At 32.6% G+C, this 126,152-nt stretch overlaps 3 protein-coding genes across 4 annotated transcripts; 2 read left to right on the top strand and 1 right to left on the bottom strand.

Moving 5' to 3' along the window:
- The first annotated feature begins 6,510 nt into the window (after positions 1-6,510).
- On the top strand, positions 6,511-16,575 carry LOC147078398 (nucleoside diphosphate kinase 5-like). The gene is made up of 4 exons (XM_085960465.1): positions 6,511-6,651; positions 12,305-12,477; positions 14,582-14,730; positions 15,994-16,575. Exons 1-4 carry the CDS (start codon positions 6,511-6,513, stop codon positions 16,233-16,235), a joined length of 705 nt encoding a protein of 234 aa, XP_085816591.1. The 3' UTR covers positions 16,236-16,575.
- Positions 16,576-18,109: 1,534 nt separating this feature from the next.
- On the bottom strand, positions 18,110-50,381 carry Sap-r (prosaposin). The gene is made up of 18 exons (XM_085959215.1): positions 50,207-50,381; positions 46,124-46,199; positions 43,854-44,001; positions 43,080-43,280; positions 34,233-34,352; positions 32,753-32,976; positions 32,244-32,344; positions 31,592-31,743; positions 30,860-30,970; positions 30,473-30,649; positions 28,844-28,978; positions 28,557-28,706; positions 26,118-26,445; positions 22,551-22,708; positions 21,601-21,784; positions 21,208-21,347; positions 20,218-20,463; positions 18,110-18,937 (listed from the first exon to the last, which is right to left on the bottom strand). The coding sequence occupies exons 1-18, from the start codon at positions 50,253-50,255 to the stop codon at positions 18,890-18,892; spliced, it is 2,748 nt and encodes a 915-aa protein (XP_085815341.1). The 5' UTR covers positions 50,256-50,381; the 3' UTR covers positions 18,110-18,889.
- Positions 50,382-53,768: 3,387 nt separating this feature from the next.
- LOC147078396 (protein croquemort-like) lies at positions 53,769-86,041 on the top strand. 2 transcript variants are annotated; one of them, XM_085959193.1, is made up of 9 exons: positions 53,769-54,063; positions 63,611-63,753; positions 73,333-73,515; positions 75,181-75,306; positions 78,754-78,960; positions 79,561-79,772; positions 81,455-81,721; positions 84,250-84,357; positions 85,604-86,041. In XM_085959193.1, the coding sequence occupies exons 2-9, from the start codon at positions 63,637-63,639 to the stop codon at positions 85,839-85,841; spliced, it is 1,458 nt and encodes a 485-aa protein (XP_085815319.1). In that variant the 5' UTR covers positions 53,769-54,063; positions 63,611-63,636; the 3' UTR covers positions 85,842-86,041. The 2 variants fall into 2 exon arrangements, with proteins under 2 accessions (XP_085815319.1, XP_085815329.1); XM_085959203.1 differs by lacking the exons at positions 53,769-54,063; positions 63,611-63,753 and adding an exon at positions 70,175-70,275.
- The last annotated feature ends 40,111 nt before the right edge of the window (positions 86,042-126,152 follow it).

Here is a 126,152-nt window from a genome sequence, read left to right as displayed (position 1 = left end):
ACTGTGGCACAACACCTATCAGTGGCGCACCCAGGATTTATTATTGGGGGGGGGCCCAAGCAGGAGAATGTAAATTAGTCCCATAGGCTCTTTTTCTTCTTCACAGCCTAATTTCTCGTTTATCGGTCTTTTGTCTATTGCACTCGGTGTACCTACACCATGGTCCCCACATCCTGAAGCGGGCCCTCAGGCTATGATATTTTGGGCCCCCCCTACCTACCGCTAAGATTAAAGGCAGTGTGAAACACTACATTAACGTTTTTCAAATTGTGTTTTAGTTCAAATTAAGGGTACTTATACAGTGAATTATTGGCGATTTTTAATACATCTACTTTAATAATGGAGTTGTCGAGTATTGACGCATAATAATCAAAAAATATATTGCACAATTATATAAGTAATTGAAAATGTTCATGGGCATGAAGTATAATAGCGCCGCAGGCGTCTTTTTTTTACTATTAAAGCTAATTTATGATGTGTGTTTATCTCACTTATCTGGTCAACCCGACACGCCGGGCCCCCCACAGCCCGGGCCCCCAGATTAGAGCCCTGTCAGCCCTCCCCAGTCATGACCTACACCACTCCGGAATTCGGGTGGACACCGAGAATTTTTTGACAGTTCCATTAGGGATTGGGTTTTAAAAAAACCTGACATTAGCGTTTCGAAATGTTAGGAATTAAAATCTAAGAAAATTTTCAAAAAAGGGTGCTGGAGAATTGTTACAAATCATTTTTTGCCGTGTTTTTATTTATGTAAGCCCAAAGGTAGGTATAGTTTATTGGCTTTCGATTTCAATGTTTAAAATCATTCAGATAATTTTCATTTTTGGGGGGTGCTAGGGCCCCTTGGCCCCCCCCCTGGGTGCGCCACTGACACCTATCATAATACTTTAGACGTAGGGATATGTACATAATCATTTATATTATTTATCTGTTTTTTTTTTTAATTCGATTCTCTGTTCTTGAAATTTTTCATGTTTATTTTTTAATGGAAGTATAAATCTTTGTGCGGATTCGCACAGAGGCGGCCGAGTCAGTTGGGGTGGATCTGATTACCTACACACCACTTTTGATGACAAATTATTGCGTTTCGAATTAGAACTGACAACCTGTTTTAGGTCTACTGAACATGAATCGAAAGACATCCATTTAAATTCAAAGGCAAGAGATATTTTGTCGTGCCAGTGACAACATTATATTTTATAATAATTTTCCATTTTTTCATATTATGTATACTCTTTCTATATTACGGAAATGCTAAATTATATATTATATTTCGACGTAACAAATACTGTGTGAATTTTCATCATTTCTGTTAACGAAAAAAAGTGAAAGCGTACACGCTTCCAGGGTGATGCGTTCTATCACATTATGGGGAACACTATATTTTGGGAACTAAATTGTTGATTGTCAGATTATCATACAAGCGTAGAAAGCACTCGTTCGCCCTCGGAGGGGGATAAATACGTTAAATAATATTTAATTATAAAGGCTGTCAAAAAATGCATTCACAAAAAATATCTCTACAAGTATGTACAATAAATAAGTATAATTTTATAAATAACAAGTAAAGATAGAAAATCTGAAAACCATCTAGTAGTAGGCAATTTGTTATGTAAAAATAATATTATGTAAAACGATGTTTTTTTTTGTATAAAATTGTTCAATAACGGCCATCATACAAATATAAAACCAAGCTAAACTTTTAATTTGCCTAATTGTTTTATTTATAGGTCGCAGACCCTCACACAGGGGAGGGTCAGAATCTGAAAAAATACAAATTATTTATGTGAAAGGAATGTTACTTCTTCTTCCTCGGAACGAGTTGGGTCCGCTCTCGGCATTCTACGACACGCAAGGAACCACTGGAAATTCTGTGGCGCTCATGAATCGCTGCATCAAATGTTTGCTTTAACGCATTCGCTGCTGAATAGATAATGAGATTTTAATTGCCCCCTTTAAAATGCACGTTAATAACATCGATTGGCCGCCTGGTCATTACGCGCCGTGTGCGTCTTCCGCGTCCAAAGTATTAATATTCTGATACATGTCTGAAATACAAGACAGCACAGACTATACACACGGACACTAACGATCCTGATAATTATGAACGTCAAACCACGCGCATTCGATAACCACTATGTTTTTCGTTACACGCAAAGTGTGGGGTATCTGGCTATGAGGAATGTACATGTAAAAGTGCAATATTCCACGATTGAAGTGTCAATAAGCTGTAAGTTGTAGGCAGGATAAATAATGTTGAAGTCAGTGGCACCTGCTAGATTTTGTTAATCCCGTCTTCCGCTGTCTTAGAAATCAATAAAAATTAAAAGGTATCTACTTTTTCCGCAAAATATGACAGAATCCCATTTCGTTCAATCCCCGAATCCGAGCTCATGCAATCCTTGTTGGGAGTCACTGTCTTAGAAGAAGAATAAACTTGGCCTACTAGTCTGAAAACCCTGTATGACAGATAATAATTATTGACGTCACGTATAACAATATTTTTCACAATATCGATTGACATCAATAAATAAACACAGGCTATTAAAAAGGAATATGTATGTATAGGAAATCAACTTCCAGCACTAAAATAGACTTCTTCAAACGGCCCAAGAAATAATTTAAAATATTCCATTTGTAAGAAATTTAATGACGTTTTTATATGAGCGATAGATTCCAATTTGATTGATTCAACGATTACTAATTAATGTGAAATCGATGCGCTGAAATGGACGTAGAAAAATGTATTAGGGATTAAAAATTTATTAGTATTTTCTAAAATGTTTGTACCTACACAGCACCAAAGCATGCTATAGAGCTGCTATGATAAGAAACTTGATGACATAAACTAAGTTCTCGTCAATATCATCATTTTTAGTTTCCACAACTCAATCTGGTTCTTATCTTTTTAAAGTACGATAGCAGACTTTAGCTAAACTATTAAATATATACTATAAAATTATATTATATATTAAAATAATTATTTACCTTTAGATCATCGTTTTGACACATCGTTTTTATGTCGGTCAGTTGGTTGGTCAGCCTGTTGGTTACGTTATAACGTATAATATAGGTAATGTTATATTGTGAACGTCTTCAACTTATAATTTGTAATGTTCACCGTATGTTAAAAAAAAACGGTGTGTGTACTTATGTACGTGCGTTAGAAGTTATACTTCTTTGGCGTAACAAAACAAAAACAAAACTTGTGATAAACTAGATTTTTTGACTAGCTCTTAATTATCATGTTAAATTACACACTCAAGAAAAATGACCGCTTATTGAAACGCCGTCGGTTTATTTCTATACACTATAATGTTTTCTCGTTATTTTTATTTTTAAGGTACCAACTGTCACTCTGACGTTTAATAGTTTGTTTACGTAAGGAATTGCAAATGGCCGACAATTCTACACTATAATATTATTATACTGTATAATCGTCACGATTGCAGTGTCATACTGTGGCGTAAAGGTAGTGCGTTCGGCTGATAACCGAACAGTCGTTGGTTTGAATCCAATCTAGTGCGTTATTTTTCGTGTGAAAAAATAAATTATGTGTTACATGTCACACGCCAAAAATACACTCTGATCTGATTTCTCAAACGCGCCAAAAGAAGTATAACTTCAAAAATAAATTTCAATTTCAATTTGCATTGTATTAACAATAAGTGGCATCTACCAATTTAGTAGAGTTTCATCTTAGTACCTATCCCAAAAAGATTGATTAAACATGATAAAACTTCTCAAAAATAATGCACAAACAACAATTATTCGTCATTAGGTAAAAAATCAAATCTATCCAGCGCTCAAAATGGAAAAGTTTACGAACCGCAGCGCTCGACAGTTTTCTGAAGATATTTCACAGTTCTCAAATTTTATGGGTATTTCATAAAAATAAGTGTGTAAAATTTTCTATTTTTGGCCTATCTGGTTCAAATGGTCAAATTATTTTTTCCACGAGACGGAGCGATAATTTTACCGATTTCACGAACCGGAACGGCGCTCCGGTGCGCTCCTGTCCATTTCGAGCCCTGGATCTATATTATTATATTATATAACTGTCTAATTTTAATTTCCATACTTTTACATGGATGAAGTTGGAGGCTAACGCCGGCATTAGATTTCGAAAAACGGTACCTATCATATAATTTGTTTTCTTTCACGTCCAGATTAAAACAGCGATTCCTTTATTTGCGTGTCAGTTTATTTTTCATATTTAGAATTTGCGCTTAGGTGTATTTTTTCTCACATTAACCGTCCTTTTTAATACGTCTTATTCATATTTCGATCTCTCCTACACATTTGCATATGTTTTCTCTCATGCATTGCAGACAGACAGACAGATAAATCAAGACAAATTTATAAATATATATATATTGTAATTAGACATCGTGACATCAAATGGCATTACCATTATCAACATTTTTTTCATTAATTTACTATCCTTTGAACATCATTATTGGCGGATCCGTTTAGAATCATTTGTAGGATCTAGGCAGTATTTTTTTTTTAAAACTTGACAATTTTGTAATTTTCACCAAAAGTGATTATTAGAATTCTTTCACCTTAGAAAGTACTTATTCATGAATTGTAATCCACCGTGTATGTTCCTAAACGCCTTCTGAAACAACATCCTGGGTTATCGCTATTTTGTCTTCTTTTTGTGTACCCTCAATCGGAGGTCGGCCACATCGGATGATTTTCAGTATATTTTTTAACTAATTCTTAGAATTAATATGCTTGTAAATCATAATATAATATTATTAAAATTTATTTATTTACAAAAATATCAATTACAAAAAAATAATACTCGGTACAGTTTATACGACCGACAGCTCTACAGCTTTATATTTGTCATGATGTAAAATCGAAATTCGGCCTATTAGTATTATGTTTCGGTTGCCATAGAAACTTTACAAAATAGTCAAACAAATTTTCGTGTCAGAGACATATTTATAGGATTTTGACAAACAATCATTGTATTCGTTACACAAACCGTATAATATCACTGGTCGTATTTTTTTATTCCAGATTCATTAAGGGGGGACATGCTCGTCGAAGGTCAAAATTGAGTTTTTATTGTATTTTCAAACCATGATTCTGGACACTCCTTAAACGTTGTAGATAATCTATTTATATAATTTTGAAGCCTTATTATCCTTTATAGTTATTTTAAACATTTGATGACTGCATAAAGTATTTTTGTTACATAAAATAGTATTCTTTTAAACCTCTCGCTCTAATGTTTTAGAATATCGTCATATTTCAGTACATAACTGTGCAGTGGTGTTAAGATTTTTTACATTTATTAATTTTTAAACGCATTTATAAAACCATTAGTATAATTTATTACGAGATAATTTTTCTAAAATGTTCACGATAAAAAATTATATTGATAATCTCTGTGATCCCAAATTTGACAAGAATTAGGCATTATATTATTCAAAAAATCGGCAAGATTAACACATTTGAAGATGATTCTAAAGATATTTATTATAAGCTATGTCTTTGACCATTCAAGTATGATAAACATCTTATGAATAATGATTGCTTTATAATAATTATTGACCTAAGAATAAGGTAGTGTTTTTTTTAAATACGCCATTTCTTTTGTCATTCCCCAGTGATTAAGCTACAACATACGGCCGTAGCCATAAATTGACAAACACTAATTAAAGTAGGGAGTAAAATGATATTGACGCGCGTGTTTGAACATGTACCGTTTAAAAAAAAATAAAAAAAAATTCGGTTAGGTACATGTTCAAACACGCGCGTTAACATAATTTTACTCCCTACTTTAATTATAGTTTGTCAATTTATGGCTACGGCCGTATGTTGTAGCTTAACCACTGGGGAATGCCAAAAGAAATAGCGTATTTAAAAAAAACACTACCTTATTCTTAGGTCAATAATTATTATAAAGCAATCATTATTCATAAAATGTTTATCACACTTGAATGGTCAAAAACATAGCTTATAATAAGTATTTTTAGAATCATCTTCAAATGTGTTAATCTTGCCGATTTTTTGAATAATAAAATGCCTAATTCTTGTGAAATTTGGGATCACAGAGATTATCAATATAATTTTTTATCGTGAACATTTTAGAAAAATTATCTCGTAATAAATTATACTAATGGTTTTATAAATGCGTTTAAAAATTAATAAATGTAAAAAATCTTAACACCACTGCACAGTTATGTACCGAAATATGACTATATTCTAAAACATTAGAGCGAGAGGTTTAAAAGAATACTATTTTATGTAACAAAAATACTTTATGCAGTCATCAAATGTTTAAAATAACTATACAGGATAATAAGGCTTCAAAATTATATAAATAGATTATCTACAACGTTTAAGGAGTGTCCAGAATCATGGTTTGAAAATACAATAAAAACTCAATTTTGACCTTCGACGAGCATGTCCCCCCTTAAGCGACGCGCTGTGATACGGGCTGGAAGTTAGTTTTATTTTGACATTTGGAAATTGTTTGAGAAAATTAAGATGGACGATTCTTCTTCGCCAGCTGGAGTAAGTGACGATTTGCAATTGGAAAAGACCCTGGCGCTGATTAAGCCGGAGGCTGTGAAATTCGCATCTCAGATCGAAGAAATTATAACGGAAAACGGATTTGAAATATTATCGGTGAGTCAGTAATTTGAATTGGAAATCGATTAATTATGACCACTAATTAAAAATCTGCAAAAAATAACCTTTTAAAGGTCGATTGTAAATAATTAATATTTATCATGCCGTTTAAATTCCATTCGGAATCTATTTATTTTTTATTGCAAAACGTATAAGTGTGTACCTACCTGTCACAAGGGACTAGTTTTGGTCAAAATATGACGGGTTGATTTGAAGGGATGATGATCAAAGAAATACAAGGGACATTATTTTGTAAGGATGTAAGTAAAAAATAATTTGGGATCAGTTTTCACAATTTCACATAATATGTGGTGATGTTGTAGCCGTCATTGTTTAATTTATTTTCAAAGTAATGTATCTAATTTTAATGTTATAGGCTGTTTCATTGACAATCAAGGCTCACTTACAGTATATTAAAAATATTATAATCAGCGCTCGAAATAGAAAATTTTACGATCCGGAACGCTCGATAATTTTAGGAAATACTAAAAGGTGTTTGATTGTTTTGTTATTTATCTACCATGCGTTTCGTATTCAACTCCAAGAATATTTGTAATGTAAGTGAATTTAATTATCTTCTCTATAACTCATGAAGCAGAACGCAATTTATAATTTTTCCACGAAACAGAATCTTGAGGATTTCACGAACCGATGCTGCGTTCCCGTCCATTTCTACCCATGATTATAATCGCATATTTAAACTGAAATTGATTTACTCAACTTGATTACCTACGTAATTACATCCTTTCTATTCCAACTAATAATTTTTATTAAAAGCATCTGATTATATAGATAGGTACCGATTTTTAATATATATCTTCGTTTGTAAATGCGTGAATTAAAATAATCTAAAAATCGATGTTACTTTTAGAGAAAATGATTACAGTCAGTTTAAATTATTTAGAATTTCATGTTCAGTTTCCTACATGGCTTGTTATTTTATTATGTGAAGGAATTATCATTTTTAAGTGGATTTTAGTGAAAAACATGTGTAATATTTTTAAAAATTAATTTTGCTCTCCTGCATTCCTTGTATCTTTAGGCTAAAGGCTATACCTCAGTTGAGGTATAGTCTAAAAAGATCGTGGCTAGGCGAGGCGCGGATTGTGCAAATGACGCGTGCCGAGCGAAATATAATTTGTCCAATTGTAATTTGCAATTTGTAAAAAATCCATTTAATGTTCTGTTTATTGTTCTATTAGTAACAATAATAATATATTCATTGACATGTTTTCTTTTTCAAGTAAATAAGCAACGTTTTTTAGTCATCTTTACACGATTTAAGAATTAATACCCCCGTCGCCATCACGAAACAAATTGACGTGTTCACAGCACGACGTTCACTCTCCGATTGCCAGCGAGTTCAAAATTTTGTCGCACTTATAGTTGAAAATTATTTTCCGTTTCACTGAAGTACCGTCGTAATGCACTCGAAAACAATATCACTTATTTGAATCATGCAAACGACGGCGTAACTAGGGCAGCTCTCGAAATAGAAAATTTTACGAACCGATAATTTTACGAAAATATTAAAATAGTTAAGTATCTAATTGTATGTGTGCTAGATTTTTTAAGGCCTAGCTCAAACGGTCAAATTATTTTTCCACGAGACGAAGTGATAATTTTGTGAATTTTATGAACCGAAACCACGCTCCAATGCACTCCGGTCTATTTCGAGCCCTGGAGTAGGATCGTCATATCGAAAAAAAGTATTGATATTTTTTTACGGTTACGCCTCGAGCAACGAGCCTCGATCTACACTGGATTGGTTGAGGGAGAGAATATTAATATTATAATAATGCTATCTAGATATTTTATTATTTAAATTTTAAAAACTTTCCACTGCCTAACAGACATAAGGGGAAAATACAATATAAATAATAATAGATAAATAACAATATAAAAATAAAAATACAAATACAATAATGAATAAGATATAATTTTCAAAATCAACAGTATAATATTATTCGTGTGAAATTTTTCATAATATAATAATATAGTCAATAATACGTATCATGATTCATGACATGTCGTTTAATCATACAGCATGATTTATTATTGAACAGGCTTGCTTACCTGACATGACATGTCATGTTGAAATGATTTAGATAGGTACTTGTATTTTTTTTAAAACTTTGTTCACGGTGTCGTCTGACCCAGTGCTTCCAAATCTTCAAATCAGCCAACTATTATAATTATTTAAAAAAAAAAAAAAAAAAAAACACCGTCCACTGACAAACACTATTTTCAAACCTATCTGAAAATTGAAAATAAATTGCAATTTCTTGTAATAATAATGTTTCGTAATGGCACAATATTTAGGTATAGTTACAGTAAAGTTATAGTATACTATACACGGCGTGGAAATTACCTACATGTCGCCATTCGTGTTCAATAAAAAATAATAAGGGGTGTTTAAAACATAATTTATATTATTCAGAATATTATTATATTAGACATCAATTAAAAATAATTATAAAGCCAAAGTAATAAATTCATCAACATGGGATTAAAGGACGCATTTTTTTTTTATCTCTGAGTCGATGCTTGAAAGAGCTATTCGTTATTCCTGGTGAATAAATTTTAAACTATTTTTATTATTCTTGATCGTAACCATCGAGCCATAATATGGTAGAAAATAATAGAAAAGCCTGTAACAAACGTAGCAACAATATCTTACGGCATACTTCCCAATCGTTCGCGAAGAAGCTCAAACTTAATGAGGAGGGCATAACCTTCTGGGTGTGGTTGTAAGGAGGTACGATTCTCGAGTATGTAGAAATACGTGCTGATTTTTATCTTTCTTCTACACTCACAGACAGTGTAAAAAAACACGATGCGCAATCATGCATCAAATCGATATTAAAAGCGTGGTGTCTTGGCAAACTGTCCATCCTGTCCCCCTCCCCTTGATATGGTATATACTTATCTATAATACTAACTATAGTCTTGATAATGGCGTTACGACCGATATAACTACCGACTAACAACCCAAACTATGGAATTTAAAAGGTAGTATCACAATATTATAAAATATTATTCTATCAAGTATGTAGGTACCTAAATGCCACTGTTTTAAGTGGGTTTATTAGTAGATCGTGACGAGGAAGGATTTTTGTCAATCAACTACTTCTGTCCCTTCCTTGTCTGTTACGGTTTTGAAAGAAAATTGTTTTTTGCAGTACATTTTTTTTATAAATGGGTGCCCGTGGCGGGTTTAGAGACATGGAGACCAGATGAACTGACTGACGTTGAGGTACCTCACGATAAAAAATATATACTGTCCAACAGGAAGATTTAGGCATAAGCCGGAAGGCGCTATTATCGACTAAATGGGAGGAGCTTGTTAGTTTATAATGGAAGTGCGGTTAAAAATGGGAGGGGCTTGTTAGTTCACAGTTTTAACACGTAGCCAAGAAGTTTTTGTTGGACAGAATAGCCATAGACTCCCGACTAGTAAACATAACAATGTATCTCTTCATTGAAGGTGATAGTGACAACGTTGTCAACATAGCGTTTTTTTTTTACCAGATGCAGCATTTTTCAGTTAAGTCATCATCTAGCCCGCAAACTTTCCACGTCAAGCTTTAAGGTTTTCATTAATACGTTGGATTTTCTTGATAAATAAATTTACTAGGTATGATTTTTACTTTCATTTAAAATAAAATAAAAGTGTTGTGTTGTCTTTATTGCTTTGAAGAAGACATACAGATCTCAATGTTGATTTTTCACTGAAATACCTAAAATTTTATCTTCAGAGGACAGTATTATATTTCACTACAAAGTTTTCATCTAAAAACTTAAAAAAATGGTCTATATTTTCCTACGAAGATTTTTTTTTGAATTAAGGTTTTGTTTAAAAAAAATCTAGCGTTTTTCCTGCAAATTACGGCTTCAAATTATTAGGTAAGTATATATATGCATTAAGAGCAAGTATTTTAATAAAAAATCAAGCAATTATTTTATTAAAAAAGTGGGAACTATTTAATATTAACAGCAAGTAAAAATGATTATTGATAAGTATTATAATATAACAATGGAAGTATTTAAATTATTATAAGGAATTATTTAAATAACTTTCGGAATTATTTAAATAATTAATGGATAGTATTAATATCAATTTGTCAGAATAAAATCTATTTTGGACAGATTTTTTCTTTTACTGAAAAAACTTATTTAGTAGCTTCCTTATTATGATAAATTTAGCAGGGTAGTATTGTTCTTTCTATCTGGCTCTCCAGAACAGATTGTACTATTAGAATAGTATTTCTCTATTATTTCATGCCTTACGCCCATTCAGTGTAGCAGAATTTGTGTATCTATAAAATGGCTCAATGATGCAATGTCAGTCTCCTGAGCAAGCTTCTAGTGCTTTTAAGATACTATTTCATTTTAACTATCAGCTGTAACTTAACTGCACATTCCGAACCATCAGTTGTAGGTAGCTGTTCTTGATCAAATCACACTTGTAGAACCTACCTAGATTACCTATATTTTTGATCAATTATTAATTTAATCTTTGAGGTTATTCGCATTTCTTGTGTGAAATGTCTATCTAGCTCTTTTTTCTGCACTTGTGCGACTTCTTAGTTGATCTTCTTTTAATAATAATGTAATCATAAATAGTTTGTTCTTACCGATATTCATGAATGCACAGACTAATATACTTTATATGCGATAATGGTAACCCTAAAATGCCGTACGCCCCATTGAATGTTTTTTACTTTTCATACTATCAAAATAATAATGGATGTTGGTTTTATCTATTGGCCCATGTCGTTTAAATAATGATTATTTATTTTTACTACTGATTTTTGAATAATATTTCTTGCTGTACCAATATTTTACTTTCAACATTAAAACTGTCGGGCTTATACCGATACTTTGAAATAAATACTTACCATTCATTTAAAATTCTGACAGTTGTTATTTAAAAACTTTTCAAAATTGTCTATTAATACTTGCTTCAAAAATGCACGCCTTTTCTTACCCCGTTTGCCATATTTTTGTAGACGAGAATTAGCAACACTGAACAGTGATGATACATAATAATATTAGTGGTTTTTTTGTTGTATACAAGTACGTATAGTCCCTTTTTTATGTTAGTTGCGGGGATTTTGTTATGCTTTGGGTAATAGTTTATACCTACTCGATTTATGAGAAATACGCATCTACATAAGATTTTTGTATATGTAATTTAATAATTGTATAACTGTTTCGAGGCCCCCTTTAAATCTTCGGACGAATCGAGTGCATAATACGCATCAAATAAAATCGCCGCTGACTGGTACTACTGTAAATTTAGTTGGAAAAAATACTTTAACGGTAGGTATTTATATAGGTATATTTTTTTCCGACCATGTCCGTTCCTAATAAGATTATTTTATAGGTCTCCACAGAATAAAGGTTTTGTATTAACAGATTTTGTTTTTACGAGAAATGGATGTCAGCCACTTGCTCAACCTATTAGGTCCATACTCTGACTCATATACAAATTGAAAAACAATATGACGTGTACACTTGCCAGACCCAGGATTCGAACCTGGGACCCACGACGCTATAGGCTGACGCTTAAGCCGCGCGGCCATCGTGGATGTATATATTATTATGTTCATTTTCATGCAATTATCATGAGTTATTTCTCCGTCAGAAAAGGACCGTGCGGTTGTCTCCAGAGCAAGCCGCTGAGCTGTACATCGAGCATTATGGGCAGCCGTACTTCCCCAATCTGGTATTCCACATGGCAAACAGTCCCGTCGTCGCTCTCTGCCTGGCGAAGACCAATGCCATCGTCGATTGGCTAAGGCTTATCGGGCCAGCGAAGTAAGTATGCGGAGGACGGGCCCTTGTTATTATACATTTGCGATTGTGAAAAATAGGTTATCTGTTTAACATTTTTGAGCGCCTCCTGAGCTTTAAGGGGACGTTCTACAGAATTGGCCTTGAGAATTGAAAATATGATTTTTTAACATGTGGTCCATAATATCTGGTCTACTAGTTAATATAAAAAGGTCGTGTCAAAGTTGTTTGTGTCAATAAATTTGCTCTATGACTCGATCCGACTCATATTTCATCAGGGCTATCGAAGACATAAATCAATATTTATAATTTTAAATTTTTATTTATAATATATATTATTTAAGTTTTGTTCATCTAATGCCGGGTCCACACTGGCAACAAGTTAAGTTGCTGGCAACCTCGTTAGATTTTACGATAATTATGATGATTATCGTAAAATTTCTTAAGCAATTATGGTAAGTATCGTAAAATTTAATGAGGTTGCCAGCAACTTGTTGCCAGTGTGGAAATGGCTTAATATCCACTGTGGTTCACGTAGTGGCATGGACCTGGGGTTAACTAATTCAGGAAGTCAACACCCATGATAGAATTTTTTCCAGTATTGGTTGCATTATATTCCAAAACTCTTCTGTAGAAATCGTTTCCGATTTTATAAATGGAAATTTCTCGGTGTACATAGTAAACAAACCTACGAATAAAAAAAGATAAGAAGGAACATACTGATTCATCGCAGTAAAATCTGGCAATAAAATTTGCCATTTTGAAAAGCGACGATTTTGCGTAAACAAATATCACGTGATCTGTACGTGTGCGGCAAACTTCGAATGTGTTTGTAATTTTGTGTATTTTATGTTTGTGTATCACGCATTGTCGACCATATTTGCCGGCCTTTCTGATTGCCGTGATTTGTACACATCTTCCTTCCTGTCTTTTTTTATTCGTAGAAACATACAGTATTTTTATTAGTTATATGAAGTTGGCCTTGAATCTGTAATAAAATAATACACAATTAAAAGATTTTGAAATAGAAAAAAACACATTTCCAAGCTTTCAGCCGTGCTCACTCATGAATGTCATTCGTCATTTAGATAAGTGTATACACATTTTGATGTTATCTTGCAAAGTGCGAATGTAATGTTTTCAAATAATTGATATGGATTAATTATACCATCGTCTTATTTTCTTGAAATCATAAACATACTGTAATAGTATTTGAGTATCAACCTATGTTCAATTTGAATTGGGTTATAATAATAATATACCCGTATATATATCAATAGTATGTTTGCTACAAAATCTACCCAAGTTATCAGTACGTACTTGCACAGGTTTGATTAAAAACTATGATGAAATTAACATTTTAAAAATGTTAATTCATAATATTATTTTGACAGCCCTGTTTTCTGATCGGCGTACATCTTGCAGGTGTTTATAAAATAATAATAATGTTCAGCGGCAGACAATATCAATAATAATAATAATGTTTCTTGAAATAAAATCTCCGATGATTAGTGATTTTTGCGAAAAGATCGATTTAAATTAACGTACTTACGACGCCGAGGTTCTTTTTATACTAAATTATATTTGAATGTCGGCTCCCGCCCCTTCAGCCCCCCGCTTAAGCGAAACCGCTACTGTATACAGAACCCAAAGTATTTCTTTCGACATAAAATGGTTGGGAGCAGCTGAATAAGACTACAAAACAATAAGAAGCATTTAAAAAATCAACAGCTATATCCTCGTAATACGAGTTAATAGGATTCTATTAAAATACTATGATTATGTTTTGGCACTAAGAAGATTTGGTCATATTTTTGTGAAAATCTTGGTAATGAACATGACACAGGCAAGTCGGCTTTATCAGTATATTATTTTCAGGGCCAAGAACTTTGAACATCAATCAAAATTATTATGGAAATTATGTAAAAAAAACCCTTTACGGATAATGAAAATTCAGAATGTGTTAGATTAATACCCCTCCCCTAACCGGTGAAAGTAAAATGTCCTCATGGAAATTTTATGGATTATTAAAAATCGTTGAAAAGAAATGGATGCGCTAATACATAATCAGGGACTGAATTACTTACTATTAATAGTATTAATACTATTAATACAGGATTTTTTTTAGTGTTTTAGAAGCTCAGACCAATTGGCCGGACAGTATCCGAGCTAAATATGGCGTAACAAATGAAGAAGAAGACGATTACTCTAATGCTGTTCACGGAAGCCAGAATCAAACAGAATCACTCCGAGAGATACATTTCTTCTTCCCCACTAGTAAGACCTTGATTTTATTATCAGCTTATTTATGTCTATTCTCCAGTTTCACCACACTTCATTTTCTGATGTAAAATAATATAGTTCAGTGATGGCGAACATATGGCACGCGAATGTTTTATTTTGAAGAGAAAAAAACTACCTAAGTATAATACTTACTTAATTTAAAAAAATACAAAAAAGTTTTACATCTACTTGTATAATATTTAAAAAAAATGACAACATGGCCATGCGTATTTTCTTTGGTTTTTAATATTATTTTTACCAATAATATTTAGCAATCGATACGTGAACGGAAACGACGAAATTCATACATAATACAGACAGATCGCATTGTATAAAAAATAGGAGGAGAATAGAGTCGGTCCTTAGGCTTGAGGAATTTATTGATAGAAGAATTAAAATATAACATTCAATCAACAAACATAATGAAATATATCGGCAGACATTCAAATAAAATAGTTACTTGTTTTTTTGCCTCAAAAATAATTGCTAAAAATGGAAAACCGTTCAGTGAAGGAGAACATTATGAAAGCACGGTTGAAATGGTACCACACTCTTTGAAAATTTTGAAAACAAGGAAAAATTTATTCAAAGAATAAAAGATGTACCGTCGGCTAGAAACACAATGAAAAATAAAATCTCAAGAACTCAATTGTAATTTTTAATCTTTCTCAATAGATTTATTAAACTATTATTTAATTTTTTTTTATGAAAAGGTTGGCGGCACGTCAGACAGTCAAAAAATAATATTTGGGAAATTTTGGCACCCATGCGTAAAAAGGTTCGCTAGTTAGTTGTATAATAATTTATTTTAACTTCTCCTACTGTTAACTGCAAGAAATTTTTAATGACACTAATTTCCAGAACCGTAAAATATGGAACTGGACCCCTGAGTACTTCTTTATTATTTTGAAACTGAAATCCTTAATTCTGAATTTTTAGAACTCCAAACACCTTAAATATGACTGGGTCATGGAGGTTTCAATGTTTTTGTTTTTTTAACAAAAAAAATATAGTACTAACGTAGCCTAGTTGGTGGAAAAGTCGTGTCTGATGCCATGGGTTTGATCCTGCGGCTGGCAAAATATATGTAATTTGTTCAATGTGTTTTTGATCCGGTACCAATGGATTGGATGAATTGGTAACCATTCCTCGTCAGAAGCCTCATTAGAGCGAAAACAATAATTTACGCCAGTATGTATTTAAATAACTTAGAATTAAAGGTGTAATTTTATTATAAGACACTGTTTTTGTTTGCAGTCATAGTTGGCCCGATACTACGTGACTGGCAAATAAGTGAGTATCTCCAAGGAAATGTGAATCCGACCCTGCAGGAGGGTCTTTCTGAGCTGTGCAAAGAAAAACCGGTGGATCCTGTGGTATGGCTGGCGGACTGGCTCTTGACCCACAATCCAAACAGTCCGGAGATCATCGAGCCCGATGCGATCTCTTCCAGCGTTGACCTATCGCCCAGGCCGTCAGCGCAGTCCGTTGAAAGTTAATACGGTTGACAATAAAATAGCCCAATAAATTCGTCATCAATACCACTTAGTATGCGAGTTTACCTTGTAGTATGAAAGTAATGTCTAGTGAGACAAATTTTTCAATTTTTGAGTGATGACTTAAACATGACATTGTTATGACAAATTTTCAATATTATATTATTATTAATTATATTTTAAACCGATTAATTATTGTGTAATGTTTATGTTTTACTTATATTTTTTGGAAACTGTTAAATAAATTAGGCATTGTTATTCAATTTTATGAACCTTATAAATCGAAAACAACTATTTGTTCAGGAGACAGTAAAAACCATTTAATTTTCTGTTTAAATAGAAGTTTAAAGTTTAAAAAATTGAAATAAAGATCATACTCTCCCGGAAAGAATTCTTGTTATCAATTTGGGAAGTTTGCCTTTTTTTCCGTTTAAAGGACATGATTTAGGAGGTATTTGTGGATTGAATTTTGAAATGAGTAGACATATTGTAGATATTCGAAAAAAGTCTCATTTATGAATATAATGAGATTTATGAGTTAAGATAGACCAGACCGATGACATGTCATTTGAAAGTTTTGCACAGCACATTATTTTAAAGCATTCATCTACAACCATTTGTCATTTGTTTGCATGTATGTGATTATAATAAATTAATGAAATATCAAATAAGTATTCATAATTGAAATGGAGGGTAAGCAGAAAGAAAGATCATTGTCACATCAACTCAGTTTTGAGATAAAGTGAAAAAACTTAATAACTTCCTTGTTATATTATTTATTAAACTTAAAAAAGTTATCTTACACGTCAATTTAATAATATTCTTTGTCAAATGTTTGTGACAATGGTCTTTCTTTCTGATGTCAGTGTTTTGACAATGATTTTTATTATTTTTTTTCCAAGTATGCCATCTAATAGCTTACAAAATTCTTCACAAGATGGCATCATTGACTCATTTTGTGGACAATGATCTTTCTTTCCGCTTACCCTTCAAATGTGATTGATATGATAGAATATTCAGATGACTGTAAAAAGATAGACTAAACCAACAAAAATAAAAAAAATCGGTACTGTTCGGTTAAACCGGACACAGCGGAAAACGCATTTTTAAAATTGCCGATAAACTGGATTATTTGTTAGTTTGGGTTAGTTTAGGTTAAGTTAGGTTGGGTTAGGTTAGGTTAGGTTAGGTTTGGTTAGGTTAACCTAACAAATAATCCAGTTTATCGGCAATTTTAAAAATGCGTTTTCCGCTGTGTCCGGTTTAACCGAACAGTACCAAAAAATCTAATTCATATTATAGTACAAAAAAAAACAAAGCTAAAACAATATGGACATAAACTATGTGGAGAGATCTTCGTGTCTGCAATAAGACATCGCAAATTTTTTAAATATAACAAAATTGGTCTCTGTGGCATCCGGGTTGGATAGTCCAATGGGTCCAACAGCTGGTTGGACCGACTTGAGCATCTCTTCCCTTTCGGAGCACATTCTCAGACATTCATGTGGTTTGCAGCCAAATGACATAGCCCAATGCAATTTCAATATTTCTGTGACATACTACTCGTAAAAGCTGGCTCTAGAAGCAGGTCAGTGGCCGGCTGCACAACTGTCATCTAGATATCTTTATCCTGAGCTCTCTCTAATCCCTCTTGATGTTATCCGCCGATCTCCTCCGGGGGCAACCCAAGGTTGAGTGCCTACTGGGGGTCCTTCAAAAACTTTAAGGATAACTCAAATCCATCGCATCTAATGACGTGACCGGCCCATCTGAGTCTTCGCACCCGCAAGACATTAACTACATTGGGCATTAACTAAAATAAAGAAATTTAATTTTTCTTTCCTTTTTCAGTGTGGGATTAAAAGAAAAGAACAATATATTATGTTTTGTTATTTTATTTCTCAAACTAAGTAAACATCTGTCACATGAAATTCACTTATCACAGTTCAGCAAATAACACAACACTCAAAATTACAAATCAATTTATTTTACATTCACGGTTAATTATGATTAGAAGATTTGTTAATAGCGAGTATCTATTGGAAATTTACACAGTTAAAGATTGTACATAGCGTCTGTAATTATGGGACTCGTAAGACAACGTATAGACTTCTATAGGTATAAGGCTTGTTTCATGTCAATATTAAATGAGTTATGTTGATAAAAAAACTCGAGATTATTCATAGTCCAATTCCCGGCATGTAGGTAATTGTGTCGCAATTCAAAAAAATAACTATTATTTAAGATGGTCGACATATTATTATTTTCTATTATCTATGTACATTGTGACTAATAAGAGTGTAAGAACAAAATGCCTCGTCGATTTGATATTTTTTAATGTAAAAAAATAAGAAAAAAATAAAACTAAATTCTTTAAAATAAAAGATAATGAGTAAAACTAAAAATAAAGCTTATATTTTATTTAAAAAATCCTCGATGCTTGAAATGTGTTGTATTTAATTTCTAGCAAACTGACAAAGTTTGATCTGGGAATTATTTAATCCTAATATTTTATTAATGTTATATATTTTTTTTATTTAATTTCGGGTTGAGAGTCTGCTGAAGCCAAAATAATATATATATATATATATATATATATATATATTTTTATATGGGTAAAAACGTTTTTATAAAAACAGAGTATTTGTAGGTAGTATCTATGGACTATCAGCTTTCCATACTCTCTCTCGGCAATGGTTAAGAGCCTGCAAGAAGAAAGAAAAACATAAATTAAAGAAGCACAAAAAAAGAATTATTAGATAATAAAACATGACTTCCAATATACGACGCCAGTACAAAAAGTATTCAAACTTTACTTTTCTTAGTGTTCCGAACAAATGATGAAAAGGTATCCTCCATTAGTGAAATGAAGGGTAGCTTCACTTTTTTGCTACCTGCAGAGAGTGTCAGTCTCTGGCAATTACCTCATGTGAGGGAATATACTCAGCTCTTGTTGGAAATGACAGATCGACTTGAGCAGTGGTATTGTATCAAATTTTGCGATACCCAAGCGGAAACCGTTCAGAAGATTCAACAGATTTTTGGCGACAAAGGAGTGGTACAACCTAGGGATTGCAATATTGGTATTCCAGTATTTATCAATACCGAAATACCGGAATTTTCGGTATTAAGAAAGCACACTCGTTTACGTTTTTGAAAATGAATTTGATGTTATTTCTTCATTACTTTGTACTGTATTGCCCATTAAATTGAGTGTATAAGTTATGTACTGCTAGAATGCAAATATATTGACTGAATCCATTAGAGTTGAAATAATAATAAAACAAAATCCGAAAATATAAAATTGTCACAATATTATTTCGAAATACAAAACATCCGTGACAAATGTACAACTATTCTATAATCATTGATGACTGTACAAGGTTTGAATAAGAAGCTTTTCCTGCAGCCACACTTATTTGCATTTAATGAACTGGATTTTCTGAGGGCTTTAGTTAAAATTATCAAAATATTCAATTAATCATTTGTAAAAATCACTAGTTCTACAATATCAATACATATTTTAAAATTTCAATATAATAGATGTAGATAGGTAGGTTTTTGGTATAAAATAATGTTTTAAAGAGATTTTACTGAAAAGCACTTGTTTTTTTTATATGTTTTAACGAATACCGGTATTAATGCCCAGTATTCAATGAGAAAAACCAAAAAACCGGTATTGATATTTTCATTTGGTATTGCAATCCCTAGTACAACCGGCTCAAAAACGCCACAACGGTGAAGAGTAGTGATGAAATAAAATAACTTTTAATTTATTTACTCTCATTTATAATTAATGCTATTTCATCCTTAGTATTTCTGTAAATAATGAGTTTTCCCATGTACTATTCATGAATGATAAAAAACTCTAAGCTTTATCAAAAAAGATCAAACTCTAAACTCGCAGTGTCCGAACATCTGCTATATACTGCCTACATTTCTTAATTATGTTAATTTAAGATAGACAAACAGAAATATCCGTTACCTTGCATTCGTTGGCTTGCGCCACATTTGCGCACCAATAGGCCGGTCCCCAAGTACACTTCTCGGCTCCCAGCGGTTTATTGGTCTGTCGCTTGACACGGGTTTCGCCAGCTTCGTCCACCATATGCAGGAAGTTCATGTGTCCTGAACCGCACATGCCAATTTCGCTGCACACCTTTCCGCTATCGGCCAGTGTCGCAATCAGATGGATAATATTCTCGCCGTACGAGGCCATCAGCTTGAAGCACTGGAGAGAAGAAGATGAGAAATGTTAATTCGATAGCATAAAATAGCACAGATCTTGCTTAGCTTAGTATACATACTTAACTCTGCCATTTGTGATAGAATTGACTTATGTCTCTGATAATTATCTTAGAAATCGGGAACATTCGTTGTTTGTTCTCCTAAGATGCAGAACTAATCTGCCATTAGTAATGTCAATTGGGTGGGCAATAATTATGTTCAATCAAACCGCTTTAGATATTTATATACATATTCCACTTAGGTGAGGTGGGTTTAGGTGAACGTTGTTTTATGAGTTTTTAATATAGGATCTACTTAGTTCACTCATAGGAAAGATATGAGAGGCTGAGGATTAAATGAGCATAGCAACTATTTATAAGTTTAAAAAATGTTTGTAGTAGTTTAACAACACCACACAACAATTTATGTATATGAAAATAGGTAAAACTACTTACGTATGAAAAGTTATAAACATTCTTTTTATGAGGAATAATTGTTAGGCATTCAATCAACCCATTGGGTCCTTGTAATGGGTCGAGAACATATATTTTTTGACCAGCCACAGGTTGGAATCCGCGACCCACGACTTCATATTTATACAAAAACGGACACTTAGGCCAACGCGGCTTGATCTACTATGTAAAATTACTAACTTTAATAAACATTTAAAACATAACCTATAAATTCCTCAGCGTTCTCAGAATAATTTATCTGATGAATGAGTGATACAAGAAAAAATGTTACGTACTTTGGTTTGGTATCTTGAAGGTAGAGCGTAACAAGCCTTCTCGGCAATGTGTTCGATGTTGTGGTCGACATTCGGATTGCTCAAGATCTGTTCGACAACATCAATGGCTTCCTCGCAAACTGCACATTCCATGATTGCGTCTAGAAGAGGAATGAAGAAATAAGATAAACAACATGCAAGGTTTTTTTTACATTTTCACCTAGAAACCAACCACGATAAATCAATCGATGACGGTTGAAGACCAATACATAGTATCATTTAAGTAAAAAACATTGATTTTTTGGAAGATACTTTCAACGAGTGCCTGAAAAGATTGAAGTACCAAACTGACCCCGTTTAAAAATACTTGGTCATCGCATTAAGACATGTGTACATTAAAAAATCAACCCTTACTTTGAAGTTCAATGGCCTTTCCGTTGCAGAATGACAGAGTAGAGCAAATATCTTCTGGAGCCAGTTCTTGGGTGAGTAAGTCAATCACCAGGTCAGCGTATTTGTCGACGAAATCGTTGCACTCTTTGCCAATGTTCTTGGGCAGGTGGCTGCAAACGTTGTGGACGATTTTTTTGATTTGATCCTGAAATGTGTGATGGTACATATTAATTAGGTGGGCACTATATGAATATATGTAGATATCCAAAGTCAATAATATCTTGTATCGAAACATGCCTGTTGAAAAACTGTTTTTCCAAAGTGTTAGCTGACTAAACGGAACATTTTTATTATCACTTAAATGCGATTCTTCAACGTTTTGAATGTGATTAAATTGGTGGCAGCCATAGCAAAATTAAAAAATGATGGCTATAAAATCTTGTTTACACTTCATCTTTGACAAACTTTTGACATTTTATAAATACAAAATGATATAGACATTTTTTTTTTTTTTGTTTGTAATATTCCAAATAACGATAGTTTGGTGTATTTGACTGACTATCTATGTACAATAAATGCAAAGATTAACTTGTAGCTAACTTAATCAGTAGACCAGAGATCCATAAATTTGCTACATTTTAATAGATGTAGGCTCCATCTATATAAAAAAAAAATAGCCTTCTTCAACATCTTTGCTTTCGACTATAATTTTAGAGGGAAGAAACCTAAGAAAAAAGTTCTCAACTTTGATTTTGGCGGCGGATTTCAAATTTTTTTACAAAAACCAACACTGTTTTATATCATACTGAATATAAACTGAGTTAATAGAATTATTCTTCGGTTTCGAGTTGAGGATGTTAAAAATCCAGGACCCAGGGTTTACAGATGTCCAAAATCTCTCACTTATATAATGGAGTTCCAACATACAATTAATCAACAGCTCATTTAGTCAATTCAACGACGTAACTTACATCTGTGCTCTTGTCTTTCAATTCCTTGTCAATTTGTGTCATAATGAATTCGCAGACAACGCACTGGGGCGATGCTTTCAATGTAAGACCGTGGTCTCTAAAGTCAGCATAAATGAGAGGCTTTCCGTTGTATGTGTCGTCAGGAATTTCGTTGGTAGCTGTAATTATACAATTATACAAATATTTTACTGTTATTACTGCACATGAATATTTACAAAAAATTATTATCATAAACAATATCTGAACGCAAAAGGTAAACTGAATTAATCGGAAAACAAAATTTATCTTAAAAACACGCAATTTTGATTCAAATACATATTATTGATTATGCAGTAACAAGTTGTGCATAAAACACAGAGGGATCACGCTGATAAACATAACACATAACGTATTCGCTAATCTTCTCCATCAACACCGATACAGTAAAACCTTGTTAATAAGAACAGGAATAATTCTAAATTCACCGTAAATTGAAATTTTCACGGAAAAAAAGTCCCTTGAACATTACGTCACCGTTCAGGCAAAAGTCACCAACCCTAAAAACATAGTTTTGAGATATCGCAATTTGAAAGTTTGAAAATGCAGGAAAAATCAGATTTAAATGTTTTTAAGGTTTTATCTACATTACATTATTTTCTCATGTGTTCTTAATAATTTCTTTAAGGTACTTTTACTTTTTGATGCTAATTAAAATATCTAGAAGGTTTTGAAGGAGGTAAGGTAGCTCAATTATGGTTTGGTGACTTTTGCTTGTTAATAATCTGACCAAAGCGATCTTATTATAACAAGCTAAGGTAAACTATTCCTGTTTGGTTATTTTTGCGTATTTCAGACAAGTGTTAGAAGTTTTCAAATGACCAATCAGTAAAACTCACCATCCATAGTATAGTGACTTTTGCTTGTATATTTATAACGAAGGATTTATTTTTTTAGAGTCAATAATGTCTATACACCTATAATGACTTTTGCTTGTTAAGATTTTATCGAAAGTCATTTAGTGGAAAACAAATAATTCGGATTTAAGCAATATTTTACTAACTAATTACCCTGGTGACTTTTGCATCTTAAAGAACATAATTTTACGGTTCGTGTGACATACTCAACTCAAAACTGCCATTTTCAGGGTTGGTGACTTTTGCCTGAACGGTGACGATTATTTTCATAAATAAAACCATACCTTTAATTCCGAAATGATTTCAGAGTCTTGGTACATAAAAATATTCAATAAATCATAATAAAGTAGGTACACTATTTCATGAGCCAGTCATTGAAAATAAAATTGTGACAGACTTTTTTTATAACATAATAAATTGCTTATTTTATGAAGGTAATAAAAATAATCCTGACATTTTATGACCCATTAACACATCAGTGACACAACTGCACTCCACTCAAAGGGAAAACAATAAATCACATGTTTCAGGGCTGTAGGTATTTAATTGTTGATTCTTTATTGGATTTTCACATAGTTTTACACCAATGCACAAACAATTGGAAAAATAAAAAATATTTTGTATTTTTTTATAATTCTAGCTTAACACATGGTGGTAAATACACATTACTTGGTAACTTCAATTAATGGATTAATGACATCATGGTATTTGCACAGACTCTCATTTGAAAGAATCGTATCGGAAATTTGGTAGGCACATTTATGATCGTAAACGATATTTAATGAAAATCGAATTTTTTTTTTTTTAAAACCAATTGTGTGGTGTATTACAGATCCTAGAAAAATGTCAGAAGTTTGACATTGATATCAGTGGCGAATGGTGGAGGTAGGCGTTATCCAAGCTACAATAGATGATCGTCAAAAGATATTATGGTTTGGTTGAGGCAGGGGGTAAAAAGAATTCAAAAAAACTAAGCATCACCATCTGCAATAGCCAATCAAAGAGGCCAAGACCCACATAACAGTTCTAGCACCAGGAAGAAGTGAAGTAACAAAATAAGTATAAATAAACGAACCGAGGAAATAGCACAAAAATTAAAATAAAATAACTAATAAAATTAAGTGTTGATTTCTTAACCCTTTATAGGACAACTTTTTTTTTTAAAGATATGTGCTTAATTATTTTTTTTATGTATTCTATATTCATTTTGATGAACAGAAAAAATATATTTTTTTTTTAAATGTATATAGTTTTTTCGTAATTATCGATTTCCCAGCGGTCAGTTTTCTGACCGGTGTCCATTTAGGTAAAAAAATATTTGTTCACAAAAATTTTTTTTAATAATTTTTTTTAGGAAAAAATTATAATTTCATTTATTTCTGTAAAAATAATAATTACTTCATCAATTTTATAGAAATTTCTCAAAATAATAAACATTTCTAAGGCCTTGTTGGCTTTTTCTTTTGTTCAGATAATTGATACGGCATAAAACACGGTATGCAAAGGGATACTTTGCAATTTGTTACTGAGGTTCGTATCACTTTCAGCATAGTGCTGGAATAACCACATCTACGAAGTGTACATTTTTCTGGATAATGATTTGAATTGATATCGTCAGGAAATGGAGGTCGACCAACCCTTTTTCGTGAAGTAAAAGATCGTATCAGCTGATCAGCCAACTTGTTTCTAAAGTGAAGATGTGTAATAGGTTTTTTTTTCATTATCCAACACACATTGGTATTCTGTTATTCCTTCAAATAATCTCAGGGATGCGTCTTTACCCATGTCTTCAAGGTCTTTCGCACTAAAACCTCCGCTTCTCCCATTTTCCATCCTCAGACAATAAAAACAAAATTTTGTTCCGCAATATAGGCTTCTACTTATACATATAACATTCCATAACTATTTTATTTCATTCTGAGATATGTATTTCAAAAAATTATTACAGTTTGAATGAAAACAAAAACAATTATTTTTACCCGCGATTTTTATGGAAAACATTTTTTCAAAGAATGACACATATCATCAAATAACTCGATAGCGACTAATTATCCTCAAAAACTAACTAGTAATTGTAAAAGTTCACTATATTGTTATATGAAATTAGATGTGTTGTGGTTTAGAAATTATTTTTAGTGTTTATATTATGTAAATCAAAAAGGATCCAAATTATACAATTTGAGGTTAGATTTTCGACATGCCACTCAATAATTTGATATTATTTTACTATAACACATACAATTTATAGGTGAAATACAAAAAACTATATATTTGTATGTATAGTATAAATGTGCATACTTTGTTTTCAGTAAACAAGTCACAATTTTCAAAAAACAAGAACTTAAAAACACTGTTGTTGAAAAACTGGCAGCTATCATGTCGCTAAATGGACACCGGTCAGATAACTGACCGGGACACATTTTTCGTAATATACTCAATATGTGCGAACTTCAGGGCGATTGGTCAGATTCAAGACCTCTGTGCATTATCTGAGAATGATTAAAACCCATAAGGGTGTTTATAACTTGTAAAATTATAGAAATATAGACCTTAATGTTGCCGGTCTCAAAACTATCCGTTTTTCGCTTATGACCTATAAAGGGTTAATAATAATATTTGCAGCAAGAAATAACAGAGTAAAATAAATAATAATCTTTGATATGAATAGACGAACCTATTTGAGTTTCCCTGATGGTATTCTCAACGAGCATCTTCTTGGGGAGCAGCGGCTTCCTGAAGTTGTTGTGGTCGGCCATCAATCCTTTCTTGGCGTGGTAAGCGTCAATGCGGGACACAGGCTTTGGCACAAAGTTCAAAGATGACACATCGGGTTTGTTGTCTTTGCAGAGCTTCAGATAGACGCACACTTCTTGGGCGGTGAAGTCAGCAACAAGCATCTCTACCAGCTGCTTAGAATAAGCTTCCACAAAGTCTACACATTCAGACTTCAGTTTGGTCGGGAGGTGAGAGCACAGATTTTCCAAAGCATTCTTGATGGAATCCTAGCAAGGGGAATTTTAAAAACATGATCAATATTTCAAAATATAATATTATGGCAATAACCATAGATAACTACACTTTTGAGACAGTAGAAAGCTTTGTGTACCTTGGGTCACTACGTGACATGTTATGACGTGAAAATGATACCAACCAGGAAATAAAAAGATAAAGGAAAAATCAGAAGTTAGCTAATCTATGTTATTTAAAATAACACTTCAAGGTGCCTCAAAAGATAGACAAAATGTTGATTGTAAAAGATGCTTTTCAGAGCCATCTTAAGGTGAAGCCTGAGCCGTTTTTAAAAAGGCACCTAGCGGAAAAATACGAAGCTTGCCATTTGAGATTTTTTTTTGATAATTTACAATTTCAACTGTATTTATTAATAAATATGTATCTGAAAACATTAAAAAGAAAATTATTTTTTATTTTAAGTCAAAGATAAACTCACAATTGTAAAACATGTAATAAAATGTGAATTTGTTGAATCGGACCGCACCTATTATTACATATATTTTATGGTCATATTTACTTTTAAAATTTAGTTTATTAAGTTTTCTAAGCATCACCAAGAGATTTTTGACTAATACATAGTTTTAATATTTTTTATATCTATTTTAAAAACATCGATTTTTATAAAAAATATAAATATGTATAACTTGAAATCCTTTTTATTTATTAAAATTAAATAGATATAAAAAATATTAAAACTATGAATTAGTCAAAAATCTCTTAGGTGATGCTTAGAAAACTTAATAAACTAAATTTTAATAATAAATATGACCATAAAATATATGTAATAATAGGGTGCGGTCCGATTCAACAAATTCACATTTTATTACATTTTGTACAATTGTAAGTTTATCTTTGACTTAAAATAAAAAATATTTTTCTTTTTAATGTTTTCAGATACATATTTATTAATAAATACAGTTGAAATTGTAAATTATCAAAAAAAAATCTCAAATTGCAAGCTTCGTATTTTTCCGCTAGGTGCCTCTTTAAAAAAGGCTCAGTAAAGACTTCACCTTAAGCAGCATTTATACCAAGCGAACAAATATTCGTTCTTCCCCCACTCCAGTAAAATTATTTTGACATAAACGCTTTTTGTCAAGCAAGTGAGCATTCTTTTCGATTTTACAGAGATTCGCTGTATTTAGCTAGAATGCTCGTTCGTTTGATTTAAACGCATGCTAGAGCAAGAACACAGTCGCGTTAAGCATTCTTTCGTGTTCTGTCGCGCTTGCTGGAGGAGCGATTTCATCAAAGTGTTCTTCGCTCACTGCCAAATATATCTATACGATTTCTAAATATTCCATCACTTTTCCGCATTGTTACATGTTGCACGAGAATAAAAATTGAACAGCCAAAAAACGCAACTTAGTCGTGCACTCGCGAACAAACAAATGTGATAGTTTAAACCAAACGAACAAAAACACAGAAAGAGAGCCGAGCATTCGCTCGCAGTGTTCTATATTCTAGCTCTTTTAGTTTGTGGATTTAGTTCACTAAGCGTTAATACCAAGCGAGCAGGAACAGAATGCTCTAGCTCTCGCTCTATGTTCTTGTTTATTTGGTCTAAATGCACCTTTAGCCTATGGCTTAGAATGTTGGTCAGTCAAATACCTTTGCTATATGAAAATTGTAAGAATTTTCAAAGCAATAAAAGAAAATGACGTCTAGTGAACGAGATACATAATTATATTGCCTGTTTTGCGGAGCCAAACATAATGTTGAGTAGGACCGCTTAGGATAGGTGGCTCATGTTGCAATGATGGAGAAAACGGAGCCTCCAAAAATATTAATGACAACCCGGAAAAAAAATTGGATTTTAATTGAGTATAATAAAATTTGATTTCAATTAGATGATCGAAGTTGAGATGATGCGTTAAGACTCTACCACACTATTTTCGAAACTGGATTACTACAGCTGGTGATTGGCGTTGGTGAAAAGATGGATATTCTAGGGGCGGTCTTAAATGTTGGATCTACAAAATATTTATAATCCTATATCCATCTTAGATTTTACTAAACTAAACAAAGAATATTCATATATTGTGTAATAACTTGCAAAAAGAAAGGGTTACACCCTTTAAATTAATTAATAGTTACATACTTGAGTTCTATTGTTCTTCAACATCGACTCCAATTGTTCCACGGCAAAGAGGCATAGGGGGCAATTGGGTTCTCCGTTTCCGCTATTCATGAGAACCTCCACGTTTGTTACTTCCATTTCTTTGGGGCACAGAGTGAGGGCTGGGCAAACCTAGACAGAAAACAAAATACAAATTAAATACATCTATCTACGGATAATATTATGTCATTCCAAATTAATGATATTCATAGAAGTGTATGATTCTGAGGACTTTTCTAGGTACATATTGTCAATATAAAATTTTATACCTCGGATGGATCAATTTCGTGCACCAGCATAGCAATGACAGCATTGCCATAAGCTTCGACGAAAGCGTCGCACTGCTCTTCAACGGTACTTGGCAACATCTTGCAAGCCTTCTCTACGGTATTCTTGATCTTTATCTGAAAAGAATATGAGAATCAGAAATTAATTTAATTATCATCTCAATGAGTACTTGATGGGGATTCCAAAAAGTATTTAGTGTGGTTGAATTGGTAGCTATAGAAAAATTAATATTCTGTATATCGGTACACTAAAAAGTGCAATAAACAAGATGGCGGCCTGTTTTTTTTTTTTTTTAATATCTTGTTACCACTGTATACATAGTGCTAATTAGCTAAATGATAGTGCCGGGTCGTTGTTTTTAGAAAGTTAATTCTTTAAGAGAATAAAACAGATCGGAATTGAACTGATTAATCGCCTCTCTCGCTTCCATTAACTAAGGTTTTTTCAAAAATAACAATGCCATTATTTTCTATATTCACTATTTAAAAATTATTATGAGTAACATAATATTGACGAGGACTTTCTAGAGAAGTGCCGAAGTGCGCTCCGTCCTGGATTTGATCTGCTGAATTTTATGATGTATCTTTGACATTCAACGTAATATCATATTTTATTATTCAGTACCATACGGAACTCAAAATTGTTAAAAATTGAGATACATTACTTTGACCCTACGGGGCCGATATATGTATAACTGTGATTTTTTTTTAATCGTTTATCTAAAAATTCTAAATGATATCAAAATTCAAGTGTGATATTTACTACAAATGAATCTGCAATGTAAAATGGCCTGCAGCTAACACAATAATTAACCTTTATAGGGCTAAGAAAAATGCATATTAGTCTGATTTGAAAATAGAATATTGTGATGAAAATAAGAAACTAAGTTAAAACTGGCACCCCGACAAAACGTCCCTGACATTGCCGCCCAGACATTTTCGGCAAACCAAATGCACCCATACCAGTGCTCGCTAATACCGCCCGGACAAATCCGCCTAGACAAAACCGCCCGCAAAAAATATATAAAACAAGTGCTTTTTTGGTTTTTCGAATTGCATATCGATAGAAATTTACATACTTACGATTATCAGTGTAATTTGAGATTTAATCCATTGCAACTGCTAGTAGAGTAATAACTTAAAATCATCAGCTTTTAACATGTAGTTAATGCCTATGTATGGTAGTATTTCTAATTTAGAATATTTAAGAAGGTTAGCACACAATATTGAAATTTAATTTTAAATAATCTATATTTTTTTTTTATATTCGTATGATTCGAGATTCGTATGTTTTTTTTATATTTGTGTATCTAAAATATAATATTATGTAAAAATAAAAATTGTCTTTCGGCGGCATGTCTGGGCAGTAATGTCCGGGTGGTTTTGGTTCGGGTGGTTTTGTCAGGACCCGTTAAAAATATTTATGTGTTTATATTGAGTTGTAAACTTATTTGGAAATAAATGTTGTCTAATTTTAAGTAATGATTATTTTCAAATAAGAAATTACTTCATTGATTTTTTGAGCTTATAGCTTCGAATGCTGGAGTGATGCTTTGCCTAACAAGCCGCAGAGGCCCAACGAGATGTTCACATTCATACAACAATATTTACCTCCGTATTGGCGTCGCTGATTTGCACCTGCAGGAAGTGTAAGAAGTACTGGCAGAATGTGCACATTTCTTTGCCTTGAGGAAGGGTGATAACCATCCGTTCGATAGGTAACTGGGCGAAAAGCGGATCCACAATGTCTAAATTGCTCTGACTCTTTTCGTCAATATTGACCTGGTGCTGAAAAAGAAAGCGATATTTAATGAAACAATAGTTTAACACAGAACGGAGTAGAGGCATTTACCCATATTGGAATGTAGTATCAATGATTGGGAATACATATTAAAAGTAATAATTTTCTATATTTGGCTTTTAGGTTGGTAAATAACTGAATTATTTATTGGATGATTTTGATTATTAGATCCGCATCGATAAATTAATAATGCCCACCTTGTAGCTGTTGGCTTCATCTTTACCGACAAATCTATCAGAAGACGGTTTGAAGACTCTCACGGCTAATTCTGCAGTCTTCAATGGTACAAGAGGAGCGATTGGTCCGAGCTGAAAAAAAAAATTATGGACATAATTTTACTATGGCCATCAAAATTGTCCAATGGACACTGCATTTGTAGATCACGCAACACATTTGAATAAAAATATTTATGAAAAGGTGTCTTTTAGTAAAATATTTGTTTTAATTCTTCTTCCTTGTATATCCAGTGACGCCTTCAAGAATCCTTCCAAGAAGTCTTCCCAGGGCATGCCAGTATTCTATAGCTATGTATTAATAATTGATGTCCTATGAAAGACCGGTATCAAATGTTTCTTGTCCGCGGAGTTCTTTTTAGGTTCACTCAGCAAAAATATTGCAAGGGATGAATAAAAAGTATCATATCGCAAGAAAAATTATCGATACCTTTTGTATCTAAAAAATATTGAGTATTGAGATGGTCAAAAAGTACTGATACTAGTAGGCCTGAAGTGTACGTCATGTGGATGGCTTGTAGAAAGCAAACAACCAAAAAGAAAGAGTTTTAGGTTACCATAGTAAGTAGCAATATTGCCAACTGTTATTCAAAAAAAATATGCCAGATAGGGTAAGAAAACAATGACAGTCGACAGTGCATAAGGGGCCTAATGTGTACGCTATAATTATGTATGCATATAATAAAAGATATTCACCTGTTCAACCTTGCCCTTATGGCAGATTCCAGCCATAAAGCAGACAGAGTTGGCATTCAGTTCATTGACGAGGAAATCATAAAGCACAGTATAGTACTGATCGACTACTGCCAGACATTCTGCTTTGAAGTTGCCAGTCTGTTTGCAAAGACCTAAAAAGAAAACCTTCAAATTATTTATTTGGAATAAGTCTTGGGAAAATATTAGAAACATTATCACTGTTACTTTTTAATCTATACCTGGAGTTGAATTTTAGAGTCAGTTGAAGATATCATGTCTATTTAAATATGTATCGGCCCCTTAGGATCAAAGAAACGTATATCTCAATTTTTAGTTTAATACTTTGGACGCGGAAGACGCACACGGCGCGTAATGACCAGGCGGCCGATCGATGTAATTAACGTGCATTTTAAAGGGGGCAATTAAAATCTCATTATCTATTCAGCAGCGAATGCATTAAGTAGTAAATTATTTGTGACAAAGGGATTTATCAAAAAATTCAACAGAAAAGATAGTTCAATACGTATCAACTGAAAATAATTTTTTGTTAATGTTGGCGGAATGTAAATTTACTTGTGTTTAGGGACTCCTGTGGAGAAAAATGAGTTACATTTATTTGACCCTAAGGGGCCGGTATATAGAGCAGCCTTACCATCAAGCACCCTCTTGAATTCAGTTTCAGTCGTGTTGGCAATCAAAATGTCTCTCAAATGTTTGACAAGCTGTTCACACAGTTGGCAAGGGATGTCATCACTGAAAATGAAACAGAAATAGCCAATAAAACTCCTTAAAAAAATATTTGCCAAAGTGAATGTTATTATTACTATTACTTATTAACCTTTTACGGGGTATGTCGAGTCAGACTCAATATCAATTTTATTCCCACAAGACCTATACACAAAAAGATATTTGATTTTTTTTAGTTATTATTTCATTCACTCACGTCGAATTTGTCGTTTTTGCAGTAAGATTTATTTAAACAGTAGGCTATATTGTTAAAAAAAACCATAGTCAAAATGATAAATTACTATGGAAACAAATCACAAATGATTTAGAGACATTAATAAAAAACAAAACTTTAATGACTGGAAAGGTTCACACGATGAGCACCATCAACTAACTTTGCTGTGTGATATGTAGGAGAGAAAAAACATAGCATACCTGGCCTTGACGAAGCCAACATGTCCCATTGGTGTGATTTCAACGGTGGCGGACAGATCCTTCTCCTCCGGTTCATGTTGGTGGAAGGCTTCGGTGCATGCTCCGGCATCGTGGCAAACCGACTTGGCGTTGAAGTTTTCTTTGAGGTGCGTGTACAGATATTCGTAATTGGAGAAGACAGCTGTGGCGCAGCTGTCCGAGTAACTTCCAAACTTACCGCAGGCCTAAAACACATTAAAGGAAAGATTATTTTATGTTAATATCTACAAGGATGTTTAAGGAATGCCATCTTCAATGTAGACAGAGTCTTTATATGAGAAAATGAAGCTGATAATACGGGTCTAGGACGATTCGGCACCGGACAACTGGACGCCACGGAATTCAAAATAAATAGACGTTAGGTACTTATAGGTAGTTAAAAAAAAAAATTTCAATATTATTATTTATATTTCAATTATTATATTATGATTTAATAGTTGGTGAGAATGTAAATATGCAGACGTAAACAATGATTTAATCGTGCATATGTTTAAGTTCCAACGAAAAAAGAGTTTTTTATTTTATATAAATCCTTAGGCATGGTAATTCTCAATCCGCGATAAAGAATACATTATGTTAAGAGTAAAATGAATTCAAACTACTAAGTAGTAGATAGAAACTGATTAAAATACCTCGTCTACACGTGTCTACGACAGTGCGGCGTCCAATTGTCCGGAGGCCAGTCGTCCCATTCCCGATAATACCGTTAATAAGGTTAATGATTAAATTAAAACTTGTAAAATCGCAAACAGCAGTAACTGAAGTGTGATGTCAACTCAACAAAATTCGAAATATGAGTCGCTTAGTTGCTAAAACCGCCCTGGAGGTTTTTTTGAGGAAACAGGGTGGAATTTAAAACTCGCACTTTGATAGACTGGTAGACCTATCGATATAGCACATATGTACATTCAGAACTAATTTTATTGAAAAATCTTTCAGAGCGGGTTTGGCGACTAAGTGACTCATATGTGTAATAATATTACCAACTTTTGGCAGTAACCCCATGATATATAAACTACCCTAACTGCATTGTTGATGAATTTAAATTTACTTATTTATGACAAAGAATACTATAGATTTCACAAAAAAAAATCTGGTGAAACAATAATGAGACGTAAAAAGTGTAATCTAGATTAAAATTCCAAATAGACGATGTAAAGAAAATTATCTACTTATATTACTGTAGTCATTTAGTGGAATACTTTAAGCTTGAACATGAGCAGGTGCGATTTTTTCTAGTGCGCTCGAATTACACATGGCAAATTTGATTCCATTTCCGACATCACTTACATCAAGCCTATTGCATCGCTTTCTCACGCTCCGGCTATAACCAATTTTCTGTCAAAACTTCGCGCTGATGTGGTATATTTATAAGTAACAGATTATCTAATCGAGTACTTTACATAGGATATGTCAAATTATTATTGTAAAATTGATGTACCCGTAGACTAGCTTCAAGGAATCCGGTGTAAGAGAGGGCGTCAAAGTTCTGCCTCATCTGGGTGATGACAATGTTGCAGCCTTCGCACGTTCCCGGCAATGCTTGAGGTTTCTCAGCAATCTAAAAATTTAATAAAATTACAATCAATACTTTAATGAGAACTTTCTGGCTTCGGGCTTCCACGCAAATATGGCTTGTGTCTAAACCGAATTCGTCACCACTTTATGAGTGTGATGAAATTCATACCACGAAGTCATATAATATGTATGCCTTCCCGAAGGAGTTTCAGTCATACACCAGGCTAAATCGGAAGCTATCGTGTGGATTGATTCCATACCGGTTTTACTGTGATCTTTTATATTATTATTTAGTTCTGTGATTGTGTTTGTGATTTTGTTTTCTAAGGACATTTTCTTTTTGAGCAAAATGTCTTACATGTTTATTTTTTTTACTATTGACATATGAATATATCGTCACCTCAATACTACAACTAGATAACTTGATTTTCACTGTTTTTGAGTTAGCTATTGAATATCATTCTACATTTCCTTCTCTACAATTGATAAAACTAGGTAAGTCAGAAGTTAATGGGAACTGTATTAATTTTGTGTTTGATAATATTAGATAACTTTCAAACCATAAATGCATTAAATAAATAAAATAATATATCTACAATATACCTAATTAGATGAACACAATTTTCCACTTTTATTTTAAATATTAATTTTAGCCTAGATTTATGTTAATCAAGTGAAGTTTAAATTATATTTTCCCAACAATGACCAAATCAGAGTTATCTAGTTGTAGTATATTGATGTGACGATATATATTAGAATTAGACCAACAATGAACGTATTATATATCTAATCTATTTAAATAAAAATAATAAATAACATATAGATGATCTCATTGATTGTAAAAAAAAAATGTCTGAAAATGATTTTGATATTTGATAAAAAAAAAACAATGGATATCTCTTGTCCCGCAATAACATCTAGAGGGGAATAAATAACTAAATAAGGTGCTCAGATGCCGCTAGATTTTGCTACACGATAGTGGGTGGAGTTAGCCAAGTCATAAAGTCCCTTTCACATTGATTTCCTATGATATCACATTGTTATTTTAAATTGATAAAACACCTGCATGGTATGTATGTACAATACGAATCACACTATGTAGATTATAATATAATAGTGTCTTTACATTAATTAACAAACAAAGCTTGATCTTAATGTGTATACTATAGGAGTATTATTGATTACATAAATATGGTTAATTTTATTATGGTAGGCTGTAATACAGATATAGCTGTCCAAATCAGGGAACCTTATTTGGTGATTTCTCACCATTTCTTCAACCCACCTTGTATATATATTCTACCTCATATGTCATGAGTGCTGTATGTAGGAAGTGGGGGCCGAGATATGGAGATGTGCATGAAATGTAGGGGAGATTTTTAGCTCCCCAGATTACAATGATGACTTGTCAGTCAATATATCGTCGGTCCCTATTAAAAAAGTCGGATCTCAAATTTTGTCATTTTCGGATTATTACGTAAAAGTTATTTAAACACTTTAAACATTTATACCACAATCACAGTTTTTTTTGTTTGTTTGAAAAATTTCGAGATACTCAAGTTAAAAATGACGGATCTACCGAGAGTGTCCGAATAACAATGTCGGTTCTTACCAACCGACATTGTTATTGGTGAGCAAGATGCCTCGGATCTGACAGTTGCTGCTATGTTCATCGGACAGACGAATGTTTTTATAAACTTTTAGAAAAGTTTCTATAACCCGTATTTTTATTCATTATGGCAAGCAATAGGTCACAAAGGATATTTGATGAAACATCTTTGATTGCTCGTACTGAAAAATAGCATTTTGCAGATCCGACTTTTTTAATAGGGACCGACGATATAGAATCCATATTGGTAACAGCAGAGCTATTCTTAACTGTTAACACAGTAACATTTATTGCTCCAAATTAACACGGAAGCATTCCATACACAAGGCGGTTATCTACCATAATTAGTAATTCGTAACATGGTGAAAATTTAAGTCGGTACGCCTGTCATGTGAAATACGTCTCTTATTTGCAAAACTCAGTCAAATTCGGGTATGCTCGTGCAGGCGTATACCACCCGAACCCAGAAATTTTGTATTGAAACGTCAAACAAGAATTGAACATATCAACATAACCTACAATTTTATTAGTTATGTCATTGCAATATTAAAAAAAATGTTACTACTCGCCACTCGAAATTTGACAGCTCGCGAGGAACTATAAATTGAGGTGGCGGCCTAGACTTGGGACGTAGATTATTTTTCAAAATAGTCGCATCTCAATTTTCAATATGTAATTGACGTACTATATCTCGCTCTAAAAGTTGACACATCCAAGAGAGGGGGAGGGGGGTGTTAAAAGATAGCACTTTTGACAGTTAACTTTTTGTAATAATTAACTGCCTGAATACATAAGGTGATATGTTAGAATAACCTCGCAGATGTGAATAAAAATATGCATAGAAAAGGTCAAATACTTCCAAATGTAAAATTGCATTGAAAAAAGCCACTAATGATTTCAACCTCAAAAGGTGACATTGCTAAGTTAATTTGGCAAATAAGAAGCAACTTAAAATAGAAGGAGATAAAATAAAAATTGACATAGTGTACACAATAACATGTTATTTATGGCATTTACTCAAATAATATTTATACAACAACATAGTATGTGGATAGTATTTATTTGTAGTAGATAGGTACTTGCATGAAATATGGAAATAGTCAGTAGACAGATACATAGAATGGAAATATATTCAATTTGATTCCATCGTGTGTATATTCATAAAATATCAAATCATCACAGTGATAGAGTAGAACTGTTTTGTTCTCTTGCCTCTTTTAAATTAAGTCATTCCAAAATTTACCACTCATTGTAATGTAACTAAACAATTGTATTTTTTTCTTTATCATTTTGCCTGTCTCCTCTTCATATATAGGTAATATTGTCTTATGTTTTATTAATATATTTTATTTTGTATTCTCTCATAAGCAGGTATTACCTACCTATATGTTTTTCTCTTTTAATCAATTTTAATAGCTCACTCCAATGTATTTTTCATAACTGTGTTTAATTTGATTAAATTACGCTTTGTCTGTCGCCTGTTATTGCGACCATCACTAATTATTTTATTTTACATCTCACATTGTATTGTTTTGTGATTGATCCCGTTGGTTGAAAAAAATTCAGCTCTTGTGATTGCCCTATGCCTCAATGCTGGAGCATGACAGGATGAAAGAAGAAGTACTTATTTCATAATTATTCAAACAGATGTCACTGTGTGTTTAATATTTTAGATTATGCAAATCAGACAGTGGCGAGTAAGGTGAGTTTAAAGTCGGACAAGATAACTCGTGAAATTTGTATGTGCGGCCCATCGATCACGGCCTCATAGAACGAGAAAACTCATTTAAGGCATAAAACCGGTTAATGATGTTAAAGACTTTTTTTTCACTCTTTGCTTTTTCTAATTGTTTACTAATATCTTTGCAAAAAGAAAATATTCTATTTGCAGTCATAAATTTGGCAAAAAACGGAGGTTACCAACTTTGAAACTGACAGCCTCAATACAATTGTATCATTATTATAGATTACAATAAGTATATGCTACATATTATAAATGAACTGTTGATTGTGCTCGATAAATTTAATAACGTTTGAAATTGATATATATCGATCATATCGCTATATTTTAAAGAGCTTCGTTCATATCGTCTCTGACTGCTATCATATCAATACTTGGGAATACTCACAGAGTTGAATATATAAGTAAAAATTCAGGGTAATATTATCTTTTACTAAATTAATATGTACCAAATGGATCATAATGTTATTGTTTTTAGAATTAAGTATATATTTCATTATTTTTATCATGGAGTTTAAATAAACAAGACAGACTATACATAATTGTTTACATTTTTATCAGCAAAGTGCTGATATGTCCCTACATAACATAGCCCATTTTATCATATCGACGATCGCTACAAAGCATTGACAGCAATGGCCTCAAAACAAAAATAGATACGAGTAAATTGTCACCATGCAAAAAATATTGAAAATTTCAATGTCTCCTTTTTTAATCATAAGTTATGACTCGAACATTACCATTTATGTAGGTATATTATAATCATCGGCCTATCTTGTAAATGGCATTCTGCTTGAAAATTAGATCTAGATCTGTGTAAAAATTTTGCACCCACAACACATCTAATTATTTAAAAAACTTGAAAAATTTGCCAGCCAATTTGACAGTACCACATGTCAACATTTTTGTTGTTGTTTTGTTGATTTTTAAACAATTTCACTTTGATTTATCCATTCCCGACATCTCTTTAATTTTAATCAAGCATATTCTTATAAAATCAACATTTTCAGAGATGTATCATTTTCAAAATCTGACACTATACTTCTTTTACTTTTACGCCAATCTGTCATAAATTAATTGTAATGTCGTTTAGTACTTTCTATTTACTCGATATGCTAGTACTAGACTCTAAATATCTGACAAACTATCATGAGAGTATCGTATCATTCGTTTTCTTTCACGACCCGATTAAAATAATTGATATCTTTATTGGCGTATGTTTTTGTATAAACTTTAGAACTTGCGTTTACATGTATGTTTTCTCACACCTCACAATACCCTTTTAATACGTCTACTCCCTGTCTCGCTACCTCCTACACATTTAGATATGTTTTCTCTCATGTGTTACAGACAGACAGACATACATACTTACAGATAATCAAGATATATATAATTTATAATGTAATTAATCCACAAGACAATTTTTACTTTCTTTTATTTTGTTAACTGTCAATTCATGGTGGAACTGCATTGTATTGTTGTTTAATTTAATAAAACGCATTTTTTTTTATAGTACTTATTCCACTTTTAATCAATAAATTAGAACCGGTTCCGTCCGCCTCAGAGGGACATTTTCAACTGAATATTCAGTTGATTCAGTAGAAAATGTCCCTCTGAGGCGGACGAAACCGGTCCTAATTTATTGATTAAAAGTGGAATAAGTACTTAAAAAAAAAAATGCGTTTTACTAAATTAAACAACAATACAACTTTTACTGCTTATCTAGAAAGGTTTATCAGCTAATAGAAAAGAGCATATTGGTTGAACATTAAAACTAGCTAGTTATGTTTGACATACAATAATGTCATTTACCACCAATAATGAATTGCAGACTTATCGGTTTTTGTAATTAAAAGCCTCGTATTACCACTTATTATTATAGTATCTTCAGCTACTGAAAAATGTGGAAACCTTGTGGTAAATTTAGGAAGCAAAAATCATTATTGCGAGTGAAACAAAATAATATAAAAGATAGATAAAAGAACGGAATTTGAGTCATGATGCATTTAGGCATTAACTAATTGTGGTTTAACTGAGTAATACTTTAGTGAATCAAATTTCAGCAAATTCCTGCACACAATGTTTTCATATGAATTTATTTCGAAATATAATGTGAATAAATAAACATTACAATGATATTGATATGTACATAAATTTACAAATTAGACTTTATTATAGTGTGGTTTGCTTGCTAATCAAAACATGAGCAATTGAATCATTATTTCATAGATCATTTTCAGTTGAGAAAATATCTTTTATAAGGATAAGGTCATGTATATAAATTATAGTTGAATTGATGCACGCATAACAAATTAGTACATGGTTTGTGCCATGTGCAGACACAACCACTAACTACGGTTACGTCTTGTGGTTGCCACATTCCGTGTAAGTATAATCGGTGCGGTCCGATTACAGGCACCCACATAACTTTCGGTGACAGGTACGTATCTAGTCTGTAACTGTAGTGATGCAGAACAGTATATCGATGGCCTAATGTTAATATCCTGTAAGTGACTTTTTACAAATTGTGCAGGAAGCTAAAAAAACTAAATATTTAATATCCCGTATCTGACTGTTAATAGTTCACATATGTTGTAACTACATAACATGCCAATAAACCGTAACGTAAAAAGTGGTACTTAAAGCAAAGCACATAACGCCTAATATAATAACATCCAATAAAATGTGACATATCTTCTAATATATAAAAATTAATATTTGTGTGTTTGTTTGTTCGTATTGAATGCGCAGCCATACCGTTCATCCGATTGCGATAAAACTTTGTAAACTTATTGCTTGCACTTGCGCAAAGAGTATAGGCTATACTAATATATAAAAATGAATGTCTGTATGTCTGTCTGTCTGTGTGTCTGTCCCGTATGCATTCCTATACCATTCATCCGATTGCGATGAAATTTTGGTAAGTGGTTGTATGCACACCCATGAAGGTTTTTGAATTAGAAAAATCATCATTTTCTTCTTCTTCTTCATTCTATCTTCTTTCATTTGTATGGTTCCTATACCATTCATCCGATTGCGATGAAACCTTCGTCAGTTGTTGTGTTAACACCCGCAAAGGTTTCTGAAATAGTACAACCATCTTCTTCTTCTTCTTCATTCTATCTTCTTTTATTCGTATGGTTCCTATACCATTCATCCGATTGCGATGAAACCTTCGTCAGTTGTTGTGTTAACACCCGCAAAGGTTTCTGAAATAGTACAACCATCTTCTTCTTTTTCTTCTTTTTCTTCGTCTTCATTCTATCTTCTTTTTTTCGTATGGTCCCTATACCATTCATCCGATTGCAATGAAACCTTGGTCAGTTTTTGTGGTAACACCCGCAATGGTTTTTGAATTAGTACAACCATCTTCTTCTTCTTCTTCTTCTTCTTCTATTCTATATTTTTCTGTTCGTATGCGTTCCTATTCCATTCATCCGATTGCAATAAAATTTTCGTCAGTAATTGTGCCAACACCCGCGAAGGTTTCTGAATTAGTACAACCATCTTCTTCTTCTTCTTCTTCTTCATTCTATCTTCTTTTATTCGTATGGTCCCTATACCATTCATCCGATTGCGATGAAACCTTCGTCAGTTGTTGTGGTAACACCCGCAATGGTTTTTGAATTAGTACAACTATCTTCTTCTTCTTCTTCTATTCTATATTCTTCTATTTGTATGCGTTTCTATTCCATTCATCCGATTGCAATAAAAATTTCGTCAGTAATTGTGCCAACACCCGCGAAGGTTTCTGAATTAGTACAACCATCTTCTTCTTCTATTCTATCTTCTTCTATTCGTATGCGTTCCTATACCATTCATCCGATTGCAATGAAACTTTGGTGAGTTGTCGTGCGCACGCCTGCGAAGGTTTCTGAATTAGTACAACCATCATCTTCTTCTATTCGTATGCGTTCCTATACCATTCATCCGATTGCAATGACATTTTGATCAAGTGTTGTGCCCTTGCCCGCAAAGGTTTCCGAATTAGTACAACCATCTTTTTCTTCTTCTATTTGTATGCGTTCTTATGCCATTCATCCGATTGTGATGAAATTTTGACCAGTTGTTGTGCGCACGCCCGCGAAGGTTTTTGAATTAGTACAACCATCTTCTTCTTCTTCTATTCGTATGCGATCCTATACCATTAATCCGATTTCAATGAAACTTTGGTGAGTTGTCATGCGCATGCCCACAAAGATTTCTGAATTAGAAAATCATCTTCTTCTACTATTCGTATGCGTTCCTATACCATTCATCCGATTGCAATGAAACTTTTGTCAGTTGTTGTGCGCACACCTGCGAAGGTTTCTAAATTATTATTATATAAAATACAATGTTTGTTGTTTGTTTGTTCCATCTAATTTTGTTTTTTTTTTACTACACATTAATAACATTAATAACGTTTTCATATTTCGGATTCGATTTTAATTTAGTGTTCTTATGTTTGACCTTTACTCCTATTAGAATTATTTTCATATTGCCATATTGTATTACACAGATATTTTAATATTAAAAAAATAATTACCTTTAATTATTTTTCAAATATCTAAGATAAATATAACCACGAAGCGACCCTGTGCGAAGCCGGGTACTTCAGCTAGTATATAATAAATATCAAAATTTGTTATATTACTTAGGCTTCGGCCACATAGGTAGGTGCTTCACTAGTGCTGAGCTAGGTGCTATGCTTGTCTACTAAAAACACTACTGCCACATTGGACGCTACGTGCTTAGGTACAAATTCATTTGACATTTGGGAGCGCTCAAGTCAACAACGATATGTCACTCTAAAAACTAACCAGAAAGCTACTTCTCACAGAGAATTTAAGTTTAAAATTTCGAAAGTCTCAAATTCGAACTTGTTGGGTGCATAATGTCAATTCATCCCATGCGTCATTATTCATAACCTCAAAATATAGGGTGTTTGACGTTTGTCATACTGAAGAAACATCTGCCATCTTGCAAAATCACTAGGTGACACAATAAAAATAACCAACACGTTTGTTCGCCGGGAGACTCACTAGGTGACTAATAATCACGTAGCGAGGCGCGAAGCGTGCAGTATGGCCATTGCGATAGTATAGTGTGTGTCCGTTCGCTAGGATATATCACCTAGCACGTAGCCACCAAGCAAGGCACCTGCCTATGTGGCCTTAGCCTTACTGTTTTACCTTTTAAATAATTCGAAAGTGACATTTTAAAGCTGAATTCAACACACGTCATGCAACACGCTTGACAGCTTAGAGGCAAGATGCGGGGCTATTACAGTTTTATTCCTGCAATTTTCAGATATGGGAATTTCGCAGTCGATGGGCAGTATTATTGTTATTTCTAGTACATCAAAAAGTAATTTTCGTTATATTGGTCAGATACGGGGTATTGGCATCAGACCATCGATATAATATGTCATTGGTTACCTCGGCGTTGGCGAGCATTTCGTCGATCTTAGCATTGTTGCAGAGGCCGGCAACAGAGCACACAACCTGAGGGTTCATCTGGGAGGCCAGCGTCTCCACCAGCTCGGGAATAAAGTCATCGGCCAGAACGATGCATTCCTTTGCCACTATCTTCAGCGGAATCAGCTTGCATGAGTCTTCGAACACGGTCTTCAGATCCTCCTGAAGTTGCAAACGACACAACGAACTTAATATTTTTGAAATGGCAGCCTTTCTCTCGCTTACATCATTATGGTAACAAAGAAGTTAACATCACTTTAAAATTATTAGATTAAGATTTAAAAAAAAAATAAAAGCATTGGAATTAATTAAAGTACCTATTCATTATTATCACTACTCCTATTCTATATAATTAGATTATTTTGAGAAGCTTTGGAAAAATAACAATTAGAAAATTTATATGGATCAAGTGGGATTCGAATATAAATTATTTGCATGTTGAAGAACTTCCAATTTTATAACCAAGTTAGTAAGCTACAAACACAGGTCTCATTCTTTTGAATAATTCTTAATAACGCTTATCTAAATAAACAAGATTTAAGTACCTACCTATATTCATTGAAACAAAATTATAAACAAGTAAAAAATATTATGATAATCAACCAAATTTAAAATTGCCTTGAGAATTCGTATTTCTTTTAGGAGTTATATTGTATTAATTATGCAGTTGTAGGTGGGCATTTAAAAAGATGCCATACGAAAAAAATATTGTGAAGTTTGAAGTAAGATAGTTACCTGAGTCTCATTGCTCTCGAGCTGGTCTCTGGCCTGTTTCACCATGTCAGTGCATATCTGGCAGATGCTGTCGGTATCCTCAGGAACCACCTGCTTCTCCCAGACAGCTTTAATGCAATGGTGGACTGCTCCACATCCCTTGGCAGTTCTGATAATGACAAATAACAGTGATATGATTGAAAATCACAATAAAATCACAGGAATTTTCTGGAATATAGTGGACGTTATTCTATACAAGAGAATTTTTTTTACATAATACTGTTCAGGAAGAATATGAATATATATAAATTGTTTGCCTGGTGTCAATTTATGCATCCAGGATTTATAATTGGAGAATTCTACACACATGCAGTCAAATTTTTACCAATGCAATTCCGTAATTGTGATTTAATAAAATTCATTTATGAAAATAGTTGTTTGCAAACATATTATGCTTGCCCAAACATTGTCAAAATAATGGTCTCTAATTTTTTCATTGAATTTGATTTGAAAACTGGGTTTCATTAATAATTTAAAGGTAGGTACATTTCAGATTTCAGAAAATGGAGAATAGGTACAGGTCACACCAAAGCACCGGGACCCGATAGGAAAGTGCATTATGTGCATACCCAAATGCACTCACTACGTCACCTATACCCAAAATTTTCTGGCATATTTAGTATCAGTAATATACATATTTAATTAAATGCAAGAAATTGAACATTGCACATGTCATGTCACCAAAAAATTATTCTTCTTGACATGCGTGTCATGGGTTCGCCATCTGTGACCTGGAATGAAACAATTTTTAGTACCTATATCCAAAATGACTAATAGATTATTTAACTAGTATCACCATACAACAGATGGATGATCATGAATCACCAATCAAAGTTCATGACATGAACATACAAGCTAGGGTCCTGTAGTCATGCTAAATATTTTTCGTCAATGATTTTCATAAATACACACAAGAATTAATATTATTATGTTGAATCACTTCAATTTTATTCAACAAGTACTTAGTGGACAATAGAAATAAACAAGGGTTCATAATAAATCAAAAATCATATAAAATGTAACAGTAAACCTTTATGGCTTTTTATTATTAATTTTAACAGGCAAGTTCAGTTGAAAGAATCCACACAATGCATGGAGAAACATTATTAATGCATTAAATTATTATCTGGTATAATTTCAGGGTCACTTTATGAGCTAGCTGCTAGTCTCTCCTTTATAGTTCATTGGCTGTGTTCAATAAATATTGTATAAATACATAAACTAAACCATCACAGAAATGTAATTATTTGTATGTGTGCTGACTCACATATATAAAAGAAAAAACGATTATTATGTTGACATACACAGAAAATAATATAATACAGTGACTAAGAATCAAAGTCTTAATGACATTAGTGATGCAAAGTACTTATTTTGAAGTATTGATGAGTTTCTGCTGACTTAGTGAAGAAAAAAATTGTTGAAATTTATTTTGCTGTTGGATAACAAGACACCACTCATTAAACAAGTATGGGAACAATGGCATCCGTTATTTAATAAAGACAAATTCCATAATATAATTCCCTATACAATACATGATTGTTCTTTCATATTACCAACTATGAAAACTAATATTTATAATTAAATAATAAACTGTGCTCTTATATGACTGTGAGACATGCTACTATCTTGACATGACAATGTGTTCTGGATGCCGTCAGAGAGTGTAACACTCCGTACCATTGTGGCACAGCCTCAAGGGTTCCGTCGCCGACCCTTTCTCATCATGCACCGGTGTCTCAAAAGTGATCGCAACGCAGCTCTTGCATGGTGTAACCTTATGCTTGCCTTATGCCTCAAGATTGGGGCAGAACAGGGTGAAGTAAGTAATAAGTAAATATGGAATTATTCTTCGATCAGTAGGTAGGTACTATTCACCCTAGTCATGGGAAACGAGTCACTTAAATTACCAAAAATTCTCATCGAACGCATTCACAAAGAATGCTTGGATTTGCTTCTGTCTTCAGAGAATTCACAATGAAATGTCTGTCACGTTACTGCTTTTACAGTGTTCACGAAGTAGAATCTGACTCGTTCCTGCTTTCAGAGTATTGAATGTTGACAAAGACGTTAGCTGGATGGAAATGTATTTTTATTCATAACATCTGAATCAGTCATGATACATGCGCATAGAACCTGATGTAAAACTTGTTTCACGAGCATGTCTAATTCACTCCATGGTATTATCAATATTTTCGACTGGTATGATAATGAAAATAAATGCTACATACTTGATATCATCACACCAGTAAGACGGTCCCCACGTGCATTTGTTGGATCCCAGTAGTGGAGTGGCCAGGGAGACACCTATAATAATAAAAATTAAAAAGAGATCATTAGAAGGTGATATCAATTTTACAAATGATTTATCATTCATTTAATTTCAGTGCATGTTACAGAGGGGAGAAAGGTCACTCGGCAAATAAAACAATTTGCCAAAGTTATTATAATAATTGGGTTCATTGCTCCGCCAAAAAAAAAATGAAGATTTCAAATAAAATTATAAAATTAAGTTACGTGGGCCATCTGCTTATATTATAATAATCTACATAAATTATCCTTCATACTAAAATATAAACAACAAACGATACAATAATATTATTATCATTCTCGATTTTTAATGAAAAACATGTATTTTTATCAATTTAAATCAAAAGATCATAATGTAGATATTATACTATCCAAATTTATTATTTATTCTCATTATCTGAAATTTTTAGCAAGATTATTATCTGATAATCTCATTCAAACGACCTCTGACCATTGCAATATTAGATAAATAGTTTTTTTAACTTTCCTCCAAGTATTCAGTGAAATTTTGTGAAAAAAAGGTTTCGTCTATCATTCATGCAAATTATTACTAATAACTATTAACATTATATCTAGACTAAGGAGATAATGGTGATTTGAGGAATTATGGACCGCCCGCACTTTAAGGTATAATCTACACCCCCCACCCCGCCATAGTCCGTATTGCTGCATGCAGTGCTATAAAATTGTAGCCAAGATATGATGGTTCTAGTATAGATATGCGCTCTGAGGTACTTTAAAATCATAGCAAATTGATATGAAATATTATTATAAGTACTAATTAATAGACGGCGCCCAACCATATTATAATACTGTATAGTATTCAAAAGATCATCAAAACAAGCCGGTAATGCTCCCGCCAAATGTAACTTAAGATTATAAATATGCTGTGAGCCCTATGTTCAGGACTTGACATCCGGGTGGCGAAGGCGGGACCATCTGTCTGCCGAAGCTCCCGTGATGATTAGTCGATTTCCGTAATGCTGTGTAATTAAATATCTAATTAAAACTCCCGATTGTAAATGATGTTAAATTTCCCACAATATTGTTAAATATTAAGGGATGTTTTTATATAAATAAATATGGGATGCCTTCAGATTAAGTACTGATTGACTGAAGTAAAGATTTATTGTGAACTATCAATATTCCATCAATATTGTAGAGGGTGTAGTAATATGAATGGCAATGTTCACATCATAAAATCCAGAGTTTATGATGATTTGTGGAACAACTGTTGTATATTATATCCCTAGATATTCTCCGCTTGATTGACCCTTGTCTGTAGGAACATATCGCAAGTATAATAAATCTCTATCCAGTATTCAAGCTATATAATTAAGCATCTCTAGTGCATGTAAAGAGGACTCTTATTACAAATGCCATACCGTTAAGTTATGTTAAATACATGATTTTACAATAACAATTAATTGAATTCAATAAAGTAATTTAACAAGATAAAATCGTTAATTACTAATTTTGGATAATTATATCAGCTTTGTTGAACCGTGCCATAACAGTAAACATAAAACGATCAGTTAACGTTAAATTTTTGCCACTGCCCAATAGTCATCAAATATAAAAATATTATGAGTGTAAAGATTACAAATAATCAAAATATTTGTATCGGCGCAAATAGCCACAGTCACTGAGAAACTGTGACCTGCCGGGTTATCACAAGACAAACGTCAATATGCAAATAAACGAAAAAGAAAAACTCAACATAGAATCGTATGTATGACCCACATATGACTAGTTTTTGTAAATAGTTATTAATTGAAAGAAATAATTTCATTACAATAAACACAATACATAAATTCATAGATAACAAAGATTTATGAAAAGTATTCCAAAAATACATTAAGTAACCACAACATGCTTGTGTTTGGTTAGCTTTTTATTAAGTATGGGAAATTTAGGTTGCAGTGTTGCAGATAGTCACTACCTAATATCCCAATATACTAATATCCTCAGGGAAGGAATCATATTGCTATGCTAACAACAAGAATTCTTTTAAGTGCAACATCATGCAATACCCTAGTTTAAAAAAAATAATAATTGTGAACTTTCTGCATAAGGCTACATATTTATATCTATTTATGTGCTGTATTTTCTGTCAGTTCACATTATTAAGGCTAATTTTAATAATAATCACATTTAGTAGGAAATTTATAAAAACCGGTTATTAAGATATTAACATATTATAGTAAACTGTGAATCAAGAATGACATGATTCAAAAGGTTGTTATAATAATAATCTTTTAAAAAACATGATATTGTAATATACCAGATATTTTGCTCAAAATATTGGTTCTTTTATATAATTATAGAGGCTACTGACTAATAGAACATAAAAAGTTTGTAGATGCATATCACACCAGTTTTTTTTAAATAAGCACGTTAGATTGTGTAGGGAAAATAATTTCAATTCATTTCAAAGATAATAAAATAAAAAATGACCGATTCAGATTCCAGCGGGAAAGTTTGAAATATGCGTGTAAATAACAAAAGCGCTAGACTTTGAATCTCGGCAGATTTGATTTGGTAGGAAAAACTACTCAGACAGAGAGAAGATTTCTAAAAATGGTATATTATATTCATTGTGACTGTGTACAATAGAATAGGTAATGTATTAATTAAATGTGGCAAAATTGGGTTTTACTTAATTTTGGAAAAGTATAAGTGAATGGTCGTCGCAACAATTTCTGTGGGCATGTCTACATGCCCAGCGCAGTGACCTACAGGTTTATAATATTATTAATATCCACGAATTTAGTTTTTGGTTGATAGCTATTTCAGTTATGGTACCATGTACCATAATCACCAAGATTGTTATTGACAAAAAACTAAACTTGTGGAAATAAATATTATAATATATGTATAGTAAAAATCCATGACTATTACAGGAAATCTTTAAAATGCAATAGTATAATGTCTAATCATGACAATGTTTTCCATCTTCGGTGGAATAAAAAAAAACATGCGTCATCTGTATCGGAACATTTTTTTAGATTTTGGTAAATATAATATGCCCACGATGGCCGTGCGACTTACTCGTTGGCTTATAATGTCATGGGTCCCAGGTTTGATTGAATCTTGGGTCTGGTAAATGCACATATTGTTTTTCAATTTGTGTTTGGAGTCAGAGTATGGACCTAATAATAGGTTGTGCATGTGGTTAACATTCATTTCTTGTAAAAACAAAAATCTGTTAATACAAACCTCCACTCTATGGAGGCCCATATGATTGTATTAGGATCAGACATGGTCAAAAGAAAATACACTAAGCACTTACGTAGAATACCTAACCTAACCTAACCTTACCTAAGTACAGTAGTTTGTGTCAGGTATTGGTTTGGTTTTAGGTCTGAATAGAATATGAGCAGGAAAAAGATATTAAGTACTGTTTCGTTGATAAAAATGTTTTCATAAAAATATCAAAAAACAGTTTTCTTACAACTTTCAAATAGTTTTTATACAATGTCCATTTGTCCTTCGCACACAAATGTACATCGGTCTGACTAGACACAAGGAACAAAGTTAAATCTATAGGATCTATAATAGTAGGTAAACTGATTTAGTGCACAACAACCAGGAATGGTGGTTTTAATAGATAGCTTCACACGTTTTTGAACAAGTAAAGAAGCAATTTAATTAAATATATAGATACATATAGTTATATTATATTACAGCACTACCTACAGTCATTCATGAAGTTTCAATTACATACGCAATGTAATTAAGGATCATTTGTCATAATTAGAGTGGATTTATTATTTTCTTCGTGGACGTAATTAAGTAATTGAATTAAGAATTTATGGGAGGAATGTCACATTTAGAGGCAAAGCAACTAAAAACATTTCAATAACAGATAGAACAACAACAAAGGCAAGGACGCGTATGTCATCGTTAATCTATAAAAAAACATTTGTGACGCAAAACGTCAAAAGTTAATCGCATTTACAGCATAGGTTTCAAATTAAAAATAATATAAAAATATAACTCACCAAAACTAACGACGACTAGCGCTAGGCAAATAAAATTTATATTTGCCATATTTGATTACTTCATCAGTAGACTACACAATAGTATTAATAACACTCGAATAAAATTTTAATAACAATCTTTGTTCACTATCTGATTTGTCAAGTCAGAAAAGGTCAGCTGATACCAAGCGTGTTCGTGATGTCGTCAATAAACATTCATAATGTGTTCAGTTTATGAACTGTTTTTCCCTAAAATTCGGTGAAACATTAAATTATTTAAAAAAAAAATTAACTTTCTTTACACATACAACGAAGTCGTCGGTGAATTGAATCCGACTGATGTAAAACTGAAGAGCGTCAGTTATAAACTTGAAAACGGAAATATGTCTTTGGGTGAGCTCAAATCACCAATCTATCGATCTGCAATCAAATACTTTACCACTGAGCTGTCTCTAGGCTTTTAGATTAGAAAAAAATATCTCTAGTAGTTATACTAAAATGCGATAATATTTAACACGACGATGTGTAAAAATAATGCCTTGGTTGGGCTCAAATCACAACTGAACAAGCTATTCTGCTCAATGTGTTAGTGCTAGGCCAGTGGTCGGCTAACTCGTCAGTCAACAGAGCCAAATAATATCAACAGCACAACGATTGAGATTCCTTTTGAGAGCCAAATGTCTTAAACTAAACTTAAATATTATGTAGGTACATACACTGTTTATTAACTTAATAAACTTTAGTTGAAGTTTTATGTCTTAATCAAACTATATGTACACTGAATAAAACTTGATATCATACGTAATTATGATCTTATTTATTGATAAAAATTAAATTTAAATCATGACAATGACTGACAAACATTTAATGTGAATAATGGCTTTGCATCTCCTTGGAAAGTTTGTGTAAGTCAGGTTTGTATGTTGTTGTTTTCAATTTTAAGCACGATTCCAGGTTCTCATCATTAAGACGACGTCTCAATTTACCCTTGATATCCGTTCTTATAAATCTTTTTACTAACCACAAAACTTGCAATATTAACATTGTTGGAAGGTTGTATTCAGTAATTAAATACAGAACGTGATTTTTCTCCACTATTCTAAAGTTCCTAAACTGCTTCCTTCTTGCATCACCGACAGGATATTTAATGCTAAATGACGCGATAGGGCGTGTTTAGTTGTGAAGTATCTCTCCAAATTTGACTTCTTCTTATGCGCCAATTTTTTCCCGACAAATAATACAGGTCGATAGGCCATTTAAGTTTTGAATAAACGCGAAAGTCTCGGTCGATTCAACTTTAAATTCACGGTTTTCGTCTTCCGTCTTTCTTTGCTTCTTCTTTGTAGCCATGTCAAATAAGGCAGAGAGCATTTGTGGCAGAGCCGCACACAAGGGGTCAAAGAGCGACACGTGGCTCGCGAGCCGCAGTTTGCCGACCACTGTGCTAGACCAAAGTGCTTGCCAGACAAATCGTAAAGGATTGGATATTTGCAGACCAACTCGATCAATTTTTGTTTTAAAGTTTTGATCCATCAATCCACGGATTGCTTCCGCTGCGCCACTATGATATGCACGTACGACTGAAAGCAAGCTGAAACACATAAAATGAAGGTATAAGTTAGATAATATTTTACCAGCTAATAATTATACAAAAAATATGGTTATCAATATTCTTATTTTAATTACTTAATACGAAATCAATTATCATTGTTTATGATATAAGGATATAGAAATATGTACCTACTAGGGGTGAGTTGGAAATACTGTCACCAATTTGTGTACTCAAGTTTAGGGTGAAATTATCCATACTCAGGATGTGTGGCCCAATAAACTTATTCCAAAAAACTTGTGATGATATCATCGCGAGTCGCTGTTCTGTGCATTCGCCAGTTGGTAGACTTTCAACACTATTGACATTAAATGCGCGCGAACGAGATAGCACTTTAATATAGGTATATTTTAATTTATTAGTCTATTGCGTTCGAATGTATGAATAATAGGTCATAAATTTTGTGTCGAAGCACAGTGGTGAGATGACGCACAGGCTTAGGCTTGTTATGACCGCTAAAAACATGTTTAAAATTTAAAAAAAATCACTGTTATTCATTGTTGTTGACTAGAATATTGTAACATAATAGAAAAACAACTCATAAATTTAAAATGTGTTTTTAATAATTTTATAATAAATGTAACGTTTCGACAAGCGGAGCTCAGCATATTTTTAGCGATTCTACTGAAGCCGACACACAGTCTGAGTTTCCTGAGCCGATACGTATTTCAAAAACTAATATGGAGCTGGTTTTAGTTTCAGTTGAGTATGAAACTTTTATCGCATACGCACGCCAAACGCTCTATATAGTATTCCAAATACTAGTAAGTATTTTGGAACAAGTTTCTATAGGTACTAAGTATTTTTTATACAGGTAGTAAGTATACTTAGTCTTCAAAATCGACCAGTTTTACCATCTCTAGTACCTACCGTAAACTTAAAAAGTTTTTAAAATCAAATCATTTCACTTTACCACCTACCTACTCCCCAAAGTCTAAAGGATATTGATTCTTGAGCTGCTTCTTTTCCTTACATACAAACACAGAAAAATTAAGTTTTGTACGTATATTTGCGTTGCGTATATACATTGTATTTTAGTCAGCATTGGGATATATCTCTATTTTTTCAGATTCTTCTTCGTATTCTTTATTTCTCATAATACTAATAATGGTTAAAATAAATTTTAATCACAACTTTTTGTCTTCAGTCAAGTCTTCGATTAAAATATTTCCCCGTTTATTGATAAAGTTTTATATCTGGCAATAATTGGCTGTTCACATTAGCTACGAAACCAAAATTATTGACATTGTCAATGTTAGAAAATGTAAAATTATTAAAATATATAATTTTAAATGAATATTTTATATATTATTTGGATTCACAATAATAAACTACATAAATAATGAAATTTGTTTCTTTTTATATTTTTATAAGAACTCTTTGTGGATTTGGATCAATAAAATTTAATAACGGAAAACTAATTTAAGGGTCTGGCAACCATTTCGATCAAAATTATTAGCCTTTTTTGAACTGTCAACTTTACTATCGAAACAGTGTTGCCAACCGTACTATAATTATAGTATTTGTACTATAATTTTGGTCCGCGTACTATGTACGATATAAAATAGGTATAGTACGGCCAAAATACTATAATTTTGAAAATCGTACTATAATTTTATATAAAAGTACTATAATTCTGCATTTGCCATTTCGCAATCGAGTGGTCTTCGAAAATTTGGAAATCTGCGGCCCGCGGCGAAATATTTTTCCTAAAAAAAACAAGCCGACCATGAAAATTTGGGAACGTGCGGCCCGCGGCGAAATATTTTTCCTAAAAAAAACAAGCCGACCATGAAAAATTGGGAACCTGCGGCCCGCGAAGAAATATTTTTTCTAAAAAAAACGAGCCGACTATGAAAAATTGGGAAAATTTTCATTTTCAAGAGATGACAACGCGTACTATATTTTATCCCCAAATACTATAATTTTGGAGGCTCTGTACTATAATTCCACTTTCAAAATATGGCAACACTGTATCGAAATGACGTGCGGACGATGTTGAAATGGACAAGGATTTTACGATGAATGACTGGAGAGACAAAAACTATGCAAATACAACTACAGCATTGCAAAATATAAGTTTGTCACGGAATGATTAAAACATTGATGAATCATTAGTGTTTTGAAATATTTTTATTTTACCCAAAGTGTACGAAACATGAATGTATTTATAATAATATTATTCATTTCGTATAATAGTAGTGTATGAGAATTGAGATGCCTCAGAAAATAGCAATAAATCACCAAGAAGATTCACCAAGCAATTAAGGTATGCGTTTTCAACAATCGATTTCCTAATTATATCTTGATTGATTTGTTCAAAAACATGTCTTTGTACTTAGGTATATTATGTCAGTATACTTTATTGGATTAATTGTGTTAATTAATGCGTCGTTGATTTTGTAGTAAGTAGTGCATTACATTACTTAACTTTTACCAGGTAAGCATTTGTTAATTAAATTTAGTGGGTAGGCTAGCTTTACGTTTACATTCTACTACTTAGGTATCATTATTAAAACAAAATTTATTGAAACGCATTTTGTTGTTACTTTCAAGAGTGAAAATTTATTGTGTTGAACTCATGCCATACTGTTGTCATCCTTGACCTGTGTGTAAGTATATTTGATCTTTTTTGTGATAATTATTTTCTTTTATTCATTTTATTAATAAAACTAATTTCAAAAAAATTCATTTAATATTGTCGAGTTTGTATTAAGTACAGATAGGTACTTACTAACTTGTTATATTTTTGATGGGAACTAATTTAATAGAATCAATTCAAACGCTGCTTTTCTCGAGTTTGGTCAGTTGTAATCTATTATAATTATATGAAGTGTAATAATTAAATTGGTTAGGGACCTATTTAATTTCAGTAGACTAGTGTCGTTGCTCGATAAAATTACTGTACAGATCAGCGTTTCCCAATTAATTTTAGTCATGGAACTTTATTATGTATGTGGAAGTGTTGAAAAAGAACCATATTTTTCTCCACAGCTGAAATTGATGTTTACATTTTTTTAAGAGTGATAGATATTTTTTTTAATTGGCTCTACAATCTTACGTGGATCTGGGCTGCTTCATGAAGAGCTTTCTTGTTTTTATGAGAAATACTTGTTGGCTACATATTCAACCTATTACATCTAACATCTATAAATAGCAGTGGCGAAGGCTCCATACAAGTGATTATTTAAAGTCTACCTTGTAATAAAAATAGATCTTCAAGTATTGAATTTAGAAAAAATAAAAATAAACGACAGTGCCATCTGTTCTCAGCTATTGATTAATACGATTATTTTGAAGGATTTCAGGATATATTTTGTATGACCGGCAGGTTACGTGACATCGGCTCAGTCTAGCGAGATGTGTAATATGGTAAGCTTCAACAACGAAGCCTAAAATCTTTGCGTATAATATTGTCTGTGACTGCAGCTTTGTCCAAAATAATTAATAATAAGATAATTCAAAAGAATAATTTGTGTGTGAAATACCTAGATTGTTTTTAAAAATAAAATATCTCATAATTTTTATTTATCAGTTAGTTCAGTTATAGACTAACATAATTTTTTCTTGTCAGCCGAGATCAATATCTCGAGACCAATATATGAATGGTATTTTGATTTCTAAGATTTGTGATCTAAATTCAGCGTATTATTGTGTTTTCTGAGTTTGGATAAATTATCTTATATTATATCTAAGTCATTCATCAGTGTTTTAAATGAGGCGTCTAATTCCAAAAAACGATAAGTCCACATTTGGTCAAAATCGAGAAAAAAATACGCACGTATTCTTTGTATAATTTTACACAATATGTATTGATCTATAAATTCCAAAACGTGACATAACCCTACGAAAAAAAATATTTTAAGTCTCGATTTATTACAAAAAGCGCCAAGTCCGTGTTTCATATTATTTAAAGCTTGGTTGATTTCGCGCGTGTTTAATTCAACCAATAAGGGAACGTTCAACATTGAAAAGGGCGTCTCCCATGCCGTAGCATCTGGTAAACTTATGACAGTGCCACGGAAATATGTGCCTTATGCGGCGTAAATTAAAAAGTGAAGTACAAATAGCGCTACATCTAATTTTATTTTGCCTATATTTATTACATTTAAGAGTTTATCGGCTGAAACAAATTGCCATTTGGTTCTAATTTCGACATAGAATACAACGGAGAAAATAATCTCACGTTAAAACAAATAATTGGAGCTTGAAACATAAAAACGTTGTTTCCCGAAAATATTGAATTGTGGACTTGTCGGTTTTTGTAATTAGACGCCTCAAATATGTAAGTATTTTAAAATGTCTAGTTTTAAAATACTTAAACTTAAAGGAAGGAGGTTTTCAAAGATTACATATTTTGAGCATATTATGTTAAAACAACATGTGAATTTGCCAGATCCGGGATTCAAACCCGAGACCCATATGTTATTGCGTTACTACATCATTTAATTTTGTGAATACATCAACAAGATATCGAATTTTTGATAATCGTCGTATGTTTTTTAATCAAAATCTATAGATCTAGAAAATATGTTAACTTTTGCCACAGTTTTGCAACATTCGAACGAGGAATTTATCTCTCAATGCCTCGAAGGCAAGAGTACGGACGAGTGGTGGTTACACATATCTTCAACTATAATTTTAAATCATCCTAATGCAATTGACCACTTCGTTCAGTATAGTTTTATATTATGTGTTTGAAATATTTTTAACTAGTCGATTCAATCCTTTTTTCAATATTATCCAGTTTCATCCAGCAGTGGATTGAAACAGGCTGATGATGATGACTATTAATTATTCACATAATATAAAAATAAATATGTAGGTGTATGAATATCTTAAGCTCATATTACAATTCGAACAATAGTTTCAGGGCAATCACCTTTTTATCTGGAATTTACATAACTTGCACAATTCCTGATTACAAGTAGGTACCCACCTGTTGTTGAATAGTAATATTTCCCTTACCGCACATTAAGTTATTTTACAAAACTCTTATCACAATAAAATTTTTTCTATACTGCGGTGTATCGAAGTAATCTTTAAACATTCTAGCCACGCATAATGCCGGGTCCACACTGGCAACATGTCGCCGTCAACCTCGTTAAATTTTACGATCATAATTGCTTAAGAAATTTTACGATAATTATCCTACTTATCGTAAAATTTAACGAGGTTGCCGGCAACATGTTGCCAGTGTGGACCCGGCATAAGAGACTATTGGTTTCAAAGTCAGTTATTTCCATTTTTACTTTTTTTGATATTTTTCTTGATTCATAATATCATAATATGATGGAAAAGTACACACAGAAACAGAACATAATATTATGTATATTTATAAAATATCAAATCAAGCTCTGTTTGTTAGTGAAATAGTATTAACTGTAGGTTGATTGCAAAGTTGGTTATATTCATCAGCTGCCATTTTCTATATTTTTCGACCAACTTTAAACATGATTTTTTAATACTTTTAATAACAAAAATCATATTTATATTGCTATTTGCTATTTTTAAATTCTTTATTAAATGCGTTTATTAATACGCTTGAAGGTTTTTTGCGATTATCTCAAAATGGTGGAATATGGAGGTAACCGACTTACGAAACTAATAGCCTATTTTATAGAATATTTTCTTTTTGAATATATTGAAACAAAGTTAATAGATAGAAAAATGCGAATGGTAAAATACAGTATCGCAAAATTCATTAAAATTAATTAAACAACCCATGTTAAAAGTTGATAAAATAATATAAAAAAAATGTGGAATATGACTGACTTTGCAATCAACCTACGGTTTAATTCTATCTTAATTAATAACAAATAGAGCCGGCTTTGATTGTTAATGTATATACGGATGGTGGAAAAATACTTGGGAGAACCAAAACCGCCCTTCATGCTCTAGCAATATTATCACAATTACACACGATGAAGATCTTTTGTGTTATATCATTCGTTCTCGGTCCAAAAGGTATAATCATAAAAAAACGCTCAGAGCATTCTTATATTAAATATTGAGTATTCGTTTATTCTGAATTAAACTGAATAAGACCCAACTCTGTGTGTATTGTTATTCTTTTTCTCTCCTTACTACAACAGGCAATCTCTACTTACATCTAGTTAAACGTGTCGATTGAAAAAATAATCTATAGATTTCATTCAGTTGGACTCAGATACATAATTTGGAATTAAATTTTGAAATTTCACAGATTGGGGAATTTTACAAATTCAAGGTAGGTAATTTATATATACGTAATTAACTGTCAAAAATTATCAAAATGTTATCAATAATGAATTAGCCGCTACTGTATGTCTCACGTAGATTATATTATATCTAGCAGATTATTAAATATCAGTTTAATATGATCATTCAATAGGTAATGCTGTCGTGGCGAACCAATGGGCAAGGTTCAAATTTTACATTCCAAAAGTGGAGTTGTTTTTTATACTCAATTTATCTAAAATGTATTATTTTTTTTTTAAATTTACTTAATTTGGCAGTACTGACTTGTTTACATTAGTTAACAAAAAAATAAAATTACCTATTGCAGTTTATACTTTTAAAGAAAAAAAAAACTTTTAAAAGAATTCAACTCAGTAATTATGTGATATGTTTAATTCAATGGAAAATTAGCAAATCGCTATATTGACAATCTTTAGCTAAATATAATAATATGACTATAATCAACTATTTTCATCGTGTGAATTATTTCAAATGGAAAGCTTTACATTGCCTTCGTATTTGTTTGACTGAAACATGTGTCTTATAAACCGCACCACGTTTTCAATTTTTTTTTAACTACTTACATAATATTATACATTTCTAAAACAGACAATTATTGTAACTTGTTTAATAGTCATTATTTATTAAGAAAATCTATGATTTTGGTTTGTTTGCAGGAATCTTTGATTTTCATACAGTTCAAATTTTCCTAAGAGCTATTATATCGTTATATTCCAATTCCCATTGGTCGATGTACTCCAATAAAATTTCAACAGAAGTCAGTACCGTGTCTGACTAATGCGATTGATAATTTTTTCTTCCTCACTTTCAGTCTCATTCTCTTTCTCTTCCGGTTGAATGAGATTGGAAATAATATCCGCGTCACTCATTATTTGCAAACCTGGATCACGGGAATCATATTCTAACCACTTATCAATATTTTCTCTATCAACATTTTCAAAGTCATGTAAATTTATTTGCACACATTTCAGATACTATTTCACTTGTCTCAGGCTCGATAGAATCCAAAAAATCACTTTCTACATTTGGTAGAATTTTCCTTCATGATCAAACGAGTGTTATTGACTTTATTTTGTACCAAGATTGAGTTACTCCATGTGTCGCATCCAGTATTGTGATTTTTTTTCAGAATTTAATTAAAACGTCATCTTTGTTGCAAAGGTTTAATGAGACGACCCCTTGATTGATGGGTTAAAGATTAGGTGGTAAAAATTATGCAACCATAAGGCCGTCGTCCTTTTTCAATATGCTTTCATTTGGATGAGAAGGAGCATTGTCTAATAACAGCACTGCTATCTATGGTAATCCCTTACTTTTCACAAAATCTCTCCTGGAACCCATTTAGTTTTGAACCAATCTTCAAAGATCCTTCTATCCATCCATGCTCCTTTCTGGTTGTGATAATCAACTTATTTCTCTTATTTCTGTTCCGCTATATGATCTTGATTTTTTCGCTTTTCCAGTCACCAAAAGTTTCATTTTGTGTGCACCAATTATTGTGATACGTTCTTTAGATGATTTATGACCTGAAATGGATGTTTCTTTAGATAAAGCAAGTGTTTTTGTAGGCAAACACTTCCAATATGCTTGTCTCATCGGTATTATATATTTGATCGAATTGCAAACCTTCCGATTGTAATTATTCTTCAAATTCGATGCGGAATTTATCAGTGGTGTCAACATCTCCACTGTAACGTTCTTCCTGCATTGTAAGTTCCCGAATACCATGTCATTCTTTTTTTCTTTAAATTAAATTCATTCACGGATAATCCTGCAAACCGGATAACCCACACACGGATGATCAGGAGTAGAGATTGCAATACTGGTATTTCAAAACCGGTATACCAGTATCTTTAGATACCGAAATACTGGTTTTAAAGTATTATAAGAAAGGTATTTAATGTGGAAACAAAATGTATTAATTAACATAAAAAGCTTAACATGACGTAATTTTTTTGTAGGGTTATGCGATATCAGGTTTACCTCCGTGGCCCTTCATTGTCCTTAGTGACCAGCAATGACACATGCTATAAAATATTAATATTTTAAAGATATTTATATATATTGGTAGATATTTCTGTTTTTTTTTAAATTATTTTACGAATACCGGTATTAACACCGGTATTCAATAGGAAATACTGAAATACCGGTATTGGTATTTTCATCCGCTATTGCAATCCCTAATCAGGAGTTTATTGTATATTCAACTTTTACACCATTGTGGAAAATAGTTTGGCATACCTGAAGTAGTGCGTACTTGGTTTTAATTTAATAATAATTATAGAAGATAATTGATTTTTGAGTGAAAAGTTCAATTTATAATACGTAATTATGTCAGGCCATAATAAATTATTATATCAATGTAATCCCAGCTTGATTTGATACTGAGATAAGTAAGTCAAATATTGGAATGTTTATCTCAATATAAATGTTTCTATATTATTATATTATATATTATGGAATGTCCATAACAAGTGCACTATGAACATTTATTAAATGCATCAATCATTGAAATGAATATTAAGGTGCAAACGCAGCACATGTGTGTTTCTATTATTTTATATACACATTTGCAGCCAAGGCCAAAGTTGCAGGATGCTATTAGTAGGCCATCTTTTATTACAACTAATTAGGGGTGGAAACCTGACATTGTTTGTCATTCTGTGTTACCATTTTTATTTTTTATTATAACTACAAGATGAAACCTTAAAATCATTTTGTAATATTTAAAGAGTTTTATACCTATTTATGGTGCATATATATATTTATTGCACAGAACAGATAATAAATAGAATTCCGATAGGCTATATACCAATACAGTAAATTTTGAAGCATGGTTTTGAATGTGTGAGTGTCCTACGAAAATGAACCACGCATTATAGACATGCAATAGTGTGTGTAATACACCAATATTAATTGAGCGTCGATCCATAAACCGAGAGCAGTATTATCAGTATTCGACGTATGACGTATTCTTGACACGTGTTTAAATTTATCCCGTATTCTTCCTTACTCGAGATCGGTTGCCAGCTTCTCTTTACCCATTAGGTATTTCAGTTCCCATTATTTCTGAGTTCCCTGATTTATTGCCTGAAAATGTCAAAAGTCAAATCCTGGGTCACTGATACCAACCTTTATGGAAGTGTATTATATCAAAAGAAAAACGTTATTAATAGTACCACTCACAGAACCGATTAATAAATAGAATTCCGATATGCTATACCCCAATACACTACATTTTGACGCAGGGTTTTGAAGCGTGAGTGTCCTATGAAAATTAACTACACATAGACGTGCAATAGTGCGTGTTGCAACCATCAAATACATCAATATTGAATGAGCGTCGGTGCATAAACCGAGAGCAGCAGTAGCAGAACGAACGATAAGCTTAGAATAACGTATTCTTGACACATGTGTTTAAAGTTTATCCCATATTCTTCCACACTCGAGATCGGTTGCTTGTTACTCCACACCCGTATTTCAGTTCCCATTATTTCTGAGTTCCCTGGTACCACTAGTATATATCATTGTTTTTTGTATTCACGTAAGTAGGTATATAAACCTTCAGTTAATGCAAATTTGTCGGTAGGTATCTGAAAAATCTTATTTTGTATTTTTGAAACTTACTTATCTTTATCTTATATCTATATGTAAAATAAAACATTTAAATATTACGCTTAACTTTATGACATTGTGTTAAAAATTAAATTTTATATACTTAATGTTTTACAAAAAGTGTTCATAAACTGGCATCTGAAAATCTAAGTTCGGTCGTGCCACAAATTTTCATCAAAAAACTGAAATGTCCTTTTGACATTTCATATTGATTTTCATAGCAACGCACATAATATATAACAATTTAGTTGCTAGGACCCCTTTAGCCAATAATAAATAGTGTTTTGTTTCAATGTTTTTGTTGTAGAAAAAAAGAACAGCTCTATCTAATATGTTTTATTCAAAATCATTGGGTATACTGTAGACCGATTATTCTCAAAATGCAGTTGCATGGATACCACAAATATTTATAATTAATAATGTGATTAAATTGATTATATATTTAAAATACATCTATAAATCTTAAAATTGACATTGGTGTATCTGTTGTAATGTTTTAAATTTTTTAATATTCTAAATTGTTCTCTGATATCAAAATTATTGTAAGATTTATAATAAAGATAATAATAGGATTAATGTAAAATTCAAGATTATATTATTTAATATAAAATAATATAATGATATAAATATTTCTTTTCATGAAGATGTCTTTAAGTCTATTATCTCTATTCACTATGCCATTATAGTGTATTATCTACTTGCTAGTGTATGTTAAATTGTGGAATATGTATATGTGTGTTGGTAAAGTTTTGCCATACATTTATGTATTGTATTTCAAAGTGGTGGCTGTTGATAAACTCACAATATATTATATACAGAGCAGGATAAAGATATAGGCCATGTAATTATAATATTATCAAAATATCTTTAAGCTTATGTCTTGTCAATTTATTTCTGTAAAGCAGTTTACGCACAGAAAATAAACGCAATACCAATTAAAAATTTCAACAATATCTTTCAAATTGATTTGCATGTGTCAACTGCAACATTCAAATGTATGAGACGTCATTGTAAGTAAACTATATGTGCGAAAGTAGTATCTTGAATGTTCATTATACCAGTGCTCCGGATGGATCCAGTGGATCAAAGTGATGAGTTCTGTCTACATTGAGTTTGTATTTTTAAAGTTTGTTCTGTACTCTGTATGTAACTGACGCTTAAGATACTTTAAGACAGAAATTCTGGAATATCTTCCAAACAAAAACTCGTAGCAGTTCCTCGTGTATTGGAGGATAGTTGTATTGAACTCCAGATATTTGAATGAGAAATAAAAAAAAAATTATAACACTTATCGCTTCGTTGAATTCTTACTATTGCAATTTGAATCACTCCTGATGTCAGGCCATAAAACACAAGAAATACAAAGTCCGCTAAATGTCCTCAAATATTGTGCATTTCGTTTACATAACAAACTTTAATAATTATGATGTAAATATAGAAAATAACACAATCTTTAACACATTTATCCTATATTTTTCAACACTCGAGAATTGTACCTTCTTACAGCCACACCCAGAAGGTAACCCAATTCCCTTGTTTTTGTGTTCTCTTGTAAAAGCATTAGGTACGTTTATTTAAATTGCAAATGAAAAAAATTCCTTGGCGGAATTTGAAATTTATCCATTCAGCTATCAACCCATCTGAAGGGTTGACAGCTTAACAAATAAGAGCACTCACCCAGAAAGTGAAAGATGTTTTTTTTTTTTTTAAATCTAATATAAGGGTATGTAGTGTTTCTGTGAAACATCCTGTATTTGAGTCTCGCCACATTAATCAAATCGGTTATAGGATACAAAATTATTATAGAAGCCATGGAATATCACCTTTTATTTTAGCTATTTGTGTGTGCGCTTTTTAAAAATAGCCCATTTCTCTGTCCTGTCCTGTATAATGTTTATCTGTGAACTCGATGAGTGTAGAGTGGCCGATATTTTATTATTTTTCTTGTTAACAATTTGCAGATTCAGCCCATTCATTTGCGGTAGTGATGGCGTGCAGTAAAGTTGGGCTCTATGTCCAATTTGGATTCGGGATAGTGATATTGGTAGTGTCAATTGTACTAGTAGCTGTGTGGCCATCTATCTACTATGGAATTCTTTCTAATGTAAGTTGTATATTATTTAAATTATAATATTTTTTTTTATTGATTTTCTTCTGGAAGTTATCCAATTTAAATAAGTGATATTTGTTTGTTTTAAATAATATTCATTCATTCACTTGTATGGTGTCCGGATGTAAATGAAAACATAATAATGTCTACAGAGACAACACCACAGTCACTAAAACAAAATGTCAACAAATAGTAGTCTTAGTTTAATGAAAACAAATACAGTACTCTCTCAGTAATCCGGCACCCCAAAAACCAGACAAGTGTCCAATTAGTGAAAGCGGCGGATTATAGTGCATACATACAAAATATGTATAAAATTAAAACAGGTATTTCATATAAATAGTTTTTTTTTTGAGAAATTTGTACTAGCAATTTACAGTTTTATTTATAATCAAAATCAAGTATTTACTAAATTATACATATTTATAAACTAAGTAGATTAACTAAATATTTAACAGTAAATTACTTGACTCAACCAGTTGTTCAGTGAGGCAGATTTTCTTGAATGGCTTAGGATTCCTGGCTTTCCCTATGACCAAAAGGTTCAGTTTGTGTGTCCCGGTTGCATTGAAGCACGGCATAATTGTGATGCTGTCCTTGGGCACTTTCCTCCCTGGTACATTACTTTCTTCGCGAATGTACTTTGTACGAAGGAGAAGTTTCCAAAACAAACCCGTCTCATCTGCGTTGTATACTTGTACGCGGCGGACTACTGAATTTGACAATTGAATACCGGCGAATTATAGAGCTTGATTTTGTGCTTTCAACTAGTAAAAATAACGGCGGATTATAGTAGTTATCAGATACTCAAGCGGCGGATTACTGAGAGTGTACTGTACTTATGTATGACTGACAGTTTAGTTTACACTTTTTATGTCAAATCTTAAACAGCCTACCTCCACTATTCGCCGTTGGTATATTATGAAAGTGCAGGGTGACTTTTAGTTCTACAGAGATCACCGCTAAGATGTTCACCGTAATGATAAAATGGTACAGCTATAATTCTAATGTTTACATTAGCTATAAGCCATTCGGCATTGCAGGTTCATCTGTAGCAAGCGTGACACTTGTGATCTGAAATATATTTTTCGGATTAACTCAGTGACAAAAAGCCTTACAAGGCTAAAACAAGATTTTATAGTATGTTCGTGAAGTTATAAATTACTGCAAATAAGTAATCAAAGCAAGAATGTCGGGCCGTCACAGATGATATTAACTTTACCTATTCAACCATACTAAGAATGTTTTGGAATAGTTATTAAATATTGTAATGCAGAGTCCGATAGTTTCTGTCTTTATTAGCTCAAACTCTTTGATTTGACCTTATTTTATATAATGACACATTTGCTTCTATTGGTAATCTTTTGATAAAAAATGGATTAGGTATCATTGTCACAAGAAGATTGATTAGTTTCATATGACTAGTGTTCATGTTCATGTTCTATTATCAATTATCATTGTTATATTATCATTGCTTCACCCCACTCAATACACCGTAAAAGTAGTCTGTACTGACCAGAAACCCGTAACTGCATGTTCCAAAGTGACAATTATTGTATGAAAATACCATTCTGTTAACAGCGGTTGTGTTTTTTCTGGATTGGTGCCAGTGATGAAATCCTATATAAAAAAGTAAACCTAACTCCTCCTATTTAAGATATTTGAAAGATTAATGACCCACAAGTAGTAGTAATTTATTTTGTTTCAATTCAGTCAGAAGTTAGCCATGTGGTCAGTGTTTCAATGTTCAAGTTGGGTAGGAGATTGATAGAAAACCAGTTATTAATTATCTCATTATAACATTTATCATTTATTTTGAAAAGACTCAATAAACATATTTTTATATTATACATTCATAAGTGTTCATAGGTATAGGTAAATCGGTGTACAGTGGCACCATCGGGATGGTAAAAGCGGCTTGCAGTTGTAGTGGTAGGTATCATTTGCTAGCATTGCAAGAGGCATTGCAGCATAGAAATCCAAAACGTCTGCGAATCGCCTATGATTCCACTGTGTACTGATTTACCTATAGTGCATCTATTGATGGCATTTGATAACATTTGATTGTAGGGATGTTGTTGAAGAAATACATAATATATATTTATTATCTATGACAGTATTGGCGAACCTTTTTACGTACGGGTGGCAAAATTTTCCAAATAATATTTTTCGACTGTCTGACGTGCCAAGCAGTTTTTCATGGCGAAAAAAAAAGTTTTCTAAAAAGATTGTTTTTAAGAATTCTTTTATAAAAGTATAAAAATTACAATTGAGCTCTTGATATTCTATCTTTCACCGTATTTCTAGCCAAAGGCATATCTTTTATTCTTAGAATATTTTTTTTCCTTGTTTTCAAAATTCTCAGAGATCGTTTAAGCATTTAAACCACTATTCTTTCATATTATATTCTCCATCACTGAACGGTTTTCCATGTTTGAGGCAAAATAACAAGCAGTTATTATTTGAATGACTGCCGATAATTAAATTCATAAGGTTTGTTGATTGAATAGTTTTATTTTTAATTGCCCGATCCTACAGACTGACCTATGCAATTATTGTATATTTACATTAAACTTAATGATTTTCTTCAAAAGGATTTGCCTGCTATTTTTTATACAATGCGATTTGTCATTTATGCATGAATTTTGTCGTTTCCATTTGTGCATTAATTGGTAAACATAATATGAAAAACCGAAGAAAATACGCATGGCTATATCATCATTATTTTTTAATGTTATATAAATATAGATAAGTAATAAGTACAAAATCATTTTTTAAATATATTTATCTTGAAGATATTAACCTTTTCTCTTCAAAATTAAACATTCGCGTGTCATGCAAAATCATCTCGCTTACCACTAGTGGCACGCGTGCCATAGGTTCGCCATCCCTAGTCTATGACATTATATTATCTATTTAGAGTTTTGTAACTAATTAGAACTTAATGAGCTGCATATTAGTACCATTTATGGTGTTGCAGCATTCTAGTAGCTGTGATATATTATAATAATATAGAACCCTTAAAATAAGTAAAGTTAAGTAAAATTTACTTTACAATTCTGGGGATGCTTTCCATCTACAGCATCTATGGACAGCACGATATTTGTAACTATAATATTATATCGTTCGACAAACAGTATATGACGTAACCCACCAATTTTTTTTTGATTCGAGTAAGGAATTTTAGTATACGCATCTGTGTAAAATATCAGAATAGTTTTCTTTTAAAATAAAAAAAATCAAATTGTCATTCTATTCTATACATTCTATACACAAGAAATTCTATACATGAAAACAATTTCAATAGTATATTGTATGTCTACCAAGCGAGATATAGAACATTTAGATTTTTATTTAGTCTGCGTCCTATGCCACAAAAATGTACAGAAGATACTATTTACAACTTCATCATAGATTGCATTGTTTACAGTTTTTTGTGCCTCTTGTAAAATTTGTGAATTGTGGGTTACGACATCTTAAGCAGCATTTAGACCAAGCGAGCGAATCTTCGTTCTTCCCCCACTCCAATGAAATTCTCTTGACATAAACGCTTTTTGTCAAGCAAGCGAGCATTCTTTTGGATTCTACGGATATTCACTGCATTCAGCTAGAATGCTCTAAGAATGCTTGTTTGTTTGATCTAAACGCATGCTAGAGCGAGAGTACAGTTGCGTTGAACATTCTTTCGTGTTTGGTCGCCCTTGCTGGTGGAGCGGTTTCATCAAAGTGTTCTTCGCTCATTGCCAAACATACCTATACGATTACTAAATAGATTATGTTCTATATTTTAGCTCTTTCAGTTTAAACTTATTTTGTGGACTATGATCTAGGATCACTAGACGTTTACACCAGGCCGATCATGGACAGAATGCTCTGGCTCTCGCTTTACGTTCCTGTTCGTTTGGTCTAAATCAGTGTTTCCCAACGTGGGGCAATTTGAATGTTTTGGGGGGCAATGTGCAAATCATTAATATTTGGTACATTTTTTTTGTTAAAAAATGCATTTTTGAAAATATTTTTTTGATATTGCAACCATGACTTTCCGAGAAAATTACTGTCGCCATTTCCATCATAATATTTAGTTGAATGCGGCGCTTTAGCGATGTAAATGATCACAAACTGTGGAGATTTAACATTAAAATTGACCAAATTAGTACATCACATAAAAACTCTTTGCAGCTCACATCAAACACAAGGAGCGCACTGATTTTCTTCCGAGTTGTACATCTAATATAATATACATAGGTAGGTAATTATTTACGAAAGTTAAATGATTTTTTTTTTATTTGAAGCAAATTTGTTAATTAACTATGAAATTTTGATAGGGGGCGGGGGGGGGCATGGAGATTTTTGAAGCGTTGAAGTGGAGCATGGCACAAATAAGGTTGGGAAACACTGCTAAATTCACCTTGACAGTTTGTCAAACTATGTTATATATTATGTATAAACAGACAATTTTTGTCGGAATAATATTTTGAAAAAAAGGTGCAGGTCCCCACTCATTTCCTCCCACTACAACACCATTGATCGGTATTAACTTTGTTTTACGGCTGGTGTCTTATGCCCCAAGCTTAAACATATGTCTTAAGTACAAATTTGAATGTCTTGTTGTTGTAGTATTGGATTTCTTGCTGTGACTGCGCGTGATATTGAGGGATTATGTGAAATCTGTATTGTAATGACAAGAAACACCTACGTTCCTATGTTTTCAAGTTTAGATAATAATATGTATGTTCACAGGTTTTTTATTTTATTTAAATAAAATAGCACTAATTTTATTTATTGAATACAGTGATTCAGAGTATAAAGTGAGGGTAATCAGTATTCTGCTCAACAATATAGTATTCTATTACGAGAACAGATATGAAATTTTTACGCATGTGTTGATTTATCACTATAACTAACACATCCAAATGGTGTTTGAGTCACTATGATGTGCCTAACTGCAAGACTATGCAACTGAAATAATTTTTTTGTCGATCCTGACATTTTTGTGAAGGCCTCCCCATAGCTCTTCTCTCTTGAGTGAACTTGGTGAGTTCGCCTGTGGTCTGAGCGACTTGTTCGTCCCGTTGCCATTTCATTGGCTTGGCGATCATCACATCGCGTACCCTTATATATTTTTTTTGTGATCTTTCCACGTTATGGACTTTTCCATGTCACGTATGACGTATCTTAACTATGCCGAGAACGCTCGCAGAACCAAACTGGCAAATAGCGTAGTTGTGTCTAAAGCGTAAAGTGCTCATCAAATGCGCGGCTACCAGTGTTTAATGATAACTTTTTATAAATCTAAAATAGTTGTATAAAAAACAATCATTCGAATCAGAAAAGAAAATAAATAAGCAATATTTTGGCTGCCTTCTTAGTATTTCATGGACTTCCTATTGCAAAATACCAAAATCAAATTCAAATAAGTTTTCAGCACAATAAAATACACGTGTAGAAAATAATTGATTAAATCACACATTTCATACATTTTGGTATTTTTTAGGCTTACAATTGAAATTCAAATTAGTATTCAGCACCATAAAATACATTTTCTCTAGGAGACAATTTTCTCTGTCATTTCTGAATCTAGGGGCTCCTTGGTAAATTTTGTATGTATGCCTATTTATCATGCTTTTATGTAAAAGTGCACAATATATAAAATACCATTAAAGCAATTTTTAGTGAAGCGTGGTATAATGAAAATTAAGTTATGTAATATCATATTATTATAATGTTTCAGTTATATCAAGATTGTTCCACAACACGCATTTTTGCAATTTTTAGTATGACCATCATTGAATACCCTTTATTGATTAAAAAATATCCAAAGTAACATTCGATTACTACAACTGATTTTTATCAATTTTATTATTACTAATAATTATTGATGTTGTTTTCATATCTAAGCAATACATATTATGTTTGATTTTCATCTGATAATATTGTTGTATCTATACTAGCTGGATTTAATCCGATCCCAATGAAATATCCTCATTTTGCATTTTTAATTTAAATCATATTATTACATCATCAAACTGAACATTTTAGTCGCCTTACATTGTAATTAAATTTAATAACTAAGTTACAACCATTTCTCATATGACGATTAATCATCACTGTATTGTATTATCAAAGTCACATACCTATATTGTGAAAAATAAACAAATAAAACCATAGTTGTGGCTGAAACCTCTTAGCATAAATTGACCTGTGATGGTTTCCATTTGTTTGGTTAGCGGGAAAAGAATTCAAACTAACATGAAGATAGGCACAGATGGAAATTAGTATTGCATTTATGCATCAACCTTCTCACTCACACTATTGTTTTTTCATCACAATAATATGTTTTTTATTTGTTTGTTTCTTACATTATTTCAAGTTGTATATTATTATTCCGAAGGCCTTGAAAATATTTGTATTACCATGATGTAATATTCTATTAGCGAATTATTGAAGATTCTCAGTAATAGTGTTTTGCTGTATTATTTTTGCATATATTTATATATGCATATTATTTACCATCAGGTTTGCATTTCATATTATATTTCTTATAATGGATTTTATATGATTATGAGTCACTTACATGATTAATCTCAATAGGTAAGTATGTAATTTGATTTGTTGAAGTACACATTTTATAAAAAAAGCTTGTGTCATGAGTTTGCAATGCAAAGGTCAAAAATAGTTTATTTTTATTGAAAAATGTGTCATCTCAGAAGATTTGTAATCTATAGGGCAGAAGCAATGTCTGCTCTTGATATTGGAACCATTTACAATAAATTATGATAAGAGAAATGACACATATTTCATAATAATCATGCTACATTATTATAATACTGCTCAGTCATAATTTATATGTTACATATTCAATACATTTCTAAAATAATACCTATCTTTTATTTATATGACTCGATTGATCTGTTTGATTGTCTTAATTATTTTATGTAAGTGATGTAATAAATTAAATTAAAATATCAATGCCTTTACAGTACACTCTCAGTAATCCGCTACTCGATTATCGGACAACTACTATAATCCGCCGTTATTTTTACTAGTTGAAAGCAAAAAGTCAAGCTCTATAATTCGCCGGTATTCGATTGTCTAATTCAGTAGTCCGCCGCGTATACAACGCAGATGAGACGGGTTTTTTTGGAAACTTCTTCGTAAAACGTATGTTTATCGCGAAGAAAGTAATGTACCAGGGAGGAATATGCCCAAGGACCGCATCACAATTATACCATGCTAATAAATATTATTCTAAAATATTAAAATCTTAATCTGTATCAAATTTCTGGTCACATATAATTTGTCTCTACTGTAAAATTGACATTGTGGACTGACAATAGTTTGCGTCTCGCATACAGATATTCTCTGGTAATACTATTAGTTTAGTTTTTCCACTGTGAATAGGATGTAGAAATTCATCATAACAGTTAATATCCCTTTATCTAGGAATGTAAACAATTTATGGTTTTTTTTCATGTTCACAGTTAGGCGGTGTATTCATAGCATAGTATTCAAGGTTGAATCTCTTCAACAGTTATATTGGATATAACTGGTTAGGTACCTACTTTGTCGGTTTTTGCTACTTATATTATGTGTGAAAGTTATCTTTTCAAATCCATACATGCTACAGATAAACAATACCCATAATCTTGTGTTAATGTGCCGAATATCACTGTATAACAAACAGTATTATAATAATTCTACAGAGTGGTTTATTGGTTGGTAGCAAGGCCTGAACAAAAATGAACCATAAGTGCGAGTGAGTAAGCATTCGGCATTAAATATATTTTGTAAGCGTAGCCGGTAAATATGGATTTGACTGATTACATTCATTTAAAAACTGCAAGCACGTGTTTAATGTTTTTGTGTTAAATATAAAGTTAGTGGTAATTATTTTTAGTTATTTCAGTAGAACATAATATGGTTAACTATGTTGTGTTTAAATTTGGTCACCATACTGAGAAGCATCACGATGGTATAACGTTTAATAGTTAAGTTGATAATAATAAAATCGACGTTCTACTGTGCGTTATACGCATGAAACACGGCTTCATTTTGCCGAGCAATAGGCGCTCTCTATATATCAGTACTCTGAGGTTGGTAGCCATTTTGGCTGATATACCATCGCTAATACCAATGGCGAAGAGTGGAAGCAGGCTATGGAGATCCGACATAATAATAGTGCACACTAAACATTGTTTACTAATACAAATTGAAGATTGTATTGGTTAGTTTTTAAAATTCAATTAAACCTTGCCTAGACCTAATAATAATAGATAAAAAATATTCTTCTATTTATAAAATATCTAAAATTATGTATGATTTAATGACAAACCAGATTGTTGAAATTAGACGATCAGCACTTTGTGATCAACACTTTGTTTTGGAATTAACAAAAATACGCAATAAGCACATCACTGCTTTGCTGTAGGTACCTGTAACGTTAATGTGTAAATTTTTAAAGCTTTGACAGACACAAAATGAGCAGTATTTACAATAGACAGAGGAAAAAAAATTGTAGTGTTTTAGAATAGACCTAGGGATTGCAATACCGAATGAACATATCAATACCGGTTTTCGGTATTTATTATTGAATACCGGTATTAATACCAGTATTCGTTAAAACATAAAAAACAGTATTTATCAGTAAATATAGCTATTAAACTCTCATTATTTTATAGCAAAAGCCTACCTACATTTTTATTTATTATCTTGACAATTAAAAATATGTATTGAACATAATATTGTAGAATTGGTTATTTTCACAAATAATTTCAATATATTGATGATTTTAACTAAAGCCCTCAAAAAGGCTTGTTCATTAAGTGCAAATAAGTGCGGCTGCAGGAAAAGTTTCTTCAATTCAACGCTTGTACACTCATCAATAATTATATTATATAATGATTGAAAATTTGTCACGGTTGTTTTCTATTTCTAAATAATATTATGTTAATTTATCCCGATAATTTTATAAATGGGTATATTTGATGGATTTTGTATTGTTATTATTTCACCTCTGTTGCATTCAGTTAATATATTTTCATTTTAGCAGCACATTACTTATACACTTAATTTAAAAGGCAATACAGTACAAACTAATGGAAAAATAACATTAAATTCATTTTCAAGAACATAAACGAGTGTGGTTTCTTAATACCGAAAATTCCGGTCTTTTGGATTTTTAAAACCGGTATTTCGGTATTAATAAAAACTGGAATATCAGTTTTGTAATATCGGTATTGCAATCCCTAAATAGACCATGTTAGACCTTATGATTACCCTATTACCAACATGGTTTCAAATTGTACTTTTCTTCGCAAGATTTTACAAATTCTCTGGCACAACTCGCAGAACCTACGTTCTACAGAACTGTACTAGGACGTGTACTAATTAATTTTTTTATTCAAAAAAATTATTTAGGTTTTTAACTCGGTTGAAGTATCTGGGCAATTAATTTCTCATGTGCACTCTTTTGAAATTATAGCAAATTTTAGACGGGACACCGCTTATAACCTGTTTTCTTATCTAGGTTGTTTTTCAGGTCAATATGTATAATATATTTTTTTATTTTTTCAGAAATTAGTGTTGACCACTTCATCGGAGAGTTATGAAATCTGGAAAGACACGCCGATTCCTATGTACCTCGATCTCTATTTATTTCACTTAACAAACAAAGATGAATTGATGGCGAATCCCACAACAGTGAAGCCTAACTTCATAGAGCGCGGACCATACGTATTCCGTGAATACCATCTGAAGGTTAGTGTTGTTTTTTTAAAGACTTATCTTACCATCATAAAATATTTGGATTAAACATTTTTATCTTATCTCTAACAAAGGTATGCCTGTACCCAATATTGATGGGTCAATTTTTTCAATCTACGCATTTGCACATTGATAACAAATTGATCAAATCTCTTATCTATCTTGCTAAATAATTCTGATTAATTATTTTACAGATTTTTGAAAAGTTAATAACTGTATATTATGTTTAATGTCAGTGATTCCCAACTTTTTTTGTCTGGCGGAACGGAACCCTTGCAACATTGTAAAATCTAAATAGGAAAATTACAAAATTTAATCGAAATGCCACCTATGTATGTACTATAATTAACCAACAGGTATATAGTGCCGGAATATTATGTAACATGGAATCTGCTCAAAAAAGCTGTTTTATTATATTAGTCACATTCCTCCCTTATTGCATGGGAATTTTTAATGTATTAATTATTAGGTAGGTAACTAGGGACTGCAATACCAGTATTTCAAAACCGGTATCCCAGTATTTTTCGATACCAAAATACTGGTTTTAAAATTCAGAAGAAATGCAAGTGGGAAAAAAACGTAAACATAAAAGATTAAATATTTATTCCATTTATTGCATACACCAGTGTTTCTCAACTTTTTTACACCTGTGGACCACTGAACATAGGAGAAACATTTAAAAATATTATTTTTATAATACGATCTGTGTTTTCCGGCATTGCTCGGGTTGATAAAAAGGTAATAAATGAAAGGTATTTGTAAAATTTTCGAAACAAAAAAAAAAACATTAAAACAGACATCGAACATATTATACAAAAAAATATAATATAAAAATTCTATTGGTAATTAAAATAATCAGAAGAATTATTAGTAAATAGATATATTATAATAATAGAAATTCTGGAATTTTGAGAAATAATTTAAAAAATTTAATGTAAAATCTGTTGCTGCTTCTTTGCTATAATTTTTGTGGAGAGACGAAGCGCTGCATTCACATCCATTCGGTTTCTGTTTGGTTTTTATGATTGACATGGCCGAAAGAATCTTCTCATATGAATATGTAATCGAAAATGAGGTCACTATTTTTATGGCTTTGTAACTAAGAGATGGATATTCATCCTCCAGTGAAAGTGGATCATACAGTGAGTGGACAACATTTTTGGATGAGAAATAGCATAGATATTTGCATGCCAAAAATTCACAGACCACCAGTTGAGAAACACTCGCTATACCTCGGATACACAAATTATATTAACATACTTCCATTTATTATCAAAAACTAAACATAAACTAAACAAAACTAAACAATAAGTGTGTGAATGCTTATACTTATCTATAATGTTACCGCGCTAAACTTTGACAGAAGCTAAATGAGCAGTGTGTAGTAGGCATTGATCTTCAGTAATGACTTTATTTTTTATATTCCAATGATTATTTATCATATCACACAAATATAAATTTATTACAAAAAAATTAAGATTTACGAAATCATATTATAGCATGTATTTCTTTCAAATAATTATTAACGCTGTCTTACAAATCATTTCCATGTTCTGGGCTAGTAGCTTGAGATTTAGGTAACACTATTGACATTACTCAGTGATTATTAAAAGGTGCAATGATCTCTCGTCTTAATGAATTCATTTATTTCAATTTAAGGTGAACGAATCCTGGCATGACAATGGAACAATTGCATTTATGCAAAGGCGCACTTGGTTTTTTGAAGAAGAAATGTCCAACGGCAGCCTGTCTGATAATATCACCAACATAAATGTTGTAGCCACCGTAAGTCAACAAACTAATTGTAGTATAGTTTTTTTAGATGCATGTAATTTTTTTTTTTTTACTACTTCCGATCCTGAGAAGATCATATTATGGAGCTCTACAGAGCGGAGGATGTATTAACAGATTTTTGTTTTTACAAGAAATGGATGTTGGCCACTTGCTCAACCTATCAGGTCCATACTCTTGACTCCCAAACACGTTGAAAAACAACATGTGAATTTTTCAGACCTGAGATTCGAATTCGGGACCTACGACATTATACGCATTATATATTATTTCAACCACTTTGTAGTCACTACAAATAAAATGATTCATTTATTGTCATACTTAAGGCCATTAGTTTCAAAGTCAGTAATCTCCAATTTAACTTTTTTTATATTTTCTTTGATTCTTATTTTGTAAGTACTTTTCCATTGTATATGATTTCAAATTTGGCTTTGTTTTTTGGTTAAATGGAATTAAATCGGAGGTTGATTGCAAAGTTGTTTATATTTATCAGCTACCATTTTTTATATTTTAAAAGTAACTTTAAATATGGTCTTTTACTTATTTTAATGATATTAAGTAGTGATACCGAGAAGAATGAATGGACTCACATGTATACTGGCAGGATTCCTCATAAGCATTAATTCGATTGGGAGTGTGGACATCACGGGATATAATTTTTTTAAAACACATCTTTGATTTGACAGGTTCTCCGCGGAGACATTTAATTACATTAAATTGTACAAGTTAGGAATACAAGGGTTCAGCATGACAGATAAAGTAACGTTTAATCGACAGGGGTTACGCAAAGCATGTCGGTGGCCAGCAGGCCCGCGGCGTCCAACTAGACAACACTTCACTTTGCATTCTTTTTCACATGGACGTGTTTACACATTATTTAATTTCGCGGGCACTTTGTTATTTATTACAATATTTATTGATAATTAAAAATTGATTTTTGCAATTGGCTAGAAGCACGGTTGATTATGCGATTTACGCGGGTGACGCCGCCCGCCGGCGTAACACTTATTTTTTTGTTATCACTTCATCGTAGGCAGATTTGAACTGTCCACAAAACTATTTTGCAAAGGGGGCTTCACCCCTCGCGCCGCGGGGTGGGAGGGGGTTACTTGACAAACATTCGAACGAATTACGGTAATTTTTTACTTCGGAGTGAGCGACCATCGATGCCCTTGGTTGCAGGCAGGTACTTCCCTTTGTAACCGTGGGTACCGGAGATTCGCCTCGTTGTTTTGAAAGATAATGTTTGTAATATTGTTCGTAAGGTAGGGCTGTGCAACCTTTTAGTTGGGGAGGTGTTTCGATATTGATGTTAAATTGTTGATTTGGAATTTGAAACGTCATCGCGCCATAGTCTTTTTTTTGTCTGGTAACAGTAGTTACATTTAATTTCACTATTCACTTTCTATAAGTGTATAGGTACCTTCTAATATGTTACGAAAATCAAAATATTCTGTTTGCAGTCCTAAATGTGCTTGACGGTTTACTGCTATTAACTCAAAATGCCAGAATATGGAGGTATGTAACTGACTTTAAAACTAACATCCTTGCTTGGTAATGTTTTCCGAAGTAAATGAAACATTTCATCACTCTATCTTGTCATCATCATCATCGACCGGAGTTAATCCACCTCTGGATGAAGGCCTCTCCAAACTCCGTCCATACAGTCCCTATTTTTCACTACCATGTACATTCGCCAATCTTTATGAGTTTGTCGATCCTCCGGCTTTTAGGGCGACTCTGTGACTGTTTAATGCCTCTTGGGTACTACTGTATGACTGCATTTGTCCAACAGTCATCCATTCGCCGAACAACATATTCCACCCAATGCTGCCGTTTCATTATTATTGCGACCTCTACCACATCGAGTACTCTTGTTTGGCTTCTTATTAATTGGTTTCTTTAGTGGTCCCGCGTCATGCCCAACATGAATTTTTCCATGCCATGTTGTGTTACTTAATTTTTTTAATTTTTCTAACATTAGAGGTCCATGTTTCACATGCATGCAGGAACACCATTAGCACAGATCGGTTGAGTACTTCATGTTTTAGATCAAGAGTTCCCAACCTGTCGATTGCGAAACAAAATTTTGTCGATCCCAACTGCAATTGTGAATTTTGAAAATAATAATGATTTCCACATAATAAATTTACAATCATGAATGAAAAAAATAATACCTCGGTCCGTAGGACAAATTGGTTTTGCTAGATAAAAATAATGTTCAAAGTCTAATTCAAACCATTGTAACAATTTTTCCAATGGATGTGGGGAATTTTGAATTATAGTGAATTGAATCGCAAAATGATGTTATGTTGACACAATTATTGAAATCTTCTAATATATGGAAAGTACTGAATCCAGAAAAATACTCATATTTAAAGGATGTCCATCATCGAATTTTATCATGTTTTGGAAGTAGGTACATAATGTTTATGTGAATCTCCATTTTCTCATATGAAATTTAACACCTATATTTGAATTATTCTATACTATATTCTTTCTCGCTTTCCAATATATTGTATAAAAAATACGAAAATATTAAAATTATTATGTTTTTGCAGGTTTTTAACGACATTTTGCCTTTTAAAATGAATATTTTTAACTTTGAAGAACTAAAAAAAGCAACAACAAAAATTCTTATAAGATTCTTATGAGAAGTCGATCGTCATGAAAATTAACATAAAAAGTAGCTCCCAACCTCAAAAAGGTTGGGTACCCTTGCTTTAGATACAATTCAGGGGTCGTAATGCGCTCAATGTCAGTTTGGTTTTTATCTTTTACAATACTCTTATATTGATTTATTCATTTGATTTTTTTTTTACATTTTAGGTAGGTACATATTGTAAAATGAAATTCTACTAAATAAATGCTATTTCAATTAATAAATTGGAAACCATTACAGAGCAGTCATACATTCTCTTTGATGTATTATATTGTATTTTAATATTCAGGTCACTGCATTCCTTATCACTTAGTACTTGTTTTTGCAAAGCTAATTGATTATTCGGTGAATGCAAATTTTATTGCTAGTGAAGTGAACATAAAATTTAATTTTCTAATAATATTGTCTTTAGTAAACGATTTCAATCTAAAAATATGACTATTGTATGCGTAAAACTGTTGATAAATTTGGTTGTTTACATTTTTGTTAACGACATAAAAATATTGATAATTACATATTTATCATTAATCAACCAGTCTTCAATTCTAAATTAGTGTCTACTATTGTATTGCATTTAAAACTCAGCGGAATCATATAGAGAGCGAAAAAAAATTTTTTTTCAATCTTCGCACAGCACCCGATTTAAAGAAGGCCTGTACCACAAAGCTGACCTCTTATTTTAACTCATTTTGTTTCTGTTTAACTTTGGATTTGGCCACATTTGAAATTCGCTTTATTATTATTTGCTGGATTCCACAAATTATTTTTCTTTATTGCAGACAATGGGATATTTTGTGCGAAACAAATCACCTATCATGCGCCTCGCTGTGGAAGCCCTTTTACACCTTTACGCCAAAGACCCTATCATCACAAAAACCGCGCGGGAGCTGCTGTTCGAAGGCTACACTGACAAACTAATGGAGGTTCTTAATCTTCTACCGGTTGAGGGAATGAAAATTCCGAAAAAATTTGGATGGTTTTATGGTGTAAGTATCTGTTATGTCTATATTATGTAAAATTTAAATTTAATAGAAGAAATTGAAGGATTGCCTCTATTATGTATTATGTGACGCATTTTGTGGTTATTGTTGACATTTGCATTCACATTTTTTTTCGCTATTCTTATATTTTGCTATTGAAATCGTTAAATTTTCACGACACCGAAGAATACTTCCAAATGAATCTATATCACTTTTTCAAAGTTCTTAAATTTACATATTTTGTTAAACATAATAATTCTTTTCTAGGGTTGGAATTTAAACAAAAACTAAACACTGAAAGAGAGCCAATATTAAATATACATAATTTTGAATACTTTAAAAACATACTTGTTAGAAAAATATTTTTGACAAAATTTTATATTTGTACCGGGCAGGACTCGAACCTACATCCATCGGATTCCGGCCAATGTGCTTTCGAGACTACATAACTTAGAGCTGATTTATATTTTCAATTCACAAATTTTGTTAAAGTTGTTAATTGCGGCAATCAATCTCTCATGTGCGCTCCCTTTAAAGAATGTGTGCATAAGGCTTAGACGATATGCTGGCACTGAATTTTTGAAACTGGTTTTATTTCTATTACAGCGCAATGAAACAGATAATTATGACGGTGTCCTCTCAATGTACACCGGGACAACTGACGTTAATAAGCTGGGCGACATGGATCTTTGGAACTACAACGAGAAGGTTGACTTTTACGACGGGGAGTGCGGGTTGGTCAACGGAGGAACTGGAGAACTGTTCCCCCCACAAACCAACCCTGATACTGTTAAAGTATTTGCAACTGATGTTTGCTCGTAAGTTAATCTATACATGTTTTGCATTTTGTGCACCTTAATTTTTTAAATAAATCTGTACTGGCTTTATCAGTGTCTATGGGTCGATATTAACTAACTCATCGACACCATATATCAAAGCATCTCAAATTGTGGCCGCAATATATTGTCACTGGCCCACAATAAATTTCAAACATCTACGTTTACATTAACATATTATAGTTATAAATATATTATAATATGATATATTATAGACTATAAGACACTTCAGTGTGTTGTGAAATTTTTATGACCTGGTCCAGTGGGTCTATTCTATACTTATCGACCGCTAAAGTGATAAAATGATAGATATTATCAAACTTAGGGTAGGTTTGTATAAAAATATTAGTACTTATTGCAACAATTACAACCAGCGTATTGTAATTGTTGCAATAAGTGTTATATTTTAACAGCAGTAAGAGAGGTGCTGTTAAAATGTAGCGCTTATTGCAACAATTACAATCAACGTATTGTAATTGTTACAATATGTGCTAATTCAATAATCAAACCTACCCTAAGTTTGATAATATTTATCACTTTATCACTTTAGCGGTCGATAAATACAGAATAGACCCACAAGTGTGTGATGACACAAAGAATATTAGAAAGCAATGCCTTATAGGCAGTATCCGTACATAACACAAACAAAACAAAACAGTAATTCTCAATATTATGTATATTCGATCAGAACCATCTAAGATAGCTTATCTGATTGTGTACCTTCTTCTTCTTTCTTAACAGGGTGGAGGTTTGTATTAACAGGTTTTTGTTTTTACGAGAAATGGATGTCAGCCACTTGCTCAACCTATTAGGTCCATACTTTGACTCCAAATACATATTGAAAAACAATATGTGTATTTGCCAGACCCAGGATTCGAACCTGGCACCCACGACATTATAAGCCAACGCTTAAGCTGCTCATTCTCAAATTATTCATTTAAGTTTTAAAAACTCCCTCTCCAGTATAACGATTTAACATTTGCAGTTTGGATGTTTAGTTTTTTTTTTGTTGACCATGTTCGATCCCAATAAAATCATATGGGCTTCCACAGAGTGGAGATTTGTATTAACAGATTTGTTTTTACAAGAAATGGATGTTAGCCATTTGCCCAACCGATTAGGTCCAAGGATTAGGGTCATTAGCTTTAGTTATAGCTAATTAGATCGTTCTCAGCATGGCATAGCCCAAAACAGGTATCAACATTAATATTGTAGAATTAACAAAAATATTTGTTTCAAAACCATTGTAATCATGTAAACGTCAGCTGAATTAATACAGTTAAACCCAGTTCATTCGAAATTCATGGAACAGAAAATCGAAAAAAATGTATGGCTATAAAACAGTAAAATTTGGAAAATTGTTCGAAATCGCTGTGAATAGATTTTTTCAATTTTTACGAAAATTTTGATTTACAGCAAATTTCGAATTAACCGTGTTCGTATTAACGTTTACTGTAGTGGATATTTATATTCGTATTGGCTTTTGGCAAACTGGACACATATACTGCACTGTAAATGTGCATAAATCATATCTGTTGAACGCAATAGCAAAATTGTGACGCAATGATTTTAACTCTATTCGAAAAATTATCTATACCTACTTATTTAAAAAAGTTCCTGTTATGAATAGGTGAACTATATTATTTTTTTTGTTTTATTTTCAGAACCGTAACATTGACAAAGAATGCTACTGTAGAAATAGAAGGTGTAAGTGGCACACTGTTCACGGGGGGTGCTTCCGTGTTTGACAACGGCTGGAATTACGCTGACGAATCATGCTTCTGCCCGCCGGCGACAAAATGTCAACCGGCAGGAGCACGGAATGTGTCACAGTGCCGTCAAGGAGCCCCCGCCTTTGTCTCTTTTCCTCACTTCTACCTAGCTGACCCGTACTACCGTTCCGTGATCGATGGCATACCAGAACCTGACGCGTATGTCATTCTTAATTTTCATATTTCATATATCATGAGATTCTTCAGCGTATTATCTACGAATTTGTGGAAAATAAAATAATTGCTCTGACTTGTAGGGAGAAAGTTACAGTAAAACCTCGTTAGTAGAACACTGATAATTCGAAATTCCCCGTAATTCGAAATTTTCGCAAAAAAAAATCCCTTGAACATTATTTTCATATAAAACCATACCTTTAATTCGAAATGATTTCAGAGTCCTGGCATATAAAAATATTCATTAAATCGTAATAAAGTACACTATTTCATTAGCCAGTCATTGAAATATGTGATAGACCTTTCTTAAAACATCAAAAATTACTTATTTTATGAAGGTAATAAAAATAATCCTGACATTTTATGACCCATTGACACACACAGCGGTATGTCATCAGAGGCACATTTGCACTCCACTCACAGGAAAAACGATAACTTGCATGTTTCAGGGCTGTAGGTATTTAATTGTTGATTGTTTATTGGAATTTCACATAGTTTTACTAGAGAACCAATGCCAAACAATTGTTTTGACAAATCGGAAACATACAAAATACTTCATATTTACCAGGTAGTTACCTAGTAGCTAGAATAATTCTAGCGATTTGGTAACTTCAATTTTTGGATTAATACTTTGGACGCGGAAGACGCACACGGTGCGTAATCACCAGGCGGCCGATCAATGTAATTAATGTGCATTTTAAAGGGGGCAATTAAAATCTCATTATCTATTCAGCAGCGAATGCGTTAATGACACATGGTATTTGCACAGATTTTGATTTGAAAGAATTGTATCGGAAATTTAGTAGGCACATCTATCATCGGAAACGAAATAAATGAAAATCAAAATTTTAATATTTTCCCCCCATACATTTCATATTTCGTAATTCGAATTGTTTTTCAATTTTCGGTCCCATGGAATTTGTATTAACGAGGTTTTACTGTGTTGGTGTCTGATTACAAAATACCACAATTAAATATTAGTGTTAAATGATCAAAATCAGGTGCGAGTTTTTAAACATTAGTGATAGGGGTTATTTACAAACACTTCAACTATTCATAATTTGTTTGTTATATTTTTTATTGTGATCCTTGACTTAATAGGTAGGTGATAAAGTTTTTATCTACTTTATTGTATTAATTTATTATATAAATGTTGTCAGTGTGTATTTACCTTTTGGTGAGTGCACATAGTGCCTGAAGATGCCGAAAGGCGAAACCCGGGTCACAAAAAACAACTCAAATGGAATAATACAAAATTTAAATCCATTAGAATTTTAATTAAAATTCCATCAGGTACCTTCGGTTGATAGTATTAATGTTAATAAATATTCCAATTTCAAATCATGTTACCACAAACAACCGAGCAATAATATTTCTCCATTTACAGTATAGGCTAAAGTTTAGCAATATGGGTTAATATCAAAGAATTTGGACTATAAATAGGAGCCTAATATGTGTTATTTCTGTCGTGATATTTGAAATTATCTAGGAAACATCTTAAGCATAGTTAAGTTGGTAAACTCCACAAATATTAACATCGCTCAGTTGCCATTCCAATTTTCTTATTCACTTACTTGAGTGCTGTTATGAACGATTTTACACAAATCTTATAGGATTCTTAAATAACTAAATAATAATGAAGAAGTGTAGGCTGATAATCTATTCATCGCAACTGTTTTTTTACATGTCCTGCAATTTGGCAAATAAATGGCATAGCAGTAGTGTGAAGTTCTATCTAATGGAAAGCCATTTGTAGCTAACTTAATCAGTAGACCAGAGGTCTTTTTCTTCTTCCTAAATTTCATATATTTAGGCTCCATCTCTATTAAGTTTTTTTCAACATCTTTGGTAAATATCAAATTGAATATACTTCCATATCTCCAAAGTGTATTTTTAAATAGTACCTACACCATGGCCCCCACAAGGGGGGGGCTGACAGGGTTCTAGCCTGGGGGTCCTGACTTAGGAGGGGCCCGGCGTTTTGGGTCGACCAGTTGAGTGAGATAAACATGCACCACAAATTTGTTCTAACAGTAAAAAAAGTTTCCTGCGGCGCTATTTCACGCGTGAATTTAAATTTTATAATCATTTCTATCCTGTATCCTGACTAATAAAAATAACTATTTATCCAATATGGCGAAAGGTCGCATGTTATTTTGCTATAACAAAAAGGGGTTACTATCAGTGCTTCATAATTTGATGCCGAATGCCGACAAATCAAGTGGATTTATTTTATAATACCAAGAATTGCTAAAAAATCACGGAATACTCTTTATTTTACACGGTTCCACAAAATACCATTTGGGAAACACTACTGTAGATCATTATCCTGCCCTGAACCTTCCGCCAAACATCGTGGCCTGGGGGCCCGCTTCAGGATGTGGGGACCATGGCTTGCACTGAAATGATCATCTACATCTATAATATTTATAAGAAAAAAGTCTCTACCATAATTAAAATGTAAATTAATACAATTTGACAACATTTTTAAACATTTTTGCATTCTCTTACAGGGAGAATGATGAGTTCAGAATGGTTTTACAACTGGATACGGGTATTCCATTGGCAGTGAGAGCAATGCTGCAGATAAGCATTCTCGTCCAGCATATTGATGAAATTCCGTAAGTTGTTTTTCTAAAGGTTATACTAAAATTTATTATTATTTAGTATCAAAAACAAAATATTGTTATATGTATCGCATCGCTATCAAATCAAAAATAAAAGCAATGTAATTTTACATGTGGATTATTAATCCATATTCTCACAAAATTTATGTTCACATGTAGTGAATTTGAAACCATATAAATAAAATGCCTTTAGTGTAACGTAACTACATAATATACATTAATTTTATACAAAATCAATTACCTGACGTCCATGTACGATGGCATATTATTCAAACATCGAGACACCGATTAAAAATTAATTTTAATATTGAATATGCAACATAGTATGTATTTTCCAGTTTACTATGTAGTAATAATTGGTAAAGAAAACGACCTTCGATCAACCTGAGGTCGTGACACATGGGTTAGCATCAGTGGCGAATGGTAACTTTTTGAAACAGGTAAGCTGTCGAGAAAGCACACTTGTCAGGTATACTCACGGCAAATAAGAAGATAATCCGATGTCACTACTGATGAATAGTACACACTGACAACGACGTACTAAATCGATGACAGTTTAAAAGCTCACTGACAATATTAAATTGAGCGATGAGTTTGGATTATGTATTTTCCTAAACATTTATAAACGTAACATACATAATTTCATCCATAAGATTAGACATTTTAAAATACTCAACTGACATAACTGAACTATGACGATGACTGAACTAACTGATAAATAAAAATCACGAGATGAAATTATTATTTATTTTTTAAATGTGATTGAATCTCATGGAAATATTTTTTTTAAATTATCTTATTATTAATATTATTTTGACAAAGCTGCAGTCATCGACAAGAAATATATGCGCAACGACTTTAGGCTGTATCTCTGGCGCTACGATTTCCTTTACATCGCACCAGATAAAGTTGATGTCAAATAACTCCCGGCCATACAAAATATACGCCGAAATCCTTTAGGATGAATCGATGATTTTAGTTAATAGAGAACAGATGGCGCTTGTCACTTTTTTTTTAATTATTCTAAATTCTAACGATAGATTATTAATATAATAGTTAGATATTCTGACGATAGATGCTTTCCGCACATTTCTTATTTATTAAATTAAATACTGCTTGAAGAGCTATTTTTCATAGAAGGTAGGCTTTAAATAATTACCTAGTATGGAGTCTCCGCCACTGGTCAGCATCCCATATTGCTTTGGGTTTACCATTGATTCTGTATTTTTTTTTGTTTCAGATTTTTTAATAGTCTACCTGACCAAGTGTTCATGCCTACACTATGGTTCAGACAGAGAGTTATGATAACCGAAGAATACGCTTCGTTGGCCAAATTCGCATTAAGAGTTCCTTATATTGCAAATATTGTGTTTTATGTATTAATAGCCGTGGGTGCTTTAATAATTCTTATAGGACTTTTCATTGTGTTTAAATACCCCCTGAGAAGATCTGAATCCAGCGAGATACTTACAGGATGATACTAAACATTGTGATAGCTATAATTCCAAAAAATAGTTATAAGTTATTTTATTGTATGTTTTTTATACTTCGCATTTGAAATTTTATGTACATATTTTTTCTACGAGTACCTACTCTCTTTATATGAAGAAAATAAGACTCAATACTCATTGTTTAATGCAATATTAATTATAAATAAATTGTTTTGTAAGATAATAACATTGCCCCTTTTCTTCCTACCTGACTTATCCATAAAAATAATGTGTGTATAACTTAATATTACTGACAGCCATTTTTTAGGGAATGGGACGATTGGCCTCCGGAAAATTGGACGCCGCACTGTCGTAGACACGTGTAGACGAGGTATTTTAATCAGTTTCTATCTACTACTTAGTATTTTGAATTCATTTTGCTCTTAACATAATGTATTCTTTATCGCGGATTGAGAATTACCATGCCTAAGGCTTTATATAAAATAAAAAAAACTCTTTTTTCGTTGGAACTTAAACATATGCACGATTAAATCATTGTTTACGTCTTCATATTTACATTCTTACCAACTATTAAATCATGATATAATCATTGAAGTATAAATAATAATATTGAATATTTTTTTTTAAAGTACCTATAAGTACCTAACGTCTATTTATTTTCGAATTCCGTGGCGGCCAGTTGTCCGGTGCCAAATCGTCCTAGACCCAATTTTTACTAGGTGGACACTTGTAGGCCAGCTATTTTTGGAATAAAATAAATCCTTTAAAAAATATGAAATAGGCACAGAATAATAAATATTTTGTGAAAACAACTTACCAAATCAACATGTTTCTCTAGTTTATCGTGAAAAAACTAAAATGATAATGTTTTTTTTAAACCATGTCCGATCCTTATAAGATCATATGGGCCTCCACGGGTGGAGGTTTGTATTAACGGCCCACATGCTCAGCGTAGGTCAAAATGGAGCTTTTATGGTATATTCAGAGCATAACCCTGGACATTCCTTAAACATTTTATATAATTTTGAAGCCTTATTATCCTTTATATTTATTTTAAACATTTGATGACTGCATAAAGTATTTTTTTTACATAAAATAGTATTCTTTTAAACCTCTTGCTCTAATGTTTTAGAATATAGTCATATTTCGGTACATGAATGTGCAGTGGTGTTAAGATTTTTTACGTTTATTAATTTTTAAACGCATTTATAAAACCATTAGTATAATTTATGACGAGATAATTTTAGTAAAATATTCACGATAAAAAATTATATTGATAATCTCTATGATCCCAAATTTGACAAGAATTAGGCATTTTGTTATTCAAAAAATCGGCAAGATTAACACATTTGAAGATAATTCTAAAGATACTAATTATAAGCTATGTCTTTGACCATTCAAGTGTGATAAACACGAATAATGATTGCTTTATAATAATTATTGACCTAAGAATAAGGTAGTATTTTTTTGAAATACGCCATTTCTATTGGCATTTCCCAGTGGTTAAGCTACAACATACTGCCGTAGCCATAAATTGACAAACGATAAATTAAGTAGGGAGTAAGATCATGGTAACGCGCGTGTTTGAACATGTACTGTATTTTTTTTTTCGGTTAGGTTTTTTGTTTCCTGTTTCCTGTTTTAATTTTTGCCATATTATTATTTTGTACATATGCACCATAATCCGCCGTTTTCACTAATTGGACACTTGTCCAGTTTTTGGGGTGGCAGATTACTGAGAGAGTACTGTATCACTATTTGACCCATAGTAAAAAAATTGGCTACTCGCTGAGAGATAGTGGTATACGATTGTAATGAAAAAAAGTAGAAATAACTATTTATTCAGAAGTTATGACGTTTACAAGAACGCACTCGTCCAAGGCCTGACGCGACGAATTAACTCGGCTCTGGCAGTGATCAGGTTCATCTAATTAATTGACCCCTCTTCAGGAATATATAATACAGGAATAATAGATAACAGTAAGTTGTATTTTATGTTTTTCGACAAATTATATTAGCTTTAAGAATTGTAATAGAAGGTAGAGAAAGCGAGTCGCAAATATAGGCTTCCTTATTAATAGGAATAAGATCAATTTAATGGTTATTGATTGGGCTAACTTTCTACCCGCAGCGAGTATACTCCAAAATCTAGAAACAGTGAACGAGTTTGTACATTAAATTTGGGTTCGACCATTAGTGGAAAAGGTGGATGTGAACGCGCACAAAGATTGTGATAAATGCGATGACACGTCTTACCACTATATGAATGGAGGAATTTCAATTGCCATGAAAATGATGCTTTTATGCAAACATTAGTGTTCTCCGTATTTTTGTACGGTGTCAAGTCATAGACCCTGAGGGCAAGAAAGCAGAAGGTAATTGTTGTAGTGTGAGCGCTGAATGCTTCGTATTTTTTGGATAGAGCATAGATAGGACAGACCAGTCAACCATCCAGAGACTCCAGTTAAAGGAATGGCTCTCGACAATATGTCTCAGACGCATTTTGCCGTTTTTCGGACATATTATTCGGTGCGAACCGGATTAACCAAGGGATACTGGTGATTTTGGGTAGTAACACTCCCCAATAGAGCCGCATTACGATCAGCTATCTCAAGACAAAACTGCACGGCCAAAAAGGGATGTTAATCAAGTAGTATAATTTAAATTTTTGTTTTACTTAGTGGGCTTATTTGTTTGGTATAGATCCAAGACTGTAGTGGTAGGTATGTTGAAGAGAAGAAAAACACTGTTTAGGTTATGAAGATATAGAATAGTCTTAGTTATATTTATTTTTCGGCACAATTATTATTTTGTCTCGTATAAAAAAGTTCAATAGTTAGTTAAATATCCCTTATAAATTACGTATATTTAGTTCGAGCAGTACTTAATTTAAATTTAGTTATTGTTTAGTTAGATGTTTACAAAATTACTCTTTCTTGGTACACTTATCTACCCGTCACTCTTTATATTTTTTTTTCTTTTTAATTATTGTCGAGCAAGGTCTGTTCTGTTTTTCAAAAGGACGCTAACTAACTTGCCACAGGGTTTTCCTTTTAAAATTCTTCCGAACCACGCCGACTCATGAAAGAACTCCCGTGATTGGCCAAATCCGATCGGATGATCTTTCGATCTGGCGAATCATGAGGACGACTTCAGCGCCGGCGCATGACGAATTTTAGGATTACGTTACCCGCGGCAAAAATTACGATAATTATACACTCTATAATAATAATTATACTTTTAATAATAATTTCTTTTCTACATACATTTCTATTACGCAACACGATCCGTTGATCTCTTACATACTTCATCAGATTCTAGGTACATGTTTATAATTAATTTCCTTATTAAAACTTATACCTAAACATTTTATTTATTACACTAATACCTATTTTATATAAAACAAATTTATGTCTAAACTATCGATTACATACATCATCTTTCATACTTTATTATTACCTTCAGATGTTTTATTGTTCAGCATGTTACTTTCAAATACCGGACGAAGGACTTTACCTAAGAATAAAACAAGCAGTTGAGCAAGGAATAAGATTGGGTGTTTTATTAAGCCGTTTCTAGAGGTTAGGGTTACGTTTCGGCTTATAATTACTAAGCGATTATTTCACACCGGGATAAGCCCGCCTGTAACAGGGATGTGTCAGTAGCCTCCAAGGAAGACGAAGCAGAGGAATAGTGTCAGTGCGTTGGGGCGACCAAGTGAAAGAGCTTATTGGGGGCAATCTTCACTCTGTGTTGAGGGAAGCAGAGGACCGAGAGGGATGGAGAGTCTTATTATAATCGAACCTGACATTAAAATTTAGTTAAGTCCTAAAACGAAATAAGCTTCAAAGCCTTACTGGCTTTTCCATTTCTATGTTATTAATCTGTTTTGTGTTATCAGGCCATACTACCTAACCCGGTAAGATTGGTAATATGTGTAGATGTCTGGATCATTCAGGTATGGTCTCTTGTCCGAGACAACCAGAATAACGTTAATGTAGCCTAGTGAAATTAACTTATTTCAATATTGTAAACATTACGTTGCCCGTCTTCACCTGTAACATAAAAACCGTTGTCCAAGTTTGTTTATTGGACTTGACTCGAACCATAATAATGGGCATAAATAATTTTGGTCAAATAAAAATTACATACCATGTACACCTGCATCATAAAAATTAATAAATAATAACACATAAAGGGAGCTACTCAGCTGACAGTTAACTTCAAAGGATTTATTAAAAGTGCTTTCTCATTTTGGAAAAGGAATGAACATCTATTTCAAATTGATCGTGATGAAGAATACATTTCTTGTATGTAATGGAAATATAAATACCAGGGAATACCAATTTAATGGGAACTGAAATACTTAACGGGTGTGGAGACAGGCAACCGAATATGGGATAAACTTAAACACATGTTAAAAATACGTCATTAACTGCTCTCGGCTTATGCACGTGTTTCATTTTGGTAGGACACTCACACTCAAAACCCTGCTTCAAAATGTATTGAGGGGGGGGGGGGGGGGGTTGTATAGCCTATCGGAATTATATTTATTAATATGTTCTGTGAAAAATAAAATACCATACAATTACAAATTAAAAACTTCTTCTAAACTTCTAAAATTGGAAGACTATGGAAAGTATAATACCTGAAGATTTGAATGGAAATAAATTATTTTCAGTATTTTGATCAACAAAATGATTGACAAAATATCATGGGACTCTTATATGACTGACACATATTAGGGTATATAGGGGTAACTTAACACATATATGTCTAAAACATTGAGCAGTGACGAACCTAGGCAAAGGCTGTCCTTAAGGGCGGACGTGCTCAGCGTGGGTCAAAATGGAGCTTTTTTCTATTTTCATAGCATGATCCTGGACATACCTTAAACGTTGTAGATAATCTATTTATATAATTATGAAGCCTTATTATCCGTTATATTTATTTTAAACATTTGATGACTGCATTAAGTATTTTTATTACGTAAAATAGTATTCTTTTAAACCTCTCGCTCTAATGTTTTAGAATATGGTCATAATTCAGTACATAAATGTGCAGTGGTGTTAAGATTTTTTACATTTATTAATTTTTAAACGCATTTATAAAACCATCAGTATAATTTATATCGACATTATTATAGTGAAATATTTACGATAAAAAATTATATTGATAATCTCTGTGATCCCAAATTTGACAAGAATTAGGCATTTTATTATTCAAAAAATGGGCAAGATTAATACATTTGACGATAATTCTAAAAATACTAATTATAAGCTATGTCCTTGACAATTCAAGTGTGATGAACATCCTACGAATAATGATTGCTTTATAATAATTATTGACATAAGAATAAGGTAGTGTTTTTTTGAAATACGCCATTTCTTTTGGCATTCCCTAGTGGTTAAGCTACAACATACGGCCGTAGCTATAAATTGACAAACTATAATTGAAGTAAGGAGTCAAATGATGTTAACGAGCGTGTTTGAACATGTACCTAACCGAATTTTTTTTTAAACGGTATATAAAAAAATTAAAATAGATCAGAGTGATCTGATTTCCCAAACGCGCCAAAAGAAGTATAACTTAAAAATCGTTTCATATAATGCATTGTGCATTCCGGGTCCTTAAAAAATATTTCGTGAAAATATACGATTTTAATATGTAAGTCGGTACCTATATGACAATGAAAATATTAACGTTAGTTTTATAATAATGAAAATTTGTTCAGGCAAAAACGTGTAAAATCCCAATTTCACACATGTAAAATTGAAACTAACAGAATTCGGGCTCAGTATCATCTATATTAGTTTTTAAAATTTATTACTAAAAAAATATCATAGTCATCGACTAATAGAAGTTACTTCTGAAAAAATAAGTGTCACTAAAGGTACAGAATTGAAATTCAATCTGTAGCATATATGCTACAGCTACATGGTGCACTGAAGGGCACTTTATTATTTCTGCATCGCTATCTTATTTGTTCAAATTCTATAATATATACACCCGAAATTTATCAACACTACGGATGAAAAATTTTACTTAACCTTCACAACTCAACGCCTCATTTTTTATTCCTTATACCTAGTTGCTACAAAAATTCCCCTCCTATGTATCAAACCTCGCTACTTCAAACTAAACATTCGAAAATGTTTTAAAATAGATTATGTTAAAGATTCTTTTCACTCTACGAAAATGGAATTAAGTTGTACCTTTTTCGCAAGCTTTTGTGAATCTTTACATAACCCCTAGACTTTTCTCAATATACCAGAATTCCACAGTACTTAGTTTGGTCAATTTATTATAAGTGGAATAATGATATTTTTTTTATTTGAACCTTTAATTTCTCTCTGTAAACTAAGAGAATAAACTGCAATGATACATTTTATAGGCCGAAGAAGTAAACTTCTAATTTATAAAACAATTATAAGGCCAGTGGTCACTTATGGCTGTGAGACTTGGTGCTTAACTCAAAACGAGGAAAACAAATTAGCTGTCTTCGAACGCAAAGTACTCCGCAAAATCTTTGGACCCACGTTGGAAAATGGGAACTACAGAATAAAAATGAACCACGAGTTGGAAGAGCTGATTGAACAGCAAACAATCATAAGATACTGTAAGTCCCAAAGACTACGATGGGCGGGACATGTGGAGAGAATGCCTGAAGTTAGAGCGCCAAGGATCATGACAAAGTGGCTACCCCAACGGAAGAGACCCAGAGGCCGTCCAAGAAGGAGATGGGCTGACGCCGTAGAAGTGGACTGGCTTCATATAGGAAGACCCGGTAACTGGAGAAATGTGGCGAGAGACCGGAGTGAGTGGAAAGCGGTTGTGGAGGAGGCCAAATCCCACCCCGGGATGTAGCGCCGTGGAAGAAGAAGATACATTTTATAAAACTAATTCATCAACAATTAATTCCAGAATATTTTCATCAAGTACTGTAATCATTTCAGTAGTTTGGATTGTCCGAAATAGTTCATAAACTTAACAAAACCATTTAAGTACCTATCTATCTTAAAATTTGCACTTATAAGTTGACCATAGACCACAGATTATCATGATAATTACCATATCAAATTCAGGTGTTTTTTTCATAGTGCTCGAATTCAATAAATTGACCCAATGGGTTGAAGGAATGGCTGCTACCGAACCTTAGAGAATCTTAAGATTCTATATTATTTATCTTTCCCCGCGCTAAATCCTAGAGTAGGATTTTGTCTTCTGCATTGGTTCCTGTCGCTTGCCAATCTTCTCCAGTTTATGGCTTTTCCATAATGGCTATACCAAAGACAAATTGAAAAAACCAACGTATGGGTAATACGATAGCCAGGGACGTCCCTAGATAAAATGCCGCCCCTAGGCAGCGCCAAAATGCCGCCCCATTTTTAATACAGTATTTTTATCATCCTTTCATGAGTCCAATATCAAAGATTCTAAGAAATGTGTTGTATGGATACATCACTAACAAAATATAAGACTGTAAATATTCGCAAACCTGCATGTGTCGTTTCTAGTCACCATGGGCGTCGAAAGGCAACGGAAGTAAACTAGATATCGCGAACCCGACAAAACCAGTGAGCTGATTTTTTTTAATGGAAAGGTGTTTTCGTTATTGATGAGTTTAGGTAGCTATTTCTATATATTCCAAATGATTCTCCTCGATTTGCCGCCCTTCGAGTAACTGCCGCCCCCAAGCGACGCTCAATCTGCCTACCCCCACGGGACGTCACTGACGATAGCTGAGGGGTAACGTGTTGGATTATAATATCGTGGGTCCCGGCTTGAATCCTGCTATCTAATCTAGCATAAAAATCACATGTTGTTTTTCATCGTGTGTTTGAACCCAGAGTATGAATCTAATAGGTTGAGCAAGTAGTTGAAATCCATTTCTCGTAGAAACAAAAATCCGTTAATACAACCTCCACTCTGTGGAGGTCCATATTATTATAAGCTTAGGGTCGAACATAGTAAAGAAAATCATGCATTCATAGATGGGCTTTTACAAACTTACTACCACCGTCACTTGCCAAAAGCTCTTAAAAAAACTTGATATAACCTCCGTGTAGTCATGGAGCATATTTATTCTAGTACTTACCTACTTCTGTTACCCCACAAACATCCACGATGGCCGCGCGGCGTCGGCCTATAGCGTCATTGGTCCCAGGTTCGAATCCTGGGTCTGGTTAAATACACATATTGTTTTTCAATTTGTGTTTGAGTCAGGATATGGGACCTACTAGGTTGAGTAAGTTTGAGCAAGTGGCTGACATCCGTTTCTCGTAAAATCAAAATTTGTTAATACAAACCTCCACTCTGTGGCCCATAATATGATCTTACTAGGATCGGACATGGTCAAATAATAAGATTAAAGAGCGAAGATGAGTAGGTAACTCATCTGCGGCTTCGATGGCCAGCTGGTGTGAATTTTAATGCTAGGATTGGTCGTTGGCGTTAGAATATACTGCTTGAGGTGGTTGGAATCCTCCCTCGCTTACGGTACGGAGCCAATATGTACTATGGTAATGACAACATATTTATTAAGCCCTATATTTCCCTGAAAATATAGGGCCTTTTGTTTATTTGTTATTAATCGAAGCTAACATTAAAGATGGATTAATTCCGCGACGTTGCATAAAATACCTAATAAATTTAAATTTTCAATCAATAAAAAACTCGTTATCCTTTTAACCCCTTTTGAGGTTAGTTCGCGTCCCTAATGACCAACGGATGAGGCCAGAGCCATCTAGCGAAATGCAAGGATTACACATTTTGCGTTAAGGGTCAGAGTGCTGGGTGAAGGTCGAAAATTAAGAATTTGGGGTATTTTTGTTAGCTTAGTCTGGGGCACTGTTTCTCAATCGGTGGTCTGCAGAAATTTTCTGGTGTTCCGCGAATTTCTGGCACTCAAATGCATTTGCATAAAAATACAATAAAATCTAGCAAGTATATTTTGTGCATTGTGTTTTTGTTCTAAAAATAGATTAGGTACTGGTTTTACGTGACGAAATCAACCACGATCAGATGTTATTATACGTTACCATATGAATAATATTTATATTTCTGCGTTTGTGGTCCGCAAAACGTTTCTCATATTTTCAGTGGCCCGCAGGTGTAAAAGGTTGAGAAACACTGCTAGGGGCTAGAGAATCTGTAAAATTTATATTAAAAACGTATAACATGTCATTATGATACCTTGTCTTCTCTCAAAATAGATATTAACATGTAATGACCACATAAAATAATATTAATATCTAGGTAGGTACCATAAAAGAGATACTTAATAAAGTAGGTAGGTTATATTTGGTACAATTATGGATCTATTCCATACATAAGGCAGCTATCGACGGTAGTTTATCATATTTATGTATTGCGACGGTTATTTTTTACAATAAGTTAACCGTCGAACTGTCAAAAAATGCCATGTTTTAACAGCCCTTCTCATGGCTTTTAGAGCGAGGTAGACCGTTTTGACAGTTTCGGCCAAATTAGATTATAGAAAAATGACGAACTTTTTCACGCACTTGCCTCGCCCCCTCACGCTTCCTCCACGGCCCTTCCCAGGGTTATTCGAAAATATGTGTGACAGTGTGCGTGTTGTAGTATTGCTAGATATCGAATATTTATTTCAATGTTATAATTTTACAAGCGATGTTTTTATAAATTATATTATGGCAACACTGGCGTGTTGGCTATGCACTTGGTAAAACATTACTCACTAAAATCGGCTCATGCGGAGGGCTTGACGGCCAACTTATTGTAATAATTATAATACCTCAATACCTACATACATGTGATAAAGTGATAATTTTATCACTTTAGCAGTCGATAGCCGCCTCGTGTATAGAATAGACCCATACCCGTATAGCACTTTTAAAAATAATTATTGGTTTGTCAACAAATGTCAACTACTTGCGAACCGGTAAATGACACCACTGATAGCAATAATAATAATATGATTGTATTACGAGGTAATTATTCGACTCGGTAATTATGGTGATAATGCGTGGTTTGAATATGTCTGACTTCTAGGAAAACAGTCATGAACATCGAAGTTAGGTAAACGATTGTCTGAGAGCAAGCAAAGAATAAACAAGCCCTTGATTTTGAATCACGAATGTCGAAGAAATCTTCAGTCGACCGTTACATAAAAGTTGAGAGCATTGGCGTATCGTATAATTTAACGGGAATGGTAGGATTGGAAAGGGAGGAATCAGATAAAATCAATTCAGCAATAATAATGTCACTTTTTTCGATTATTCTGTCATCAATGTAGAAATGTAGGTAGTCATCTTTCCTGTCAGACGAGTATGATAATTATTTTAATATTCGATGCATTACAGAGTTTTACGAATATTATCTATGAAAGGTCTTGTCGAAATCGGGGATGTAAGTTGTTTGTTCTCCCAAAGTGTACAACTAGTCTGCCATTGGTAATGCTAATTGGGCGGGCAATAATTATTGTGCTCAACCAAATCGGTTTCGCTTTAATATGCCTGCGACAGGATGTGTTTAGGTGGACGTTGTTTTATAAATTCTTTAAAGATGGGACATTCAGTGTACTGCATACTTTTTGTATTTATTATTTATACTGTTTTTCTAATATAATTATAACTTGTAAAGTTCACTATAATACAATATAGTAATAAAAAAAGGATTTTAATCCATTTCTGTGATTTAGTAGAGTGATTTGGATTTAAATAATATTATAGTCTCTCCAGCGCTATTGCGATTTTCCCTGCGTTAGTAAAATGTTTTTTTGTTATGCCTAATTTATGACAACACACTCTCGCCTAGTAGCATAATATAATATATGTACTAAATTAGTAATCTCTCGGATTCGCTTTGCCAATGTTGTGATATTTGGATTTATATATAGGATACATTTTGAGGGTGGCGTATAGCATACTGAAATTGAGAATATTTCTAGATAGTGGTACGCCGTAACTATAGTCTAAGGGTACGCCACTCTAGAAAAGTGGAGAGTTTGCCAGGAAAAACATGGGCGACCGGTTGAGTGGTTCAACATCTTCATTGACCCGAATAAAAAGACTGCGATGCGAGTCGGTCGTGAATGTTTTGGCTCTGATTTTAGAGGACTCCCCGCTGGGAAAATGCAGTGCTAGAAAAATATTATTTGAGGCAAACGAATCCATGTTTCTATCGTTAAATTATGATTGATTCATTCGTTTTATCAGACACAGTGACGTCCCGTGGGGATAGGCAGATTGAGCGTCGCTGAGGGGCGGCAGTTACTTGAAGGGCGGCAAATCGAAGAGAATAATTTGGTATATATATATATAAATAGGTACCTGAACATAATAATACCAAAAATAGTTTTTCATTACAAAAATCAGCTCACTGGTTGAGCATCTCTGATTTTTGTTTAACATCATGCTGGCAACACGTCATGTTATACTGAAAATAGCTAAAATACTTAAATGAAAACAAAAAAATGTTGAAGACTTCTTCGAGGACGAGAAGTTTTTTGAAATAAATCAATAAGTATACTTACCTAGTTCCAATTTTTGTATGAGTTATGTTTACGTGCATTAAAAGTGTACGTTAAATACAAAACGAAAGTCATATTGTGTTGAGAGAATTTGAAAACTTCCTCAATTACAGGTATGAGATAGTAAGTATTTGCCTTTGTTGTAAACAGAAAATTAGGAAATTTAATGCCCGCCAATAGTTGTGCTGAAGTCATCCGAATTGGCAAACTCGTTTTTTTCTTACTCATTATCATATATACAAGGAGGAAAAAAATCATCTACCCCACCTTTTGCAACCAAAAAGTACAGATTGACTGGACTAAATGTGTATCTACATAAAATATTTATGTAGCTTGTGTTTTTATAAAAATATTAATTAAATTGACAATAATAGCCAAGTAGATCGATAATATAAAACCGATGTTCAAACAAAATGAAATACAATTATTTTAAGTAGGTATTATTCAAATCTAACTTGTGTAGTTCTCAGAGCGAACGTACACAACTCAATGGTTCTCCCGAGAATAAATTAATTCCCCATTTTCCGTCGATTCTCTTTTTTTCCTGTGTAGCCTTTTCCATCCGTTTCGCATTTTGATGGAGTTATGCAGGAAGAAACCATTCCACAAAATAGAATTTTAGAGTGAATCTGTATTATGCGGTTAATTGTTCTTGGAAAAAAATATATAGAATTAGGTGCCCATGCGAATTTCTCTATTTAGTTAAGAAATCTATTAAAACCTAAAGAAATACATATGTGGGAGTCATGGTGTTGTGGCTGAAGAAGTCGAAATTTGGTGGTTGGTCCGATGGATGGAGGAGCGAGTTTTATTTGCAGCGTAAACAGTCGGTATAAGAGTATGTTACAATACTTATCGTTTATATATATATAGTTTTTCTTATGTCATTTGCATAAAGTAGAACAAAAAAGACATAGCTAATATGCCAATCGTATTGTGTGTGCCAGGCTTAGATTGTAGATGTATATTATATAGTTTTTTTCCTCAGTTATGTACAAACTATTAATGATTATTTGAAAACATTCACCAATACCTTCACTAACTGGAAGTTTCTAGCCTTCTGTCATTTCTGTTTCTTTCGTGTGAATACAAATCTTTTATTAAAACATTTACCACTATGGATTATCTCATGGAGCAAGCAAGGAAAACAAAACAATTGGTAGTCATTCGTCATCGCATCCTTTAATAAATCAAATTTATTTTGACTGTTGTTTCACTTTTAATATACCTACATATTCATTATCTCTCCATAATATAATCTATGATTATTAATGCGCCGCTCTGGTTGGGATCAAAATCCTTTCTATTCCACTTGTAAGTAAGCAATTGCATATTAAAGATTTTCCAACAGTACTTTAGCAGGTCTGATTGTAAAAGGATGAGACCATTGTATGAGGGGACCAGGAATTGAGATGAAAGTCGGATTGGTGGTTGCTCCGATGAACGGAGGAGCGAGTTTTTATTGCAGCATAAACAGTCGGTACGCGAGCTATGTTACAAGTAGGGATTGCAATACCGAATGAATATTTCAATACCGGTATTTCTTATTGAATACCGGTATAATACTGCTATCGATCAAAACATATTATAGACAAAAAGAAGTTCCTATCAATAAATATAGCTGTTGAAATCTATTTGAAACACTATTTTATAGCAACATAAAGTACATACTTACATTTATTATGTTGACCTTTATAAATATTTAATATATAATATTTTAGAACTGCTAGAATTTTTACAAATAATATAAGTTCAGGTACAGGAAAATCTCTCTCTCATTCAACGTTTGTTGGGTCTTATATATCAACGATAGATCAATAGTTATAGAATAATTGGAAATATTTGCCACGGATGTTTTCTTTTTCGAAATATGTTAATTTCTCGCGACAATTCCATAAATATCTTTGAAGGATTTTCTTTTAAGTATTGTTATTTAACTTTGCTGGTTTTAATCAATATATTTGTATTTATTCAGCATTAATCTTATAAATTAAATTTATTATGCAATATAGTAGTACCTACATAGTGAACAAAATAACATGTAATTCATTTTCGAAAAACATAAACGTGTATGCTTTCTTAATACCGAAAATACCGGTATTTTGGATTTTTGAAACCGGTATTTCGGTATCGATGAATAATTGAATACCGGTGTTTGTTGAAATACCGGTATTGAAATCCCTAGTTAGAAGAAGATATGTTACTGGTCCAAGGCCCGATGTATGAGATGCTGTGCGGGGTAATACAGAGACTGACATTTGACTGACACGAAGGTCTGTTCGAATTGAGATTAATTCTTCTTCTTCCACGGCGCTACATCCCGGGGTGGGATTTGGCCTTCTCCACAACCGCTCTCCACTCACTCCTGTCTCTCGCTATACTTCTCCAGTTACCGGGTCTTCCTATATGAAGCCAGTCCACTTCTACGGCGTCAGCCCATCTCCTTCTTGGACGGCCTCTGGGTCTCTTCCGTTGGGGTAGCCACTTCGTCATGATCCTTGGCGCTCTAACTTCAAGCATTCTCTCCACATGTCCCGCCCATCGTAGTCTTTAGTAGTATCTTATGATTGTTTGCTGTTCAATCAGCTCTTCCAACTCGTGGCTCATTTTCATTCTGTAGTTCCCATTTTCCAACGTGGGTCCAAAGATTTTACGGAGTATTTTGCGCTCGAAGACAGCTAATTTGTTTTCCTCGTTTTGAGTTAAACACCAAGTCTCACAGCCATAAGTGACCGCTGGCCTTATAATTGTTTTATAAATTAGAAGTTTACTTCTTCGGCCTAGAATTTTTGACTCCACCAGTCGCTTGCAGGCATGCCAGCATTTATTCCCGGAGATAATGCGGATTTTTATCTCCTCTGCTGTCTTATTTTGGGTATTTAGGCTGGGTCCGAGATACGTGAACTTGTCCACCCCTTCATATGCATGCTGTCATTTGTCTATATTCTGCAGTGGTACCTGATTGCGTGTGCTGACCATATACTTAGTTTTTGACTGGTTTATTTGCAGCCCAGTGTTTTTTGCTTTTATTTTCATAGTGCCACCACGGTCGATCATCCTCCGTTTGGATCTGCTTGTAATTACTATGTCGTCAGCATAAGCGCACATCTGCGTTGTACTGTTATCTACCCATCCTCTTATGTTGGTTTCACGAGCTGTGGATTCCACCACAAGGTTAAATACCATAGTAGATAGCGCATCCCCATGTCTCACACCTGATTCGATTTTGAAGCTTTCAGTTTGCTCATTTTGCACAGTGACAACTGCTTGAGTATCCGTCAGTGTGATCTATATTAGCCTTACTAGTTTTAAGGGAATTACCAGTATTTTTAGGCTTTGCAGCATCTTATCCCTATTCACGCTGTCGAAAGCTTGTTTAAAATCAATAAATAGGTGGTGGAGTGTAAGGTTGTATTCGTGTGCTTTCTCCATAGTTTGTCTCGACATGAGATGGATGTGATCTATGGTGGATCTATTTAGTCGAAAGCCGCATTGGTATTCTCTGAGGATTTCCTCACCATAGATCATTAACCTGCTATACAGTACAGATGAGAAAACTTTATAAGCCGTGTTTAGAATTGTGATCCCTCTGTAGTTATCGCACATTGTTTTGTCTCCCTTTTTCAGAACAGGCACGATTATATCCATCTTCCATTCCTCAGGTAGAATTTCTTTATCTCAAATATTGAGAATTATCTTGTGGATATTTGCTTTCAGTGTTGGGCCACCACTCTTTATCAGCTCGGCTGTTATCCTGTCGGTTCCAGGTGCTTTATTGTTTTTCAGCGTTCTTAATGCTCTTCTTACTTCAGGCAGAGTAGGCTCATCAATAAATTCCTCAGCAGTGTGGTACAATACTTCTTCCGTTTTCTCATGACCATTACTATAAGCTTGATTTAAAAGTGTTGTGAAATAGCCTTTCCATCTTTCCATAATATCCTCCTTTTCGGTCAGCATTTGTCCTTCACTATCATTATAGGAGTTTAATCTGGGTTGATAGGATTTCGTTATATTTCGAAGAGTCTTCTAAAATTTTCTAGGACATTGTTTCTTCTTTGACATTCCATGTTTTGGAGTATTCTCTTGAGCATCATTCGCTTTCTCTCTCGACAGAGCTTTGTTGCAGTTTTTCTCCTTTCTTTATAAGTTTCGTAATTTTGGCGCGTTTACCTTTGTAGGCATTTCTTCCTTGCTTCATTTTTTTCAAACAGTGCTTGCCTACAATCATCATCAAACCATCCTGCATCTATTTTTGCTTTTTTTTCCCCCAGAATTTCTGTGGCACTCGTGATAATACGGTTTTTTGTATTTTCCCAGTCCATATTCACATCATCGGTTATTAAAGTCATTTTTAAGTTTGTTTCTATAGATTCCTGGTATTTATCTAAAATTTTTTCATCCCTCAATTTTTCAGCTTTCCATTTAGTTCTTCTATGGCCTTGTTTTTTCAGTATTAAGGAGATTTTTTGTTTTAATTTTGTTCTCACCAGGAAGTGATCAGAATCGCAATTGGCTCCTCTGTAGACGCACACATCCTCCACTGTTGTCGCTCTTCTTTTCGATATAAAAATGTGATCTATTTGGTTGCATGTATTACTTCCAGGTATTTTCCGGGTTACTTTGTGGATATTTTTATGTTTAAACCATGTACTACTAATTATTAAATTATTTGCAGCCGCTAAAAAGCATAAACGTTCACCATTATCGCATGTCGTTTCATGCAAACTGTGCTACCCAGCTACTTCTTTAAATGTTTCCTCTTTTCCAATTTTTGCATTGAAGTCTCCCAACATAATTAGAGCATCATGTGGGTAGACTTTTTCGCAGGCTCTATGCAGATCTTCATAGAATCTATCCTTAATTTCCTCGATCGCATCGTCAGTTGGAGAATAAACGTTGATGAACGTAATATTGAAAAGTGTACCTTTCAGTTTAAGTTTACATAATCTTTCACTAATTGGCTCAAATCCTAGTACTGCCCTGCGGATATCAGAGCTGATTAAGAACCCAGTTCCATAGCGACCCTGCGTACCTGCAGATCCACTGTAATACAAAGTGTAGTTTCTCTTGTTTATGAAACCTGCGCCCTCCCATCTTATTTCCTGCAATGCAGTCACGCTCATTTTATACTTATGCAATTCAATTGCAACCTCCTCCATCTTGCCCGGCTACAACATAATGCATACGTTCCATGCGCCACGTTGTACATATCATCGTTTGTCCTTGGTTTATGGGGAGTACGGGGTCCAAGGCAGTTGTTTTGGTGTTCGTAATCAGGGTTTTTTTTTACCGTGTTGGGTGATTAGCCCTACGACGAACCCTCCTCCTTAATCCGGGCTTGGGACCGGCCATAGCGTAGGTAGAGTCGTTCCCTGTTACTATAGGCGGAGTTAAATTGAGATCAATACTAAGACTAAATTATCAATTATGACTCGCTATTTATATATATGAATATTCGGTAAATTGCGAGAGTTATTGTTGATATAGTTTGCAATTGAGAAATCTGCTTGCCTCTGCATTATTGCAACTTCGAGCGTTTTTATGACCAAGCCTGAGGCAGTCGAACTCCAACGAAGAATGTCACGCGTGTAGAATATGCTGACTATAGATGGGACGATTATGCGATAGTTAAATACTCGCTAATTCTTACATTGTCAAAGTAATGCTGACAAGGTCCGAGGTCGTTGACCGCTACAGTACTATCAATGTCTTTTTATGAAATAAGCAAGTTATAACTAAGTTATAACTAACTTATAGATATTGTTTTAAACTGTATTTCATTGTAATTGATTCATTTTATTGACTTACATAGGTAGTCTTATTCTTATTGTTCCGTTCACAATCATATGTCGGCCACCACCAAGCTGATCTTAATTTTTTCGTTTAATCCGAAACAATTCGGTAGAACTGTATTTGTAACAATCACAGAGATTCTTAAGGCTATACCTCAGTTGAAGCATGGTCTAAAAAGATCTTGGCTAGGCGATGCGCGGATTGTGCAAATGACGCGTGCCGAACGAAATATAATTTGTTATATAAATCCAACATGCGTCCATTTAATGTTCTGTTTATTGTTCTATTAGTAACAATAATAATATATTCATTAACATGTTTTCTTTTTCAAGTAAATGGGTAATGTTTTTAGTCATCTTTACACGATTTAAGAATTAATACCCCCGTCGCCATCACGAAACAAATTGACGTGTTCACAGCTCGACGTTTGCTCTCCGATTGCCAGCGAGTCCAAAATTTCGTCGTACCTATAGTTGAAAATTATTTGCCGTTTCACTGAAGTACCGTCTTAAGTCATCCTCTGCCGTTTAATATTTGCCAATATATTCTTAGATAAAGAGCTGGGGGATAACTGTACTATTGTTTTTCTGTACGGTAGCAGGTTGTATAATATGCAGTAACGTCCATAGGCAAAGTGTCACCCTCAAGTAGACTTAGAATGCTGCTCCCTTTAATTTTTACTTTAAAAATTTCTGAAAATTTGTTAGGTTACTACCTGTTATTTATTTTCGGCTGCCTAAAGCAAATCTGCCAAAAATCTGTAAAATTACAATCCATCTTCTGAAAACTAGAGCACTTTCACGAAACCTACTCTCAAACGGTGGTAATTTTTAGATACGTGGATGCTTGATGCGCTGACAGGTTTAAAGGCACCATTGTAAAAAATGTGCGATAAACCGCCATCAAAATATTAAGTATTACAATTCAATAATAACTATACTGTCAGGATTATTTATGCTACAATTATTTTTTAAAACTAAAATGTCAATAGGTATGTACTGTATAATGAAACAATCGTATCGTTTGCTTAATGGAAAACTCCCACTGCTCTCAACAGTTGTAATATTTGTATTCGTTACTTTATTCGCCACACTTTATAATATGCCGACCTTATGCAATGCATGACCTGCCTACCCCCACGGGACGCCACTGTGTAAATGAGTAAAAAGTGCAACATCATTTAACGTTAAAATAAATTTATTACTATGAATACAGATCGAAGTATCATATTATTATTATTATGACAATGTATACAAAGCGTAATATTTGAGACGGTTTTTTGTGGGTTGGTTCTTTTCTGCATACACCCGTTTCGGATTTTAACAAGAGTCTTGTGGAAAAAGTTTTCCATCTCGCAAGTGATGGATTCGAGTGATAAAGTTCTACCACTGACTGCTTTTTACTTTTTTCCTCTCTCGTCCGAGTGACGAAAGTTTAAAGACGAGCTTTGCAGATACGCTTAAAAAAGTTTAGTATTGTAATAATTCGCAGTGACTTTAGTTCATACAAATTAACTATAAAATTTACCATTTTTAATGCCAGGAAAATTTTAGAAAGGACACAGTAAAGTTGTCGTCCAACAGTTTTAAAAATAAGTAATTTAAGCAATACAAAAATTATGAAAATTGTGAAAACTTGTCAAATACACGTGTTCTCTAAGTTTGTAGTTTCATAATATTATGAAAACAATAAATAATGTTTCAGAAAAATACACGATCTTAGTGGCATCTGACAGGTGTGAAATAAAATATTTAATATCAAATTTACTTATTTCACTCATGGACCAAATACAGTGTCGGTACCACGATTATAAAATTGACATTAACATGACTGGTGTACAATGGCGATGAAAAAATGTTGCTAATTGCCAGACGTAATATGCCAACTATGGTGAGATAACTCGTTCATGGCATTTAGAGTATTGCTAGATGCAACCCGCTACGGAGTTCAGAAAGTCCATAGTTAGCCATCGCTTCTCAAGACCCAATGACGTCCCTAGACAAAATGCCGCCACATTTTTTTATACAGTACTTTTTATCATCCTTTCATGACTTCAATATCTAAGAATTGTGTTGTATGGATACATTACTGACAGGATATAGTTATAACACTGAATCTAATTTAAATGCCATCTCTGCTTCAATAGACAATATTGCGAGTCTACGGTTTCAGAAAGGTACATTTAAAAATGCACTTGACAGCTTCCAAAACTCGCGAGTGACTGGCAAACATATTTGGATAAATTTAAAATTAGGTATGCACGTGTCATTGCTGTTCACCAATAACATGACGTCCAAGGACAACGGACAAAAAATAAAGCCCTGTTAAAACTTTTATAGTATCTACCTAATTAATATGTTTTTTCCAACCAGTGAACTGAATTTTTTAATGGAAAGGTATTTCCGCTATTATTAAATTTAGGTAGCTTTCTATATATAGCTAATGATTCTCCTCGATTTGCCGCCCTTTGGGTAACTGCCGCCCCCAAGCGACGCTTAATCTGCTAACCCCCACGGGACGTCACTGTCAAGACCCTTCAAACCTGGGTCTACAGTAAACAGTTATATTTACTGATGGGAAGTTCAATTATTACGAGTCGTTGCGATCTGTTGCACACACAACTGCAACCACTATATAATTTATTATCATGTTAATTTAACCATTGTATTGATTCCATATTAGGTAGAACGTAGTTATATCCAATAGATTAGGAATACGATTAAAATATCAAAGTCAGATTTTAATTAAGTACATTCATATAATATTGTTATCAGTGTATTGCGGATATTATGGGAGGTTTATTTATTAACAACGATATGATACCATGTAAAATGGACTTTGCCATGGTTAACGCCTGCTAGATCAGCACCACAGAACAGATAATAAATAGAATACCGAAAAGCTATATTCAATACGCCGCATCTTGATGCAGTGTGTGTGAATGTGTGAGTGTCCTACGAAAATGAAGCACGCATTACGCACGTGCAATAGTGTGTGTAATACACCAACATTAAATGAGCATAAATGCATAAACCGAGAGCAATTTTCAGTATTCGACGTAAAACGTATTCTTGACACGTGTGTAAGTTTAACCCGGATTCTTCCTTACTCGAGTAGGTTACCTGCTATCGCCATACCCGTGATGTATTTCAGTTCCCATTATTTCTGAGTTCTCTGATCAACACGTTGATGGCATCGAACTTTAATACATAGTCCTCACCAAGGTACATCTGCGCATGAACATAGTGTAGGAACTGTTAATTTGTATAATAACATTTAAAAGGTTTTGGTAAGGTTCATTATTTTCATGACCGTCACGGCACGGCAACTGTCACGGTTGGAAAATATGACGTGCAATATATTGACAAACAAGTAAAATTACGTCCATATTTGGGGGAAAATTTTAGTGTTTCATCGGAAGTAGCAACAAGTGGTTGATTAAGACCAAAATAGATTTAATTTGATAACAAAAATACATACGTGGCTTCCAAACAGCGCTTACAGAACATTTGTATAATAATTTATGCACGCACATATCTACTCATCTTGGTTTGGGACGTAGCATATGTTTAAAATTGCATATCGTCTTTAGATTTTGGAATAGTTTCAGTAATTGTATACAAATATTAATTAAAATAGTTCATTTACTTAACAAGCTTAGGATAAAAATGTGTATTATACCTACCTAGTCTACTTGGCAAATTTCAAAAGCATCATTCGCTAAAAATTAAGGAGGTTTTACCAGAAAAAGTAGGACGAAAAATAAACGATAGGTAAGTGTTAAGCATACATTTCAAAACAATCCATAAGATAAGTGCGTAAGAAGAAAAGCCCGACGAATATATTTAAACTGCTCCTTTGAGAAACACATCGGAATAAGAAAATGGATTCGATCTATCTCATGGGAAATTATTTTTATGAACACTACGAAAGCTGTCATTATTTTCCATTAAGTAGGAAAGTTATAGGCACTAAATGGGACAATAGTATTTCGTAATTCTGTAGTCAATCGTATTGTGTGTAATTTTTAACATTGTGGTATTGGACGGAATACTTTGCAAGCATAAATAAGTTTATTTTTAAATAATATTAAACTATTATGAAAATAATAATAATTGTAAATAGTATTAAAATGTTAAGGGGGGGCATGCTCAGCGTAGGTCATGGCTACGGCTCAGGGCTCAGGTATGGCTACGGCCGTATGTTGTAGATTAACCACTGGGGAATGCAAAAAGAAATGGCGTATTTCAAAAAAACACTACCTTATTCTTAGGTCAATAATTATTATAAAGCAATCATTATTCGTAGGATGTCAATCACACTTGAATGGTCAAAAACATAGCTTATAATTAGTATCTTTAGAATTATCTTCAAATGTGTTAATCTTGCCCATTTTGAATAATAACATGCCTAATTCTTGTCAAATTTGGGATCACAGAGATTATCAATATATTTTTTTATCGTAAATATTTCACTATAATAATGTCGACATAAATTATACTAATGGTTTTATAAATGCGTTTAAAAATTAATAAATGTAATCAATCTTTACATCACTGCACATGCATGTACTGAAATATGACTATATTCTAAAACATTAGAGCGAGAGGTTTAAAAAAATACTATTTTATGTAATAAAAATACTTTATGCAGTCATCAAATGCTTAAAATAAATATAACGGATAATAAGGCTTCAAAATTATATAAATAGATTATCTATAACGTTTAAGGAATGTCCAGGATCATGCTTTGAAAATACAATAAAAGCTCCAATTTGACTTACGCTGAGCACGTCCGCTCTTTATTTTACGGTACATTTATAAATAGTAATATCATTGTCATTTCTTATGTTAGAATTAGTAATACGCCGACAATAGTAAACTTATTTTATTTAACTTAGGTTTGGGCACTTAGTAGCGTGAATAGTTTAATAATTGAAAAACCTATTTTTTATATTATCTACATTATTAAATTTATATAATACTATTATTAGATTTTGATAATATAACAAAACTGATCACCTATGTAATCAATCTGAATTTTTATTGTCTTTTGCATTATTCATATTATTTTAAAGACAGTATCCAGGTTATTCAATAATAACTAATTAACAAATATCTACAATTATTGTAAGAAATCAATCTGGCCGTTTTTATTCGCCTGACAATATTGTTTTGTACAGCCACACTCATGTGGTTATATTTTTGAATGTGTAAGTGATAGGTATTATATTATGTCGTCTTCAGGCAGTTAATTATCCCGGGAAGTTAACTATTCGGCGTGATATTTTCTTTAACACGGCCGGTCAAAACCGCGTTAACTGCGAACTGTCAAATGTCATTGAGTACTGCAAAATATTTTTAACACGTCATACTTGATTCCAAATGCATCCGATTAACATATGGATAAAAAGGGTCCAATTGAAGATTCTAATCGGATGCACTTGTAATCAAGTCAAGCAGCGCTATGTGTTTTTGTATAATTATTGTACTATTGTAGATATACAGCTTTTAGGTATACATAATTGCTCTGAGTGATATCCGTGTTATTTTGGATTAAGAAAAGTTGCGGAAACGTGTTACCGTGTTAATTGTTTAGACTAGTCCTGTGGGTCTATTCTGTACTTATCGACCGCTAAAGTGATAGATATTATCAAATTTAGGGTAGGTTTGTATCAAAGTATTAGCACTTTTTGTAACAATTACAATACGTTGGTTGTAATTGTTACAATTAGTGCTAATACTTTGATACAAACCTACCCTAAGTTTGATAATACCTATCACTTTATCACTTTAGCGGTCGATAAGTATATAATTGACCCACTGATGGTGTTCATGATGATGATGAAGATGATATTTTTGATATTATCACAGTAGCTTTGTACGCGCGTTAGATATTATTATTATATGACATACTAATCTCAAAACAACGCCAAATTTTGACACATTGTGCCGGATTTCTGTAAAGATCATTTCGTACCATTAATATCGTGGCTTTGATGTATGAACTGTCAAAGTGTCATAGCGGTATATTGATGGATAGACTGCAGAACAGGATATCCCCTTACGAGAAAAAGTGCACCACACTAGTGATAAATAACATATCACATTAGCCCTGTAGGTATGTTCATGGTGTCAGAATGTGAGAACAGGGGAATAGAAGGCAATATGAAAATTTACAATACCTACTTAACTATTAACTATAATCCTGATAAAAATACACTTTTCGTAAAAATAAAACAATACTTATAAAATAATTAATTCACACAATAAACATTAGGACAGGACAAAGACGTTAAAGAAAACTATATAGAAAGACAAAGCCTACACATATATAAATGAGGGAAAACCGGACCTCTGGGACTATTAATATTTTAATAAAAATTCTGAAAAGATAAGAATATTCTTGAATAGAATTGAAAATGTCGGTTAGAATGAAACCAGTCATGCTATAATATTATAATTATAGAAACAATCAATACTGACAATGCTGACCGTGGTTGTGGAGTAAAAGTTCTTAAGTCGCGTTTTTACGAAATTAAGATTTTAATGCCAATGCGTGCAAGTAGAAAGAAAGATCATTGTTCACAAAAATCGAAAAATGAATTAATGATGCCATCTTGTGGAGAATTTTGCAAGCTATTAGATAGCATAATTAGGAAAAAAATAATAAAAATCATTGTCCAACTGACATCAGAAAGAAAACACTGAAATTCGAAAGAAAGATCATTATCACAAACATTTGACAATTTGAACAAAAAAATATTCATATAATAATTTTTTTCTTTCCAAAACTATATATTTAAGAAAAGTGAATTGAGATTGTAATTGATAATAAAATGACATATAAGATTTAATTTAAATTTTATAGATAATAATATAATAAGGAAGTTATCACTTTATCTCAAAACCGAATTAATGTGACAATGATCTTTCTTTCTCGCTTACCCTTCAATTGTACTTACTTTTTTTTTGTATATCATAGGTTTCGTCACATGTAAGCAAAATAAATAGATATTTTAATTTATAGAAATAGCTTAAGTTTAGATAATCATTTAACTCTAAGTAAAATTACTTATTCAAAACTTTGCATATACCTAACACAATATAAAAATACTTAATTATGCATAGATAAAGTAAAAGAACTGAAAAAGATACACCAATTAACTTCTAAGCAAGAGTATTTTGAAAACTGTGATTATTTCAAAACCGATTAAGTATCTCAGCTGTAACCAAACTAACTTAAGCACTGTTACTCTGGAACCACCAATGACATTATTAATAGACGACGCACTCAGTACAGTAGCTAGCAAGTAAATTCGCCCATAGTGACATTCGCACGTGCATAGGTAGACGTCAGGCAATATCCATTATGCGATATCACGCATCGGGAATTTATAGCAATATCACCTTTATTGTAACGGAGTTAGAACAGTGTTTCTAGTATCAATGTTCGTTTGAGCGAACCTGTTCGAACCGAACCATTCGGCAGACCCGACAAAAAAAGTGAGTGTCATTTTTTTTCCAGATGCTTCGTCCATATTAATGTCATTGGGAACCACAGAAATACCTGTAACGCATGGCAGAAAATATATTATGAAAACGTGTAAGAGAGAGCGAGACAAGGAGAAGACGTATTAAACATACACGAATACACGCAAATTATAAATTTGAAAAATCGAAGAAATCGTTTATTTTAATCGAGTCGTGAAAGAAAACAAATGATATTCTCATATTAGATTGACAGATGCTTACAGTCCGGTAATAGCAATTTGAGTGAATATATAGTAGGTATCGAGAAATTAGTGTATTATCCAAGAGATTTAAGGGTAATTCGGGTAATACAGGGTGCTATAACCTATAACTACCTAACTTAACCTTAGTAACCTTAGGAATCTTACACAATCAATAAACATTAGAGAGAGAGAAACAAGAGAAACATTATGGACGAGGAAAAATAATCACCTAAGCATAAATGAATGGTTCAGTGATGCCGTGCTCGACAAAGTCAGGAGACTCTACAAAGACTCCACCAGGCTGATGCAGCAGCTCACAGATAAATAAGTGAGTCTGAAACACCAGAACAAATACAGTAAGAGAGAATATACACGTAAACATATGAGAGCGAAGGAGACAGGGAGAAGAATGTTGACAGGTGGTACTGCCACCGGTAATATATAAATAACATATCGGATGAAATGTTTGTTAATTCTATGATCAACTTAATGTGTTTTACATAATTTTACGTAATAAATTTGGGGTAGATAATAGCCATCTATGAATTAAGTTAACGTTTTGGTTTACATTATAAAAATGGTAGCCATTGTTGGTGGAATTTAAAAACTTAGAAAGCCTAGCTGTTAGGTAGTATCTGTAAAATTAGTAGATGGATCGATAATTTAGTGGTAGGAACCATGTGTTTGAATCTATTTTTGAAGTTATATTATATTTTTATAAATTATTTTATTTATTCAACACATATTTCACAAGATTTAAGAATGTAACATTCTCTATTGGACATAAATATAATTTCATATTAGAAACATAGGTAGGTAGTAGGTATTAGAAAAAATCTTCCGCATCAATCGGAATCCAGTCAATGTGTTTTACCAATTTGGCGAATTGCACCCTATCTAATTACGACGAAATTACCTAAGCTATATGCAACTGAAGCGCTCAAATTTTGTTAATATTGGTTATTTTTTGTTCCTTGTTTCGCTTTCTGTTTAGTAATTATAGAAACAATTTCTCGAGAATCTCATTGATAATTTCTCGAGATTTGAGATTGGCCTTTTTAGATTATTTCTCCTAAATTCTCGAGACAAGATTTCTTGATCACAACCTCTAATCTGAAATGAAAAGCTTTCTGAAGTGTACTGTTGGCGTTATTCAAGATTGTAATAAAGCTTTTAATAGATACGCCCACATTATATTGTCGATTCAAATAAGAAAATAATAATAAAGTGTTGATTACGTAATACAACTTTAGTGTCGTTGTGAATACAGCATAGCATTAAAGCTTATTCGATTTCAATTGTAATTGGTTTTCTTAAATCTGTTTGGGTCACAGAGCTATCGAACAAGACAATTCATTTAAAGTTCTGAAAGCTTTTGTTGACTGTTGTAAAAATACAAATAGATATTATTTTCTTAGATTAGCTGGTAACCTGATTATTTCCCCACCACACAATAATAATATAAAGCTTTTTCGGAAAAGCATTTCTCGCGCGGAATACAAAAACATAACATTTCAATTAAGCGATCATTGTATTGAATTTCTCATTCAACGCATACCTACCTACAATTTCTCTCTTGTAAATAAGTTCCTTTGAAATATTTTCTTTATTATTATGGTGGAAAGTAAATAGCATTACATAATAAAAAAAAATCAGCTTTATTAGTGTATAATTGCTAGAAATCATTCGTGACTTTGTTTATCTTGACTCATGTGTAACCAAATAGAAGAGTGGTTGTGCACCTAAAATCACTGGTTGAATAGGGGTGGCTAACCCCACCATATCTAGGCTAGATAGAATTTGAAAGAGCAAAAACTTTACTAGACAACCAATGTATATTCTCAGTATGACAATATTTTACCTTTGCGGTGTGAGACATAGAGACATGGAGAGTGGTACTGACTACTGAAGGCGATATACAGAAAAAGGCTGAATGCTTTTCAGATGTTTGAGAGGTTGATAGTTATTCTTCAGAGCAGCGCTCGAAATGGAAAAGTTTACGAACCGGAGAGCTCGAAAATTTTCTGAGGATATTGACTAGGTTATCAAATTTTATGTGTATTTTATAAACATAAGTGTGCTAGATTGTTTATTATATCTATGGCATATAGCTAGCTCAGATGGTCAAATTATTTTGTCCGTGAGACGGAGCGATAACTTACAAATTTCACGAACCGGAACGGCGCTCCGGTGCGTTCCGGTCCATTTAGAGCCCTGCTTCAGAGTCGTACTAATCAACATGAAATAAAGCTAACAAAAAATTTAAAACCAACCGTCAAATAGGTAGGTATCTACTGTTTTTTCTTTGCTGTATTTCAAAAGCTTGGTTAAAACAAACAAACAACTGAACAAAACGTAAAACTAGTTATATGTATTGGTATTCTACTTTAATTAGGTTATTTTTACGTTGACAACTGTCTCCGGCTACACACCCATCTTCGAAACAGTCGACTATAACTACTGTTATAATAGTTATATTTGATTGTTCCGGGCTATAAACGCCTGAAACAGCTATCAACGTAAATGACCTAATCAAAGTAGAATTAACAAAAATAATTTAGTTTCAAAACCATTATAATGGAGCTATACCACACAAACACCAGCTCAATTATTTAAAACTATATAGATATTTATAACAAAAAAATCAATAATTCAGTCTTAACCATAAATATGTAGGTAAGCTACTTTTTAACTAAAATTCAAATATTTATCTAGGTATAGGTAGGTATCTATGATAATATATTTATAAAATTCTGTACCCGCTCACGAGTGGATACGCGTTACGCTTATAATATCGTGGGTCCCGGGCTCGAATCACTTGTCTGGAAGTATGGACTTGTGCAAGTGAACAAGTGGCTAACACCCATTTCTAGTAAAACAAAAATCTGTTAAGAAACCACTTCGTGATGCGGTAGGCAAATCTTATTTCGATGTTCGATGGCTTGAATGAAAGATGAAAAAAAAATCTCAAGGTGAGAGGACAAATTAAAAAAATATTATTATAAGATAAAAAGAGAAAAAATAAACAGGAAGTAAATGACACTGATGAGAGTGTTGGACAGTCTACGATGCGTAAAGACCTCGAAGTGGAGATGGGCAGGCAGATTGCTCAAAGAACATACCGTTGGTCCACATCACAAATCAACATCACCCAATGGTACTCCAGAGACTACAAATCAAAAAGGCGACCGTGGATTGTTGAGGCCTTCAAGTTTAGCGGAAGTACGTGGCGACGAAAGTCTAAACACTGAGATAAGTGGATACATCATGAAGAAACTTTCATCTAATAGTGGATATAATATAGTGGCTGAGATGATGATCCTGACATGGTACAACATGTTATTATATTAATCATATTAGTCATAATATAGAACATCGAATATATATTTTTTTAAACACGAGTCAAATATTTTTTCAGCGCATTAATAAATGTTTCCAACTTTGACTTGACCTCAGTTGAACAAACTTGAGCTTTTGGGTAAAAGCTATGTTTCCCCGCTCGTATGAATAATTATATTTTTCCTGAAATCATACGATATGCTTGCTTTTGTGAGATAGTTTTTTTTTCATGCACGTTTTCAGTATTTGGACATCAAATATTTTCCTTTGAACAGGCAAAGGAAAGTTCTCATAAAATATACTCGTTTACTCAAATATTATAATATATTATGTTTGACTCGGTACGGGGTCTCATTAAGACATTATAATACCCCAGTATTTTTTCTATAGAATTTTTAAAATAATAATTTCATTAACATTAAATACTTACATTGGGTGTGATTACATAAATATCGTTTGAAATTAAAGAGTAAGTCTTTTTAAATATTCTTAAAACTATTTTTTACAGGTGCATTAGTTATCATTACATAGAAATAAATCTGTTGTGTAATTTTCGTCAACCGTTTTACATAATCTACTTATATGAAATTATGCGATATGGAGTACCTACCTAAAAAAATGTAGACAAAAAAGGGTGTCAATCAAGAAGGCATTATATTTATTTCCTATTTGACAAACAACTTAGAACTCTGGCGATATTATTTAGTAGACTGTATTTGAGGAAGTTGTAGTTTGGTGGAGAACAGTTGACGCAGGGATATAGCCCAGGCACTAACCCTTTGGATGGTCAAACTGCTGGTTTTCTGTAGCACTCCAGCTGGTTCCTGGGTCACGTACTCGCACTCCTGGTTTGATTATGGTTAGGTTGATCACTCTCACGGAAAATACGAGTCACTATGTACTTCGGCCAATTGTTCATGAGTGTATGATTGAGTTAATTGTTAAACTGTTGGTGCGGCGGTCGTCAAATTGTAGCTCCTGTTGATGCGGTGGCTGTTGAATGGTAACTAAATAAATTTATAACTGGCCTTTTGGAGATAGATGATTGGGAAGATATGATGGGAATGTTTGGTGGGCGTTTGGCAACAATAATTGGCGCAACGGTTGTTTTATATGCTACTTATATTAATTATTTAAAAGGTTAATAATTAGGTATTTAAAAGGTTAATAATTATTAAAATTAAAATATTTATTAACTTAACAAATTAAATATTAAATAATTTATCACCTGCATGGTGCTATTAAATAGTTTAACCGCACGATATACAGCATTATGAAACATAACATCCGTCTTAATTTACTTTAAAAAAAAACCTACGTTATTTACGTATTTGGTAGCACCGTGCAGGTGATGAATTATTTAATATTTAATTTGTTAAGTTAATAAATATTTTAATTTTAATAATTATTAACCTTTTATATTACTTTTCAATTCACTGTATTAATTAAATTGTTTCGTATTTTATGTTACCAGTTATTGAGAGTTTTTTCAACTGCATGTTCTATTCTTACCTATTTTTATATGTCAAAACTGTTTATTTTTATAAATATGACATACCTAAATAAATAATATTAATATTTGATAGAGGAGAAAGGCCTTTGATTTTAACCATTTAACCCTCAAGCCCGTGTCTTAATGCGGCCCTTTCTGGGTAGGTAATATTATATGATATTCTTATATGAGAGATATATAGGTACATGTTGACTCGTATTTACGATATAATATCTTATCTCCCTTGCGCACTCTGTACCTAATCACGCGTAAAAAATGTCGTAAATAAACTTATTTTATAGTTTTCAAATGGTTGGTTATAAAAGTGTACGCCTAGAATGTTCTAAAGTTCTAAATTGAAAAACACCTATGAATATTAGAGTACCGGCTGCAAGAGATATATAAATTAGGACTTGTTGACTATCGTGTCATTTAGGAAGATCTCACAGGACCGGTTGTTAAAATAGTTAAATCTTTGCGACCCGTTTGTTGGGAATATATAAGATATTAATTTGTGTAGTATTAATTCGAGATCAAACGTGTAAAAAATACAACAGGAATACAGTTTAATTCGATGCTGTTTATGGTGCGGTATTTTATTTTATTATCAATCTTATCTTATCTTTTCAATATAGAACTGAACTGAACATTACCATCCATCGCCCTAATATCGGAGCACAATACAAGTACAAAAGGTTGCCACTTATCTCCGTCCTACGCCACGTTCCACGCCTCTCGCCACATATGAACTGTATTTCATGTAGCACTACTGCTCGGTGAGAGAGGTTTGATGATGGTGATGGAATCCGTGCGGCTGTGTTACACGGGTGCGGTGAGTCGCACTCTCTGAGATCATCCGAAATACATGTGAAAGCCATTTCGTAATTACACCTGTCGCTATCACCTACTGTCACCTGTCTGGCGTATCGGTTCATGACCTAAAGTATCTCAAGATGGACGGAGCCTTTATATATATATATATATATATATATATATATATATATATATATATATATATATATGACAGTGAGGCTAAAAAGGGTTACTGAGACTAATAATTAACTCAAAAGTCACTTTCGGGCGATGTCTCGCTCCATTAAGCTAGTATCGATTCAATTATATGTTCTTGGATTTATTGATAATAGTAACGCTATCTGAAGTAATTCAAGTTTTGTTCATTTTTCGATGTCAACGCGGTAATCGTGAATGATATTTGTTGCGACGTCACCAATGTGGCCACTTGTCCATGACAAAAAAATATACCAGACGAAGTAGGAAAAAAAATATTTGACATGAAAAAATGTAGAACTCGTTTGAATCTTATAAATTCTGGTATCAAGTAATAATATAGACAGTAAAAAAGTCGCACGCGGTGCAATTTTAGTTGGTGGCAATATTTAATTAAAAATTGATCTCGTGTTATTATTACTTTTTTGATTTCTTAATCTTTTAATTGGCCAAAAAATCTATGTGCCTTTAGTAGTTTTCAAAGAATGCCGATTTTTTTGCTAGTGGACAATAATATAATATTACATTGTAATATAAAAAAAAAATTTAAATCATTTTGCAGTTAGTCTGTTTTCGAGAACGTCAATATATAACTTTCTTAACCCAGAGCAGTATAACTTTTGTATTGAACTCTCTCACTTTTCCCTTTAGATAAGTTTTGTTTGACAGAAAACCTTTTGAAACTTTCAGGAAATAGAATAAATTTGAAACGATATAGGGATGATGATTTCTATCAAACCGATTTTCGCATTTATCAAGCCTCAGAGGTTGAATACATTAAGTTAGACACACGTGTTTATTTTATAATATGTATGTGCTTACCAGCATCATCATAATATTCAGGATTTTGGTTTATTACCACTTAATTTGTTAATATGTTAATTACCACCATTAAATAACATGCTAATTATATCTAATGGCCACCTGATGGGCAACGCACCAGTTGCGTTGGACGCAGTGTAGGGTTACATTTATGTGAACTGCCAAAAATTAACATACTATCCAAGCTAATATCAAATTTGAGCGCATGGGATTTTCGTCACTCTGTTAGAATCAGAAAATCATTCAACGCTGGCTGTCAAAAATGAATCGCCATATAAATATTATTTAATATATCATACAATAAAAATGGCAACATAATTATAATATCTATGGCAGTTCTGGTGTCTGGCAACTCAGCTCTAAAATGTGTGACGTTCTTTTGTTTATATTTTTAAATCATACATTCTTTTGTTTCTAATATCGATTGTTTTTTCTCTTGTCACTGTTTGACATAAAATACACAAATGTATATTGACATATGTTATAATAGTTTCATAATAATTTACACGCTATTATTGCCAGTGAATCCATATACTGGAGATAATATAATAAATATATCATATATATTATTGTAATCAGTAATAAACCTTAAAAGTATCTTTAAAAATAATTAGAGTGTTAATTCAGCAATTAATTTGAAACTCCAAGTTAGTAGTGTGTACGTAAGCTCACTGTTTTACACAAATTGTTATTGTGTTGAATTTTCGAAATGGGTCGAAATGACGTCATTTCGTTTTGAAAATTTATGAAAATTCACAAAACCACGAAACCCGTGATGCGAGTCAAACGAGAGCGAGCTGTGTACACTCTGCCGCGATATAAAATCATAGCGTATGCTTTCAGACCTGACGCAACGAGCTAACTCCTGCAGCAAATATTTAATTACAATTTACACGAGAGTTTCCGTGTTTGCTTCCCGGGACCCATACACGATCCTGATAAATCTTACGGGAACACGTGGAAGAGTGGCCCTGGCAGGGACGACCAATATTTACGGATTATAATACTTAATATATTATTGTATTAATGTTTGTATAAAATAATGATAATAATATGTAATAGATGGCATAATATGAGATTTGTATGTGCAATAATTATTGAGAATGGTTTGTAGAAAACTGTATACCTACTTACAAATCTAATCAACAAAAAAGCATTGCATAAACGTAATGATTATTCTTGAAAAAGATTTGTCTGCAATTTTTTATACAATGCGATTTGTCATTTATACATGAATTTTATTGTTTCCGTTTGTGCGTAGATTGGTAAACATAATATGAAAAACCGAAGAAAATACGCATGGCTATGTTGTCATTATTTTTTTAATATTATATAAAAAAAACACTTTTTTAAATATATATGAAATAGTAATTTATTTTCTCTTCAAAATGAAACATTCGCGTGCAATGTAAAATCATCTCGCGTGCCATAGGTTCGCCATCCCTGTTATATAGTGTTTCCGAATTATGCATGTTCAATGTAAAATTCCATGTATTATAAATCTTGTGAATTATTGGTTGGATAAAAAATACTTCATTAAAAACAAAACATCGTAATCTTAAATAACTAAATTGATCGTAATTAAGTAGGAGGCCAGTAGCTTAATTGGATGATGCATATTGGCGCGATACCAGTTGATATACGGGATTAAATCCGTCGAAGCGTCGTATTTTTGTGATTTTTTCTAGTAGGTATATAATTATATGAGTTATTTTCAAGTTATGTATGTTACATAATACTTAGTTAAAAAATAGAATATGATTTGCCTTAAGAATAATACAGTTTTAAAATCAATATATATGGCAAGATATAATTCCCAACGTAATTATTGTTTGACTTCTAATAATTGATTTAAGTTTTTACTCACTTTTCTATTCTATATATTGAGTTGGTACCTGGATCAGGATCTGTATCAACGAAATAATTAATTAATTTTTTCAGAAGGGCGTGAGGAAATAACGCAAATGACCGATATGAATGGAATTAACTTGGCAGGCGCAGTTGTGAACAAACCTTTACTACTACTTATAATATTGAATAGTGAATGGCAGTTAGTTTCAGATACTAGTACCATGAGTTGAGTAGCATACAACGAAAATTACCGTTTTCATTAGATAGTGTATTGTAGGTCCCTATAATAATATATACATTCATTAAACAATCTGTGTGCTAGTAGTTAGTTAACAGAAATCTTTTAAAATCATAAGCCCTGTCTGACGCCGATAGAAGTGGCAGTGGGCAGAGCTACGAGCTACGAGCGACGTCCACAGCTGACCGTCGCGACGCCATTCCGACAAAAAGCTCTCCGATGGCCGGGGCGGGAAAAGCTTCGCATAAATCTCCCGTCTCAAAAGCTTTTGTCATTTTTATCTTTCATACCTACACGCCACGCCATTAATGCTCGCGACAAAAGGCGGCTAAGTGTGTGTTGGTGAACACTTTTTCTTGTTTCTTCTCGTCTATTTAGTAAGTGTTAGTTTACTTACTGTAAGCAATGAATTATTATTATAAAATTAAAAAAAAAATATTAGAAAAGGGTATCCGTTATTCGACCTTCTTTATATCCTTCTTTATTCATTGTTATGAAAGAGTTGGTTAGGCGAATGTGTAGCAGCGCATCCTTATACAATGATTAAACTAAATATAATTTTAATGAAAATCCACTTACCAAGTTTCATATTTATATATTCTAGATGAAAAAATCACCGTTATAAATACGTTATCTCCTTTTAACTGAAAACAAAATTTTATTCTTTGTTATTTATTTAACTTTATACCCCGTTTCTAGCTTCAATGTCTTCGGTATCTGTGAGAGGGAATTTAGAAGATCGTCGTATGGTTATTAATTATTTTGAAGGATTCAAAAAGAAAAATGTTCTGTGTACTGTAGTTTTTTTTTCAAAATACTATCTTTTTTTCATCTTTGTATTAGAATCAGCATTATAAAAATATGACAACACTGCTTCCCGTGAACAATTTAAAACTATTTGACGTACAAGTTTAGACAGTTGACGCGGTGCGTAACACGCTTTCCACCTAAAGCATGCGCAATTTTTTTCGATGTTAAAGCCAGAATTAAGAAGTGGAAGGTGTATTGATCAAATGTGTATAGCTATTGGGGTTCTTTCAACCTATAATTTATACGTAATGCAAAGTTTTTTGCGTTAATCTACATATACATTTCAGCATTAGCAGGCTTAGAAACGAGGATGCCCAAGGCACTGATTGATTGTGAGGTCCCCAACTACTAACGTAACTAGTTAAAATATGAATGTGTTTCTTTCTTAGAACTACATGCTGTAACTAAAAATAATAATTATTGCAGATGAAAGTGATGAATAATAATATAACTGGTTTTTTTTGTACAATTACGTATGTGTTGAATGGTTAAGTTATAGACTTATTTATTGTTATTGCAGGGATTTTGTAATGCTTTGTGTAATATTATATAATGAATGTTTACGGAATAAATAGCTTTTAAAGATTCTAATAACTGGTTCGAAATTTTTCTTTCATTTGACGGATCTTGTATCATCTGCGTTACAGACAAATTCGTTGATTGCAGTATTAAATATAATTTCAAGTTACCGCATGAAATTAATTGAATTTTGAACTATAGATTTCATATAATTAGAACGTAAACCCCAAATTCCTATATTGTTTAGAATATAATATTATTAAACTACTAATACCGGTATTGTAACGGTTAGCGGGAAATATGAGATAGCTCTTTTGCTCTGTTCGCTTAAGCGGCTTAGTTTGTGTATGCAGGAAATCTTTATATCCTAATTACACGTGCGTGGAGTTCTAGTGTTTAGTAATAAACCTCTATCATCCAAATTGAACAGCTATATTAATTTCTGCCACTAGAAAATTGTGTACATAAGGCTAAGCCAGGATTAACCTATAAATACAAGCAAAACTATATTTGCGTGTAGGCTGTATTATATCACGTCTGATTAATTGTAAAATACATGTGACTAAAATGGTAAGTATTATTATAAACAATGAAAAGTATAATACAACCGATGGTAAGTATTAACATATTAAGTAGCATGTATTTAATCAATGAAATTAAGTTATTAACAAGTATTTTAATTTAATTTCCGGCATTTTTTTTATAAAGAATTGTCTTTTTACAATAATAGTCATTTTGTAAAACATACATACCATCAAACGCAGAAATGCTGTTTACATTTTACGTAATAATACATATGATATACTTCATATTGTCATTCTTTGTATAATGTAGGTGAAGGTAGATGGTAACATTGGTAACATTGGTAACATAAGCATTGTCAAAATATTATCTTCGCTACGTAACCTCTTTAAATGGCACAATATTCAAGAAATCCATGATCTGATTCTATTGACAAAGGAAAGGGAGATGTACTTACAAAATGGTCGCCAACATTTGGTAGAAGATGGCACAAAAAGAAATATAATTTAACTAGAAAAGTGAGGTTATTAGGAATCAGTTTGAACAATATATTAAGTTATAGTTATATTAAGTATATGTAGCCGTCTATATATAGATTTTTTTTACAAATTATCGTCATATACCTACATTCAACAATATCCCGTTCAGTACAATAATTTTTCAAAAGTATTTTTTCTTAAGTCGCAGGTATATTTATGTTGTGTTCCAAATTATGTATCTTCAATAACTAATGTTACATTCTTAAATCGTATGTATTATTCATTGAATACAGAAATAGTTTTAGTTGAATAATGTAGAGATAACTTGATATGTAATCTGAAAAATAACTAGCAAGTTTTAGAAGTGACTATTTCAAAGAAGTAATGATCAATATCTGGAATATATCAGAAAAGCTCAAAGAATTTGATCAATCAAAGCTATCCGATCGAAAAGTTCTGCCTGATATAAAAAACTAAGGCACAACAATAGGTAGATAATATAAAAGTTCAGGGAACAGGAAACCGTAGGCATATTTACATTAAACCCAAGGGTTTGACCGCTAAACAGTTTTCTTCAAGTGAAACAGATACGATCCTAGAGAAAAAGGGAGAATTTTTATTTACATTTCGTATTGAAATCAGCCATTTCGGTTTTATATAGATTCTTTTTACGAGAAAAAAAACTTCTGTTTTTGTGACTTTGTAAAGCCAGATTTTTTTAATTTAAATCAATGTTTTCATCATCATCTACGATTAAAAAACAAAACTATCTTTATGTTAATGATGTATTGTGCGTTGAATTATCACTAAAGTAATATTTTACTATTAACTTGTTATTGAGTGATTTTTACATATCGTCACCTCAATACTACAACTAGATAACTTGATTTTCACTGTTTTTAAGATAGCTATTGCATATGATTTCACATTGTCTTCTCTACAATATGATAAAACTTGGTAAGTCAGAAGAAAATGGGAACTGTATTAATTTTGTGTTTGAAAATATTAGATAACTAACTAACTATAAATCATATAAATCAGATGTCTTGGATTTAGCTAAATGATTTCTTACGGTGTATATTATTCTATTTTTGATACCATCATTATTTTTGTAATTTATTTAAATTTGCAAAGTGTTATCAGCACATCTTTTTGCATAGACTTTTCATCATCCACTTATTAAGTTTGTTTTATTAATTTGTTGTTATGGTGAATATAATATTTTAAATACGTTAAAATTATGATCGTATAATTTTGTTATAATTTATTATGTATTAGCGCAGAGTTCATTTAATTCAATCCGTTGAAAGCATTTTGAAGAGACTTTATCATCAATAATTTTCACATTTCTGCAAAACCGCGTTCATCCATGCGTAATCCTTTGGAACTATTCACCTTTGTCCGAACGTCTTCCCTCCCTTCTTTCTCCTCTCATTCACTAATGGCTGTCCACAGTGTTGTGCCAAATCATTTTTAACGGAAGGAGTTTTTCCGAGAAAAAATATTTTTTCATAGACATGACACGGATAGACATCCGATTTCTCAAGACTTCCATCCTTGCTCCAAGCTCCACGCTGGTGATCTGATACGATGCAATGGATATAAAGATTTACTATCTACACCATAATCTTCAAACTTCTATAATGATAGATACCAGTGGCGAAGAATGACTTTTGGAAACAGGTAGGCTGTGGAAAAAAGCACACTTGTTAGATGTATTTACGGGAAATAAGAAGATAATCCGACATAACTACTGATGAATAGGTGGGTACATAAAAACCGATGAAATTTCAAAAGCTCACTGATGGTATAAAATTAAGCAATTAATTTGAATTATGTATTTTCTTAAATACAAACGCAAGATACGCTCAAAATATATTGAAAATATCCGTTGTTGTGAATCTGTTCCATAACAATTTATAATTATTTAACCCGTAAACTAGACATTTTAAAATATTTCTATATTTAAAACACCGACTAGATACAATATCAGATTTCAACTTACATAATTGGCTGAATAAATTGTCTTGGTCTATGAATAAACTAACTGACAAATAAAAATCACGAGATAAATGATTTATTATTTTTAACAACAATCAATACTTATATGTGATTGAATCGATAGAATTTTTTTTAAAATTATCTTATAAAATATTTTGAATACATGTGCACTTACGTAATATGTAAGCGTAAGCGCTCCTTAAATAGCTTACCAATTTATATGGACCGCCGCAGACGTCTTGAAATTATGAGAAACAAATTTCATATAAAAAAAGTTTTCGATTCACGCGAACGTAATCCATACAATATGTAAAGCGAGATGAGTTGTCGCTTATTTTTTAAACCTTCGAGACATGCCATAAATGGTGCTTATTGAAATAGTGGAAAAGGTCGTAAAATTATTATGACAATTATACGATAGATGTCGTTGGGCATATTGAATATATTATTATGTGATTATATTATTTAATATGTCAATATAAAATTAAAAAAATATTTTTCTTAAGAAAGTAGAGTTTAAATAATCGCCTAGTATGGAGTCTTCGCCACTGGTAGATACTATATAAATATTTGTGTAACATGTATCTACTGTAAATTCAAATTCAACCAAAATGCCATTTTAATTATTTAAAATATAACACAAGATGTAGTGCGTATTCCACATAATTAAATAATTATTAGAACCGATTACGACTAGTTATAGGACACTCTTAACTGATACAAAATATATAATCTTATAGCTTATAGCAAGAAAATTAAAAACAAAAGCTATTTATTGAATACAGACCTACAAACTTATCCGTAGAATGGCCAAACATGGAACTACAAACTACCATAGGACGCCATTTTGAAAATTTGATTTGAATGTCAGGTTTTGTTCAGTTACGAGTCTTCATTGGGTAGTTTTCGACAGTGGCTCCCCCTTCCGATTCTTCAGATAAGTTTGTAGGTCTGTACTTGAATACAGTATTTCAAAGGCTTCTCTTTTTAAAAATAAGTCAATCAAAATTTGATTGACTAAGTTGATTTGTTAAGATTTGCAAAATATAATCGTAATTAAGTACTATTAATAAGTTATACAAAACGAGTATTGATTGAATCTAATGCGAGTTATGATAAATTCGACAGAAAAACATGAATTAATAATGCCAACAATGTCTTTCAACTAAAAATTGATATGTAACGCGATTAAATTGTTATAACTTGTAACAATTAGTCAATTTAATTCATTTTTTTGTGTCCAACACATTTGTAATTATCTTTTTATGAGTAATGAAAATAATAGTTATGAGAATATTACATTTTTTTTTATATAAGTACATATATATTATTAATTATGTATCATAAATACTAAATAGTGTGAAGTAAAAATTTAGTTCTAGAATATTTTTATTCTATATAGTACCTATTGAGAAAATGGCTAATTTTAGTTATGTTGAAAAAAAACACTATGTTTTATAATTTGATGTACTTAGCTTTCAATAAAGTAATATTTAGAGAAAACAATACACTAAGCAAGAAAATCCCATATGCAAAAAAATAAGGCAAATATGTCGCTAGATCACCAGCGATGTCCATAATCGATGAATAGGAGAAAAATAACTTTTTTGTTTTCTAGTGTACACGCGAGGGTGAAAGTTTATATTATTCCGATTATAGAATATTTAAAATAAATAAGTTCCATACACAGAACAGATAATAAATATATTTTTTTTTTTTTTTGTGATTTTACCGAGGCTTTGACTGCGACTCGCTGTCATATCGCCTCTTCTCTTCTAGAAGGGGATCCTTCGATCAGGTCCTCACTCCTATTCTGTTAAATGGCTTTATATTTATTTTGTCTAGCTCTTCCGTCTTTCTTTCTTTCTTCGTTAGACGCCAGTGTTTTATGCACCAGAATCGCTCTCCTCCGTATCCATCCCTTCTGTATTTTCGATACATCGTGTAATCATTGAATTTCAGATAGTCTAATTCAGACCTCAGCCAAGTCTCTGAGATTAATGCTATTGAATTTTTTTGTCTTATTAAGTAGAGTTCTATATCATCCTTTTTTTGCTTCATACTTCTGGCATTCCATTGTAAAATCCTAATTTGTTTTTTTTTATCCATTTTGCTCCAGAACCTCCCCTAGAATTTCCTTTAAGTGTCCTTCTTTGAATTGTTTGCATACCCAGTCCACTGCTTTAATTATTAGTTGTTTAATGATCTGCTGCCAGT

Source organism: Rhyacophila brunnea, unplaced genomic scaffold, assembly GCF_057557595.1.
Source record: "Rhyacophila brunnea isolate RB1 unplaced genomic scaffold, BYU_Rbru_1.0 scaffold_11, whole genome shotgun sequence".
NCBI classification, from domain to species: domain Eukaryota; kingdom Metazoa; phylum Arthropoda; class Insecta; order Trichoptera; family Rhyacophilidae; genus Rhyacophila; species Rhyacophila brunnea.
This window is presented reverse-complemented; position numbering and strand designations above follow the sequence as displayed.

Bases quoted from the DNA above. Each gene is read 5' to 3' on its own strand.
- LOC147078398 (XM_085960465.1), top strand. From the start codon at position 6,511: ATGGACGATTCTTCTTCGCCAGCTGGAGTAAGTGACGATTTGCAATTG. The intron at 6,652-12,304 runs GTGAGTCAGTAA...TTTCTCCGTCAG, and splicing joins ACGGATTTGAAATATTATCG to AAAAGGACCGTGCGGTTGTC. The intron at 14,731-15,993 runs GTAAGACCTTGA...TTTTGTTTGCAG, and splicing joins ACATTTCTTCTTCCCCACTA to TCATAGTTGGCCCGATACTA.
- Sap-r (XM_085959215.1), bottom strand. From the start codon at position 50,255: ATGGCAAATATAAATTTTATTTGCCTAGCGCTAGTCGTCGTTAGTTTT. The intron at 32,977-34,232 runs GTACATCAATTT...AATGTGTTTTAG, and splicing joins TCCTTGAAGCTAGTCTACGG to GCCTGCGGTAAGTTTGGAAG. The intron at 28,979-30,472 runs GTAAATATTGTT...TATTCTTTTCAG, and splicing joins TCAGCGACGCCAATACGGAG to ATAAAGATCAAGAATACCGT.
- LOC147078396 (XM_085959193.1), top strand. From the start codon at position 63,637: ATGGCGTGCAGTAAAGTTGGGCTCTATGTCCAATTTGGATTCGGGATA. The intron at 79,773-81,454 runs GTAAGTTAATCT...TTTTATTTTCAG, and splicing joins TTTGCAACTGATGTTTGCTC to AACCGTAACATTGACAAAGA. The intron at 81,722-84,249 runs GTATGTCATTCT...ATTCTCTTACAG, and splicing joins GGCATACCAGAACCTGACGC to GGAGAATGATGAGTTCAGAA.